This window comes from Canis aureus, chromosome 31, assembly GCF_053574225.1.
Source record: "Canis aureus isolate CA01 chromosome 31, VMU_Caureus_v.1.0, whole genome shotgun sequence".
NCBI classification, from domain to species: Eukaryota; Metazoa; Chordata; class Mammalia; order Carnivora; family Canidae; genus Canis; species Canis aureus.
In genome coordinates, this window is record NC_135641.1 from 12,602,899 (window position 1) to 12,747,077 (window position 144,179).

At 47.3% G+C, this 144,179-nt stretch overlaps 1 protein-coding gene and 1 pseudogene across 3 annotated transcripts; one reads left to right on the top strand and one right to left on the bottom strand.

Moving 5' to 3' along the window:
- Nucleotides 1–23,519: 23,519 nt before the first annotated feature.
- On the bottom strand, nt 23,520–81,854 carry ICE1 (interactor of little elongation complex ELL subunit 1). Of its 3 annotated transcripts, none has more exons than XM_077879633.1 (19): nt 81,532–81,844; nt 69,041–69,099; nt 68,355–68,383; nt 65,730–65,754; nt 64,880–64,991; nt 63,325–63,401; nt 62,221–62,258; nt 59,963–60,045; nt 59,726–59,765; nt 59,588–59,644; nt 52,380–52,466; nt 49,064–49,428; nt 41,884–46,677; nt 40,475–40,643; nt 37,584–37,744; nt 33,585–33,775; nt 31,392–31,498; nt 25,456–25,554; nt 23,520–24,587 (listed from the first exon to the last, which is right to left on the bottom strand). In XM_077879633.1, the coding sequence occupies exons 1-19, from the start codon at nt 81,613–81,615 to the stop codon at nt 24,406–24,408; spliced, it is 6,759 nt and encodes a 2,252-aa protein (XP_077735759.1). In that variant the 5' UTR covers nt 81,616–81,844; the 3' UTR covers nt 23,520–24,405. The 3 variants fall into 3 exon arrangements, with proteins under 3 accessions (XP_077735759.1, XP_077735758.1, XP_077735760.1); XM_077879632.1 differs by having other exon boundaries at nt 49,019–49,428; XM_077879634.1 differs by lacking the exons at nt 23,520–24,587; nt 25,456–25,554; nt 31,392–31,498; ... (4 more) ...; nt 49,064–49,428; nt 52,380–52,466 and adding an exon at nt 53,992–54,107 and having other exon boundaries at nt 81,532–81,854.
- Nucleotides 81,855–122,662: 40,808 nt separating this feature from the next.
- Nucleotides 122,663–123,252, top strand: LOC144302164 (protein FAM32A pseudogene; annotated as a pseudogene).
- Nucleotides 123,253–144,179: the final 20,927 nt, after the last annotated feature.

Genomic DNA, 144,179 nt, shown 5'->3' on the forward strand with positions numbered 1-144,179 from the left:
GATTTTTTTGAAAGACGTATGCACTTACTTAAGAGAGGGAGCACATGAGCCAGGGGAGGGGCAGAGGTGAGAGGTATAGGGAGAGGGAGAAGCAGACTCCTTCTGACCAGAGAGCCCAACATGGGGCTCGACCTCACAACTCTGGGATCATGACGTGAGCAGTAATCAAGAGTCAGATGCTCAGCCGACTGAGCCACCCAGGCATCTCCTGTCCATTCATGTTAAAAAATTAAACATGTAATTCAAAATCTATTATAAAACATAATTAAAATATAAAAAATTATGAATGATCATGAATATAGCCTTTTTTCATATTGCTGATGGAATACCACAAATGGTTAATGCTCCAAACATATAAGAAAATATAAAAGGTGCCATCAGGATTGAAAACTTTAGCTGCTAATCATTGTGCATACCCAAAAGCAAGGCAGGAAAAAAGCAGTTCAACTCAGTAAAATAAATATTTAATTGACCATATGGAAAATGCATAGGATATAATCTATGCATAGAATATACTAGTATATAATCTAATATGGGTTCGATAAATGTACAAATAATTATAATCCAAGAAAAGACATGATACATGATGTTGGAGAGACACAGAGAAAATATCACAGGAGATCACTGAATCAGATTTTGAAATAAGCATTCAGAATGATGACTAAATAAATGAGCATGAATTTCACTTTTATAAATATTTAAAATTTACTTTCAAATTCAAGAAGGAAAAAGAGAGAGAAGTGTTTCTTTCAATTCTGTGGATTGAGTCTGTTCCTATTTTCTTTTTCTGGATTCCTTAGATGGATATGAACAAACCAGGTTGCTAATGTATTCACATCTACACCCAGGAACCTTTGTAGGACTGTATGTAACAAGCATTCAGTAATAAACCAATTTATCTCAAAACTCATGACATGGATTTTAATTTCTGCTTACGGATCTTCAGAGGTTAATAAATGGGACAAAGACTTCTAGAAATGACCTATAGAAACCAAGAATTGATATAATTCCTTCCACCTTAAATAGAAATATCTCTAGACTATTCAGCATGGACTATTATTATCCACCTTATTTTATAGCTGTCCTGGAAACAAGATATGAGAACCCCTTGCATCAAGCGTTTTGGCACTAAAGCTCCTTTGTGTTGTGAGCTCTACTTTTAAGGCTGAACACATGTGCACCAGACATATGGAGAGAAACTCTAGGGCCGCATTACTAACTTCTAAAGTTTCTGATCCATGGACTGTCTCGACAGTGGGATATCTGTTGTTGTGTCTCCCCTCAGACCTTCCCCTCAAGTCAGGCAGGCTGTGACTGCTTCAGTCAGGCAATACGGTGGAAGTGACACCACCTGACTCTTGGAGGAAGGTCATGTAAGTCATGCAGCTTCCGTGGGGCCTCATAGAACCCTCTCTTGGAATGCTCCTTCTCAGAGCTCGGTCCCATGCAGTGAGAAGCCCATGCCTCATGGAGAGGCACTATGCGGGCACTCTGCTCACCATCCCAGCAAAGCCCAGCCTTCAAGCCACCTCAGCCCAGGCACCAGACGTCTCAGTGAGGAAGCTTCTAGATGCTTCCAGTACCAAACTCAGGTCACCCCAGCCATTCAAGTCTCTCCAGATGAGACCCCTGACCTTCTGTACTCTGTACAATTTCCTGACCCATAGGATTTGTGAACATGATAAATGATTGTTGCTTTACGCCACTAAGCTTGGGCTTGTTTGTTACGCAGCACTCAGTAGCAAGAACACACACCAAGATTTTGGCCATGTCACTCCAACTTCTCTGGTGCCCATGTCACAACCCTTATCTATCCTGAGCTCATAGTCTCTGTCAATCCTTATTCAACTTTTCCACCTCACCACTCTCCCAGCCTGCACTATTTTTCAAAATATTGTCATATTCTGTTGTATTTATATTTTCATTTTTTAAAGATTTTATCTATTTCTTTATTTTAAAGAGGGAGAGAGAGCATGTATGAGAGCAGGGGGAGGGGCAGAGCAAGAATCTCAAGCAGACTCCGCACTGAGTGTGGAGGCCAACGCAGGGCTTGATCTCACAACCCTGAGATCATGACCTGAGCCAAAACCAAGAGTCAGACACTTAACCGACAGAGCCCCCCAGGTGCCCTTATTTTCATTTTAAAAACCATCCTATTATTACATTTAGATTATTTTCCATCAGATGCACTTAGGGGTGATGCCATCATGAATAGCTTTTTGTGTGATTTTGTGCTTGAGTTTGGGATTGGTTTTATAAGGCAGATTTTCAGAAGTTCAGTTACTAGGTTAAAGAGGATTAATGACTTAAGGCTCTGGAGGCACACTGTCAGATCTGTTTTCAAAGAGTTAGAACAATTTAGAGTGACACCAATAATACATGAGCATATCTGCATCACTGTACCCTCTCCAGCTAAATTAAGTTTTAAAATTAAGAAAAGTATTAATTTGAAGCATCAAATGCACAGATTAATTTATCTCTCCAACACAGTAGATGTGAAAAAACAACAAGAGCAGCTAGAAAAACAGGCACATTGCAGTGTGGGCTGAAAACCAGATGAAGTAGGAGTTAGAAGTGAAAAAATAAAAGCAAAAAATATAATGGTAATTGTCAGATCTGAGGGAGAGAGAGAAAACAAGAGGGAATAATGTAGCAGGAGAGAAACTCAGAGACCGTGGTGAGACCTCCGTGCATGGGGAGAGAGAAACAAAAATAGAGAACTCCCAGCAGCTGGGTGCATCACTGTGTCAAGTAGGATTCTGAGGCTCCATGAGAGCCCCTGGGGGCTGAGTACTGGGGCGTGCTAGACAAGACTCTGTGTTGGCGGGGTTTTCAGGATTGCTGTGTCTGAGGAGCAGCCCAGGTATTGGAGACACCCAGACAAGAGTCATTAACAGAAGAGAAAAAAATGCCGATCAGTGGTGTCACTAGGATAGAATTCCCACCTTGTTGGTCATCCTATCGCTTCCTCGGAGGGTAGTTAGACATTAGAACACAGGCTTTAGACAAGTAGCATTAGGAGAAAAAAAATTACAAAAAAAGATTTGGAATGGGAGTGAATTTGGCCAAAACTTCTATTCAAATACCCTTACCATTGTTTTCCAACTAGCAGCTCATCTTCTTTCAGGTAAATTTAGCTCCTAGAACGAAGGAATTTATGAGAATATTCAAAATAGCATTTTAAAGAGTGTGTTCCTTGAAATCCCACTGTTTAATGGCCAGCGTGCTGCGCTGTCCTATTTTTTCCCGGATACCAAGGGTGTGTGATAAAAACATCTGGTCTATGTGAGCTGGGTTTTGGCAGTAGCACATTATGTAAATAAATATCTGCTTAAAATGCATCACACCATTGCAACTCATGTCATCAGCTACCCAGTTTCCCAGGAACAATATGAAATAAACCACCAATTAAGCCTTCTCAACAGGAAGAGAACAATAGATAGAATACAAGCCAGTCGTTCTGACTCTGTTCTGCGCTGGCATGCAGCACCCATGTAATTCAGGGCACTCGATGCTACTGGACTTGGAGAAAGAAATGCATCTTCCCTGGATCACATTCATGTCCTTGGCACGCACAACTCACATATACAAATGAATCAAAAATGTTTTTTCTGTATGGCCAAGAAATGGGTAAATTAAATATTCTAGTTTATAGTGTAAGCTCTATTTATATATCGGGTGTGTGTGGATGGTCCATTATCGAAGATCATTTGTATTTGTACGCTGATCTATGGTATGCATGGCAATTTCCCACTTGTTATCCCATTTCGTTAGCACAATTCGACAAAAAAAACCCATTAATATCTCCGCCTTTCAAAACTCTGGTCCCGGATGTGTCCAACTGCTTGCTCACATGTGGGTAGCCAGTGATGAAGGCAGAAATCATGCCAGCACCAAAGAATGTTCTTTCAAATCTATGTTCTCCCCATGTACCCAAGCCCTCAGCACCCCAGCCATACCTAAACCCCCAGGACCCCCACCACATCTGGCCTCCAAACCCCAGCCACCCTCTGGCCCCCAGCCCCCGTCACACCTGGTCCCCCAGACTCCACCACACTTGGGCCCCAAGACTCCAGCCACACATGGGCCCCCAGCCCCCCCACCACACATGGGCCCCCAGACCACTGGCCCCAGCCCTTCCACACCTCCAGGCTCAGCGGAGATTCTGTGCTCTGCCCAAGAGCCCACTGGGTGGGCAGCCCTCACCCACCACTCCATTATGACCAGGTGTCCCTACAGGTTCTACCACCTGCAGTTCTCCTGGTGAACCTAACACAGGCTTGTGAAGAATAAAAGATCTCGTAAGGTCTCAGGGGGCGTGAGGCCAACCTTCGACATCATTTTCTGAAGAACTCTCTGGTTTACGTAGACCCTCCTAATGGAACAGAAAGGCCTCTCTCTCAGTCCAGAGCTCTTTGAAGAGATTATGGGTGTTCTCCAAAGAGCTTTCTTCTCAGGGGGAGGCATTCTCTGTTGGGGAAGCACAGGTTCTCCTCTGTGGGCCTTTGAGGAGAAGGAAAACAATATGGCGGCTTAACGCCACTCGGCTAGAACGTGTGGGAGGCACTGGCTGGTGCCAGGGGCCCGGGCTGGCCCCTCAAGCAGCCAGTTAGTGCACCTCTCTGGGCTCCTCAGCAGACCTCCACACGTGACCAGGTGTAGAAGGGACAGCAGGACAGAGAGCAGCAGAGCGGGGTCAGTTCCGGGCTCCCCTGCCTGGAGCTGGGCAGCCTTTGGTGATGTGTCCAGTCGGGTTCCCGAGAAGCCGAGCTGAGACAAGGAGTGATGTGCGTGTGATAAGGAGGAGGGCAAGTGGAAACTGGTGCCAGGGCCAAAGCTGGACATGGGCAGGAAGGAGGCCAAGCAGAGGGAGATGTCAGCACAGTCCCTGGAGGGCAGCTCAGCCGACCCCACAGGGAGCCAGGCACCCGTACCCAGGGACACGGGTGACAGTCACCTTGGGTGCGGTGGCAGGACCTAAACTCCTGGCACTTCTACTCTGTGTAGAAGGAGGACAGGTCCAGCAGCCTGAGGCCAGAGGCTTGAGGGGGAACCCCGGGTGCTGGCCACTGAACGGACACTGAAGAGGGGACAGGGTAGCACCAGATGGCCCGGTGCCCCGATGACTCAGCCCGCGGCTTCTCTGTATCTGTCACATCTGTCACATGCCTTCCTCAGAGCCCTCTGCTGCCATGTCTCTGGACCCCTGAGCACTTGACTTTGCCTGAGCCACAAGGCACCTCCAGGTCCCCTGGGGCTCCCAGGTTACTGCCCAGAGGCCGGGTCCTCTCCAACATCATGACCTGCCACCACTTCCAGAACTGGCTAAGATGCCAACATGTGGGATCTACACCCCAGCAGCTGCCCCAGAGTGCAATCTCATTAACTTGGGGGATGTTCGCCGATGTGAGCCAGGGTACAGGAGCACACATTTCTCTCCTCTTCTGCTGCCTGTGGTGATTTTGCCTGGCGCCATCCTGGAAGCAGGTTCACCTGTGCACACCTACCTGACCGGGGCTCTCCCTGGCACTGCTTCCCACCTGCTACGGACTGAATGTGTCCCCCTCCAATTCATATGTTGAAGCCTAACCCACAGTGAGATGGTAAATGGAGATGGAGTCTTCGAGAAGTAAATAGGTCTCCACGAGGTCATGAAGGTGGTGCAACCATGATGGGATTGGTGTCCTCATAAGAAGAGACACCAGAGAGCTTGCTTCCTCTGTGTTCTCTCTGACTCACAAGGATGCAGCAAGAAGACAGCCATCGGCAACCCTGGAGCAGACCTCCCTGAGTTTGCCAGAATCTTGATCTCCAAAATGATGAGAAACAAGTGTGTGTCATTCAAGCTGTCCGGTCTTTGGTGATTCGTCATGGTAGCCTGGGCAGATGAAGACAGAACCCCTGTGCTCACACCCCTGCTCCCTCACTCCCCAACACCCATAATCCAGCAGCATGTACTCCTTTCCTCAGGCTCTGTTTTCTGGAGAATACAGGTTTGGTTTCAAGTATTTTGCTTTTAAAATGGAGGCCAGAAGACTTGCTGTGAGGATGGAATCAAATGTGGAGAAGCCAACACCTACTGTGCACTAGCTGTCTGCTCATACCGTACTAAGCATTGTACAATCAGGGTCTTCAGTCTTCGAACAATCCGTGACAGAGAATCCTGTTGCCATCCTGCTCACGGAGGAGGGAAGTGAGGCAGAGAGATTTGCAGAGATTTGGCCAAGGTCAAATTTTGAGGTCAGGGTTTCCACACTTGCTGTTCTGGCCTTGGGATGACACCTTTACCACTGTAGGTGATCTGTAAAGCCAGAGTGGTTAGTAGGTGATGGCTTCCCTTCCCTCTGTCCGTGTTTGCCATTATGTCAGAATATCAGCTCTCTTCAGTTCAACATAATTTTGTTACCTGATAATCCCCAAATGTGTGCTTCTAGCTCTGGGGACAGCCGTCCCCAGGACACCTCCAATGAGCACTGCTATCACATTGGGAATGGAGTCTCAGAAAAAAAAACAAAATGAATGGACTGTAGAAGGGATGCCATTAAATTATTCTGCAAGATCCTTAAACATGCACAAGTGCCCATCTTGATAAATATTTATTCTCAGAAGCTGGTGTTATTTCTGAAACCACTTGCAGCATATTGATTTTTATTATAGTACCGAAAAGTTATGCAATTTTATTCTATTTGGTTCTTTTTGACTTAACGATTTTGCAAATGACTTTTTGATCCGGGAAAATAGATGAATTAGAAATCGACTATAGGAACGGAGCCCCTTGCGTTCTTTCTCCATATTATCTGCTCGTGCACCGCACAAAGGTTGCACACTGTGCCTCTCCTCTCACTCCTTTTCCTTTCAACTGTAGAAGAAATGTGTTACCGCTCATGGGAAGCCGGCATGGTATGCTATTTCCAGACAATTGGAGAAATTGATGCCAGCTATTTTCTGTGGTTCTGGGACAGTCTTCAGGCACAAGCCTAGCCCCAGGCCCCCACTGGGAGAGAAGCAGGTAGAAGAAAGAAGCAGACAACGGTCTTCATGCCCGAACTGAAAGCAAGGGGCAGAGCTCCCTGGCCCCCCAGGCAGTGGGACAGGGAGGCAGCCTCCTAGGGAAGGCTGCACAGGGTGAGCCTTCCACTCTTGAGAAGCTTGGTACTTGTTGTCCAAGAGACTGAAGGGAAGGAAGTCCCAGATTCAGGTAACATGAACAGAGCCTTGGGAGATGGAAGTGCACCCAGGTGGGTGTTCACAATGCAGATGAATGTGAGAAGATGAGGCTGGAGAAGCAAGGAGCAAATAATGCTGGTCTCCTCGTGGGCCCACCAAACAGCCAGAGTGACAGGTAAGTGGGGGCAGATGACCCCTCAAAGGCAGTGGAGTTAGCATACTAGCAACCAGTGGGGAAACTGACCCAAGCCTGGAAGGAGACTGAAGGCTGGCTGTGTGTCATCTCCAAGGTGAGGGGAGCCAGAGGATGGACAGGCTTCCTGGCCCCACCTGGGCCCCATCTGTCTAATCTTTGAAAAGGAGGGAAGGAAAGAGGAAGTGGGGCACTGGCGACAGGAGTGCTTGCACCCCCTGGAGGACAGCAAGGTGGGGTCCATCAGGGTCTGCACTAGCTGGGTGATTTCATGTCCTTAAGAGGAGTCGGAGATCAGGTGTTGCTGCCTCATTTCTTTCTAAGCCCCCAGCCTTTACCTTCCTTTGGCTCTGGAACCTGTTGTCTATCCCAGTTTGGTTGCAATGGTCCTCTTCAGCTCTGCACTGATGACAACCCTGCACCACCAGATACTCTGAGGCTCGCGGGCTGCAGCTGGGCCCCATCCTGGGATTCCGCAGTCCACCTGGTGCACCCCGTATGAGACGGCATTTGGTGTGGCTCACAAGAGGCAGTGGTGTGACTATGGAAGGAACTGCTGATCTGAGATTAGAAGCCAAGGGCTTCATACACCCTGAGGGTGAGGGGATGGGGGAAGCCATGAGGGTGAGTGGAACATTGTGCGTGCCTTGGGTTGGCGTGGACCAGGGTGGCAGGGTGCAGGCAGAGTGGACAAAGCTCCCATACCCATTCACTCTGGGGTTCCAGTCACAGCCAAGCAACTAATCCTAGTATGGCTCTGAGAACTGACATTTCCCCCACCTGGTGTGTTCACACCAGAGGAACCAACTATGTGATTGCCCTCAGTAGACAGGAGCACATGGTGACTAAAATGCCCACAAACCCAAGATGGAGAGGTTACAGTTCCACAAGTCTGTGGCCAACCACTGCTTTTCATTGAGGAAAAGATGAACAGGTACATTGTGAAGGAGGATGTGATGAGCAATACAACACACTGCTTTAGGGGATCTGGATTCAGAAATAGGAATGTCCCTGTCTCCAAAAATGTCTACCTGAAGACCCCCTTATCGATCACTTCAAGAATGTATCCTTCCAAATAAATGACCTTTCATACCAGGCCACCTGCTTCCTCTGAATTGGGATGCTGTGCTGATGTGTCAGTATGGGTTCTCCAGAAACACAGACCAATAGGACTTATATTAGTAAGGAATATGTGGTTCTGTGTCTCTGAAGAATCCCTATATGATGGACGAATGGATGGATGGATGGATGGATGGATGGATGGATAGATTAGATAAATGAGATAGATTAATATGGATAGATAGATCTTTATCTATAGATAGGTAGATAGATTCTATCTTTAATTCTATCTATCTATCTATCTATCTATCTATCTATCTATCCATCTATCTATATTGTATCAGTTCAGTCTTTTTAGAGACACAGGACCAAGAGGACATATATTAGGAATACGTAGTTCTGCATCTCTGGAGAATCCTGACTAATGCACTATAGATAGACGATAAGTAGATGACAGATGGGTATGTATTAGCTTCAGATATATCTAGATATGATATCTCTATACATATCTCTGTATACTATACAGTTATTTACATAGATAAAGAGATTATGTCTCTCTATATACATACCTACACCTATATATCTATTGTGGAGCTTAATCGCATTTGGAAAGTAACCTTCACAGCAACATGTAAACAGGTATTTGATCAAACAACTGGGCCCCACAGCCCAGCCAAGTTGATGTATAGTTAACCATCCCAGCTGGCATGTATCTCCTTCCTTCTAGAACTTCCACGGGGCAAGAACAGCCACCCTTCCCCAGAGAACACACATGCTGCTGAGTCTATCAGCCCTGGGTCATTTAGCAAAGGGAGCTGAGGTGATAGGAAGCCAAGGAGGGTGGAGGGCCTGGGGGTTGAGGGGCAGGCAGAGTGGTGCTGCTGAGGATATTCTCAAGATCTGCTCCTTTTTCCCCCCCATAAGAAATTTCCCTGAAGGCAACTTCACAATTCAGCTCTGCTCGCACAGCCTCAGGAGTAGCAAAAGTACCCAATTTCACACAAAGAAAATACATCTTTGGGGATCCCTGGGTGGCTCAGCAGTTTAGCACCTGCCTTTGGCCCAGGGCGCGATCCTGGAGTCCCGAGATCGAGTCCCGCGTCGGGCTCCCGGCATGAAGTCTGTTTCTCCCTCTGCCTGTGTCTCTGCCTCTCTCTCTCTCTCTCTCGCATGAATAAATAAATAAAATCTTAAAAAAAAAAAAAAGAAAATACATCTTTAATGTGATTTACACACACTGAAATGCTCAGATCTCAAGTGGGTCATTCCGTGAGGTGCTGCAATATCCACTGAGACACACAGCACTTCCCTGAGCAGTTCCCTCCTCCAGACAATCCATCCCTCTTTGAGGCATGCACTGATCTGATTTCTATGATCAAAGGTCCCTTTTGCTTATTCTAGAAATTTGTACCTACAGAATCACACAGGATGTACACTTCTGTGGTTTTCCACTCAGCCTAACACTTTTGAGACTTAAACATACTATGTGTGTATGTGTAGTTCATGTCTTCTCATTGCTGAGTAACAGTCAACTGTGTGAGCATGGTTTATCCATTCTGTTGATCATTAATCCAGGTGTGACTATTATAAATGTCTTATTAAAAGGTTTCCATAGACACATACATTTATTTTGGACAAATACCTAGAAGCAGGATTACTGTGTCATAGGACCTGACAGTTTGACAAAGTGTTTGTATTCCTGCTAACAACATGTGGGAGTTCTGGTGTCCCTTATCTCTTCCAGGCTTTGCTGTGGTCAACCTGTGCACCTTAGACATTCTAGCACATCATGGATATCATTAATATCATATCATAGGCAATATTGCATTGGGTTTCTAATGCACAATTTTCTCAATGATTAATAAAGCTGAATAGTTTTTCATGTGCTTATTAACCATTTATATGTTTTTTGTGTACTTGCTTTTATCACTTTTGAACTATGTTGCCCTATTATTGAATCTATGAGTTCTTTTTATATTCTAGATACAAATATTTTGTCTTCTGAATATATCCTCACAGTCTGTGACTTGCTTATTTATTTTATTGATAGTGTCTTGTGATGAAGAATTTTTTTTTATTTTCATGAAGTCCAATTTATCATTTTTTAAAGTTTTATGAGCATACCTTTTGTCTTGTAAAATATCTTTGCTTATCCTAAGCTGTCAAATTTGGTCTTCTATGTTTTCCTACTTTCTTGTTTGAGTTTTTACATTATGGTCTATCTCAAATAGGATTTTGTATGGAGTGAATTCATGATTGAGGTTCTTTTTTTAAAACATGGATCTCGTTCAGGGGTGCCTGGGTGGCTCAGTTGAGCATATAATTCTTGATTTCAGCTCAGGTCATGATCTCAGGATTATGAAATCTAGTCCTGCTTCACCTCCACATTCTGGAGCCTGCTTGAGATTTTTTCTCCCTCTTCCTCTGTCTCTCCTTCCTGCTCATACACACTCTCTCCCTCTTTAAAAAAAAAAAAAAAGGATCTTGTGCAAAACACATTTTAAAACCTGAATTATAAGGTATTATTATAGAGCAACTGTATACTCTTTCCTTAATTTGGCAATTAACAGATTTTGACCACTGGCTTTCATATACCTGGGGGCATTAGAGGACCCCGAGATCTGTGTGCTCTTCTTGCCTTTCCAGCTGCTCTCCATGGCTGCCTGGACCTCCCAGCCACACTCATCATCACAGTCAGTCTCCTTGCCATCAAAAAGCACTTTCTTCGCATCCCTGTGTTGTATAGCACATCATGTGTGTGGCCATCTCCAGATGGATTCACCTCCCTTGATTTGTCCATCTCCCTACTTTGAGTGCACACACACACACACACACACACTTATAACATCTTTTATATTTATACAAATATGTACCTTCTCTGGTGCTCTTCATTGCTTCCTACAGATTCAGAATTGGAGCTGACATATTTCTTTAGCCTGAAGAAATTATTTTTAGTGTTTCTTGTAGAGAAGATTTAATAGAGAGAAATGCCCTTAGCTTTATCTTCTCAGAATGTATTTATTTTGCCCCTATTTTTAAGTTAGTCTTTTTATTTTGAGATGTTAGATTCACATGTGATTTTTTTTACATGCGATTTTAAGAAACAGATTCCATGTACCCTTTACTCAGTGCCCTCCAATGATAACATGTTACCAAAACTGCCTATACTACAGCAGCCAGGATCCTGACACTGGTGCAGTCAAGATACAGAACGTCCATCCTACAAGGATCTACTGTGAGTAACACCTCACACTCTCTACCCCCCACCCCCTTCAGTGACCCATGGTAACCACTAATCTGTCTCTCCTTTCTGAAATGTTATTTCAAGAATGAAATTGTACAGGATTGTACAATTGAAATTGTAACAATTTGAGGTTGCCTTAGCTTCATTTTTTTAAGCTATTTTTCAGGATATGGAATTCTGGGTTGACAATTGTGTACATGTGTGTGTGCACACATGCATGCATCCTTTGTATTTTTCCTGATTGGCTTTTTCTGAGCATTTTAGAATTGTGAGTTGACATATATCATCTATTTTAGACTATTCAGAGCAAATATTTCATTAAACATTGGGCATCCCCAGTGGCATAGCAGTTTAGCACACCTACAGCCCAGGGCATGATCCTGGAGACCCGGGATCGAGTCCCACGTCAGGCTCCTTGCATGGAGGCCGCTTCTCCCTCTGCCTGTGTCTCTGCCTCTCTTTCTCTCTCTCTCTCTCTCTCTCTCTGTGCCTCTATGAATGAATAAAATTTTTTTTTAAAAAAAGAACTAATTAATTAAACATTTATTCTTTCTCATTCTCCTTTCTCCTTTTTAGATTACGATTACACACCTGCTGGACCATTTGATATTGTACCACAAATTAAGATACACTCTTATCTATTCTGCTTTTTGGTTTTGTTTTGCGTATTTTTAAAATGTTTTTCCTCTTTGTATTTCAGTTTGGATACTTCCAATTAACCTATCCTCAAGTTTACTGATTATTTCCTTTGCTGAATCACTCTACTATTAAACTTCCCAAAATATTTCTCTTATTTCTAGCATTTCTACTTGATTTTTTATAGTTTCTGTGTCTGCTAAAAATCACCATCTCTTCATATCTACTGCATACTTTTTCCAGTAGATCATTTAGCATATTTCTAGTTATTTTGAAGTTTTTGTCAATTCCAACATCTAGACCATTTATGGATCTACTTCTATTTACTGTTTCCTTTCTTCATCATGATATCTGAAAACAGTAGAGACTGAAGTAAATAATAACTCCCTCTAGACAAGGGTACTTCCCTTCTGGTTCAGGCCACTGGTTTGGAGCGACCAAGTAAATGTGTGGGTTTTTTTTTTTTTTAAGATTTTATTTATTTATTCATGAGAGACAGAGAGAGAGAGAGAGGCAGAAACACAGGCAAGCAGAAGGAGAAGCAGGCTCCATGCAGGGAGCCCCATGCAGGACTTGATCCAGCGACTCCAGAATCATGCCCTGGGCCAAAGGCAGGTGCTAAACCGCTGAGCCACCCAGGGATCCCCATAAATGTGTTTTACAGTTAGGCTAGCTCTGAGCTTTTTGGTAAGTGTAGTTAATTCAGTACTATCTTCAAATATCTTGAGCATGGGTTTAGGATTTTCCATTCTGCAGTGCTTGGGGTCTGGGCAGTAGCAAGATTTCCTAAATTTCTTCATGTTACTCCAACCACCACTTTCCCACACCATGAGATCTTTCTGATTTATAAGTCAACCAATAGCTTTGTACATAGTTGGAAGCTCTTTTTGCTTTCTGGTGCAGCCACAGGCCTTGGGATATGTGCAAAGATGTTGTTGCACCTGGAGTGCATGGATGGGCTTCTTCAGCTCTCCTACCCCACCTGCAGTTAATGTCCATGGAGACAATCCCCAGGTGTCTTGCTCACACCCAGCCCTTGGCAGCTGAAAATCCAGAGCGCCTCTGACTCATCTACATCAGTTCTCATGCTCAGCTTCTCCTCTCCTTTTGCAGGTGGTTGTCTTGAAGTTAGAGGAGGCACCATGACCTTCAGGGGACATTATCCAGCTTTCTGTCCAACCTTGATCCTGAACACTTGATTAAGGCCTGTGGGAAAGACTTGCTCTGTGACTGGGGTTCCTCAGAGTTCTCATCTGCCAGCCTGGTGTGGCCACTAAAAGATTGATAAAATTCATGCCCACTTGTTCGCATCCCCATCCATGGAAGAACACGTTTTCTCTTATTATCCATATCAACAATGAGAATAGCTATGGGTCTCTTCTAACCTCTGAAAAAAAACCTGCCATTTTCTGGAGTTCAGTGCCTTATGGGATTTTTTTACATCCTAAGGTCTCTGATTGGCTTAGAAAGACTAGGATTTGGGGGTTTCTACATCTTGTTTGGGTTACTGAGAGCAAGAGTCTCTTGCGAGACATCTTCCGTGTCTCTTACCTTCCATTTTCTACCATTTTGTGGGTTCCTTTCTGTGATTATTTGCAGAGCAATCTTAAGCCAATATCTCATCATTTGTAACTAATCTGCTTATATCCTACCTCCTGGCTTTATACTTTGAAAATATATACATGTGTGTCTGTATCTTTTCATTTTTAGAAGTTCTATTTTGTTCTTCACATCTGTTGTCTGATGAATCTCCATAATCTCGTTTTCCTGTTATACTTTCATATTCCCATCCAATTTCTTTAAGATATGAAGTATCCTTATTGTATGTAGCCTAAATCTGGGAAATAAGACATATACAAACTCCATAAATCTGACTAAAAGACCTGGTTTGTTGTTTCTGGAAGTTCCCATTCATGGGATGGGTTTTATTTTTGCATTTATTTAGTAATTTCATGGGTATGAGTATGAATTCATGTTCCTTGAAACTTTACCTATGGGAACTCTTTAAGGCCTGGGCTTAAAAAAAAAAAATCTTTCCTCTGACAAGAATTTGCATCTGACTCTTCCAAGTGCTCTAAGTACAACTCAATTGGGATCACTGTGCAGAATCTGGAGGGACGAGGGCCATATCAATAGTGTTCATTCCTGTCCATGTTCACATGAGGGCTGGACTCAGGGTAGAAATTCTGCAAGAGTGTGTCTGTGTGTGTGTGTGTGTGTGTGTGTGTGTGTTTCTCCTTGTTCCACCCATAGCCAGGATGGAGAGGGCTTCTGTCCCTCCTCTTTCTTGGCTTGACCCAGAGTTTCATCCCTACCTGCGTCCTGGCTTCATGGGATGTGGTTATTGCCAATGGACTTTCTGTTTTTCTGGCCCAGGCCTTGTCACATTTACCCTCTTCTGTGGCCTGTAAACCTATTTGCCATCCCAGACTGGTTGACTCCATCCCTTCCTCACCCAGGCACATGCTGCAGTCCATCCCTCCCTTGTGGATTTCTGCTGCCTTGTCCTCTCTCACCTTCAGCACATTTTCTGGTTACCACTTCGACTGTGCATTTGATTTTAAATGTTTTCTTCAACATTTTGTAGTTGTGCTATACTCATCTACAATTCTACAGGATTCTCTTTTACTTCTACTGGGCTTTCCTGACAACTAGCGGCAAGTCTGTGGTTCCAGGGGCCCTCAGCAGCCATATTTTTATTTATTTATGTTAGAGAAGGTGGGAGGGGTAGAGAGAGTGTGAGAATTTCAAGTAGGCTCCACACCAAGCATGGAGCCCAATGCAGGGCTTGCACTCATGACTCTGAGATCAAGACCTGAGCAGAAACCAAGAGTCAGACACTTAACTGACTGAGCCACCCAGGGCCTCCAGGAGCCATAATTTTAAGGCACACTTCAGGATTTCGGTAAGCACAGGGTAGTTGTGAGTACCTCTCAGACAAGGTAGCCACACACTCATCTGCTGCCCACCTTGCGGAGCTTGAGGGGAAAGCCTGCTTCTTCCTCAGGCCACTGGCCCATTTCAACTTGAAAAACATTGGGTTAAAGTGACTTTTATATTAGTCTTTGTTTTGGCAGCTGTAAATGTTGAAATGAATGCAGATATTACTAAGTTGAATTGTAAATGTATGATTACCACAAACTTACTTTCAGCCAAATTAAATTTCAACAATCCCTTATGATTTAAAAAAAATGCATAATGATAATTTCTAATTTTAAATTAATCACTGGGCAGAAACACGTACTTCTAAATGAGGACTGCAAATCGTCCAGCGTTAATTGCTCTTAGAGATTTTTCTGAGTGAAAGGTGGAATAAGAGTCTGTGCGAGCTCAACAAAGGGAAGTACATAATCAAATCTGGAATGACACAGAAATGCCATGAGTCAGTCCAGGGTAAAGTGGAAGCAATCTTGCGATTCTCAGCATGCACTGCTTTTCTTTCTGCAAAGAAGAAACACCTCACGTGTGGACACACGCGCTGAGTACAGACAGCGGGCCCAGGCATCAGAAACAGCAGGTTCTAGACGGAAGCCATGGAGACTAGCCTGCAAGTCATCTCTGCCGCTGTGTGGCCGGGTCTGGGGGCAGCGGGGCTGAGAGCGCTCTTGCCTCCCTGGTCGTCTGGCTCATGCGGCCCTGGCCTTCCTGCTCTGCTGGCCAGGGCACACCCGCATCCCCCTTCTTCCAAGAGGCATCAAGAGACAATGGGAGTGGCTAAAACTAGGTCTGATCTTTCTGACACCTTCCGTCATCATGCTTTCCTTCAGTCCACCTGGTGAAACCCAGGATGCAGGAAACACCTTGTCCATGACCATGGACCTTCATGAGGCTGCCAGAACCAGCAACGAGTTCCTGTCATTGTGCCCAGTGCTCTTCCCAGCCCACATCATCACTGAGGTTGGGTCCCCTTGCCTGCCTCCCTCCCCCGGCTCTGGGAGCAGCTTCGGTGATGGCCAAAGCTGAGTTCCATGCAGCCTCTAAGGAAGACAGAGATATCTGATATTCCTCCATTTTTAAAAAGATTTTATTTATTCATGACAGAGAGAGGGAGAGGGAGAGATAGAAAGAAAGAGGCAGAGACACAGGCAGAGGGAGAAGCAGGCTCCATGCAGGGAGCCCCACGTGGGACTCGATCCCAGGGACTCGATCCCAGGGACTCCAGGATCACACCCCGGGGCTGAAGGCGGCACTAAACCGCAGGGCCACCAGGCTGCCCATATTCCTCCATTTTAATAAAAGTAGTTTTTCTTGAAAAACTCTCTACCAAAGCAAACATTTAAAAAATTCAATCAAATGCAATTAGTGGCACTTAATTATTTCAATGGTTAACAAAGAATACTCTATTTGGGTCTACACTTGAACACTTAAAGCTAATCTTCCATCCCACTCCCCCCCCCTCCCCGCCCCGCAAACAAAAACAAAAACAAAACCAGAATCAACGTGATCAACAAGGAAGGCAAAAGAAAGCGATGAAAATAATTCTATTCCGATGGTGAAAGATTACTAGCTGCCAATTACTAATGCACAGGATCTGGCAGAAAGCTGTCGGAGGATCAGGGACCTTTGCTAGTGAAAGCGATGTTTCCTGGGTGAGATGCCTCCTGAGCTCAAACCCTCAAAACCCGAAGGGGCATTTTTCAGGGGCGCCGTCTTTTCCTCAGAACAAGTTTGAAGGCCCACCAACATTTCTCAGGGGACTATTGTAAAGATGCGCCTGGAGGCATGCATCGCTCATGACAGCAGAGTGCAGGGCCGCCCTGGGCCTCGGGAAGTCACAAAGGAATAGAGGCAGCGCGGATTCCCCGCCCGGGGCTCCAGGGCAGCTGCCTCGGGATGGGCTTAGCAGGGAAGGGCCGACTCCCAGCCCCCGCTCCCAAGCTCCGCAGACGCACGCCTGGGCTCACCTGCAATGTGCCCTAGGTCTGGCTGTGTCTCTGCTCTCCCGAGCCCCAATCTGCGGCTGGGCTGGTGTCCGGCGTGGGGGGCCTGCAGGCTGCTGGCGGGGGCAGCGCGCCCCGTCCCGGGCAGGCCGGGCACTGCGCTTCCCACCACGCCACCTGCGCTGGTCTGTTACTAAACCCCCAGCACAAGGGTCTTCTTACTTGAAGATTTTTCTTCTCCCTGCTCGGCCACACCGTGGAATCTGAGTGACCGGGAATTCCCAGGTAAAGGGCCAGAGGTAAAAACAAACCATTCACCCCAACATCTCCCTTTTCCAGAGTGCGCCACGACAATGGGGGTGCGCCGCTAAGAAAGCCAGAAATAAAGCCACGGGAAGGGACACGTCCTCAGGTTGTAGTGATCTTCCTTTATTTTGTTTCCAATGCCAGCGTTTCTATTTAGAAATCAAAGTTACACATTTCCAAACTGCATCAGAATCCAGAAAACTAATTGCCTCATCCCTAAACAAACAGGCTTTATGAACAGAACGACGCACGGAGATCTTGCTCAGGAGGATCGCCACCGAGGATAGCACTGGAACCAGTTCCAGTCTCCTCAAAAACAAACTGGGAAAGGTCCGGAGTGAGCGCTTAAATACCTGTTTTCTGCTCCAGTGCCAAGGTAACAAACAGACTTGCAGTATTTGAACCAATGCTGGCCCCGTGCGGTGTAGACTGTGCGACTCCCCGCTGGGGCTGTCACACCCCCCTCCCGCCCAAAGGCTGCCCCCGGGGTCTCTGCGGGAAGGTGACTAGAACAATGGCATTCTGGAGATTGCCGGCTCATTTTATAAAGCATTTCCTTTGCATCCTGGGGCGGGGGGGGGGGTGGGGGTGGGGGTGGGGGGTGGTGGAGCAGGATCCTGTTTGCTTTTCTCCATTGGTCTCTTCTTGGACATCTCCAGAAGAGACGAACTCTCAGCAACTTGCTGCCAACAAAAAGGACCCCAACTCTGCTTCTCTAGATGTTTCCACAGGAAGGAGACTCTGGAGGAAGTAAACACCCTACAACTGGCATGTCCTCCCCCCGGGGGGTCTCTCTGCTCTTCCCCCCAGAAAGCAAATGCTGCAGATGAAATCATGAGAACCCTTGAATTACTGAAGGGGGTCCCCCCCCCCGCCCCGCTCTGCAGGCACAGGGCTGTGCAGGCATCCCCCCTGACCTTCCTCTGCCCAGGGCAGGTATGGGGGCTGGCAGAGGCTCCCCTGTACTCTAAATGCCCTTTTTTTTTTTTTTTTTTAAAGATTCCACACTCTTGGTCCACAAACTCATTTTCTTCCCCAAAGGAGAAGCACTGTTGAAAAAGTATATACAGGTCAGGAGACCTTTCTGCCTGCATTAGCAACAGCAAGCCCTTACCAAGGCTTCTCATGAAGGAAGTTTCTGCAGGTCACATGTGGGTCGTCCAAACATTTGCAAACACAACTGCTGTTTTCGATTAAAGTAGGAGTCCTGGATTTTATCTGCTAGGGTCTGATGGGCAGGCGGGAGCAGGTTCCTGGGCCCCTGGGGTCATGAATATGGAGAGGGCCTGGACAGGGCACAGGGCACAGGCCCTGGCATGTGCGGTCTGGGCCACGCTGTCCCCTAAGCTCCCGCCCCCCGCCCCCCGCCCCCTCAGTCTCCACAATCAAGATGGCCTTAGGCACAGTGTGGAAGAGACACTCATCTGGTTCACTCAGCATCCAACACACCTATTGCCTCCAGACTCCAACCCCCAAAACATCACTAGGGTTTTATTTTAGAGGATTGTCACCACACCTCAAATACGACAATTCCTCAGAAGTCAGAATGGTTCCTTCATTTGGGGGGTGCCGCCTATTTTTTAGGGTCATTTGTAAGAATCTTGTGTTGGCTTGGATGTCAGGGATCCTAAAACAGGATCCACCCGAGTGAGGGGTTCAGGGGTTAAGTGTCGCCTGGGTGAGAGCCAGGTTCAGAGCCCCCACATGCCCCTGCTCACCGGCCCTCCCCTCCAGCCAGTGCCCCCCCACACCACCTCCAGGGAGCTCCTGTACCCACAACCCTGAGGCCCTCCAGGCCTGACCCTTGGCACCTTCAGCATGGGGTGGGGGCTCTCCTATAGGCTAAACCTGACTGAGCTCTCCCAGTTGCCCCAGGCCCTCCTGCCTTCCACCAGGGGAACAGCTTTGGGGGGGGAGGGGGACATGTGGCACCTGATGTTGGCCTCAGGACATCTGCCTGCAGATGTGGAAGGCAGCCCCGGAGCCTGGTCACAGAGCTGTCACCCCGAAAGCAGGGCCAGAGGAACGGGGCCAGAGGAAGACCGATGGGCCAGTGTGTAACCTTTCATTTTTAATTTACTACATGCATATACTACAAAATCAACATGGAAAATTAAATGAAAACTACACTGGATCACAATTTAAACTATTCAAAGTAGTTACATAGTAATACACATCACCAGACAGGAACATGACAATCTCCCGAGCAGCCTGTGCCTGGGAAGGAGCCCTGGGCTCCGCGTTTACACGTTCAACCCCTTGTTTTCCTCCTCTTTCATCAGCTGTACCCTCGATTTAGGGTGACATTATCCCAGAGCAGCACTTCAGGACAATTTGAGAAGGAAAACATTAACATTCTTAGAGAGGAGGTGAGCGATTTTACAAAGAACGAGGGTTCTGGATGGTGGGGGGAGGGTAAACAGGCTCCCCTCCTCTTTCTTTCTCATTTCCCCCCAAAACAGATGAAGAGGTGACGGTAGGGGGCTGGGAGGGCAGAGGCAGAGCCTGGCCCGGGGCAGCAGCGTTCAGGTCCCCCAGATCCCTGCCCCCCCCACTGCTGCTGGGGGCCCGCACTTCACTGGAGGATCACTATACACAAGCCCAGACAGCCGCCCTCTAGCACTCAGTGGGTGCGGGGTGAAGCTGTGCCCTCCAGGAGCCAGGGGTCCCCCTTACTGCCGCCCCCTGCATGGAACCTCTGGACGGGCTGGGCAGCACCAGCTTTCCCAGCAGCAGAGTCAGAGGCCCCCCAGGGGGAGGCTGGGCTCCAGTGTGGACACCAGGGCGCTGGGGCACGAGCGTCAGGGAGCCTGGGTCCTGGTGTGGTTCACAAAACCCGAGTCCTCCACAAAAGGCAAACCTGTCGTTTTAGTACAACTGGCAAGTCACACACACAGCTCCACCTCTGCCCACACTGTCCCCGCTATGTAACCGTGCCCAGGGCACGGGCTCAGTGATCTGCTCTGTGATCTGCAAAAAATAACCCAGCACACAGAGACAGAAACGTCGCGCCGCACAAATAGGTCTGCTCGGAGTTCTCGGGGCAGGAGAAGGATCAGTTTGTGTGTCACAGCCACGCACTCATTTCTCTGGGAAAACACCAGGAAGTGGAAGGAGGCAAGGGAGGAAGGCTTTTAGTGGCTGTTGTCTTCCTTTTGCAGCACTTCCCCTACGTTTCTAGAACATTCCACATGGAACCCTCTGTGGCATCTTCATGAGACAGCTTGGTTAGACTTCCTTTTCTGGGTCCTGCGCACGCCGCAGCCTCCTGACAACATGGTTCTACGCGGGAGGACGGGTGGGGAATGTTACCTGGGGGAACTGGGCACGCTTGGCGCGGGCAGGCTAACATCACCACCATTCACACGTCTGGCTAAGCAGGCAAGCACTCCGGGCCTCCCCACCCACCAGCACCACCGCTGGCCCACCTGGCTGCCTTATTCAGCTGCCTGTTTTTGCCAAAGCATTCTGCTCCAGGATCATCACCAGAAAATATCCAGGAAAGAGCCCAATGCACAGGCCAGCTCCAGACATTTGTTGTTGGCAGGGAGGGGGAGGAGCGCTCTCAACCCCTCGGATGGACAGTTACCCTGTCCACGCATCCTCCCCATTCACTGCGGGGAGGAGGGATCTACGCACAAAGACCCACTCCGCTCAAGGTCCCGCATCTGACAGCAAGCGGGTATCCCTGGGTGACTGTACCTCGGCCACAAGCCAGTGAACATGTCCTCCGTGGCCCAGACCGTGTGGCTCACGGGTGAGGCTACAGCGCCCCCTAATGGCTACAGTGCAATTCTTTCCATTCCCAAGTCCAAAATCCTCTCCGGTTCTCAAAATTGATTTGTGAGTTACCTCATCACAAAGTGAGCAGTGACTGGGGTCTCTCAGGGTGTAAAATGATAGCCCCAAGCACCACCTGCAAGTGGATCTGTGCTTGGGATGAAACGCAGGGACGTCCTCGGGGGAGTCCATGGGGACAGCACTCAGAAGTGAGCAAAGACGATGCCACACTGCTCACTGCCCCCGTCCCAGGAACTGCTCCCCAGGCTCCTGCGCCCTTAGCACCCAGCAGCCCAGGCCAGAGCGTGGGGCTTGCATGAGCATCACCGCAGGTGCAGGCCTGTCCCAGGCTGCTTAGTAAGCTGTGCAGGAGCCAGCTTGGGCTGCCCAGAACCTGTGTATTTCCTGGGTGTGGAGGACCCAGCACTAGTCTAACGCCCCATCCAACTCCAGGTTCAAATATTCATTCACTTGGCTGTTTACTCACTTGTGTTAAATGATAAAACCCACAGCAGTGTTCTGCTTGGGTACCGGAAATTAAATCCAACAACAGCTTAAACCAGCCTCACCCCTGAAGGTGACAGCGCTCCCGGGGAGCTCACGTCTGCTTTTATCAGGCCACACCAAAGGGAGGCCAAGTCAACTCCACCCACCTAGTGGCCAGAGGACTGCAACCAGCAGAAAATGGCTGGTGCTACCTATTCTCTGCCAATTACAAAACACATAAACCTACCGAGGTTAAAAAATGGTTTCAAAGCCTACGACCAAGACACTCACCAGGCAAACTGTCCCACAAGCTCATCTGTAAGCCTAATCTTCTCTTTCCATTAACGGCTTTCCCTATGGGAAGGCCACCGAGGTCACCTACAGGAGGCACAAGGCAACCATCATCTCCCCTGACCTCGAGGCTCCAGCACGGAGGGCCACCTGCCAGGGCCAGGAGACAGGCTACGAACCACCCTGCTGCCTCCAGCCCACCCACTGTCAGGTATAGGAGGTAGTGGCCGGCAAGGTCTCATTCCCCGTGACCATATTCTGAGCGTTAAACGCCTCCCCACACCGTCATCTCCCCGTCTGCCTGATGTAGTCTCCACCTCCAGACTTGCCTGGAAAGGCTGCCACCTCCATGTGGATGTTCGAGGTTCCCATATCCTGAAAGCAGACTGAAGATTTGTGATTCCAGCCACCAAACGTGTGTACCTGACCCCAAGTCCAGGTACCAACTCAGAAAGCCAGGAACCTCGACTCCTACGTGTCCCTCTACCTCAGTGCATGACTGCAGCTGTGATCCCACCTCGGAGACATATCTGAAACCCACGTGCCCTTGACCTTCTGGCCTGCTCTCTTGTGTTCTCCACAGACCTCCTGACAGGTCTTGGCTTGCCCTTTTGCCCTCCTCCCATCCTTTTGCCTCAGAAAAGTTCCCCCAGTAAAAATATGACCTCTTATGACACCCCTGTCAGACCTGCTTCCAAGCATAAGCAAGCCCGGGGCTGGCTGCCCAGACCCCAGTGACAGGCAGTCACCCGAATGACTGAACACTCACCCCTCAGACTGTGTGTTCAGGCCACCCCAGCCTCCTTCCCGCACACAGTGGGCTCTTCCTTCCCAGAGCCAGTCCACCTGCCCAGGACAGTCACTTGTCTTGTCTCAGGGTTGGCTCCCTCCTCCCAGGTCCTAGTTCACCTGCTACCTCTTCAGAGGGACCCTCCTTGACCAATACTCAGAAAGATAGGAGTTGCCCCTGTTATTCCAGGGTGAACCTCCACGTTATGACATAGCACTTACTGCAACTTGACTGCAGATTTCCTGGATGGGTGGTTTTCTTTCCCAGCGAGGTCCCTATCATGGAGCGCACGCTCAGCAAATACTGGTAGAAAGAACACCATGCCAACAGAAAGCTTCCGAAGGGCAATGCAGAGTTATTTATAAATCTCAATTATGATTGTTATAATTGCTTTAAAAACATGAGGCAGGAGTAACAAAATAGCTGTCAAATGTAATTTTTAAAGGGCGGCAATATTTGTAGGTATACAAACACATCCAATCATGAGGGCCAATCAGTACACGTAATTATCTGGTATCCGATGTCGCTAAGAGCATCTCAGAGAAACCGGCTAGACAATGGCAACGTCACATTATTTCTAACTCTTGGAACGGCCGTTTCATCTTTGGTTAGAGTGAAGAACTTTCCATCTTTGGTTGGAGTAGAAGTAACACCCAGTGTCATTCTTCACTGATCAGAACAATCATGTGCATGGCTTACTTTTATTTTTTATTATAAAAAACACATACAAGAGTTTTAAGAAATGATGAATATAAGACAAATCAGACCCACGGTGAGTTATTAAACCCATTTTCTATGTACAAATACTAAAATTCCGAAAGTGGAATATCATCAAATGTGAAACACATTATAGCACTGTCCATATGTACACGGCACACACAGAGACGAGCCTGCGCGCATCTCTGAATCGTCTATATACATGTCGCTGACACAAACCCTGCAAGTGAACTTCTACTCTTCGGCTCCCCTTGTCCTGATACAGTGACACTTTTAAGGAACTGCAGAGACAGGAAGAAGATGCACTAGAATGGGTCTCTAAGGCTCTGCCGGGTTTTCCTCTGACTAGGTGCAAGCCGCTACACCATGAGAAACAATTTTGTAGCCCATTTCCAGCTAAGACAGTGGAAGTCTTCTAGCTCTTTCTTAGCCAATTTACTTTTTCCTAAGTCAATCATTTCAGCGCAAAGTCCAAAATTAGCTCAGGAATCAAATCAATGCTTTTATATTAAATTCATTATAAAATGCCACTCCATTTTAAAAAGCGACTAAAAGGACACTTTCTGCAGCAAAAAGGGCTAAGTTCAAGTTTTTTGTTGTTTGACCAAGGACACAATACTACAACCCACATGTCATGGAATCACAACAGCCTTAAGTGAAATGTATGCGGTTTGGGCAAAGGCAGCCCTGCCACGGCTGGCTTCTGTCCCTCGCCACAGTGAGAGGAGAGCCTCTGGGCACTGTCTATCTTCGATGTCTTTCCTTTTGGAACCTGTTTGTGCTCTGCGAGCAGACTCATCTATTTGTACTCAAGATATGTAAAGGCACTTCTCTAGACGCAGTGGCACACCGCGGCTTAGCCGATCTCCTCTGCGCACAGTGAGCTGACTTCCTCCAGGCAGCTGAGCACCGCAGAGGGCACGCTGTGCGCGGTCTCTTTGCGCCAGGCTTCCAGGATCTTGGATATCTCCGCTGGGTTGCTGGGACTCAAATCACAGAGAGCGTACACAGCCGCCAGCTGGATGCCCCATGGTATATCTGGAAAGAATTTTCATATCAGTCATTCCACAAGAAAATGCCTGTTACTCAAAATTTTCATCATCTTCCACTGAGTTACTAGTCAAATACAAGGCACTCTCTGCCAGCAATGGAAAATATAAAAGAAAAAACCCACAATAAAAAAATTAATTAAAGATCCATCTGCAAATGGAAAGAGACAAAAGAGCAGAAGAGTCGTGTGCAGGCCCAGCTGCCAGGCTGACCTCAAGCACTGCCAGTTAGCACAGGACACGCGGCCACAAAGATCCAGGCCTCACAGCTTTAGAAGGATCATGCTCCATATTTAAGTTTCAATAAAATGTGGATCCCAAAGCAGTTGTCAAGTAAGTAACTCCATTAGCTATTCACTGAAGTGTTCTGAACACGAAGAATGCAGAAATGAGGTGAGACGGGGCCCATCCTCCCACCTGCTGCAGCACAAAGCACAATGCAGGACCAGAGGGCCAGTGGGTGCCAACAGGCCACGGTAAGGTCCAACATTCTGGTAGGTGAGCCTTCTCATTTAGCAAGGTTATTTATAAGTTATTTAATTAAAATATAGTAAGTTAAATTTTAGTCAAATCATCATTCAAACAACACAAAACACAACCTGTTTTCTTGCTGAAAACAGGCAAAGCGGCAGCTATCTATTTATTTATTCATTCATTCATTATTGGAGTTCAATTTGCCAACATATAGCATAACACCCAGTGCTCATCCCATCACTGCAGCTTTTCAAATGCCCTACCTCCCCCTAGCATGAGGCACTAAGCGACACAGAAAGCCCGGCCTGCAGTAAACACTCAAACAGAGTTTAATAGGAGAACGCAAGGGACTTAAAAATAATTTCAGTTAACAAAGGTTTTACCTTCATCCTGGGCGTGCTGTATGAACATACCAATCACAGAACTAATATTCTTCACAGCAGATGGGAAGCCTTCCTTCAAGCCCAGCTGGCCTAAACGACCTAGGGGACATAAGGGAACCAGAATGCAAACAATCCTCAGTGAAATGTGAACTTTCTGTAAGACTTGAAAATTTCTGCTCTCTTTCCTAGAACACTGTGTTCATTAAGCTTAACGATCCTGAAGTTAAAATAGATACTTCTTCCAAGAAAGCAAGTAAAAAGGGTGAGGCACCAGGACCCCACCAAGCACCGTCTGTCTTACTGGGGGGTAGGGGTGGTGCTGAGCAAGACCACCAATCACCCCACGTTCACTCACACTCGGGGGACGGGCAGTGCACAGCTTTCTCGGGGAAGCTTATGGTACATAAGGAGTGCAATTAGGAGAAGGAATGGTTTCAGCAGGCGCAACGTGAAGTGGAAGATTTCTGTGAGGTTCTGAGACAACCCCCAACCCCGTCCTGAAAGGCTGTCCATCAGGCCTGGTTTGGACCCAATACTTGGCTGTTCTAAGTAAGCAGAGCAGCACCCCAGCTCTCAGGTGTGATTTGCAGACCCCCACGGTACTCAGGGTCAAAATGATTTTCACAACAACACAACTTTCACTTAGCGGCAACCTGCCTTCTCCCCAGGGCTGGGACCAGACAGACGGCACAAAGGCCAAGGGCCCTTGGTACCTATAGGGTGGCAGCTGCAGGCAGTCCCCCTTACAAGCCAGAAATTCCCAGTGCAAAAAGTGAATTGCACTTACAAATGTCCTCTGTGAAGCAATAACAATTCTTATTAAATCCAGATCCCTAAACTACAGAAGTCTGCAAAGTTCGGGGGAAGGGGATTGGGGGGGGGGGGAGGGCAAGAACCCATATGCCACACACCCAGGCACGCTGGCTGTCCCGAGGACATGCACTGGTGTAAGCTGCTTGAACTGGGAAGGGAAGGGAACTGGTGCTTCTCCATGCAACACCCACATTTCACTGAACAGATAACTGACAAACTATAGCTATTCAGACCGAGAGACATTTTCTCAAAAATGAATAAAGTGAACCTGTCACTGAAAGGAATTTATCACTGTTGTCAGAGATAAATTGTGAGCTCTTACGCAAAATTAGAATTCTGGAAAAACTTCCATCAGCCACCCTAAGCTTGACAGCTTCAAAAATTTAAGACTTCTCTGATGAGATCAGTGATGATATTAATGTCTGTTTTCTCGATATTGTTGACATTTGGAAGATCTATGCAAATCGATATTTTTCAAGTGAGCAGTGCATGTCACAGAATCATGAATGGGCAGACAGCCTCTTCAACGTGCACCGGAGACCAACTGGCAGTGAAGCAGGAAGGCCCCCTGGTAAGGGTCACACCTCACACTACACATTCAGCCTTCAAGAAGCTACGCCTTGGGGAATTTTAATGCAACATCAAAGAGGAATAGCCACAATGATCTGAAAAAGCTATTAAAATACTCCTCTCCTTTTACCAGTCCCATATAAAACTGGATTTCCTTCATACACTTCAACTGAACAACACTGCAAGAGCCTGAGTGCAGATCAGACAGGGCCATGAATCCAGACAGGAAAGAGGTCTGCAACAAGGTAACGTGCCCATCCTCTGGTTACTGTGGTTGGGGAAATATTTTTCACTGAGAATGTCCTTTATGTTAATGTTGGTTATTACTGATTTTAAATGAAAAGCTAAATGTTATTTTAAATTTTGAATATGTTAACACCTCACAGATACAACGTGGAGGGACAGAAGCAGCTGGGGAGGTAACTCCAACTGAAGGCTGCAGCAAACCACATTCTGCCCCCTGGCTAGCCTCCACTCACCCGGATACTTCCTTTCTTCCAAGGGTCTCTGGATACAAACTTGCTTCAAAGCAGAGGCCCCCATCCCTCCCTCAAGACGAGGCCTCATACCCCTCATCTCTTATACAGAGAGGACTCTGGGACATACCCAGATGCACTCTTATCCAGATTCTTTTCCTGGGTTCTTACGATATGCCCTGCAATCTCCTTTCTGTGTCCACATTTTTCTCAATATTGCACATGTCCTCGGGGTTGTATGTGAACCTAGGCCACTGGGCTCCCTCTTAGTATCCCCGAGAAAAACCCACTCAGGGCTGGTTCTGTGCAACCAGAATGTTGCTAGAGACTTGGTCAATTCCCACTGATGGATGAATCCCTGGAAAATTTCAATCCCAGGATGAAAATATAAACACCTGGGTAATTTCCTGGGAAATCCTTCATTGAGGCTGAAAAGTAATGTCCTTCAGAGATCAGGAATTTCACTTATTGATCAATTATCTGCTTCTAATTCTATCAAACTGTTAGCCAGATCTGTCCTCCGACACAGTCTACTAGGGTGTTCAATATGTAACGGATAGTACAGACAGGGATGGGGTGTGTGCCAAACACAGAAATGGGCTTCTTTCAGCCCTGGGATGTGTATTCCCAGATAATAGAGAACCCTGTTATAATGGCTCCTGTTCTTTCAATTAAAAATGCATAACAAATTGGATTTTACAAGCTATTTAAATTAATGGAGCTATCCGGAGTAAAGTAAGAGGAAATCACAACATGGAGATGGGGGGGGGGGGGGCTTACATATATGATGACGAAGATGATAGACAAATTTGCTCCATACATGGGAAGAAAAGTCCTCCTACAGAAGGCATGTGACTCCAGGTGGCTCAGCCATATTAAAATACAAGTACGAAACATGCACTTCATCTCCATGTCAGAAACATTTCACAGCACCCAGGAAGTGTGAGGGCAGCTGGGGGCCTGCAGAGAAGGTGACCTGGGGCCACTCAGGGATTTCATTCAGATCACAGGTGCAGACTAAGGGAAAAATGAGTTGAGATCATTTCAGAACAAAGGCGACAGGCCTCGGAAGAGACTGGGTACAAACTGACAATGGCTACTTCAGCTAGCCCTGCAAAACCCTGCTGTGGGAAACCGCGTTATCCTAGCTTCTAGGCTCTGGGCAATACCAGGTGGGCCATAGTGGGGGTTAATAGGCTCTCCGAGGGCACTGAACTCAATTTAGCAGCATGCAAACTTTGGTCTCAGCTCTGCTGCCACCCCAGGGCGTGACCTCAGACAAGGGCTGAACCTCCCAAGCCTCACGTCGGCCCCGAAACAAGCAGAGTGAAGCAGGTTGCATCACTTCTCTGAGGCCCCCAAATCTAGAGCAATGCAAACAGTCTACAGAATGCTCTAACACATCATCGTTCAAGGATGTGAGAAGAACCCCATCTAATAATCATACATGGCCCCCCACTAACAGCAATATTCACATCCCTATCCAACATCAGAAACACTGAACTGTTCTGACAGAAAGCATCTTTTATTTCCCTTGGAGTGAAAATCCAGTTAGGGTTTTGCGAATCTGGAAATCAGAATAAACACAACACTTTATTTTGTAAATGATGACTTCGGTCATTATTATTAAATCCTGTCCTAGCAATTTACTTACTAAATTCTTCAGTGAGTATTAGCTTTGGAAGCTGCAAGAAGGTTCTCTACAGGGTTTCTTCTTACAAACAGTTCAAACTCCAAATCGGACAGGTGTGCAGAAGGGGCCATGTACACCTGACCCTGAAGGGATTCCTTAGAACTGCCAGCAGGTCTCACCTGTGTCTGCTTACCACCCTTGGCACCCCATCACCCAGCAATAATGCTTCAGCCAGCCAGAGCAGGCAAAGTTGTGCCACCAGTGACTCACAGGAGCCCTCTCCACACAGAGCTCAGTCATACATGTTAGCTCAGCCTCCCAGGCACATCTGCAGACCAAAAAGGGCTCGCCAGGCCTGGTTCTGCTCTTACTTTCACCATCACCATCTCCTCTGGATCACATTCAGTATTTACATATTATCATTTTAACCTGCAATACTATTAACTATATGTTATCAATTATTCCCATAATATACAAATTATCATATATGACTAATTATGTGTGTAGCCACACTTATTTTCTAAAAAGCTTCTGAGGCCATTTGCATGACCAGCCAAAATGCGGAAGAATTCTGAAAGCCAACTGCAGGGGAGAATGACACATGAGGCTGACCTTCCACCACAGATGCAAAGGACTGTGTGGAAGTCACCAGCAGCTCAGCTTTCCACTCTCCCACACCCGTCTCCTCCTATTATGACCAGTACATATGTAAACAGACACGTTTGCAAACAACAGCAGCAAAAATCACACCATATTTTATAAGTGTTCTTCAATACTTCAAAAGTTTTGAAGAGCTCTTCAAGACTTCAAGAAGTTTCATGTTTTCAAAATTCCGATGATATTTTATCTAGGTCAATAAATGTATTTATGAATTTAACATTACCCAATTTTTTAAATTTTCAAGAAGGTTTTGTAATTTAAAATGTCAGTTCCAAGTATGAACATTTTTCTTTAATCTGTGAGAGAAGATGCTATTAAAAGCAGACCGCAGACATCCAGATGCCAGTGGATGTTGAAAATGTGTCCCTGCCCCTGAGGGGTCCTTAGTGCTTCTGGATTAGGGCTAAAATTGTTCAAGGCATCACAAAATAAGGAATTCTGCAAACTATAGTTTGAGATGGTCCCCCACAGAGCAGTTCACTCACTTCCACTTCTACCCCCCTATCTTTGCGGGCATCTCTTCTAATTCCCCCACCGTCTCTACCAATCATTTGGCACACACACTCTCCATTTGGTAACTTCACTCCAAGCGTATTTCTGGTTATATCCAGTGAAATCAGAGGTCTTCCTTGAGAGTAGGAGTACCTATTTAATGATACAGTAACAAAACTAGCCCGGATATACAAGTCATAACAAACCTATTTATGGGACTGACTTACATAATTTAGTATTTGGAAGCCTAATTTCAAGTGGTGCTATCTTGAAGTTCTAATTAATTAAACTCCAAGATATTCAAAACTCATGGTGAGAACTTCCTAGGACCTGAGGGGCTTACAACACAGGTCTCAGAGGAGCCTCGATCTCGATGCTGTGTCCCAGGGGCAAGGAATACATGCTGCAGATAGAGTTCAAAGTAAGGAAAGTCTTCCAAAAATTAATAGATCTCATCACTGATAATTCTGCAGAGCCTAGAGAGCAACTTGTCAGAAATTAGGCAAGGAGGAAAAAAGAAGTAAAAATAAAAAATAAAAATATGCAGGTGATGGGGAGCAGACTCAAAAAGCCATTGCGGTCCTGCTCATCAAGGATAGAAAAGAATCTACGCCTCATTTAAATAAGGACTTTAGGGCAGCCCAGGTGGCTCAGCAGTTTAGGGCCGCCTTCAGCCCAGTGCCTGATCCTGGAGACCTGGGATCGAGTCCCACATCAGGCTTCCTGCATGGAGCCTGCTTCTCCCTCTGTCCGTGTCTCTGCCTCTCTGTGTGTGTGTGTGTCTCTCATGAATAAATAAATAAAATCTTTAAAAAAATAAAAATTAAAAAAAAATAAATGAGAATTTTAATCTCTGTATATGGGCTTGGAGGAAAACAGAGCCAGGGCCCAGTCATGAAGTTAAGAATGTGAACCTGCCTGGGCCAATAGAGAAGCAGCTGCGAGGCGGAGGTGGTGGGCCTCAGAAACCCAACGAGACTCGAGTGTCACTGACCACAGTTCTGCCTGGGTGTGTGCGTCACCCTCATGTCAGGGTGTTCACGGTGTGTGTGAGTGGCAGGAACTGAGCAGCGCACATGTAATCACACGTATAGTGTCCCAGCATGAAGACTTCATCTCTGACAAAGTGGGAGAAAACATTAATTTATAAAGAAAGATCAAATGAGGAGAAGGAAGCGACAAAGCATCTACTCTAGTGGTGTCAGATCAGTGATTCCAGTGACGTTTCATAGCTTTGTTCCCCCACCAGGACATGGTCAAGAAGAAAACACTTCATAAAACAGACAACTCACCAATCAGCCTCAGTATCGATGCTATAATGATATCAGGAGTATATGCGATGTTCGCGTGTCCTTTCCTGTATTTTATCCACTTATCCATTACAGGCCACAGCTCTTTACTAGAAAACAACAGCATATATATATATATATATATGTTTATTTATGTACATGAACATGAAAAGTATGCACATCCACCATCAGTCCAATATTAACAACTTATAAATGGTCCATAAGAGACAATTAATAAAGAAGAGGGACTTCTAAAAATTTATTTACTTATTTTTAAGTAGGCTCCATGCCCAATGTGGGGCTTGAACTGACAACCCTGGGATTAAGAATTGTCTGCTCTACTGAGCCAGCCAGGTGCCCAAAAAAGGGTCTTCTGAAGATGTAACTTCTTAGGGTAAAATGAGAACAGACACTGGAAGCTCATACACTCTCCAACTATTCCAGATATTTGGGCCCACACTGGCTTAAATGAGGCTATAGATACTCATGCTTGCATCTTGATTCTATTTTCACCCTTTATACAAGGCTCCGAGTAGAGATGCCAAACACTGTCCCCAAGTCACAGAACTGGAAGAAGTGGCAGTCAGGATCTTCACTGAGACCTCCAGAGACCTCTATAGCTCGGAGGAGCAGAGCAAGGAGCTCAGAGGAAACAACCACACTGTAGACTCGCTACTGACTGCAAACACTGCTGGCCCCTCTTTGCTTTCTCTTCTTTCAAAAGTGTATTTACTTCTTATATGGTATTTATAGTATTAGAAATGTTAAAATGCCAGGGCGCCTGGGGTTGAGCATCTGCCTTTGGCTCAGGTCATGATCCTGGGGTCCTGGGATGAAGTCCCGCATCAGGGTCCCCGCAGGGAGCCTTCTTCTCCCTCTGCCTGTGTCTCTGCCTCTCTCTCTATGTGTCTCTCATGAATAAATAAATACAATCTTTAAAAAATAAAGAAAAGTTAAATGCTAACACACAGAAGAAAAAGGTAAATTAAAAGCACCCCAAATACATTTTCAGATATTACTCAACTAATCCTGGATTTGTCTTTCCATGTGCTTCTCTACATGCGTGTATGTAAACACGTGGTGAAGGTGACCACAGTGCTGCACGATCTGGGCCTGGAGCTGCTTAGGCAGAGATCCTGACCCAGCCGGGGGACCTGGGCAGAGCACCTCTACCAAGAACCACTCCTGGTGGGCTGATTAGTCATCCTACCTGCTGGGCCCCACGAATGAAGAGTCAGGGACAAGGCCCACAGGAGGCACTCATACCTTACATACACGCGACAGACCGCCCCACCACTCCCCGGTGAGCGAAGGAAGAAGCACTGAGAGACCCTCACGCGTTGTCAATGCTTAAACATCCACTTACAGCTAGTTACTTTAATATGGCAGTATTTCATTATACAGAAGAACCATAATTCAATTCCCTATCGCTTGACATTTAGAGAAGTAATATGTCCCTAGTGTTAAAGAGGAAAGAAAGAGAGCAGAGTTTCCCACAGAACACATTCAAGTATCTCCAGGATATGGACCATCAATCCTTTGTGAATCCTTTTTAATGCCATAAACTCCTTTCAACCAGCCTTTCTCAGTCGAGGTCCCAAGAAAACTAAGATCTGTGGAAGTCATGTGTGTGATCATTTTCTCCATTCTCCCAAAGATGGTACATAGCTAGTGAAGAATTCCCATGCACAGAGGAAAGCGGACTCATTACATAAAACAGATGCCTGACACTTAGTTCTCTCCTGAAACCCAGGTGAGAAAAGCTGCTAACCTGGAGCTCTTAATATGTCTGCTCACATGGGTTTCCCAGAGTATTTGAATGTGAAGATATGATCATGATGCTTCCTCCTACACTACTTCCCTTTGTGGGCACTGCTCTGTGAGCTGGTGATGTGCCAGTGAATCCAAACCCCTCCTTCACCAGTGTCATGCTCCTTAAGGGAGAGACAGCACCAGCAGAATACAATGAAAAGAAGTTACAGCCACCACAAACACATAAATTAGCAAGGGGACATGATAATCATACAAATCCTTTAATTGGAGTTTTACCAACTCTTACCCAAATCAAAATGTCACTTGTACATGTTTCAGTGGCCTTCAACAGCAGTAACTATTCAAACCACAAGTCAGCAACCATTCGACCAGCTACCATCCAATTCAAGAACCCAACTTTCAGTTAGCAAAACAGCCCTGTACCTTATAATGTTATCATGTGTCCAAATCCACTTCTGATGGCAACAAAGCAGATCAATGGCAAATATGTACTCCCAAGTGTTATCACTTAAGTCTTCACCAAATTTTTCACTGGACTGAAACTCTGTTTTTGGACACAACTGTATGGTCAAAAGCAGCTTAGAAACCATGAAACCCACATCCACAGGAGCATTCTAGCAAATGAAAAAAGGAAAAAAACAAAATATAATTCAGAGTTTCAAATGTTACAGATCTTGTGTTAGTAATCTCAGAGCGTTACAAGCATCAGATGAATAACCATTTAATTTTAAACACTTTTTCTTTTTTTTTTTTTTAAGATATTACTTATTTATTCATGAGACACACACAAAGAGAGGTAGAGACACAGGTAGAGGGAGAAGCAGGCTCCATGCAGGGAGCCCAATGCAGGATTCGATCCCAGAATCCTGGGATCATGACCTGAGCCAAAGGCAGACAATCAACTGCTAGGCCACCCAGGTGCCTCAAAAGACACTTTTTTAAAGTTGTATTTGAATAAGGAACTATGTTTATCTTAATCATAACACTTGTCCTAAAACGATTATAAGCACAGAGGTTGGTAGGCCAGATAAAAAAAGCTCCAAGCCTGGAGTCAACTTAAACAGCCAACTCTTGGGTTGGGCTCAGGTCATGATCTCAAGGTCCTAAGGTCGAGCCCCCAGTTGGGTTTTGTAGTTGAGACTCTTTCTCCCTCTCACTTTGCCTGTGCTTCCACACTTGTGTGCTCTCTCTCAAATAAAATCTTAAAAAAAAAAAAAAGGCTGCAGGCAGGATGCATAATCTAGTCAGGTAGAAAGGAGATTAGCTGCAATCCCGACAGAAACACAAGTTTTTATTATCTCAAATTAGAAAATTAAAGTTATAAAGTTATAATAATATTTTTTAAACTTTAAAAAAGTTCTTCAAATTCTATCATCCTCTGACTTTAGTTATCAGTCTTTTCGTAGAAATTCATACAATTGAATCAGCTACTACTAGACTCCTCTGTCTGGCTTCTTTCACAGTTGTAGATGTGTGCTGATAGGTACCTGCACTCTTATACCTACCAATCGATGAACACTCCTTCCTGTTGCTGAGGATTATCCTTTACATGATGGACCAATCCATTTATCTACTCACCTCCTGACAGACATCTGGGCTATTCCAGTCTCAGGCTACACGGGATAATGCTACTATGAACGTGCATGTAACATGTCTTTGTATGGACATTAATTGACTTCTCTTAAACAAAGAACTAGCAGTGGATTTATAATTTTTTCTTACTTGTGCAATTTTTTAAAATTGGGTTTTGTTATTAAAAATAAAGAGGGGTGCCTGGGTGGCTCAGTTGGGTGAATGTCCAAATTCTTGATCTTAGCTGAGGTCTTGAACTCAGGGTCTTGAGTTCAAGCCCCACACTAGGCTACACACTGGTCGTGGAGCCTACATAAGAAAGTAATAATAGTCAACAAATAAAAAATAAACAGAAAGCTTTTACTCTTTTCATATACTTGCCAAAGACTGGGAATTATTTGGTTCTTCAAAAGATTAGGTAAAATTCAGATGTAATCTACACATGCTTTTTATACAGTAAGTTTTTTATCAACATTTCCACTTCTTTCATGATAATCAAAACAACTGGTTTCAAGTGTTCCATCTCTGAAACCCAGTTTGATCATTTTTATTTTGCTAAGAAATCATCCTCAGCTTCCAATCCTGCACTAGAGTCGAGGGTGGTGGTCTTCTCAACCTTCCTCCTACATCTGGAGTCTGTTTTCTTTCTTGTTTTTGAAATCCTCAATAGTTTCTCTCTTTTTTTTTTCATTAGTCTGACCTAGGAGCTGTTTTGTTACTATTTCTTAGGCAATGGGTTTTTTTTCTATGTGTTTTTTGTTCTCTGCTTCATTAAACTCTATTCCTTTTTTTTCCTAGATTCCTTCTCAGACATTTATTTTTTAAAATCTTTATCAGGCATTTTATTATTATTTATTTAATAATGAAAACATTGAAACTATCTTAATAAATCTTGCAAAAACTAGAGATCTTTAGTACGAAGGGTTTTCCTTTTCAATGACTTTATTATTTATTTATTTATTTATTTATTTATTTATTTATTTATTTATTTATTTAATTGATTTATTCATGAGACACACAGAAACAGAGGCAGATGAAGAAGCAGGCTCCATGCAGGAAGACCAACATGGGACTTGTTCCCGGGACTCCAGGATTACGCCCCAGGCCAAAGGCAGACACTAAACCCCTGAGCCACCCAGGGATCCCCTCAATAACTTTTAAAACACTGATTTTAATTTTGAGTTCCTTTTTATTCCCAGATTGTCCAGCAACATGTATGCCAACTTTCAAGTAATGTTTATGGAATCTGTTTCACTGAATTACTACCAGAGAATTTTGAGTATGGAATCTTTACTTTTTAAAAATTAAGGGTTTTTTGTGTGTGTGTGTGGCCAAGATCAGGACTGGTTTTGTAAATGTGACACAGACACACAAAGAAATACATACTCTTCAGGTTTACATTTTATATTATTGAATTCCACTGATTCTACTCATTTTATCTATTGGATCTACTGAATTCTGTGACAGAAGATCTGGAAGTCTTTTTCATTATAACCCAGGTAATTTCTAGCCCAAGTATTACTCATTTTTTATACTTTGACTTTATATTTTTATTTGACATGATATAAAGCAAATACATTTATTAAAATTCTTTTCTCTTTATAAAATCTTTTATCATCAAATTGTCATATCTGGTTTTATCCTCAGTGCACAAGCAGGACTAAGCAGATGCAAGTCCGCCTGCAGGAACCTGGGGGAGGAGCCCTGCAGGTAGTGGGAAGGGGTGGGACTGTGGCCAACAGTGACAGGAGGTGGAAGGGGTCTTCTAAGTGGCTGACTGGAATCGGACAGTGCTCCCAGGACTACACTCGGATTCGTATAGAGGAGTTGCTAAAGAGATGATTACAGACATGGTTTTCAATATTTCCTTATTTTGTGTTCATCAAGAGTCCTTTCCTTTACTTTCTGTAAGAAATTAGAAGTCGGGGCACCTCTGTGGCTCAGTCAGTTGGGCATCTGACTCTTGATTTCAGCTCAGGTCAAGATCTCAAGGTCGTGGGATCATGTGGGATCAAGCCCCACATCAGAGTCAACTTGGGATTCTCTCTCCCTCTCCCCTGTGCCCCTCCTACATCTCGCTGGCTCAGTCTCTCTTTCTTAAAAAAAAAAAAAAAAAAAAAAAAAATTCTCTCTCCCTCTCCTCCTGCACACACATGCGCGCACGCACACACGCTCTCTCTTTCCAAATAAACAAATAAAAAATAAAAACCAATCAAGGTCAACCCCTCACTGAATTCAACATCTCTTCTTAGTGTGTACCCCTGTAGTGACAACAGTGGTTGCCAACTCAACCTCCAAAGATTCTCACTAGATAAACAGCCGTGATAGAAAAGAACACCAATCTAGACAGTAGGTATATCAGCACTTAGCAAAGAAAATAATAAAAAAAGGGAAAAGAACTCACAGGATCAAAATACTTAAATAAAAATGCCATCAACTAAAAAGAAAAGTAGAGAATATTACATTGAGAAAAATCAACCAGGAAGGAGTTGAAATGGCATTTCTCACCTTTGAGCCCTGCAGATGCACTACACACATACACACACATACATCATACATGGACCTCATCAGTTATAAACAGTGAACAAGATATACTCTTGTTAAATGAACACAACACCTACATCTGTAATTCTTCCCAAAGTGCCTCATGCATATTTTCCAAACTAAATGCTTGCACTTAGGCTAAAGTGGTATTTTTAAAGGATCTAATAATAAGAGTTGTGTCTCTCAAATGTTCATAAACTAATTCAACAGTAAATACAAAACTGAATGCAAGAGCTACAAGCAAGGTCTGATGATTTAGAAATTAAAAAAAAACAAAAACAAAAACAAAAACAAAAAACACCTCACCTTTTCCCAGTTGAGAAAGGCTCTCAAACAGTTCCGAACCTCTCCTTTAGCACGTTGCCTGGCAACCAACTGCATTGCCTTATTAATCACCGATTGGGAAATAAATATATCATGCCACATGTTTGCAATGAACAAAGTCAATTTTTCAGACTCTGGAAAATCTATGAGAAAAAAGACAATAAACCTTTATGTCTGACCAAGTGAATAAATTACAAGCTAAGAATACATTTTAATAATTTCTTTTTTTTTTTTTTAAGATTTTATTTTATTTTATTCATGAGAGACACAGAGAGAGGCAGGCTCCTCAAAAGGAGGCCGACACAGGACCCGATCCCGGGACTGAGATCATGCCCTGAGCCAAAGGCAGACACCCAACCACTAAGCCACCCAGACGTCCCCACATTTTAATAATTTCACTAGTGCCTTGTAAGGCCTCCTAACACTGAAGGGAGGTAGGTGCCTGATGAGGCCCTGCTTCTTTCTCCCACAACTCCTTCCCTTTAGCAAACCCTCTTTAATTAAAATTGAAACATAATACCCAGATATACCCCACTGTAGTATGAAAAGAGCCACAGAATTCAAAATGTGAAGTAAAGGCAAACTTAGCTCTTCAGACTTCCACAAACCTAGAACCTTCCCATTTGTGAAGTGTCAATTCAGTCTATTTTTTATGCATCTGTAAGAACTCACCTGTGAAACATAGAAAAGGCTTTTGATTTGAAGAGATGTTTGTATACATTATGGATGACAGTCTTCTACTGTAAATGTTCTTTCCTACATTTGGCTTTGTTTGTTTGATCGACCTAACCCACATGCAGCTCACATACAGTCTGATGAATTTTGATGAATGAATATGTCCATGTCACCCCCACCACAAGCAATACATAAAATATTTCCATCCTCCCAAATTCCCGTGGTCTAACCCACCCAGGGCATCACTTCACCCCAGATACAGACAACCCTGATCTGCTCACTGCCACCATAATTTAGCTGCCTTTCCTCAAATGCTTTCAGATAGCACGTGCTCTCTTTTGTCTGGCTCCGTGACTCAGCAGAGTGTTTCTACGACTCACCCATGTTGCCACACATATCTGGAGTCCCTCATGTTGTGTGGCTAACTAGTATTCAACTGACTGATAGCACATATCAATCAGTTGAATGTTCTCCTCTCATCCACTGACGGACGTCTATCTCCAGCTCTGGGCTGCTGCCAATGAAAATGCCGTGTCTCAGTACCAGTCTAGGTGAGAGTATGTCTCTACTTGGGTTAGCTAAGGGCCTACGAGGGGGATTTCTGGGTCATTCAATAAATGAATATTTTTATAAGAAACTGTCAGTGTTTTGCAACATGGCTGTGCCAGGCAAAACAGATTTTTACCCTGTTTGGCATGAAGTCAGGTCTTGTGTTTAAAGAATGGCTATGTCAAAGCAGTAGCTCACTGTGCAATTCTGAGCTGTGATTTCTGAGATCTGGGGTCTGTGTGGTACTATGTCCTCCCACCTCAGGGCCTCTCCACGTGCTGCTTCATTTGCCTGGCATCTTCTCTCTCACTTTCTTGTAGGCACTTATTGGCATCTTCATATCTCAAGTTCAGAAGCCACTGACAAGGAAAGCTTCTCTACCCCAGAGACTCACAAATCCCCTTCCACAGCACAGTCCCTCACACAACAGATCCTCAATGACTACATATAATGCATTTTTTTCTGGGGAGACGAGAGAACAAAATCTCTGCCCTTACAGAGCACACAGTCTAGTGGAGGAGAAACTGCAAAAAGAAGGGTTTAGGATACAAGGTAAAGGGGCATAAGCACCATGAAGGAAAAGCCAGGAGGGTGCAGGATAAAACTGACTGTGGGAACCCATGAACTACTGTGAGCCCCGAAATGTGAAGGTCAGCTTCCCCATGGAGAGATCTGCGGCCCCTAAGCCGGACAGGAGAGTGGGCTGGTGGCGTTTGACAAGAACAGAACCTCAGTGAGGGCCCAGCAGAGTCCATGCTGCTCACCTTGCTACTGCTCACCTCCAAGGAGCCCCACATGCACAGTGTCATGCGACCAGCAAACAAAGGCCCCGCTACACAGACGTGTCTGCATCTGGTTCTGGTCGCTGTCCAGGCCTTAATGCCCAGTGTGCACCCTGTGAACTACTATTGAGTCCACCAATGACCGAAAGAATAAACAAAGAAAAGAAGAGGGCAACAGACGGCAGCCCCATTCACAGGTCTGCACACAATGGGCACATTCCATTACATGCTTTACAAGCCCTGTGAATAACACACTATTAGGATGAAAGACCTTCATCAAGAGAAGACTTTCTGATGTGAAATTAAATGCATTTGTGTATCATTTCCCTGTTTACAAAGGTTTCTACTGAGGATGTGCTTTTACGAAGGATGACTCCCGATCTGACCCGTTAGTGGGGATGGAAAGAGGGGAAGGGAGATGGGGATCCCAGGAGAGCCCTCCATCCACCTCTCTCTGCTCCTCTTTTCGCTGTGGGCTCACTGCTCTATTTTAGGGTTTCTGCCTTTTCCAGCCAGTGACACCGCAGTGTGATCTGTCACTGACTTTACATTCAGTCCCTTACGCTGTGTGGCCTATCTCTGACTTTTCAGCAGCAGCACTAGAATGAGACAGGCAGTAATGAGAGATCCTCGATTATATACACAAGTGGAAACGTATGTGCTGATATGAGGAATTCTCCCATTGAAAACCAGGCACAGTTGGTACAGCTAGGCTCTTCATGTCCTCTAGTAAATGCACAAACATTAACACGATTTTAAAAGATACACAGTAATGACTTAGCTGCAAATACAGGTCTCCCAGTATAATAATGAGATAAAAAAGCAGTAGTAGATTGCCAATATAGAAACGTCACTATCTAAACGTACCTTCCTTAAGTAGGCTGTAGCAAAACAAGCGAGCTCTTTCCAAGTCCCCAAGTTGCCGACAAATACCCACATACACTCTGCAGAGGGCATGAATGTAATTACGCTCCATAGATATCTTCTGAATTTTTAGTTCTGAGAGAATCGAGTGAAGCAAGCACTCAGCTAAATGCTGGATTGGGAGAAAAAAAAAAAAGAAAAGAAAAGGCAATGTACACTGATTTCTTTTGCCTATTAGAGAATAGCTAAAAGCTACAAAATTAAGTATCTATTAGAACCATAAAACATGTACTGTATTAGCAAGTAGAGAGCAGTCACTGTGGCAAGCCATCTGCTTTACTCAGCCCAGTGAGCTTCCCCTCCCCTCCACTGTCCAGGTATGGGGGGGGGGGGGGGGGCAAGAGGACCAAAGCAGGAGGCTGCCTGCAGGTGCCAGAGGCCATGTCCAAACACGCCTGCCTGCTTACAGTCGCTGCCACAACTCCAACCAAGTATACACTTTCTTAGTTTTAGCCAAAATAATTCTGTGTATGTGTATCACACCCACTCAGATTCTTCTCCCACTCTTGTTTTCTGAACTCCGATGTGCCCTATACACATTTATCCTGTTTAGATCTTAAAAATGGGCAACATTCTTCCTACTTAGAAAGAAGGGAATTAAATAATTTGATCCATTAGTTCATATGAAAATAAGTATCTTTTCAAAGCAGTTTGTACTACTCTCTATTCTTTGCCAAAGTAGGTAATCTAAGAAAAATATACACTATTTCTACCATTATGACTCCAAGGATGTGCAGACAACCAATAGAGCAGGATCCGTGGGGCACTGAAAATAATCCACACAAGGTGTCGACATACTTGGAAAATAAAACCCTGTAGAAGTCCTAATAACCCATGTATGTGGACCTGCACAATCCTCCCACTTTAACTGTCCCTATCTTGAAGCCAGCATCTGTTCCGGTTTCATTGTGACATTCTTTAAAGGAGGGACGGGGGAAACCCCAGGCTCTTTCTGGAAGACACTCAGACTCCCAAACGTGTATGCACTATTCATGGAAAAGAAAGAATCTGTTATGGGAGAATAATTCCACGCTTTGAAGCAAATCATTTTGAGCCTTTAAACATGCCAGAATTGATGGGAAATATACAACTGTAGTCCTGACAGATACTTTTATGTCTTCAAATTTTAAGCTATTTGATGAATACAAATTATCAAATCGCCAATGTCTTATCACATCTAAAGCGTACAAGATGCTACCTAGAAACGAAGTATAGATCACATTTGTATGGATAACTGCTGATCTCTGAAATGAAATTTCTGTTCAGGGTAATCTACCACTTTGCTAAAAGCAGACATCCTGTGTCTCAGGACATGCAATTCCTAACGCACTTAAAGAAAAGCAGTCACATACCTTTTTGGTTGTGCTAAATTCATAAACAACTTCCTTTTCTTGATCTCTCATTACGGGCTTTTTGGAGATGTTTCCCACATAGACGTGACTCCGAATGACAGGTAAGAGATCAAAAGACGACTCTGCGATCTTCTTCAGCGCATCAGCTATGGCTTTGTCGTGAGACTCTACAGTTTCTTTTGGGTTTGGAGGCAACTGTGAAACCGTACTGACAGTCAATAGGGAACTTTCTTCCTCTGTTGTCATGCCTTCAGCTCGAGAGGGGTTCCTCCGAGGGGGCTTGCTGGCTCCTTCTGCAGGGGCACCCCCCATCTCTGGTTCTGGGGACCCACTGTCCAGCCGCAATCTTTTGGCACTCCTCGGTGTGGATGTGGACAACGTCCTTTTCACACCTGCATCCTGGCGAGTCCCCCCATCTCTGCACTTATCTTGATGACAGTCACTCCCAGCGCTGCCCCCCGTCTTAACAAAGGCGGTCGAGGTCGATGTGATTGCCTTGAATCCTGTTATGGCGCTGACTGGCCCTGGTAAGTTCTTAAGGTCCGCAGGTGTACCTCGAGTAAGCTGGATATTTCCTTTGAGGATGTTGAGGGTGCGGGCCCTAGCAGACAACTCTGGGTACATGGTGTCAAGGATTTTAACGGAGTTTTCCTGGGGTCCGGCCACAGCCGTGTGTGCAGATGCCAAGGTGGGGAGACGGCCAGGCACAGGGAGAGCATGCTTTGGGGTCGCGGCACAAAACTGCAAGGGTGATGACAATATCCTCTCGCCCGCTGGTGCGGTGGATGGGGACGGGGATGTGCATGGGGGAGAGGGGCAGCCCGGCTCTTCCGGCAAAGGAGACATCATTGGAGGCACTGGGATTTCACATAAGGGGGACATCTGGCCAATAGGAGAAGTAGGTGAGGAGGGAGAGGAAGCTATCAGAGGAGAAACTGGTTGCGAAGTCCTTGGAGGTGTAGCGACCAAAGGAGCGAGCAAGGGTGGCAGGGGGGGGCCCACCTCTTGCCGGATTTTACTCAGAGTATCAGAACAGTCTGTAGGTGTCGACGTGTCAGCATTGGCTAGGATGGTCTGCGTCTGAGTTCTCGGAGTTTTGGTGTTCTCTCTTTCCCCTGAAAACGACTGAGAACCTTCACTCTGAGTAGTTTCAACTCGGCTTGATGCCAATGCCTTTGCTGGCTTGTTTGACGGCTCTTTGTTTGAAATCTTCGATCGATTCTTATTTTTGCTGAATGGCTCTAGTTTTGAGTTAAAGTATGTGTGATCAGATGCAACAGGCTGAGACTCAAAATTCTGATCGTAGATTTCAGAACTAATCCTCACACTAGGTTTGACAGGCCTGTTGCGCAAACGACTCTTATCAAAGTTGGTGCTCTGGCTGCTGCTAGAAATCTCCTCTTGGGCACAGGACAGGCTGCTACCGCACTGCGGCTCCTGAAATGGAGGGTCAGGGGGCTCGGTCTCTGGGGACTTCTCTATGGAAGTAATGGAAATGAAGCCAGATCCCAGGCCTCCCCGATCTGGGGAAACAGGGATGTCTTCAGGAGTGTCACACAGTATGACCTGGTCCACATTTGGCATGAGAGCTACCCCATTTATGATGGTCCAGTGGTCCCCCTTCTCAATGACAAGATTCTGATCCTTATTGATCAGAACGTTTATAACTTCGGAGGTCACTGTTGATATCTGACACTGAAATGTCGTTTCTGTCCCATCCTCAGCATTGCCCTCGGTGGTCGGCCCTGCCGCAGAGTCAGAACGCTGGGGTGAGGGCTCTGCTAGTTCTGACATAACCTCTGCCCCACCGCAAACTGGGCTGGTGACCTCGGGATCTCCTTTAGGACTGCCCAGAGTGACTTTGTTACTCGAGGTGCTGCTGGCAGGTGAACGGCCCTTGCTGGCCATGCCGGCTGGAGGCGATGTACCTGAAGGGTGTGGTGGGAAGCCAGTCGCCTCCTGAGGTGGGGCATGCTCTCTGACAGGGGTAGCCGTCACGCTGTCGTGCATATTTAAGAGCAGTAAACTACCAGCATCTTTGCCAGGAGAGCTCCCACAGCTGGTCTGAAGCTCCTGTCCAATCCTGGTGAGGACCTCGGACAGCGTATCCAGGGACTGCCGGGTGAGCTGACTCGTGCTCAAGGGACCGTCATCCTCCTCGGATTCAATCCACTCTTCGGAGGTTCCAAGTGTTTCTTCTTCGCAGAGCTGCTTTCTGTATTTTTCTCCTGATAGTTCACCTGTCTTTAAATCTTTGTTCATTTCTTTATTGAAAGTTCCTTTGCTAGAACATTCTGACACAGAGTCCCCTGAGCTATAATCTCTTAACTGACAACTTTCAAGAAACATCACGACCTCTGATGTGGAGAGTCCATCGATCTCTGACAGGGTACTGATGTTGAAATCCTGCAGCGCGGAGGTCAGACACCCCACCTCGACGGAAGGCCTGGGCTCGGCTGTACCAGCACCTGGACCTCCTAAACCTTTTCTGGAAGCAAAGGCCATCCTTTGTTGTCTGTCCCCCATTGCAGCCTCGGGCTCACTCTCCCCCTCACTGCAGCTAGGTGCCTCACTCTCCTCCACTTCTGTGTCGCCACCTCCTGTCTCCCGAATGCCAGTGTAACACAGGGCCCCGGCGAGGCCACCCAAGGGGATAGCACGTGTCTCTTCATCTTTTCTGAGAATTGTGCATGGAAGAACGGTCCCTGCAGCGCCTGCATCTTGAGAAGCACCACCAGGAGTCTGAGATGGCAGCTCCGGTGGCTCCTTCAGGCTCTGCCGGACACGAGGAGCATCCTCTGGGACGGCCAGGGCCTCCCCACTAGATCTGCCCGGGCCCCCATAGGCTACATTGTCAGCAGGAAAGCTTCTGGACACTGGCACTTCTGCAGCTGGAGGAGGTCCATCTGCATGTGGCCCAGATGAGTCCAGATCTGTGGCATGAAGGAGCAAACTTTGCTTCCGTGCTGCTTCCTGCGCTGAGGCTTCCATCATGATGCTTTGGCTTTGGACTGGGATGTTTTCAGAAGAGAAAGACAGTTTGCTATTTGTGGAACAGTGAGAAATTCCAACTGGTAAAGAATCACTAGGAAAACTGAATGCTAATTTTCTCCATGAGGCAGAAACTTGCGGTGAGGTCCCTTCAGTAGCAGTCACCCCCTGGGCACTCTGTGCCGTGTCCTCTCTTTCTCTGGCACATCCGGCAACAGAGGCTGTCGGAGCAGCCCCAGGACTGGCATGTGCTGTTGTGAAGACAGGCTCAGTCCTCTGCCGCCCCCAGGGCTCCCATCTAGTGCTGGACACCATCTCGGGCCTGGTCTGCTTGGTGATCACTGACACTTGGTTAGGCAACAGAGATGCAGTAGCTCTGAGCGTCACAGGGTTATTTTCTCCAGCATGTTCATGCCTGGGTGTGGATCCTCTACTTTCTAAGGATGGCACTGCCTTTTGTACCTGATGGTTAGTCTTCTGTTCATGTTCTGACTTAGCTCTCAGCCTTTCTTCCCCACCTCTCCTTAACAGATCAGTATGGTGCCACGAAGGGCTTTTAACAAAACCAAATCCACTCTTGGTCAGGCTGCACTGAGACTCTAGCAATGGTGTGGAATCCGCCCGAGTGAGGGGGAGCTCAGTTCTGGGGCCCTGACTTCCACACTGTGCTTCTTTCATAGCTTTTATAAATACTGACTGTGGAAGCGAACAGACTTTGGGCATGCCTTTCACAACGTTTGTGCACTCGGCCTCACTGCTACTCCGATTAAAATTTGATGTTCCCAACTCAGGGCTCAAAGCACACAAGCTATTCTCCAGATGGTTCTCTCTGGCAGGACACTCTGGGGGCTCAGGCTGCAGAACTAGCACATTCAAGGTTTCAGCTTGTAACTTTTGTTCAGAGTGATGCAGTTCCAGGGGGCTAACTTGGGCAGGAATGTGCAGATCATGAGCATACTTGACAGTAGAGGAAGACGGGGAGCCACTGCAGACAGACGATGTTCCCGAGGTAGAAGAGGAAGAAAGCCTGGCGTCAATGCCAAGCCCTGTGGCACCCGCCACGTCACCTGTATCGTCCTCTGGTTCAGGTGATGCTCCTAAAACAAACCCTGGAACATCCCTCTCCTTTCCCAGTACTCTACACATTCCCTGAAAATGGTCAGAAATGGACATATGATCCGATTCCAGAGGGATATCATTAGTTAGTGTCCACTTTGTAAATTGTGATTTGGGTGATCCTATCATTTCAGATAGTAGGGTTTCTCCTTCAGATTCTGTGAGCTCACTGAATGGCCTCTTGCCAAGTGGGGAAGAACACACGTCAGACTTCTGGGGGGCTGCTCCCCTGCCCTGTGCCCGGCTGCCAGACAACATCTCCACACACACGTTTCTGATAGGTTCGTGAAGTGTGTTCTCTGTCTGCACCGACTTATCCACCTCCTTAACCTCTCTCTGTCTCTGTGCTTCGTCTAAAATGCCTCTTCTCCCACCACTAGTGGATTCAGATGACACCATCCGATGTTTCTCATGAGCTAAGGAGTATGTGGCTGAAGGCTGAAGTGTTGCTGTAAATGTCCCGAACCCAACAGTTGTCACTTCGTTGACTTCCAATGTAGTTAGGGCTTGGCTGGCTTCATGTGATTTCGGCTTTTCCTCCCAGGTACCACTACTTCCTTTACTTTTTCTGGACGAACCAAAATACTGTGATCCAGACGTCTCATCTTCTGAAACAGACTCAGGAGAATTTCTATTATGGGACGATTCGTTATCACTGGAATCTGTATACTCTCCAAAGTAGGTTTCCTTAAAAATGAATAAATTATTCTTATTAGTTAAATATCAATCAAACCAACTAAACATACCCATCTATCAAACGCATTGAAAAAGTAATTCTTGTTAAATACTAATTGAACTGACTCCGCATAACCACCAATTAAATGCATTCCTAAAGAATCCTTTAAAATACATCTGAGGAGAGGGTAGTTCCCCGTCTGAAACCCACTGGGTAGGCAAGGTGCAGTCTGAGCACAAAGTTGCCTTGCCTTTGCCCTGAGTGGTCTGCCCGAGTTGCCGTCACTCCGACCGCTCGCTCCTCCCACAACAGACCTAGGACTATTCTCCAAAGGGCCAGACATTCCTACTCTCTCCAGCAATTCCTCCCCATTTCCTGGCATGAAAGGTGTCCAACTCTGGAGGCAGAGCCTCTAGTCCTCCTGCTTCCAGGCCACTCCTCTGCAGGTGTCCAGCTCCAGCCCAGCAGGACTGGCCACCACTTCGGGTGACATCCTGTAGATATCTTGTACCTACAGTTCCTCATGCCTAGGCTGCATCTGGGATGCTCCTACCAAGTGGACAGACTCTGCTTCTTTCAACAGTATGCACACAGACACTGCTCCTTCCCACACAGCCTGCTCTCCATCTCTGCTCCAGAAGGCCCCTGGGTAGCCCCTGCGGTCTTGGCAGAAATGCCCCCATTAAACAGCCCACCAAAAGTGCTGGCCTCTCCACTGTCTGGCCCTGTTCCATGAGGGAGACAGGGGACTGGTGAGTAACAGAGTTCATGTACACTTGCTCCTACTAACAAAATGCTTTCCTCCCCTGAGTTCTTGGGCTCCCTCCATTGTCCTGTCACTTGTTTTTGACCTCCTTTCCTCTCCTCCTATGTAGTCACATACAGGTTGACAGGTCCCCAGGATTCCATTTGGAACCTCATTCTCTTCTACACACCTGCACTCAACAACCTCAAGTCCCATGGCATCTGTTACACCCAAACGCTACAGTGCTCTTCTGTCTGGGCCCACCAGGGCCTCCTTCTGAGTGCCATGCCTGTGGGTCTACAATCCAACTGCGTGCCCCCTTGGAGGCCCTATGCATACCCTGGATCCACATCTGACACAGCACCTTCCCATCCACGCAGGGCTTCCTTTCTTTGCTACTTTCCAGCATCCCTGACTCCTCCACCCCCCTAACCATCACACTGAAAACCTTGTCAAATGCTGCTCATTCACCCTCAGCATTTCTCAGAAGAGCCCCACCTTCTGAACCCCAGTGCTGTTGCAGGAATGAGGTGTCAAGAACACTGGAAGCTGCTGATTAAGTCGGTGATTGTTCCCTCTATGCTCTCGCCTCTGCCAGACTATCCCCACTCCCTACTTGATCACACAGCAGCTAAATGGAAACTTGCAATTGAAAATCTATCATTAAGTCCCCTTCTCAGGATCCACCAAAGACTTCCCCCTGCCTTAGAATAAAATAGAAAGTCCTAAGGGACACAGACAGCCCTTGCAGACCTGGTAAGGGTGGACATTCTCTGGCACAAGCTCATGTCCAGTTGCATGACCCTGTGTAAAAAGCGTCTCCACCTGAAACAGCCCCGCCCTCTGAACACTGAGCTGGGTCCTGTCTTCCCAGAGCATCCCTGTTCTCCCTGGCCTCCCTCTAAACCCACCCTCTGGCGTGGGTCCTCTCCAGCAGGTGTGCTTCCCCAGCCTGGCAGTTTCTACCACGGCTGTGCAATCACCTGCTCCCTGTCCTGCCCAAATGCCACACAAGATCCAGCCAAGTGGTAACCGTGGCCTATGTCAAGGATCTATGGAATAGAACAGCCATGTCCCCAGGCCCAGCACAGTCCCTGGAACAGAACAGACATGCACTGCTTCCTTAAAGGGAGTGACTCAAAAGAGCAATGCGTTTATCTGCTCCTTAAGCCAAAAAGCATACAAACTTGCTTCATCAAGACTAACTTCCTAAGAATTTACAATAAACCATTCTACAAACACACCAAAAGATGAATTCATCAAGTGAAAGTAGGGAGTTTGGTCAACATAGGTTAGTGGGCCTGCATGCTACATACATGGATTCCCCATCTCTAGAAAACTCCATGCCCACAAACATGCACTTAAATCATTCACTGGGTGAGGGGCCAGGCAGTCCTTCCACGGGGACTTAGAATTGGACTATGGATAAAGACATGCAGAATGCCACCATAACACAAAGTAAAAATGTCCTATGATCCACATTGATCCAAAGAGCGCTAGCAGGCCCCATTATATTCTCACATTCATCCCCAGTAAAATCTGGCCTGTGTATCACTGAGCAGCACCATTCCCTGGGTATGCCTAACATGTCAGGATTGCCAACTCACGGGTGCGAGCGAAGAAGGTAAAGTGCTCAGGGGTGGTAAGGATACCAGAGGGGGGGATGGCACGGGAGACAAGAGTGGGGGTGGGCGTCTGAAGAAGTCAACTGCAGCTTGGAGATCTTCATCGAAACAGGCATCCCGTTCAGAGAAGTCAGTAATGTCCTCGTCATTCTGGGGCACTGGAAGCTCCGGGTGCCGGCCCTCATTAGAAAGGTGGTCATCATGGTGAGCGGGTCCACCAGGCCCCTCTTTCCCCACATGCCTACATGCAGAGAAGTCACCCTCTATCTCCATGGACAGTTCCGCCAGGCATGTCTGCAGAGGTGCGGCTTTCAGAGGCCTGCTGCCCGCTGGAGGGGGTGCACCATCGTCCTGGGACTCCGTGGGCCCGGGGGTCTCTTTGGCAGGTTTCTCTATAGAAGAGAAAAGTAAATACCAAACATCCAGAATATTGAGAAAACTTAAAAAAAATTATTCGAACTGTTCAATATGCTTGCTTTATTGAATAAATCCAAATAAGCAGAAACATTTTTGAAAAGGCAACCAATCCCTTCCTACAGATTATCCTGTAAGGCCTGAACACACTTCCTGTAGGCTCACCTCCCTCACAACAAGGACAGGAAGGCAGACAGGCAGATGGAGGTGAGGCCTGGGGCCCAGGGGCAGTAAGGCACAGGGGCAGAAAAGCATGGCGATGGTGGGAACAGGCTTGCACAGCATGCTCCTTCTGTCAGCAACTATCTGTCCATACAACCAGCAGCATTAGGAGACACAGCTTTGTGCAGAGCCTGACAGGGAACATAATTTCCTCTGTCTGAAAAGCAATCAAACATCAGTCAATGTTAAGCCTACCCAATAACCATACTCGTACAATGCTCAAATTATGGGACTCGACGCAAGTCATGCACAATCTTTGGATTACCAAGCAATACAAAAACTATTGGAAAAAGCCAGTGGTCAGGGGGCGGGGGGAGGGGGGTGTCTCAATTTTGGTGAACTGCAATGGTATGAATTGTCAGTGAAGATATTTGGGTCTTGGGGAATAACTGGAAATGACCATTTGTCATACCTGAAAACTTCAAAAATATGTTTTACATAAGGACTCAAGACTCCCTGGTGATGTGACTGACAACTGGGCCTGAAATATCTTGATGAGGCAGAAAGAAGTTCTCAAAACAGGTTAGGGTATGCCTCAAGGGCCCAGGAGTCAACCTGAAGACGGTGCCAATAACCAAAGCTGGACCAATCTAAACGATGAAATAAAGAATGGTAGTTATGAATTATAATGCACAAAAGAAAAAACTCCAATTAATTAATGTAGAAGGAATGAGAGAAATACAAAATCACTATTAGACTAAGTAGTAATCATGGCACACAGGCTTTGTCAGTGGCTGCTAAAATCAGTGGGCTAGATCAGGAGAGAGAGAGACTATGTGCAGTATCCAAGAGTCTCTCTCAAGATAATTCATGGTAATGTTAACGATGAAGCCACCAGGCAGACACCGCCTCGAACAAGCAGTCCCACCGCCACCTCGTGTCATCCGTCCCCCCAAACCGCTCCCAGAGCAGAGCACAAGGGCATTACTGTGGAGTTCTCGCTGTAAATACAGTCTTCACCTAAATGAGAAAACAGCACACAAGCCAAAACTGACAGGCTTCCTACAAAACTTCCTCTCTGCAAAGTGGGAAAGACATGGGACAAAGTGACACAGAGGAACTGCCAAACTGGGGGCACGACATGCAACAGGGGGTCCAGGGAATAACACACAACTGGAGACAGCCACGTGAGTTTTGGCTTGGTTAACAGTCTTATGCCAAGGGTTAAATTCAGAGGAATCTGGATGAGAAGTCTAAGGGAATTCTCTGCACTGTTTTTGTAAAATTTCTCATATAAAAACAAAAAAAAATTTTTAAAAAGTATGTTTTAAGATTGAAGATTTCAAAGATGTCATGTTTTTTCCCTTTCTACTTGAAAAAGTTAACATTATGCAATACGCTTATCCCTCAAAATAGTTTGTTTTAAATAAAAACATGAAATTACTAAATGGAAAGCCTTTTTCACACCTTGAACAACATGAAGCGCTCAGGATAAATATGACTACTAAGGCACTGATGCGGGCTAAGAGGAGCCCAGGCTGCTTCTCCCTGAACAGACCAATACACAGGCTGTGAGCGCAGAGGCTGGCTCAGGAGACGCAGGCACCCCTTACCCCCTGCCTGGATCAACAGTGCCCCATGCAGCACGTGACAATTGACCCAACAGACCTCTCTCCACGTCACAAAACTTCATGAGCTCTCAGTCAAGCACAAGTGAGAATCAGCAACTTGCCTGGTAACAGTTTTCTGAGGAAACTCTGCCTTCAGAAGCCTATGGGAAAAACCGGTACAGGGATCCCTGGGTGGTGCAGCAGTTTGGCGCCTGCCTTTGGCCCAGGGCGCGATTCTGGAGACCCGGGATCGAATCCCACATCGGGCTCCCGGTGCATGGAGCCTGCTTCTCCCTCTGCCTGTGTCTCTGCCTCTCTCTCTCTCTCTGTGACTATCATAAATAAATAAAAATAAAAAAAAAAAAGAAAAACCGGTACACATCTCTACAGATTTAGATTCTTAATGATCTGTGAATTCAATGCAGCTCATCATAAGAAACCAGTTACGTGAAAAAAAGAAAAAAAAAGTAAGGAGCACTTTGATATCTTATGCAGGACAGCAGGACAGCAGGACAGCTACCTTTCCCTATCCACTCTGGGGGACTAACATCGATTTCCAAATCTTAAATTCCCAGTAGAGTATAACTGAGAGCACGACAGAAGGTGCCACAGCTCTGCCTACAGACCAAGAGAGCCCACAGATGAAGTCAAATCTGAAAATGTGTCAGCGGATGGTGCTGCAGAGTAATAACCTGACGTGACAGCATGAAAGGAAACTGTTTCTTATGGGACAACACCAGTGTTTTTCAGGAGACCGTGAACGTGCAGTAGATCGGCTGCCAACAGTTCAACCAAAGGAATGAGGAAGTTACAGAAGTAACTTCAGCCAGGATGGATGAATGATGGGTGGATGACACTCATGAAATGATTCAGAAAACATCAAAAGCCTCCCCATCCTCTGCGTGTTCCTGCCCCACACGCCCCACTGTGAGTCTCACCAGCTTCTTCACATGTCCTCTGATGAAAGCTGCACTTGCGGAAGAGACTAGAAGCCAGCTGAAGGGAAAGAAGCCCTGTAACTGAAAGTACTCGTTCTAGTTTACTTCACTCTTTCAACGTCAGATTCAGGACACAGGAGAAGCTAGAGGTATATAATGCCCCTGGTAAGCATTTCTACTTTCATGCATGATATGTTCTTCTTGAAGCTTCTCTCTCACCTATGACACATCTGCTGCCTTCGCCAGGTAGTCTGTGTGTGGTATTGATGCAGAGCCAGAGTTCCTTCAGGAGTAGTTTTACCTTTCCTATGAAAGAGAGTAAGATATTAAAGACATGCCATTTAGCTTGATCTACACACAAGGACAAAACATACACCTGAGAAATCAAGACTTCTGAGGGGCTGGGCAGACAGCTAGGCACTAAGGCTTCTTCCCTAAATTCAAGCACCATCTGTAACTAGCTAAGCTGTGGACGGGAAGGCCTGAGAGGCTCCAGCTGAACACTCAAGGCTGAATATGGGCTTGTTTTTGTTTTGTTTTGTTTTGTTTTTTTCCCAGGGGTGAGGGGACTAGGAGGGCCCAGGACTCAAAAGACCAAATCTACTTGCTGGTCAAGGTCTTTATCATCTTTCTGTATGTATGAACTAACACCCATCCTTGGCACTTTCTAAAGAAAGTGGTAAGAGATGAGGGACAGAAGCACCAATATAATGACCGATATAAAAGATGCTATGCTGGCTCTGTGTTTACAACGAACAACAGCAGAGAGGCACACTTCAGTAACATGAGGGTGTCAGAAAACCCATCAGAATTGACCATGCTGGGGTGCCTGGCTGGCTCAGCCAGTACAGCGTGCAACTAGTGATCTGGCGGTTGTAAGTTCAAGCCCCACAGTGGGTGCAGAGATAACTTTTAAAATCTTAAGGAAAAAAAAAATAAAAAGGAATTGGCCATGCTGTAACTAACCTGGGGGTTTTGTGGATAATAGAAAATCCGTAATAGTCTTAAAGGGTAACAGGGAGGGAGACAAAAATATGGGTGTATAAACACTTAGAAAGGAAGAGACCATCACACAAATGAGCAGACATGGAGAAGCACATACTTTTAGAAGGAAAGTGAAAGCACTGGAATTTTTATAAATTTTCAAAGGGGTCAGGATTCCTACAATAGTTAAGAATCATTGGTTCAGGTTGAAAGGTACACATTTCTACAGATCTGGATCCTCAATAATCTGTGAATTCAGATTGTTGTAACTAAGACAGACCTAATAAAGTTCATATAACATTAAGAATATGATACTATGGTTTTAAAGTGAGCTTAACATTTATATATATACTATATATATAATATACATATATATAATATATATATTCCCTAAAATCTCCCAGAATAAAAAAATATTCATAAAAATTTAAGTATGACTAGCTGTGGTCAAATGTGCATGAAAAGACCAGCTATACTGATAAAAATTCAACTAAAAATAAGCTTTAAGTATTAGGTAATTTCAGGCCATCTCCAGTTCTATTACAGTTTCCTTGCCGTTCTACTTAGCCTGAAGCATTTGTTGAAAATACTGAAATCTTTAATCCAGTTCTAGAAAGGATAAAAGACCAACCTTTTAACCCAAAATATCTCTAGGAACTCAACTCTGAAATAGGTCAGCCCTATTTAGGCTGGCAAACTCATCACTACAAAGAGCGGACCAGGATAAATGGTGAGGAGGACATAGTAACAGGCAAGCTCTCCTGAGACCAATCACCTTCTGACTGTCGCTGTGTATGAGGCACATCCATTCTTGAGGTCCAAAATTCTATGATCAAGTAACTTATCTACATTGTGATTTAACCTACCCAAAAGCCTGCTTCCAAATACTGTAATCCCCTTTGCTTAAATGACCTGACCAGGATCCCTGCTTATTACGTATACCCAAAGCAGCAAACAAGGAACCTTAAAAAAAAAGAGAGAAAGTTACTTTTCTATTCCTATGGAGGCTGTTAAGCAGAGCTATGCCTATTTTAACTGAGTACTCGTTCAATACTTCTAATCTGACAAATCAAAACAGAATTCTCCATTCCCAGTAGAGCTGGAAAAAACCCTTACAGGGGCTTCATTACTTGGCTGTGAAGAGAAAAGCTCATTAAGTCAAACTGCACGTCTTTCCCCAATCCTATAAAATCCTGTCTATATCAGAATCTTAGGCCTCCGCGTTTCTGTACTTGTGTTCCACTGATTTGTTAAGTGCCACACGAACAGTATGCTTTCACCATACCGTCACAATTACGTTTTACCATCTGTGTGGGCAGGAGCTTTGCTCAGGTTTTTCCTTTCCAAAAACTTGATTATTCTGAGTATCTATTCTATCCTGATAAGCTTTTGCCATCTGCTTGTCCTTTCCTGTATAAAACACCGGCAGGATTTGAGTAAGACTGAACTCCATAAATATATGTGGGGGAAACTCCCATCTTTTACACTACGAGCCTCTGATCCAGGAACAGTGTTCATTTACATGTTCTGGTCTTTCATGCTCTTCAGGAGCTTTACAGGCTTCCTCACAGAGGCCCAGCACACTGCTTGTAGCTTTTTTCTCTGCCTAGACATGATGGCTCTGTCACCTAATGGGCTGTTCTCACCCAGACCTTATTCTGATAGGTTAATGATGGCACACTGGGTGTACTCACAGTATGTAACACCACTCTACCAAACTCCTGTACCTATATTCCAGTTGAGTCTACAAAGACAGTCTCATCATTTGAAACTGGACAATTTTGACTCTTCCTTATCAGTATTTACAGCTCCTGCTATTTTGTGTTGGCTCTGCTGTACTGCGTAGGGCTCCCAGCGCATACAGAATGGAGGGAACAAAACGCATGTGTGCCTGCTTCTGAGTCATGACTAGGCTTTTCAGCTTTCACCTTTCTCAATTTCAAAATGTGAAATAAATAAATAAACGTGTTTTTCTATTACCTCACTCAATATTTTGTTTTTTATGAGGCACTGGTGCTGAATTGAGATGATCACGTTTTTCTCTTAACCAGTGGTTGTGGTTTTCGTGAGCTAAATCCCTACATCATAATGTGTCTGTGTTCTCTATTACTACAAAACAGAGTTTTCCAAATTCCATTTGGTACCTTTGCAACTATATATTCCTAAGTGACAGCGCTCTGAGTCCTGAGGGTGTGCATGTGTCACATTTAGCTGGCTCTGGGGCCACTTGCACTTGAGACAATGACATGGAATTGTTCTAAGACAAAATAACAATAAAGACTTTAGTTTTATTCACCACAGCCCTTACAGAACTCATGTGTAAGTCCTTCAGATCTTATATGGTGTTAGATCTTTATTAAAATTTCTTCTGTGTTACTTTAATGTTCAGGATTCCAACAACTACCCCAAGCCAGTCTGAGCATGTTTTCCTTGAAAATGGTCCATTTCACAAACATGATCAGATCTGAACATGTGAATTCGGAAATTCTCGCACTGCGGCTTTTCCCTAAGCTTCCTCAGTCATGGTGCTTCTGTGCTTCTGTTCCTTCTTTCTTGATCAGACTTACTGAAAGGCTGTCGGTCGCAACAGCCCTGCAAAGATCCCGCTGTTTGTTTTAATGGGCCAAGATCAACTGCTTTGTCTATTTCATTAACTTAGATTTTCTTCTTCATCAACCCATTCTTTCCACTCTTCCCCAGTTTCTGTTGCATTTTCCTCCTTTCCTGGCATTCCATTTCTATAGTTCTCCCTTTCTAAAATAATCACATAAGACCATTCATGCTTATGAATTCCATACTCTCAGAATCTCAGAGATTTCAATACTGCCCTACGGTAGATTATTTCAGTTTTTATGTTCTCTGCTATCCAAGAGGAGTTGGTTTGTGTTAATGCATGATCACTTACCAGACGGGTTTGGAAAATTGTGAAGTTTTGGGGAAAGGGGAGAAGACAATCTTATTAATATCTTATTAAATATCAGAATATTAATAATGTATTAGGCTGGAGTTTCTGTTGTCTAGTAGAGAGGCAGCTTTCATATATGTCTGAAAGTATTTTAGAGAATTCTAGGTTTATGATTTCAAAGAGTTAGATGTAAATCATCAATCCTGAAATCACAAATCTAATTCTACCTATTTTATCTGCTTTTATAAATCGCGGCCTTTAAGAAACATACTAAAGTCTCTCATGGAAACAATAGGACTATTCTAGAATTTCCAGGCATTTTACCTGACAGTTTCATGCTTTATGTCTATGATAGTAGCATCTTTATAGTGAATCGTACCTTTAATCAACCTGAATATTTCCTTTTTAATTCATGTAAATTCACTTCTAGGCTTGCATTACTTTTTGCCTAGTTACCGCTTTCAAGTTAGCATTTGCTCAAAATTTCTCTATCCATCTCTCTACAATCTTTCCACTTCATTTAATTTTAAAAATGCTTCCTACTAACATGCCAGAAATGAAGATTGTACACAAAAACTATGTTCAACACCTGAAAGGCCTTTCTAATATAAATATTATGTGTGTGCCCTGCTCTGAGAAGTGTCCTTTACACATTTCTTGCTGATCTTCTCTTCTTAGGACTCTGTCCTAAGGGTGATCCTGATGGGTGATCACCGTGACATCTACGATTTTGTTTTTCATACTTGAGAACCCCACTGGGTCAATTTCATAGCAGGAGCTGATGCTCTAAGGACACTAACTCTATTCTTAGCACTTTCTTCCGTCCCATTCATGATTTAATACCATTTCCTCAGGGTTTTTCTCCTTGAGCTGGTGCCTTTCTTTCTCATGGCTGCTGCTTCTCAGTTTTCAACAAAAAGTTGAAGCAGGACACCTTTGAGAGCCATGTATACTTCTTTACCCTACATTCCTCTGACAATAAATGAAGGTTCTCATTTCATGGACCTATAGGACCCTGCCTATAGGGATGCAGAGTGAGGCAGTTTTGAGGATTTACACAGAGAATGTAGCATCTCATTTTCTTCAAACAGGAGTGGCTATCTTTCAAAGCAGCCGTAACTACCCAATTTTCTGATTTTCTTATATCCACGCTCATTCAGTGCCTCCTATGTTGTAAATGATACTTCACAGGACTAAATTTTGGGCCACAACATGTGGACATGCCATAAGCTGTTTCTGAAGGCTACACATTCTTCACTCCGAATCCGATACCTGGCAAACCACAAATGTCCTGCTCCATCTCCCACTCCCTATGCCTTTGATTTGAAAAAAATGTAGGCCTTCTACAATCAAACTTGCTTTCTGAGGCCTGCTATTTTCTCTGTAATTGTAGGTTTCATCACCAACTGATTCCAACTGCTTTACATGTTCTTCCACTGACAGTAAACTTTTTAACTCTAAAGGAGAATATTTCTTTTATTTACTGTCATCTCTCATGGAATTTAGAAGGAAAGGCAAGTGTGTCATTCAGGTGGCCTTTTGAAAAAGTGCAGTAAACCCAGCACACTTTCTAACTTGTTAATTTCTTTCAGAAGTACACATGAGCTTTGAACATGGGGTCAAGGGCACTGATGCCCTGCACCACTGAAAATCTAAATGCAACTGCGACTCCCTTAAAACCTAGTTACTAACAGCCCAGTGTGAACCAGAAGCTCTCCTGATAGGCAATAATATCTTATATACTATATGCATCATATATTATATTCTTACAACGAAGTAAGCTAGAAGAAAGGAAATGTTAAAAAACGATAAGGAAGAGAAAATACATTCACAGTACTGCACACTGTATTTATAAAAACAAACAAAAAAAAACCCATATAGAAGTGGATTTGCGTGCAGTTCAAACCAGTGCTGCTAAAGGGTCACCTGTATCATGAGAGAAAAGTGTTAAAGATATATCTAGGCATTAGGAATTAAATCCCCCAAGGACCACAGGTGAATAATTAACAAGTTCCCAGGGGATCCCTAGGTGGCTCAGTGGTTTAGCGCCTGCCTTTGGCACAGGGCTTGATCCTGGAGTCCCGGGATTGAGTCCCACATCGGGCTCTTGGCATGGAGCCTGCTTTTCCCTCTGCCTGTGTCTCTGCCTCTCTCTCTCTCTCATAAATAAATAAATAAATAAATAAATAAATAAATAAATAAATAAATCTATCTATCTATCTATCTATCTATCTATCTATCTATCTATCTATCTATCATCTATCTTAAAAAAAAAAAATAAGTTCCCAAAGACTTCACACCCTTATCTGGAAGAAGTTAAATGTATGGGAGACACTATCCACCCACGCTAAGGGTAGATAAAACAGAATGCCAGGATAGAGAGCAACCATGGGGACGTGGTGGGAGGGTTCAGTTTTAAATAGTATGGTTTGAGAACAGTCAAATCCTAAAACAAATCCATCAGTCCAAAAGAGAAGATGATGAAAGCAGCAGCTGACTATGGCTGGGAGAGCCAGGCTGGGTGAGCCCTCCACTCCTCTGGGCAGCTACCTACAACTCAGAGCCTGGCTCTACACACGGGCGACTGAGAAGAGTGCTGAAGCACATGTAACTATGTGGTAGCCACAGTCCCAGGCAAGGGAAAGGTGGTAACTATTAAAGCCTTGAACCCAGGGAATAGTGATCTTGTGCTCAATTAAAAACCAAAGTAAAGGATGAAGAGACAAGGTAAAGGAAGCTTCTGAAAAGACACTATATTCTTGTGGGAAGGACGCAAGTGGTTTTAGTAGTCTCCATTTAGAGGAGAAATAATACATCAGTGACATGAAAATATCATTATTTACTTATTTATCATTTTAATTCCATCTCTACCAGGAAAGTGTGAGATATAAGTAGAGCAGAAATCCATAATATTCTTTTTAAGAATGAAGAACAAAACACAGAGAAGTAAACGGTCAAGGATCACACAACTAATAAAGAGAAATATTACAGGAAAAACTTCAATTTCTCGGCATCCGGTGTTATATCTCCTTACCTATGATAACACTCTGCTGATAAAATGAATACTGAAATGTCTGTGATTACCCTTGCTCCAAGACTACTGTCTTATTATCCCTTATAACGCTTAGCCGTCCCTAAATTCTTCTGTCCAAAAATACACTATAGGGTCTTGACTCCAGCTTTCCTGCCTGACCTTAATAATTTTTATATATTTCACACCTAAGAAATTTTACAGATTAATTTGGCAAATTGTAATCTAATAAAAAACTATACTTATTTATCTTAAAGTATGGAAATTATACCACAGGCTAGTCTTCCTTTCCCAAACAATACTGCTTTTCAATGCTTTCATTCACTGGATTATCTGATCAGAGAACACATACAATAGATCTGACAAAGACATAAAATGGGATAGGACTTCTCCAACACAAACATCTGCTAAACCCTAGAACTTCTGCAATTACAGGTAAGAGCGACAACTTCCCAAGCCCCTGAAAGCAATGCACAGAAATTAAAAAAGAATTTGTGATATACTCACTTTTATCTATGCTTCCGTAGGAATCACTTGAAATTTGTGTTCCAATATGTCTCAACTCTAAAACATGGGAAAAACAGTTAATAAAGAATATTACATGTCAAAACAGAATTTTTAAGTAACCAGTAAGTGAATACTCACCCTTTTCATTTTTCTGTTTAGAAAATTCGTCGAGTCGTTCCTGTGGAAACAAAGTGCTGATGGTATTTGTAAGGGGCAGGGAGGACAGATGCCCCATACACAGTAAGGGGGGGCAGCCCAGCGGTGGCACAGACCACTGTCACCAGGTGGCCCCGTTCCTGACTCCTGCCTGAGGAGGATGCCAAAAGCCCCAAGGGGGCCAGGAGCGTCACCTGGGTGGACACTATTATCTATTACCTGGGTCTTCTTAAATTCCTTTTCAAGTATTTTCTTTTCATTCCTCAGCTGCTTGAAGTCCTGTGTTTGCTTGACAGCAGCCTCTTTAAAGAGCACAGTGAAGAAAGACAACAATTTACCAACTTTAGTTACCATGAATGAAATACTCCATAAATCATCTAAGGAGAGTTTTCTCATTTCATAAAACTTTGAAACAAATCTTGTAAAAAGTTACTGTTCCTTCAATACTTCCTCAGTCAGGGACAAATGCAGGAACACTTTGCTTAAACTGTTATCTATAAAACCACAGACTTGGCAGAGGCTCCAAGATGCCTTTGCAATCCCTGTGTAGGGCAGCCTACGCCCTCTGGTCAGGCCAGAACCCAACACGCATGAACTTTCGAAAAGGAGGGGCACAGCTCCCCCTTGCTCTTCAGCAATAAGCAGTGTTCACGTTTCAGAGATTTCAGAACTCGGAATATAGTGAATACCATCCTCTGTACTGGGGAGGAGGGACAATCTTCTCCATGTTGATAATACTGTTACCTCTTCCTGGAATTCCCTTCCACAAGCTAATGATTCTAGCTGCTAATACCTTGGTTCTAAATCTACTTTTAAGGTACTGTCATTGGGATGCCTGGGTGGCTTAGTGATTTAGTGCCTGCCTTTGGCCCAGGGCATGATCCTGGGGTCCGGTCCCAGGATCAAGTCCCACATCAGGCTCCCTGCGTGGAGCCTGCTCCTCCCTCTGCCTATGTCTCTGCCTCTCTCTCTCTCTCTGTGTCTCTCATGAATAAATAAATAAAATCTTTAAAAAAAAAAAAAATAAGGTGTTGTCATAGCTCTTCCCGGATTTTCAGTAAATTCTTCAGTCTGGTTTTTGGTTCTGAAGCACAAAGTCCGAATATATTATTAAGAATCTAACCAGCACTGACTTTACCCAAGTATGTTCACACACAACTGCCATGAAAACTAAAATCCCATAAAACACCATAGTAACGATCCTTTCCTGACTCCTCTCATGAGCTTGAGTATTTCTTTACCTGGTTGTTATGGCACATCACTCACTAGGGAAAAAAATGTTTGCCACATGGGAAATAAAGGCCACACTTCTCTTCAGAGGAAATCTGTTCTAAAAGCTACATATAGGCCGAAGTGCACAGGCATCTCAGATCTCTCTAAAACATTTCCTTAGATAGACACTTCTCCACACACCAGCAAGAGAAAGCCATACTTAAAAATTCAAGAACAGATTCAGGTCATATTTACTGCCATATTGTCAGTGTTTGTGCAAAAACCAACTCAGAGGAAAAAGTGAAAATATTTACAGAGTTTAAATCTAAAAACCTGGGCTCAATCTAGGTAAAGTCATGGGTGAAAGTATTTTCATCAAATTCTCTTTTATATGCCCGATCCAACTAAATTTGAATTCTTATTTTACACTCTAAATGAAAAGTGAACCGTGGTCTGCAGCAGAGCACCATCAGCATGGTGAGAAAGCCAAGAGCAGGCTCAGTAAGATGTGGCAGGGAAGAGGCCCACTGCAGCCCCCGCGGGAATGAAAGGATGGATGTGCAGCACAGACGGCACCAGCAAAGCCCCATGGTCTCTCCCCAGTCTTGGTTATTTCCATGCCCCAATACCCAATGAAAAGGGGGAAAAAAAAAAAAAAAAAACAAGAAATGACCATGAGATCCATTCCCAGGAGGGCTATCAGCTGTCACATGAGGACATACCTGATCTTGTTGTGGTCTCACTGTTCTCTGCTTATTCAGTGCAGACCAGAGGCCCATATTCAAACAGTGGGGTGGGGAGGGTCAGGGACACAGGGGTCATCCTCAATGCAGGCAATTTCTCACCACCTTTCCATGGATGTGTCATCACTATCTAAAAATATCAAGTTTTCTGGTACTAAAAATGGTAACTTTTCTTACTATTAACCACTATTCTAGGAAAAAATGAGAATGCCCCATAATATCCAATTTTCAAAATTAAATCCTTTTACTGACTGCTACTTCTTAAGGTAAAAATATGGACTACAATTATTTTGAGTGTGCAACATTTCAACCACTTGCCACATGCCCTTCCCATATTCCTATCCAGGAACTGAGCCGAGTACTCAAACTCCTCCCTAAAGATGACCTTAGCAAGGTCATTCAGGGTGCACCCTCGAAAATACAATGACTCAGCTACCAATAAGCCCTATGACACTGTAGTTACCAATGATCTATGTGAAGACCAATGACTTCCATTAGCTCGACAACAATAGTGCCAATTACCTTCCAACTTTTTCACCTTGGCTTCTAATTTCTTCTTCCTAATAAGACAATTTATAAATTAAAAAAGTTAAAATATATATATATATATATATATATAAAAACACACACATATATGTAACAATCTGTGATACATCTTAATTAGTAAAATTTATATAAAATTTATATAACAAAAATTTATATAACAAATTTATATATACACCATTCAGTATGTAGTATTTCTAGAAAGAAATCTGTATTTCTCTGGCATGTCATATCTGGGAGTCTCCCTGAGCCACAGAAGCCTCATCTCTAGGCCAAGCTGAGTATCCAGGGGGTCTCCCAGAACCAGTCCACCATCTGTGTCAGCAATGTTACTTTTGGGAGCATGGCATGGTGGTACTGCTCACAATTCCATTTTATGGAATGGTAAGTAACTGAGAAAAAGCCTCTGAGGTACCACTACATCATGCCTACATTAGGTTACTGTGTGTGTAGCTCACAAGCTCTATGAATCATAGGACTATAATCTCCTGGATGTTTTCAAACGGCTCTTTTTATTAATGGTGACAAAGACATTCATTCCACAGGAGACCTGTTAAAGTCCTAGTACAGAGGAAGGAGCTGACAATCATGTTTGAAAACACACAGAGACAAGTGTGTGCATGCACATGTACAAACACTTTTATGGAATTCTTTCTTCGTGCAGCAATTTAGCATATCGAGACTTATCCATTTTCTTTATAATCCCTCGGGGGAGGTATAATTTCCATTTTACAGACCTAGAGATTAAATATTGAGTGACTAACTAGTTTAAGATCATAGTTAGGGCAGCCCGGGTGGCTCAGTGGTTTAACGCCGCCTTCAGTCCAGGGTGTGATCCTGGAGACCCAGGATCGAGTCCCATGTTGGACTCCCTGCATGGAGCCTGCTTCTCCCTCTGCCTGTGTCTCTGCCTCTCTCTCTCCATGTCTCTCATGAATAAATAAATAAAATCTTTAAAAAAAAAAGATCATAGTTAGTTATAGCCCACAACCTAAAGACAGAGAGGAGAGAGACAGCACTGATTTAAGGACCAGCCATTTTCAGAAATGAAAATCGTATGTCCACAATCATTTTAGAACTTACTGAGCATCAGTTTTCAAGCATTCTTCTTTTACACGTGCATATTCCTGGTGAGTATCTTGGTACAACTTCAGAGAACTCTAAGAAAAAGATATCTATTGTCAATTTGAAAATCACTGACCATCCGTAAGAACTTACTTTGACCTTGATAAGTGAAATTACTACCACTTAACCCTAAGAAATCAACCAAATGAATACACATATTCGGCAGGAAACCAAAGAATCTTCTTTGAACGTTTGAACAGAGATAACCAGATCCCTAACAGATGTAATATGATTAATCTCATCAAACGAAGCTATGCAAATTAAAACATATTAATTTTAGGGCAACTCCAAATCTTTCTAAGAATAAACAGCCAGTATTTTTGCCCCAATCAGTTAAAATTCAACAAAATCTAAAAAAATTTTAGAGCTCAATAAATATAAGCTATCATTACTACTACAAAAAAATATAAAGCAAATCATCGTACGTAATAACTGGGAAAATGTGCTACCACCACTCAGCATACACATCCTGACGGCCACCATGGAATGGGAAAGAAGCTGTTGCTGAGTGCTGTATCCTATTACAATGTGTGCAAGATCGTATAGCTTGGAGATGGATTTTATGGCCCCCTTTCACAGATGAGGGGGTCTGAGGATCCACAAGCTGACTTATCTTTCTGAAGTCACAGAATGAGCATTTCTCTTTGGGTTCTGACTCTAGTGCTCACACTTCCTCTCAGATACAGCTGCCAAGATTGTTATATATTAGAGGCAGACAAAATTCGATGTTGCGGTTGTTTCTGTTTAACCTTCTTCGAGTAGTTCAATATATAATGGAGACTTCCAACAGAAGTAGGAACACAAAAAAAAATAAATAAATAAAAAGAGGTAGGAACACCAATCACTGCTGAAGTATATAAGACCCGCAATGGGTGCGTGGCATTCCTACAAGAGCACAAGTCCACGACGGACAGGCTACGCCGCATTGTGAAAAGAGTTCAGAGAACATGCTGAGAAGCAGGCACTGTTCCAGCCTGGACAGGACACGTGGCAGGCAAGCCAACTTTTACTGGCCTCTGATGTACGTTATCTGTAAAAGCCATGAATTCTCTCCTAAGAACCCTGAAGACTTAAACCAAAGTTTTACTGAAAAACAAGTTTATAGCATTTTTAAAAACTGTTTTACTGCAACCTGATTTTGAAACAGAAAACATGATCTATCTTTAAGTTTAAATTTTTGCAGGTTATTTTACACTGAAAGCAAGACCAATAAGAAAAGGCAAACAACACAGGACACACAGAGTGCTAAAGATTCACAGCTAGAAGGTTCCTCTGCAGAACCTCAAAGAACGCAGAGGCAGCCCACACAGCATCACAGAGCTAGTCATTACTGTGAGGATCAAGCCATTAACCAACTAGTTCAGTGTCTCTAAATAGAGGAATATACTTAACAATTTTTGAGTATCCCTTGTTTCCTCTGTAAGACAGAAAATACTCCCTCATGCCAATGACAGTGAATAGCAGATCTTAATTTATGGAAGATAAACCTTTGTAGGAAAATTCCTATAGGTACCTTCTTCTCTTCTAGCTCTGCTTTTAAAGATCCCAATTCTTCCTGACATTTCTGCAGAGGAGAAATTTTTTGAAGCATCTGTTCCACTTGGTGATGCAGAGTACTATTCTCTCTAAAAATGGACAACACATTAGCATTATTATACAAAAGTATCTATAAATATATTGACTATTTTTCTATTTTCTCTAACTTGGAAAAAAAGGAATAAAAGAATTTCTCTTTAAATGCATTCTATTTATACCAACATGATCTTCATACGGCTCTTTATTCTTTGACATTATAGTCTACTCTAATAAAACTATATGATAAACTACTTGAGAAGTAAGTAGATTCTCAATCTGATAGACAATATATGAAAGGACAATATGCCAAACAATTAGGTTTTTCCAACGTTGAACTCATCCCCATTTATTCAAATTAAATGACAGGCAATTTTGTGATCAGTTTATCACAATGTTTTGCCCTCTTCTAGGGGATGAATGTATTCAGAATATGAAACACTGCTAAATTTTCACTCCACTTTAAACTGTTTAAAATACACAAGATAACCACATTATTAAACAGTCCAATTCACATAGACAACAATCATTTGATTAACAGTAAGCTTCATTTCAATGGCAACATCATCAGTAAAAGTAGTGAAAATACCAGGCTGTAATTTAAGACCTTGGTAAGAAATTCATTTGGATAATTTAATAGTAAGGAAAATGTAAATCTTCTCTTATTATGACCATCAAAGTAACATTCTACATAATGAGTCAATCCTAAGTGGCACTATGATTGAGTCTGTTTCAAAACCTAGCCTGATAAATATCTACCCCCAAAACAATTATGAAGACAGATAGCTTACCTTCTGGCAAACTGCAGCTGTAAAACTTGTTAAAGAAAACTCTCAGTTTTGTCTGATACTTGTCTGAAGATTAAACTCACTTTAAAATTACCTGTAATAATCTCTGTTCAACGTATATACATGCAAGATCACAATTCCTAGAAAACAATATTCCAAGGTCCATTTATAACATAGTGATAAAACTTTCACTAAGTTACTCAATTTACCATAACATGTACCGAACGTCAAAGTATCTACTTGTCTAAATTAAAATAGGTATTCAATTACCTCGATGATTAATACTGAATTCTAAGAATAAACACAAAGCAAAATCCAACAAATGAATACTACCTTGGATCCTATAAATAACAAAATCCCCAAACAACCTATCCTGAATTTCTCAAATAGTCCAGAGCATAATTCCAGCAAACAAGAGTTAGGTACCTATGAGAACCATATACCACTATGCTCAATGAATAACGGGAAAAGAAATATAGGGAGAACATTAAACCTAGACGACCTCTAGCTTTTACAGTTTACACAATATAACTTCATTTCTCAATTCATCATGCCAATGAAATGTTCTAGGACAGCAAAACAATGATCTCTTTAAGTGTCACCTCCTAGAAGTTTCTATGCTTATACCATGAGGTGGCAAATGTCTATAGCAACATGCCTCCATCCTCCCCTGTCAGAATACAGACTTCTCTCCACATTAAGGACTATATTCACCCTAAGTTATCAGTCTTTGCAAAAAAGATTGGTTCAAAAATACCTGATGAAATAAAATTACCTGTCCTTCCAAAAAAGGAAATGACAGAACAGTCAGAATTACACAAAAAGGTACCAAATCAAGGGGCCTGCCTGGCTCCATCAATTAAGCATCTGACTCTTGATTCGGCTCAGGTCATGTCAGGGTCTGGGATAGAGCCTTAGGTGGGGCTCCATGCTTAGTGGGGAGTCAGCCTGAGATTCTTCCTCTCCCTCTGCCCCTGCTTATGTGCGCTCACTCTCTCTCTCTCTAAAGTAATAAAATCTTGGGATGCCTGGGTGGCTCAGTGGTTAAGCGTCTGCCTTCCACCTAGAGTGTGATTCTGGAGAACCAGAATAGAGTCCCTACATCGGGCTCTCTGCTTCTCCCTCTGCCTATGTCTCTGCCTCTCTCTGTGTGTCTCTCATGAATAAATAAAATCTCAAATAAATAAAATAATAAAATCTTAAAAAAATAAAAACAAAAAAAAAAATTCACTTACATAACAAAGCCTTTTAAGCCTGCAACATTAGCACCCTGGGTTGTAAGAGCAAACCATTGTACACCTAAGGTACAAAAAATACGTACTGGGGGCAAATATCATATGTTTTGTTGTTGTTGTTTTTTAAAAGAATATTTACTTGTAGGTGAGGCTGAAGAAGATTACTATGTCACAGAATGGGTATTCCAGAAGAATCCCAAGGTTTACCAATTTTTAATAAACTATTCTAATAATTTTATAAATTTTTAAGAAGTAAATCACTTACCCCACTAGATTACATGTGTAATTACCTCAAAAAGTTTATCCCAAAAAGGAAAAGTATATTCTCCTAATACTGGAATTTACTGCCTATTTCCTATCTAGATAATTAAAGGTACTTAATTAACAACTATTTCTGTACAGTTTTCATAATCAAAGATATCACTCTTGTGATAATATACATTTATGGTTAAACAGAGTTTCAACAGATGAAGTACGAGGGGGGATTTTCACAGATGTACATTTTTTTAAATGTGGAAATTCAGTACTAAAAACAAATCTAGGCCTTATGCCTTGATTTTATTACTCTAATCACGCAACTTAGACATAACGGTTCCAACACAGACAAATCATCAGTGATCATGGGTAAGCTGAGGGAATGCCAGAAATACTACCAAAGCAGGCCTCGTGTTCCTGCCATAGTTGGAGAACAGCCTCTGTCCCAAGACCAAAGCTGAAGCTGCACTTCAGTGAATCCCTAAAAGTACACCTGAACTAATTTTCATGGGGGATTTCATTCATGGGCAGTGTTTTCACCAGGAAATGCAGAAAAGTCAATCACACACACAGTTTTCACACTACCAATAAAATATCTCAGCAAAGGCCAACTACACTACAGGTGCTCTGAATGGTTATTGGACAAATGCTGACCAAACTTGTCTTATAAATACAAAATCACTCTATGATTAAGGAGATATATATCCATTCTCTACAAATCATAAAGCTAATTAACAAGTCACTTTTCCTATGTTCTGAATATTCCCTACATTGCAGATCTTACAGAAATTCCAAAAAATTCTCATAGTATCATGTTCAGCTTCATTTTATTCCTAAACCTGCAGAACATATGTCACATCCTCAGTACAGATGAAAAAGACCTACCCCTTACAACATCAGGAGGCCCTAAAAAACCAAAACCAGTGATAAAAACAGAATATTCTAGAACAGAAACCAGCATTCTTCATCATTAAACACATACTCACAGGAAAAGACTCGCCCGCTGCACTGCTCAGGAGGGTTCCTTCCTCAGAGTCTGGAAACACTCCCTTCCTAACAATAACTGAACATTCCTACAGCTCTTTAAGAAGCTAAAGACAAGTACCTTTACAAACTCATAGTAAAAGGATATCATCACATTTCTTCTGATATTCTGTTAATAAATTACTGCAACAAAGAAAAGAATGACATTACTTTCTTGATCTAGAAAATACTGTTAAAATCACATTTCAAAATACGCTAGGCACCTGTCTTCCAAGGTTTCCTGCAACAAATTATGTTTAATTAATTAAATATGTATACACACATGTATGTATCACCTTCAATTCTTTAAAAGCACTGCAATGATGTATGAACTTTAGAAACACAAAAGAAGAGCTCGTACGATGGCTATGAAATACTGTGAAGGAATCTGAGGCCCAGTCCCAAAGCTCAGAAGGCTTTAAAGATAGAAAACAGCTTTAAAAAAATGTTTGCTCTACCAGAGTCACCACCCATCCCCTGGGCTTGCCGGAAGAGGCTCAACCACAACCCACAGTTCAGGGTCCCAGGTGAGGACCCGTTCTACACCAGAGTCACCACCCACCCCTTGGGCTTGCCGTAACAGGCTCCACCGTGACCCACAGCCCAGGGTCCCCAGTGAGGACCCGCTCTACCAGAGTCACTTCCTACTCCTCAGGCTTGCCATAAGGGGCTCCACTGTGACCCACAGCCCAAGGCCCCGGGGAGGATGGAAACTCTCTGGGCCCAGGGACCCAGCACCACCTGCTCTGGCTTGTCTATCAGGTTCATGAAGTTCAACAAAACACATGAAAACATACTCACTCTGTATTAATAATTTTCTGCTTCAAAGTAATTAGTGCTTCAACATACTCGTTTAAATTCTGAAAGAAAAAAAAAGCTATAGTCAGCTACTTGTTTTTGTAATATGAATGACATTTTCTGTAATATGTGACTTACTATAAAACATGAACATATTTACTCTCATGTAAACACAGAAATACATAAAGATATTATTTATGTTACATAGAAACACTGACCTACTCTGTGTGATCTTGAACCCATGCTCTAACTCTGAATCTTTCTTTAGGTAGATGACCCTCTCTCTGACAGCAAGGGGGGTGTACAGACATTCTGACGAGTGCTCTTATTAATCAGTGAAAATCTGATACATATTCACTATTTTAGTTCACTAATTACTAGTAATCTTCAGTCTATGACTCACTCAAAATTGTCTCTGAAAGGATTTAAGACAATCAGAAAGTCACATAAATTATAAAAAGAGCAAAAAATAAAAATAACATGGGAAGAACAAATGGGAATACTAAAATAAGGATGAAATTCAATGAAAAATCTATTTTATATAGATCTTTATAAAGATCTATATATTTTAGAGACCTAAATATATAGATCTATAAGATACATAATATACATATATATACAAAATATATTTGTAGTTGGTCTTCATAAAGATCTATATGTTTTAGGGACCAACTACAAATCTGGCTTTAAATTACTGCTATCAATCCAACAGGCAAAACATCATTAATTACACTGCTCAAGATGTTCCTAAGACTTAAAAACAGGTATTTTTTAAGTGATTTTTTTACCCTAACATCTCCATATTTCATTAGTAAATACTTCAAAAGAACTTATTTTTCACATTGATTATTCCCAAACACCTTTTTCTAGATAATCCAAATGACAGAATTTTAGAAGTATTTCCCTATATAGTAGTCTGTGCATCTTCTTTGCAGTCATACATGTAACATGTTAAAATAAAAAAGGGTACACACTGAAATACATAAACAAAAAGTCTTAATTTGGGATGCCTGGGTGGCTCAGTTGTTTGAGTGCCCAACTCTTGGTTTCGACTGGTGTTTCTCATCTCAGGGTCATGGGACTGAGCCTGAGTCAGGCTCTGAGGTCAGCTCAGAGTCCCATCTCCTACATGTGTGCCCTCTTTCTCTCTCCAAAATATAAATGAAATCTTAAAAAAAAAAAAAAAAAGCCTTTGTTTTCTTATATTCCCACCACCAATCAGTATTCCTCTTTGAGTATCTCCTTCCAGAACTGTTCCTGCATAAGTAAAGGATATCTGGATGTGCTCATTCCACCAACTCACCACTGAAGGCCATTCAGGTTCTTTCTGATTCCAACAGCAACCCCATGACTATCCCTGCCCATTCCTGTGAGATCCTTCTATCTTTCCTTAGGATCAAGTCCAAATAGGCTTCCTGCATTGGTGATAGTTATGAGCTTTGAAAAATCTTAAAGGCCTATTTTTCCATTTAAATTTCTTTATGAGTATTACTGAGAAATCTCTTGCCATTCACAGTTTTTCTCTTATTAATAGCTCCTTAACACTGTGTGGTCCTTAACCACTGGTGTGGTGGCACTTTCTTATACCTGAGATATTTGAGCAAAAGTAACATTTCATTAAAAGTTACAAATACATACATACAGTATGTCAACTGATCACTAAAATATAACCACAGAGGCACGCAGAAGCTTTAAATATTCAGAGCTGAATCTGTCAGTTTTTTTTAAAAAAACAACTTTGGTTTCCTGATATATTTAGAAAATTCTATCCCACCCAAGATGCTAAAATAAAAGGATTCTTCTATACATTCTTTTAGTACTTTCATGCTTTCATTTTTTATATTTACATCTTTAATCATTCTGGTATAGTATATAGTAGAGACTCTGAACATTCTAAGTCAAAAGGGCAATGAGTGGACCATTCCATATTTGTGTTCAATGTATATTTTTGCTTTCCACATTAAAAAATAATCATCACGTACAAAATAAATTCCACATAACAATAGATTTCTGGGCACAGAGGGTAAATAATGCAACTGCTTTTCTTCCCTCCCTAAAAGCCACCTAATACTAAAGCCAAGGAACTTTTGCCCCAAAGGCAAAACCCACAAAGATGAGAGCAGAATAAAGGACAAATGGAAACTGGAAAGCAGATTTGAGAATACTGACTTAGGCTCAAGAAAGCAGGAGAGGTGGGAAAGGGGGGAATCTGTGACACCAGGTGCTCTGAGACAGGAAGAGAGCAGGGTGACACCAAAATGAGAACTAGTTGCAAGCTTTTTTAAAAGCATGAATTCCTCAACTTCCTACCTCTCTGCCATGCCACCATCCAGCAAAAGCTTTGCTGTCTGAAGAATCCTCTGCCTGGGACACTGCAAATATTGTGCCAAAAAAAAGGGACAAAGCACCTCCTACAATACTGACCTGACCCTGACCACCTGCTTGTCCCCACTGGCTCTCAGACTGTCACAGCCAGTCCATTGCCCTCCAAGCGGGAGACTAAAAGCGCTTTCTCAGAGGACATCTAACCAGCACTGGCACAAGACAGCCTTCAAATAAATGACCCACCAGACCTGCATGAAGCTCAGGGTCCAGAAGCCCTGCACACTCAGCATTTCCAGCCAGCACAGTAGCCAACAGTTTTAATAGGAACAACCATGGATTTCCACACATCAGAGAGAAGCCTGTAACATGAAAGAGACACCAAAACAAGACATAGCAAGTTGGAGTAAACAAAAACTGAGAAGAAAACTTCAAAAATATTAGTATGATCAGAGATAAATGATGTTATGTTCATGAAACAACAGTACTTTTAAAAGGAATATACAGAGTTCCAAGAAATTTCTTTTTAAAGCTCTTAAAAATTAAAGACAGACCCATTAGGATGGCTGAAGTCACAACGACAGACAAGTGTCAGTGAGGATGGGAGAAACTGGAGCCTCGGGTTCTGTGTTGGAGTACGACATGTAGCAGCTGTTGTGGACAGCAGTTTGGCAATTCCTCCAAGTGTCAAACACAGTTCACCATGTTATCCAGCAATGCCACTCCTCGGTCTCTGCCCAAGAGACCTGAAAACACACGTCCATGCCAAATTCGAACTCTGCGATTTACGGCACTATCCACACTAGCCAAAAAGTAGAAATAAGCTAAACATGCACCAAATGATGCATGGATAAAGGAGATGTCACACAGCCATACCATTTGATCTCAGCAATGAAAACAAATAAATGACACCTGCATGACAAGGCTAAACCTGGGAAATATCACATACATGCAAGAGGCTGGTCACAAAAGGCTACATGCTGTATGAGTCCACTCATATGAATTGTCCATCACAGGCAAATCCAGAGACAGAGGAGGTTAGTGGTTGGTTGCCAGGGACGGGGCGGGGCGGAGGGGGGGTGGGGTGGGTGGATGGAAATGATGGCTAATGCCTAAGAGGGTTCTTGGCAGGGGCATGGGGGGGGGGGCGGGATGAATGTGTCTTACAAAGTGATGACAGAGTTGCGTAACTGTGAACTAAAAACCACTGAATTGTACACATAAAAAGGATGAATTTTATGGTATGTGTATTACATCTCAATAAAACTGTCAGAACTAAATTAAAAACAGGAAAACAAAATAAAAACCTCAAAAGGTTTGATGATAAAACTGGGGAAAAAAAAGTTTCTCAAATAAAGCAAAACAGACATGAGAAAGAACAAAGAAAAATAAAAACAATTGGAGTATCAGTGCAAGATCTCACGTGCCCAGCAATAAGAGTTCCAGACAGAGAGCCATAGAAAAGACACACAGATAACCAAAGAAATTGTGATATTCAAGAAGAAATCTCAGAATTGAAACCAGAAGTTTCCAAACTAAAAGTCCCAGCACACAAACAGAAACAGACTCCAAACCACGGAATATCGGCACCAAATTTCAGAGCATCAGAGACAAGCAAAGATCCTACAGGAACCCCAAGAGAAAAATAAAACCGAGCAACTCATATACAAAGAATGTGGCATCAGAATGGCTTCAGCTTTCAACAATAACCTAGAGACCTAGAAAGCAAGTCTTCAAAATTTTCAAGCAAAGTAATTTCCATGGTAAAATTCTGTACAAGGCACCAATCAACTGAGATGGTAAAACAGCCATTTTATCTCCAGAATTTCTATGAATTTACTTCCCAGACAGCCTTAATAGGAAAATCCTGGAGGATGTGAACATGTTTCACCAAAACCATGGAGTAAACCCAGACAAATGATATGGCACACAAGACAGAGGAAATGGGAATCCAGGAAGGCAGCTGTGCCCAGAACAGAGCAGGTCCAAAGGCTGAGGAGGAGGGAATTTCTTTTCCCTTAAGAAGAAACTGACAGAAATATCTGGTAGAATGAAAGCATTAAGATGACATTTCTGGGACACCTGGGTGGCTCAGTGGTTTGGCGCCTGCCTTTGGCCCAGGGCGTGATCCTGGAGTCCCGGAATAGAGTCCCGTATCGGGCTCCCTGCATGGAGCCTGCTTCTCCCTCTGCCTGTTTCTCTGCCATTCTCTCTGTCTCTCTCATGAATAAATAAAATATTAAAAAGAGAGAGAGAGAGAGAGAGAGAGAGAGATGACATTTCTGACAGAGAACTCCAAGTAAATGTAGTTGGTGTTCACCATGCATTTAAAATTATTTTTTAAATATAAGTGATTCTTCCCTTTTTTCCCCATCCTCTTTCCAGTTCTTTGCTAGTGGGCCTCATCTCCACCTTGCTTTCAGATGTCATTCTGTAACATAAAGTACTACACAAGAGACATTCCAGAAACCTGACTCTAGAGTCACACACAGTTGGATTCAAATTCTTGTCCCACCTCTTTCTGGCTGAGTGAAACTTGGGCATATGTTTAGCCTCCCCTTGCCTCAAGATCCTTTCCAATTCCACAGATAAAGAGACTGAAGCGCTGGGAGGGGCACAGCTGGTCAGCTATCAGGAGTAAATAAGATGAGCCACAGGAAGGGTTTGACCCAGTCCCTGGCATATGGTAAATAGTCCTTAATCTTTTCAAGATGAGCAAGTTGAATTACAGATATCATCATTCAACAGTGGAAAGAAGAAAACACATAAGGAAAAGTAAGTATAATTTATCCAGAGTATAGCTCTGAATAGCATATAGAGTCAGGACAATGTCCACTTTGAGGAATGACTTAATGCAAATCCTATGTAGGCCGAGAAGACTGAGGGAGCCATTAAGGGAGGCTCCAGACGGCTGGGGTTACAATGTAGGACAGCTCAGTTCACCTTCCAAAGTCAGAAATTGAACAATATGCCCTACATTGAAAAGCAAGAAGCAGCAACAGAAGTCTATTATTTAACGACATCAGAGTTCATTAAAAAACACAGAGTGCAAACCATTAAAAGTGGGAAGGGAGAAGTGGGGCTGGGGGCCAAGGGCTGGCTCACCACGTCCCGTACATCTAGCTACCTCTCTAAACTGTATTCATGTATGTCTGAGAAAGAATTCAAGACCACAAAACATAGCATTACGCAGGAAAAGCCAAAAGACTAAGTTCAGACGACGTCTTGGCTTCCTACAGCATTCAAGGCCCTGACTTCTTTCTCAGAGCTCAATTTCGGGCAAATACCACAGCATCCTAATAACTTGGCCTCTTGGTTTTCTCCAATCTGGTCTGAATGTTGCTTGCGGTGGTTGCAACCATCTTGAACGTACCTCGGAAGCATGAGCATGCAGCAGGCTGGGTCTCAGGGACCAATGTGCGTCTCTGGGTACACACTGTGCCCCAGTGCTGTCCAGCCTCCAGGAGGAAGCAAGGTGCAGGACACACCTGTCCAGAAGAGCTCCCAAGGACCTGCTTCCCCTGACTTCTCTCCCAGCAGTCACGCTCATCTGGAATGCCCACTGCTACCGCTACTGCCACGCTCAGGCCTCTTCCCAGCCCTCCCCACTCAACACCATCTCGCTTTTTCTCTGGCTCCTGGCATAGTCCCTCAACCTGTACTTTGTACTTGTTCATTTGTTCACTAATATATTCCCAGAGTAGTACGTTCTGCTACTTTTACATTTTACTCCGTTTGCTCCTTCTCCAAAGCACACCATTTTCATGTCATCCACACAACATCCTCCGAATGTCCCTGCCAACATTTAGCACTTGAGGAAAATAAAAGAAATCCAGTCTGTGCTTATCTCCCCTCCCTTCTCCAAGAGGTGGAATCAACACAGGGGCTGAGCACACAGGGCACCAAGGGGGCAGAGGGGCAAGCCAGTGCTCCCGGGGCGGAGGTGGGGAGACGGGATGACAGAGCATCTGGAGAAACAGCAATACTAAGGAGTCAGTACACCATGTACAATCACAGCAGATAAGTACAGGGCCCAAGTCAACCTCAACACTAACACTATGGGCTGGAGGATTGTTTGTGGTGGCTGTCCTAGGCACTGTGCAAATGTTTGGCAGTGTCTCTGGCCTCTACTCCTGAGGTGGCCAGAGCACTCCCTCAACCCTCAAGGTGCCCATACAGGTCTGAGATGCTGTGTCTGGAAAGGCCTGCTAGCAGAGTAGGCCCCTGGTGATGTCTGGGCACTTGCATTTCTGGAGGGTTCCCATCATTCTTTTAATGCCAAGAATGACTCCCTATGCTTAACTACACAATGTGGTTTATGCTCAAACTTGCTTTCCTTCTGAGCATCTGGAGTTTGGGTATGTGCTAGGTAGGCATATGCATGAGACCAGTGCCCCAGTAGACACTGTACCATGTCACAGCCGCTGCTGGAGAACTTCAGTGAGTCCAGTCACCCTCACTGGGTTTCCTCAGGGCACCACCACGTGGCCTTTGCTCCTGGCTGATTTTGCATGTATGCTCTTGCTGTGATAAGCCACCTGGAGAGTAGGATGACACTGAGGCTGGGGTGGGTTTTGGGCTCTTTGATACAGTGTGATCCCCAGAGTGTTTCCAGACCCTGCCAATGAGAAGCCAAAGCTGTGCTCTTTAAGCTTTCAGGTACGTGAAAGGCAAAGAGAGACTCAATTGGAGGAGGCTAGAAGTACTGACAGTGCTCTACAACACACTTCGTCAACTGGACCAGGAACCAGCAAAGCAAGCGGGATTCCTGAGCCTCTAAGCAAAATCTGAAGGGCCCAAGGATGGGAGGGACTGGCTGCACCAATGCTAACTAAGGTCCAGGCTGGAGCACTGCGGGCTCATTCTGTCAGATAATGGGTCAGATTTCGGGGAAACAAGCCCTGCAGTGTTGCAGGGCACAGAAAGTGTGTGGGTACCAATGACCACGCAAACGAGGAAACGTCTGAACACCCAGTGAATGGGCTAAAGAGAATACCAGAGTTCTTGGTACTGTTCTGGCGACTTTCTTTTAAGTCCTAAGTTCTTTCAAAAGAAATTATTTTTAAAGATCATGCTAATCCCATTAATTGCTCTGCTGGGGATGATCTGGCTCACTGTTCAGCTTGAATCCTCTTTGATATGCCACATTTCCTCCTCCTACTTAACTTTTTATTCAGTGCTCTTATGTAAAGTCTACACTGATCTGCATAAGAGCTGTGTCTCCTGAGCAGTAGCAAGGACCCCCATGTGATGTCCTCTGGCACAGAGTGGACTGGAACAAGGCAGGAAGGCAGGAATGCTCCCCCTACTCCAAGGCCAATCAGGGCACTTCCCCACCAAACAAGCTGAGTGGCTCTGCCTCCTGGGAAGGCAGGCCCCAGTCTCGCGCCTCGTCTTCAGCTGCCCTGACCTCACACTTCGTGCTTCATCCATCACAAACCACCTTTTCCCACACTGATCTCCACACACGGTGCCCGCCGGTCCACTACACACTCCCTCCATCTCTTCCCTCTTACTCGACTAAGAATCATCCTTCAGACCTCAACTCATTCCCTGCTCCTCGTAGATGCTCTCCGCCTACCCTGTACACCCCCCAGCACAGTACTCACTGACAGGCTTCTTCTGTGGTAGCTTCCTCACTATCTGGAACCCCAACTAGAACAAGTGCACCAAGCCTTTCCTGACTATACTCCAAAACAAGCCATGGCATCCTAGACCCGGTGATGCTCAGAAAATGTCTGCTCACCGAATGGATTACAACTTTGTGAGCCTTCTTTTAATAGAATAATTTACAAGTCAGTTCATCTAGGAAAAATCACAGTTCAGGGTCCAAATGATGAAATTCCGACCCCTGGCAAGTAGCAGGGGGGAGGCCTACACGAGTTGAGTAGCAGGCTCAAGTCTGCACCAAGGATGGCCAAACACCACGTACCCTGAATCTACTCTAGTGGCACAAGGTCAAGGGTATAACCACGTGCTCTCAACTCTCACCAGGATGCCCAAAGGTTAAACTGTTGTGCTCTGCAGTGAAGCAAACTCATGAAGAAAAGGCCTCTCCTCCACCAGAATGGAGCAACTCATGCCAGCAGACTTAAAACAACCCAGCACAAGCAGCATGCAAGTGCACTCCGCCACCGCAGAAGAACCCACGCTGCTCTGCTGTGACTACTCAAGTCCAGCAGCCACAGGGACCCGGGGCTGGAGCTCAGTGACCAACCATCGCCACCATGTGGGTGGCTAACAACAGGTGAGCTGCGGGACGACAAAACAAAGGGTGCCTAGCATGGAGTTAATTCACATGCTTCCAAATGGAGTGACCATCATCACAGCAACACTGAAACAAAGAGGGCAGGGAAAAGGTTTCCAGCACAAGGAAAGGACGGCTCCGCTCGGGACAGAGCCAGCTTCCCGCTGTGGTTCAGAACCAGGCCCAGTGCAGCCGCAACAACTGGGAGACGCCTGCAGCGAGCCTGCCCGTTTCCAGCCAGATACCAAGTGCCTGACAAAACCACCCAGGGGCCCACTGTCTCTGTGCAGGGCACCCCCTAGTCTCCCTGGCACCAGTGTCCCTCCAGGAGGGAACCTGGTAGCCTCTCCTAGGGGAGGGACGTACCCCGAATGACAGATCTCCACCTGCTCCCTGTTCTCGATCTTTCCCGCCCTCACTTCCTGGGGTTCTTGTTTATGTTTCCCTTTCTCACCCACCATTCCATGCCCGCCTTCCGTCAGCAGCCAGCAGCTTTTCCCTCACCGACTGCTAGTGCCAGCACCTAGTCTCAGGACGTGTCACAAAGCTTCTCAAAATCTCTTCAAGTGACAGATCGTGCTCCCTCATTCTCCTATCACCATCTATCTCCCCCCTCCAAAACAAACTTCTTACAAGGAACCCCGCTCCGACCTACCCTGGCCTGCTCTGTCTTCTCAGAGCAGGATATCAGGTGCTCTGGAAGCCTCGTGCTCCACAATGTGAAAGCAGCTCCCAAGTCCCAGTTCTGACCTCATTCTAGAACTTCAATCCCACATTTCCAACACCTCTTATGTCTTGGTTTCTATTTCTCTTTCCTCTACCAGTTCTCAGACACTCTGGTTTTAATCTCTGGATCTTTTCTTCCCCTGACCTGAAATCCGCTTTGTAGCTTCTCATATCTGGACCCTTTTGCTTTTTTATTCCCATTCCCAGGAAGCTTTGTTTCACCCAGACTTTTGTTATCACGAGCGTGCATTAATAAAATAAGGTTCCAGAGCTAGATGCACTCCTCTCATCCAACCTGTACACCGCCACCTGCTATTTTTACCAAAAACACCGCTGGTAATTGTGCAAAACCTTTCTCTACTCCTTCTGACAAAACTATAAAACTTGAAGGGGGTTACTATTCAAGATCTTCAATAATGTGCCACAAACCTATTTTTCCAGCATTCCTTTGCAAAATTAAAGACTTGTTCAAGACTCTACACCTAAGTAATTATTCTCTTCCCCTAAAAAACGTTCCAGGCAAAAGCCCAAATGCAGTGGAGTGTCCTGACCTAGGGAAGAGGTCTGCGAAGGCAGGCCCTGCTTTTGTAAATCCAGTTTCCCTGGATCACAGCCAGGCCCATTCCTCTACTGCTGCCTGCGCTGCTCGTGCCCTACAAGTGTAGAGGAAGACCTGTGAATAGACCACAAGCCCCCATCCTAATAATCTTGCCCCTCGTGGAACAAACCTACATACGCCTGGCCGAAGGATCTAACAGGATTCCTCCTACTGCTATTCTGAGAACCAATAGCAAGACTGCAGCAACGGTGGAAGAGAGGGGGAGTTCTCTGGAGGCTGAAGCATGAATCCCTAGGCCAGAGATCACACAGGTTCACACAAGGCTGGAAGCAGCGGGCAAGAGTGAGGAGGGGTGGATAGGGAAGGTGAAGTCAAGGGAATCAGCGGACAGACTGGACGCAGGATGTGAGAGAAAGACAGGCACCAAGGATGACACCTAGTTTCTGGCCTAAACAACCAGAGTTGCAGTGGCTACTTTTAGCTGAGATGAGGACTACCATGGGTAGGCCAGGTTTTCGGAGAAAGACCAGATTCCCAACTGAAAAGCATAATTCACGCCAGTTATTCTTCACAAAAGCCTCTGACAGCTCACACTCCTTTGCAGAGTAAAAGCCAAATCATTTGCAGTGGTCTCTAAGGGCCCACACCTCAGACCCTTCTCATTCTGATTTCTTCAGACTTCCTGACTGCTAGAAATTGTTTTTGTGCTCCCTCCCCAAATTTGTATATTTAAACCTAATCCCATGTGGGCGGCCAACAACAAAAGTGTGACACCTTTGGGAGGGGATTAGGTCATGAGGGCAGAGCCCTCATGAATGGGATTTGGGCTCTTTACAAAAGACCCCCCCCCCCCCCCCCAGAGCTCACTTTCCCCCTTCCACCAGGGGAGGACAGGGCCAGACAGTCACAAACTAGGAACCCAGCCCTCCTGAGATGCCAGATCTGCCTGTGCTTGGATCTAGGACTTCCCAGTCAACAGAACTAGGAGGAATAAGTTCCTAGGACTCATAAGCCACCCAGTCTATGACATTTTGTTACAGCAGCCCAGAAGAGACTAAGACATCTACACTGGCCACCGTGCTTTGCCCAAGCACACTCAGCAAGCCCATGTCAGGCTCCACACCTACTGTATGCGATGCTCTGCTCCCAAGGTATCTCCAGAGCTTATTCTCTCACCCCTTTTGCTCAAATATAACCTTTTCAGAAAGGCCTTCCCAGGACTTCCTGCATAGATTCCACCAGCCGGTGGCCCCTTCCTTGCCCATTTGTTCTTGACACCTTATTCGGTCAATTTCTGACATATTTATCATCTTCTCATGTGACTTGTTTCCTCTGTCTCTTCCTCCCACCTCCTAAAATGGAAGCTCCAAGAGATCAAGGATGCTTGCCTCTTTTCCTGCTGCTATAATCACACTGCTTCAAACACAGCAGGTGACCTACAAATACTTGTTGGATGAGACTGGCACAAAGAATAATCTTATTACAGATTCAGGAGAACTTCACTCATGTTCCTGGGGTCTTGAGGGAAAAGAGTAAAAGCATATTACAGATGCATATACAGCGCAGCCCGGACAGTTCTACCACCAGTTCCCTTCCATCCAGGGTGCCGGTGCGTGACTCCCTTTCTATGTCCCCCGCTCTCAACACTGAGAACACCTGGGATCAGTTCACAGACAATGCACTTAAACAAAAGCCCACCCAGCATATTTTGATGGTGTGTATGGCCTACATCCCTTTCTGGTCCCATCGAGGCAGCCACCCTCCCCTCTGCACCCTGCTCACACCAACCCCACACTGTTCTGCTTCTCCTCACCCCATAAGGGTCCCACCTGTTAATCCGTCCGTGGAGGGAGGTCCTCCCACACCTCTTGTGCTCAACATTCAGCTCTCCCCACCTCCCGTCCCCCCAGAATATCCCAAAAGCCAAGACCCCCATTCCAACTCCTCCTCTACTTTCTCTGGAATACTTAAAATCTTCTAAGGTCTTATTTGCACACGTGTCTGACTTTCAGGAGCAGATCATCCACTCTGTTCACCCCTGTGACCCTGCTGCCCGGACCACTGGGCAGAAAGGGCGATAATTGAATGCACTCCTGCAGGCAGGGCTATGTCCCTCTTTGCCGTCAAAGGCACCGACCCTGGAGGTTAAGAGACTCCCGACGGCAACGAGACCCTGGGCCTATCCCCTCTACCTCGCAGGACCTGGAGCCAGACGGCAGCAACGCCTCTTCCGTGCTGCACACAACGGTCCATTCTGCGGCTAGAAACTTGCGGGAACCGCAAGCCTTTCATTGATGAGTGGCCCTCCCAGCCAACCTGCACTCGCGCCTCCAGGCAAATATCTCCGGATGAGCCAGGGCACTAAAAAAGGTCGCAGAGAGGGGCAGCTTCCCCCGGCATTTGGCCCGTCACGCCGGGGAGCCCCGGGGCTGGGTACGTCAAGGAAGGGCCCCCAGCGCCCGCTCGCGCGCCCCCCCGCACCACTGCATCCCGGCAGAGGCTTCCCGGGCCGCACGCCCGAATAAAGCAAAGGAGGCGTTTCCCCAAACAGCCGCAGAAACGGGGAGCGGGAGCGGAGGAGGGGGCTTCCGCCGCGGCGCCGGACCCCCAGCCCCGCGCCCGGCCCGGGGAGGCCCGCACCTGCTGCAGGGACGCGCAGCCCTGACACCGCGACAGGTCCGCCGCCGTCCCGGGCGCCGCCGAGTGGGTCTCGCCCGGCATCATGGTGCCAACGCCGGGCCCCGTGGGCCCGCGCGCCTCAGGGACCCGCGGCCTCGGCCCTGTCCTCCCTCTGCTGACGCTGCCGGGGCCGCCGCCTGCCAGGCCGCTTCCCGCCGGGTCCGGGCGGGTCCATCCGTGCACAGAGGTCCCCGTGGAGGTGGCGAAAGGCTCTCCCGACCGGAGCCGCCTCGGGCACTGGAGAGAAATGCGACCCGGCGCGGCCCCCGAGCGCGACACCGCCCAGCCAGGACCCCGCCCCGCCCTAGCTCGCCCCGCCCCCCGCCGCGGCCCGGGGCTGCCCGCGGCGCCGCCTGAGCGGAATGGGCAGGGGAGCCGGGCCGGGACGGCCGGAGAGGCGCCCGCCCGGGACGAGTCCGGGAGCCCGACAGCCTCGAAGGTGCACCCCTTGTGCTGTCTGGGCGGCGACTCTTCCGTTGCCGGCTTGGGTGTGACAGACTTTCCATAGACACCCACAGCCGCCGGCCAGGGGGCGGGGACCTTGGGTGACGTCACTCGGGCGCCCGCCGGCCCGGAAGGACCCGCACCCGGCGGGCAGGTGTGCGACTTGTGACCGGAGGGAACCGCTCCGCGCCAGTCCGGCGGGTCCCGGAGGGGCCTGGAGACCGCGGCGCGCCGCCCCCGCGGTCCTTGCCGCGCGCCGTGGGGCGGCCGGACACCTCCAGGCCGCATGCGCGCCTCGGGACCGGGGAGGAAACCAGCGCCGCCGGGGCGGCTCGGGCGCGACCCCCCGGAGCGCGCGGGGCTTCTCCCGTCACCCGCCCCCGCCCCCGCCCCCCTCCGAGGACCGCGCGCTCGCCCGCCCTGCCCCGCGCCGCCGTGTAAGGTCCAGATCCCTGGCGTCCCGCCCGCCGGCTCCTTCCAGAGCGCTGGGCTCGGGCTGCGGAGCGACGGGTCCGGGTCGGGGGACCGGGGGACCGGGGGACCCGGTACCGGCGGGGGCAAGGAGCGGCGTGTGCCTGGGCCGCGCGGGACCCTCTAGGAGGCCCGGCCACCCCCCGTCTCCGGATTCTGATCCCAAACACGTAGATTTCCAGGGGAACTGCCCTGTGATTCAAGGTTCCCCAAATAACTGGAGGTTTTGTCCAGATCAGTAGTTCGTCCCCCCCCCCCCCCAGCACGGCTGGAGCCCTCCTCTGCCCTCCTCTGCCCTCCTCTGCCCTCCCGGCCTGGTCGCCGCCGCCTGCGCCCGGGTCTGGACGGCCTCCTCCCGGCTCCCTCCGCCGCCGCCCGCCGGCCGCCTCCACCCTACGTGACACCCGCCTTTTCCGCACTGATCGTTTGCGACCCCCACCTCTTGACTTGGATCACAGTGATGGTCACGTCTTCTCGGACCTCTCCGTTTTCCTTTTAAACCTTGTGAAGGGCCGTGCACAGTAGCTGCTCAGTGAATGTCCGAGTCAACCAAGTTTGCTGCGAGTAACTGAAGGTCAAGAAGAATCCGCGCCCGCGTTCAAGGATGAAAGTGCATTTGTTTCTACCACGACCTTTCTCGAGCCAGTGCTGCAGACATTGAGAGAAAGAAGCAAAAATCTATGTGTAACGCAGGGCAAGCAAACTCTGTAAAGAGCCGCGTGGTGATGATTTTAGGATTTGGGGGCCCTACAGATCTCTGCGCATATTTGTCGATAGTTTTGGTTTGTGAAGAACCACTTTTAAGAACAAAACCTGCCCCCCCGCCCCCCCCCCCTCGATCAGTGGAGCGGGTGACACTTGATCTGGAGGTCCTGAGTTCAAGCCCCAGGTTGGATGCCGAGGTTACTTGAAAAGTCTTTAAAAAAAAACAAAAAACGTGAAATTCATTCTTACGTTGCAGACTGTACAAAGACATACGTTATAGGTATAACGGGAGTTGAGGTGGGCCACTGAGCAAGGAGCGCTGAAAACTAGGTTTCCCCCTTTCCCACGTGGGGAGCCACAGCTGTTCCTCATTGTGATGGAAACAAGCAGGTGTCTATACCGCAGACAGTGGTGAACGGTCCATTTGGAACCACACACCTGGCTTTAAAGTCCAGCAAGTGTCCAATTTGAGCTGCTGTTGTCTTACAGAGGATTAGCTGCCGTTCAAGTGAAAAGTGACCAGGACGGGGCCAGGTGCAAGGCACCTACTAGGCAGAGTAGTTAAGTAACAAGTTATTGATGGCATCATCCATCTTGGAAAACAAATGTATCCTTAGCCTACTCACAAAAGTAGTTTGTGGTGTTTTGGTTTGGAGTTTTCAGTTTTTTCAAAAAAATCATTTTTCTCATCAGACTTCCAAGAAAAACGTTGCATTTTTCTGCCTGTGTCCTCACACCTGGAGAGAAGTCTAGATTCGGGCTTCTGATGTGGGGACTCCCTGTGGAGTCCAGTCCACAGTTCAGAGATCAGACCCTAAAAATCTCAGGTTTTGCTTCAGGACCTCCCAGGTGCTCTCTCAGTAATTTCTCCAACCTAAAGCTTTAGGATGTCACATAACTAAGATGTGACATGAACTGATGATTTAATTTATTAATACGTGCTTCCACTGAAACAGTTAATAGATCTGGTCCAGAGGCCAAGGAGATTACCATCATACATACTCAGAATGGAAAACGATTTGTTGCCTAGAAGTTCCTGTGTTTTGCTTCATGAAGCGCCTTCCTCTCATTTGATGCACTTTCCATAATAAAAATAAACTATGTTGCATTATTTATTTTAAAACTCCTCTATACATTTTATGGAGTCAGAATCTGATGAAGTCCTGTGCGTTTCCAGACCTGCGATGTAATGTAACAAATGGCCACAGGATGCCAGTCTTTCCCTGTGTGTTGGACACAAATGGACTTTAGGGAGGATGGAGCTCACTCAGAAAGCAGAAGAATCCATTTCCTACAACAAGCATCTGCAATAGAGCACAAAACCGGTGTGACTGTTAAGGATGAAGCACAATTTTAAAGGACTCTCACAGTTGTGTGACCCTCTTCGGGAGCACACGTTCACTTCCCTTGTAGGGTATTTTGTGATCACCAAGCAGCTGTAACAGCTTGTCGCGTGAAATGCTTCCTGTGGCTTCTGGGATCTGGAGAAGGGAGGTAGCAGTCTCGGAGAGGCGAGGGAGACAGGATTCTGTTAGGGAGCGTTGGTGTGCACAGTGCAGCCCACCCCTCCTAAAGAAGAGGGCAGGAGAGGGAGGAGGGGGAAGAAGTGTGGGGTGAGCGGCTCCAAGCTAGACATGTGCCCTGGCGTGACTCAGTGGGAACCCGGGAAGGCCAGTGGTGGGAGATGCCTGAGGCCGTGGGGAGTGGGGTGGGGCACACCAGAAGCAAGCCACATGTCGGCTTTGGACAAAAGTGAGGGTATTCTGTGCACTAGATCCTGCAGGCGTCCCGGTGGAAGCTGTCCGGGCCCCAAGAGAACGGCCAGGAGGCACGTAAGATGCCTAGCAGGTGTTCGAGATGCCCAGGGCCGAGGCAGAGTGGAAGCAGACAGCTGGAAATAAAACGTGGCTCCCACACACCCCCCTCAGGAGAAGCTCAGCTGGAGAGGGGCTGCCCTCGCCCCATCCTGGGGTCCACTGCTCAGGGAAGTATTTCAGTTTCTCTGAGGGATTCGAGACCTCCCTGGCACCCCTGCAACTAGCTTGCAACTACATTCTGGTTGAGCGTCCGCAGCAGCGGCCTGGCTCCTAAGACCCGCCCAGGCTCTCCACCACCTGCCGGTGGGAACAGAGATGCACCCCAAGGCACTGAGCCTGTCCCCCCCTTGCATACCCTGCACTGTGATACTGGGACCGTGGAGCCACGTGGCCACCTTGCCCGCTGGGGTCCGGCAGGCCCTGTGGAGAGCAGGGCACTGGTCCGCCTCCGCCTCCCCTCTCCTCCCGTTGAATTCTGGGTCCTGTCCGGGTCTCTCATCCTTGCTGTGCCCCAGGCCACATCTGATTTTATCCCCAGTTTCTCTGACATTTGCAGAACCAGACTGACACGGGACCCCGCGTCCGAACGCAGAGACCCAGGCCAACCCAGCAGTCCCCCCTCCTCGGATGCCTGAGTTGGAGCTCGGGCGGCACGTCCTCCGAGTGTCCACAGTTTGCTCACCCCATCCTCTTCCCTTGTTACCTGCAGCCTGAGGGGCGGTAGGAGCTTCTCGCGGGATGGGAGGTCCCCGCAGGGCTGCAAGCAGGGACTCCCCTCAGTAGCCCGTCTGTGCAGCTCGTCCTCTGACCTGAGCAGGTCGTGAAACCCGAGTCACAGCAGAACCAGCCACAAGCTGTCTCCTCATCGCCTCATTGCCTCTCCTCCCAGCCCAGCCCTGGAGCCTTTTCCGGGGGGGAGGGGGGGGGGAGGGCTGGAGATGCTGGAGGCCAGAGCCCACCTGTGCCTCTATCTCCCCGACCCCTCCCGCTGGCATCTGAGAGGAGCTAAGCCACCGTAACTTGTGCTGCATTTTGTGTTGCTGGGAAGTGTCTGTGAGGCCCCCGGGCTCAGACGTGGTCCAGGGTGAGAGGCCCCAGGGAGCCGGAGTCGCAGGAACTGGTGGCGGGACCCTCAGCAGGGCACCTTCATGAGGGCTGTGTCCAGTGGTGCCCTTGCACATCTGCCTTACATGCGCCGTGTGCCCCCCTCCGCGATGCCCTTCGCAGCAGGCTCCAGGTTCCTGGCCTGCACACCAGGCCGCTCTAGGCCGCCACCCTGCAGGGTGGCACTTGGCGTCCCAAGCTGCACATCCTGCAGTTCAAGGCTCGTGCCCGCGCACCTGCTCTGGGGACCTCCCTGGGATTCTTCCGCATGTCTCATTTTTCTTTTTTAAGATTTATTTACTTTGGAGTGAGAGACCAAGTGTGTGTGTAAGCAGAGGTGGGGGGAAGGGTGGGGATGGACAGAGAGGGAGGCAGCGAGAATCTTGAGCAGGCTTCACACTGAGCAGGGAGCCCAATGTGGGACTCAATCCCAAGACCCTGAGATCATGACCCGAGCGGAAGTCAAATGCTCAACCGACTGGCTACCCAGGCGCCCCTGCAAGTCTCATTTTATTGTCTTATTTTGATACCATTCCCACTCTTCCTTTTACCCTCCCGCCCCTGCCACTCCGCGCAGCTGAGCATCATCAGGCTCTGCGGTCCCATCTCCACCTGCCCCCCCCCTCGGCCCCACAGCTGCCACTACCCTCCAGGGACCTCCAGCTCCGATGGCCAGGGAACCCCTCACTGCGAGCTCTCCCCCCTTCACCACCAGCCATAAGTGGCATCCAGCTGCTCATGACAGTGATGCCGCAGAGAGGAGAGGTGGACAGGCTCCGGATTCAATGCACCGTCTCTGCTGCAGCAGAAACAAAGTCGGGACCCCCTTCCACAGCCCGCATGGCTCCCCTGGATCTGGCCCAGGCCACGCTTTGTCACGCACCCCCACTGTCCTCCAGATCTTCTGGGGCCAGCTCATTCCCCTGGTCCGGGCCTCATCCCACCTGCCCCTCACATACGGCTCTTGTATTTCCTTTGCAACACTACCCCACTTGTCCCAGAAAGTAGATAAACGTGAGCGATGTGAAGGGGCCGAACTCGAGCCAAGCCTTGCCTTGCCCCCTGTCCTCCTCCCCGGAATGTGAGCCGGGAGTGGCCACCTGCCCAGCTTGTGTTTCCCAAAGCTCAGAGCCACAGGCGGTGTGGGGTGCTGGGAGCACCTGCTCGGCAAGGGGACAAGTGTGCTCTTCGGCAGCTCTAAGTGGCTGTTAGTGTAGAAGCAAACAAGCGGAGAGTCAGAGTGATGAAGCGCTTGTCTCCCACATCACAGGGAGGAGGTGGCAGAGATGCGTCCCCAGAGCCACACAGCAGCTACACCTGCCTCTGCGCCCATCGGGGCCTCCACCTGGCTCTTCCCCAAACTTGGCCTAACACCCCAGCACCTCCCGTCTGAGGGTTCCCTGGGCTCTCCCACACCTCCACCCACCCGGTGCCCTCCTGCATCTCCCCACATCCACCTGAGAGCCGTCCAAGAGGTTTTTCCTGCCAGGTCCCTGTGCTGCGACTCCTTTAACGTGGGCCTGGTTCCTGCTCACCTGTGTTCACAGAGACCAGAGACAGGGGCCGTTCACCTTGTCTTCTCTTTCCCAGTGTTCATTCATCATGCAGCAAACATCACTGGATGAGAACATGTGCCAGAGATTGGAGCAGGCCCACAGCAAGCCTCAGGGAGGGGGCGCGGGACACACCTCCCTGCCCTCGTGAAGCTTGCTCCCTCCCTTCCTCTGTCAGCCTGGACCCTCACCACCAGGCTGGCTTCTAAAAAGCACCTGCGCCGCAGGCCCAGCCAGCTTCCAGCTGCTTCCAGCACCAACACCGGCTGGACAATTTGTGGGGCCCAGTGCAGGATGAACACCAGGCCCCTTGTTCAAGGCATAGTAAAGCTTTTTAAATGCCAACAGCAAAGCTCGAGAGCAAGAATGAGCCCTGGAGAGTGGATGGTGGACTGGGAAGGGGCCCTGCTCCCACACTCCCAGCCTGACCTGCTCCGAGCCTCCTGCCCCACGGGGTCTCCCCTCCTCCCAGGCCACCCTCCCTTGCAGATGCAGCAGCTCACCGCAGGGGAGCTGGGCTCCTACTTGCCCCAGCCCTCCTCCCCCTTCTAGGCACCAGGTTCCAGCCCGTCCAGGGGCACTGACTGATTTCTCACCCTCACCAAACTCTGATTCCTGGCCTCATGCTTCTCTCTCTGTCTGTCCAGGCCCTTCATGATTCTGGTTACACAGGACCTTTACCGCCTGTGCTCTTTGTTACTCGTCTCTCCCGGGCTATGATCATAAGGCTCTAGGAAGCCCTGGGACAACTGCCGAGCGACCCCAGGAAGCAGCCCAGGAATGGAACGTTTCTTTTTCTTTTTTTTTTATTTAATTTTATTTACATTCAATTAACATATAGTGTATTATTAGTTTCATAGGCAGAGTTCAATGATTCATCTGTGTATACAACATCCCGTGCCCATGACGTAAGAAATGGAATGTTTCTAGGAAGGAACACTGTGGGGGCGAGGGAAGGGGGCTTCAGGCAAAACTGACCTAACAGGATGTTTGCCAGAGACAGCCAACGGGACTTCTCTAGGGAACAGTGGATTAGGCTTCAGGAGGGTCAGATATTGAGGAGGGGGGGGGTTCTGGTTAAATAGACTCAGTGGGACTCTTGATAAGATTGGGACAGGGCGCCCGGGTGGCTCATTGGTGAAGTGTCTGCCTTCAGCTCAGGTCATGATCCTGCAGTCCAGGGATCCAGCCCTGCATGGGACTCCCTGCTCGATGGTGAGTCTGCTACTTGCTCTCCCTCTGTCCCTCTCTCTCTTTCTCTCTCTCTCTCTCTCATAAATAAATAAAATCTTATAAAAAGGGGGAAAAAAGCCACACAATGCAGAGATGAGCATAGAAGCCCCGGAGTCAGGCCCTCGTTGAGAAGAGACCTCAGAGTGTTGCTGGCGTTGGGTCAGAACAAGAGGCAGCCACTGTCTCCTCGTGCCCACTGCTGCCAGAGCAGATCTGCTAGTGGGGCTCCCCCAAGATGCCACCTCATGGAAGGATGGCACCCCCAGGAGAAATGGGAGCCTCTGCCAGAGTCAGAGCCAAGGCCTGCTGAGGGAGGCTCTGCTCCTAGGAAGTCCACCAGGACATTTCCAAGTCAGACGCCTTGTAAAGAACCTTACCACCTCGAGGCCAAGGTGATAGGAGCCGGGCAGACTGCACCAGAGAGCCGTGCGAAGAGATGCCCTTATCTTTATATATATATTTATTACATAAAATGTATATATTTATTACATAATATATACTAATTACATTTTATATATACATATATATATTATTTATTTGACAGGGACAGTGGGCACAAGCAGGAAGAGCAGCAGAGGCAGAGGGAGAAGCAGACTCCCAGCTAAGCAGGACACGGGGCTCCATCCCAGCACCCTGGGATCACGAGCCGAAGGCAGATGTTTAACCGACTGAGGCACGGAGGTGCCCTTACCAGGCACCTGCCTGCAGGTTTACATCTGCCCCCCTGGTCCTTTGAGGCAAGTGTGAGGAGGGCTCTCTACTGGACCCGGTCTGAGGACCGGTGCTCCCGTAAAGACCGGCTCCTTGTTCTACTTTCTGGGGATCCCAGCCACTGCCTAGAAACAGCCGCACCAGGCCCCGGGGAGCCATCCCCCGGTGGGAGGCCCCTCCATGGCCGGGGAGCAGCTGGGAGGGGGGGTCCGCGCCACCTCCTCCCGTCCCGCCCTCTGCACACCTCTGCCCGTGGGCTTCAGGGGTCCTGGCAGTCCCTGTTCTACTACCGCTCCTCGGAGCCGGTGCCCTATCCCGTGGTCTCTGCGCGCTGTGCTCCCGGCCGTGCTCCACCCGCTTCCACTGTGCGTCCTCAGTGCCTAACGGTGGGTCCCACGGCTGCTGCCCGCGGCCTGCGTCCTCACGTGCCCCCCCAGCACCCACTGTGTCTGCCCAGCCTGCCGTTCCCCTCCCTGAGCACCCGTCCCCCGCTCACGGCCGCCTTGTCCGTTGTACTGAAACACCCCTCGACTGTCACCACCCTACACCGTCATCTTTTTATCATTGGACGATGAGGTCTGCGGAAGCCCTTTCGGGCCGCCCCAGGCTGGCCCATCGGCCGTGGGCGCCACACAGGGGAAAACTTTCGTGCGTTCGTGAGCTTGGTGAGGGCACTTTCCCCAGGCTCTGCCGGAGGGCCTGGAGCCTGTGGCCGCTCCTGGCAGGCGTCCTGGGGCTCCCGGAGCTGGGGCTTTGGGGTACTGCCCCGTGCAGCCCCGCGTAGCCTCGCACTCGACCCGGGCCAGGAGCTCCCTGACCGCCGTGATCGCCGCAACTCTACGGGCTCTGCCTCTTGTCCTGGGAGGAGGAACCGCTGCTCTGCATCTCAGCTGTTACTTTTAAATTTTCTTGGTGCCTGGAAGGGAGAATATGGAGTCAAGGGAGAGTTTTGTTTTTTATTTTTTCCTGGAAAAGGATCCAATGAAACACGTCTGTAACCTTGACCACAGTGTAAACCCATGGAGCTCTTCCTTTGTCATTCCTCATGTTGGACCTCCTCCTGAGAATACGGTACAGACACTTTCCAGGGACCCAGAAAAGCCCTGCACGAGGAACCAGAAAAGCCCTGCAGGTGTTTTCCCTGGGCCCAGGGAAAGACAGATTAGTAAAGCTGGGGGACCTGCATGTTGGCCGGGTGCTGGCAGGGCTCACAGCACCTTGGTTACAGTGCTGTCACCCTTCCTCCCTGATCCTGTGTCCTCAGGGGCCTGGGACCCTCTGGCTGGACACCCCCCTGTGCAGGCAGCTCCCTCTCAGCTCTCTTGCTTGCCCCCCTGCCCCGTCAGCATCCCCAGCCCCGGAGCTCAGCCCTCAACTCTCTCTCCCTCACTTCCTATCCAACCCCGGGTGTGTGGCTTGCAGGACCCGTTTTTGCCTGGGCCTCTGGCCTAGACTCTAGAGGCAGGTGCTCAGGGAGCATGTGCTCTCTCCTGCCATGTGCGACAGGCATCCTGAACATTCCCCAGCTCGCTGAATTGCAGGGCAGCACGTTCTGCACGTCCAGGGCCCAGAGCTGGGGAGTATCCCTCATGCCTCGTCCAGCTCCCCAGCAGCTGGGCAGCCACACAGTCAAAGCACCTGCGGCCCCCACCCCTCCCACCCCTCTGTCTCACGTCTGTCCCACATGCTCATGCAAGTGATGCTTTCTTTTTTTCTTTTCTTTTTCTTTTTTTTTTAAAGTGATGCTTTCAAACATAAACCAGAGCAGACTCCTCTTTGGACCAAGAGAGTGGGGAAAAATCACAATCTTCCTGGAAGACCTGTTCTTGTTCCCACCCCTCTTCCACATGCATCCCATTGTGGGTGGGGGCCTTGGGCTGCAGAGGGACACCAGGCACCCCCTGACTCTTTGTATTACTCTCCCTTCTTGCAGAATGTTCTCCCCCCGCACCATATCTGCCGACCTCTCTCCTTACCCCATTTGTGTCCCTGCTGCAATGTCCTGTGACCACAGATCTCTCCAAGACAGCGAGTTTGGGCCGTCTCTCTTTCCCTGACTCCTCGTCTTCTGAGCTCTCAGCAGCACCTGCCAACACCCATTTGTGGAGAGCTTCCCAGTGCTGGACCCATGCTTCGTGGAGGAGATACCCACCCTTCGCTCCTTCCCTTCCCACACCCTTAGTCCTGGATCATGCCTCACCTGCGGCAGGCAGTTGACAAATAGTTGCTGAAAGAATCCCTGAGCAAATAAATAAATGGCTATTCATCTGAATGAAAGTATAAGCCTAGTGAGATTAAGAACCAAGACCTCCAGCAATTGCATGCCTTGGTATTTAACCAAATGAGTTGAAGACTTGCTCCACATGAAAGCCTGCACACACGTTGGTAGCAGCTTTATTAAAAACTGTCAAAACTTGGAGGTGAGCAACATGTCCTTCAGTAGGTAAACAGATAACCTGGGGTCCATCCAAAGAGTGAGATATTATTCAGGGGTACAAAGAAATGAGCTATGAAGCCATGAAAAGACACAGAGGAGACTTCGACTGTCAGAAGCCAGCCGGACAAGGCTCCACATTGTCTGATTCCACCTTGGTGACATTCTGGAAAGGGCAAAACTGTGAAGATGGTAAAAAAGATCAGCGGTCGTCAGGGGTTGGGAGCAGGAGGAGGGATGAACACGTGAGGCAGGGAGGATTTTCAGGGCAGTGAAACTATTCTGCGTGGTACTGTAATGACACACACATGTCAGCATACATTTACTAGAATCTATGCAATGTACAACATCAAGAGTGGCCCCTGATGCACACCACGGGCTTGTGTGATGATGCATCGGTGCACGCTCACCCTTGATAACACGCGTACCATCTGAATGACGACAGTGACAGAGGCTATGCACAGTGTGGGGGCAGGGGCACGTGGGGACTCCACCCTTCCACTCTATTTTGCTGTGAACCTAAAAATGCTCTAAAATATAAAGTTATTTAAAAAAAAAAAAGAACAGAAAGTTGCAGACAGTGGGAGTAACAACAGAAAGTCTCCAAATCAGGAGTGAATTTGGCATATCAAAGCATCAGAAATCAGCTCAGGGTCTGGAGCATGGAGAGCAAAAAGCCACTTGGTATTAATTACTCGAAGGGATGAGGGTGGCACAGACCCAGACCCCTAACATGGGGTCCTGTAAGCTGGAGTGGAAATGTTTTAGATTTTAAATGCAAAGAGCAGCCATTAGGAGTTTTAAAAAATGGAAAGGTGTTATCTGACTTACATTAAAACCTTTTGTTCTGGAAATAGAGGGGTGCTGGGTGTCATCTCCCCAACTGGGAAGGAAGAATTGGCACAGGAGAGGAAAGTCAAGGATGTGTCCATTCCAAAATGTATGAAACTTAAAAGAGGTCGTTTACCTATCTCTTGGAAGAAGCACATAGTAAAATTATCGGGACCTCGGTGTCACAAAAAGTTTTTGAAAAGCAATGTTTTTGCATTTCTTAAGAAGCCTTAAGAAGCCATGGTTATCAAAACTTATTTCTGAAATTGATGATTCAGATTGTGGGTTGGAATGGTTGTATTCTAAGATCATGAGAATATAGCACATTCTGTAATTTGTCCAGGCAGAAAATTTTTGCCAAGAAAAGGGGGGGGGGGAGGAGTATCTTTCATTTAGAAGAAGTGTCTAGCAATTGTTTGAAATTTAAACAGAATGATACCAAACATCTTTGGCCAGAACTTTCCCTTTGGGCTCATCTTCAAACCCTGCCATAAAGAAAAATGGTGCTACACTTGAACACTACATTCCAGATCTGTGGCGGATGCTCCAAGAACTGGAGACCATCATTCAACATATACTAGGATGAAAACAAACCAAAACAAAACAAACATAACTTAATGTTCTTCACTGAAAAACAGACAGGGAGGTATGATTCCCCCTCCCCAAAGATCTTTTGGATGTATCCTGTTGAATTTGTTGTTATATTCTGAATTTCAGTTAAAGAAGTGATTTTCTATACAGTGAGACATTTTATGGTTGATGAGGGAAAAAATTAAATATTTAAGCACAGGTTTCTTTCTTCCCTTCTGCAGAGAAGATGGAATTACTTCCCATTTGTATGAAGAATAAACCTGTTAGGTTGCGCAGGAGCACTAGGTGTCCTCCCAGTGGTATGGAAGCTTCGGAGTGCAATGGTGTGTGTAGGTACTGAGTTGGGGCCCATTTGGCAGATGGGTACTCAAGAGCCATTCAAGACTTTTCCTCAGGTGCCTTCCCAGAGGTCAAGGGTCGAGAGGGGGTTTCTATCATTCCATATTCCATTCCAGCTCTGTCCTGCTGAGGAGGACCTCTCCTCTCAGGAGGTTACCGTCTGAGAAGCAGCCACTGTCGTGGGAAGGCTGCCAAGCAGAGGACAGGGGTGCCCACCCCGCAACCGCCTAGGCCAGTGCAGCTGACACGCAGTGCAGAGATGCTGGGTTTCTGCAGCTGCAGCCTGCTGTCTCGGGGGCCTCACCTGCTGCACCCCACAGGCAGCTTTCTGGCATCTGGAATGCATCTAAGCCTGTGTGTTCCTGAAGCAGGATTCCAGTGGTGGCCTCACCCTGCCTCACCTTCCTTTGGGTGGTGGACACAGATCCTAAGAAAGGCCTTCCAGGCTTATTCATGCAGCCCGGGGCACAGACTGCTCCTGCTTTGACCCTAAGGGAAGCACGTAGTTCTTTGCACAAAGTCTGGTTTATTATTTTATTTTATTTTATTTTATTTTATTTTATTTTATTTTATATTTTTTCATTCATTCATTCATTTTAGGTTTTATTTATTTATTAATGAGAGACACAAAGAGAGGCAGAGAGAGCCAGAGTGAGAAGCAGGCTCCATGCCAGGAGGCTGATGTGGGACTCGATCCCGGGACTCCAGGATCACGACCCAGGCTGAAGGCAGGCGCTCAACCACTGAGCCCACCCAGGTGCCACCCATTGCACCCAGGGATCCCATGTCAGTTTTAAAATAGCTGGTGATTCCTGCAGTTTGCTTATTAACGTGATGTGGCTTTGGAAGCAGGATGGCACACTGTTCCCGAACCCCATCCCGACGCTGGCTCCTGCTCACCTGCCTGACTTCTGCCAACGACAGCACATTCTCCCCATCAGCCCACACTTCGCCTGCTTCCTTCCTCCTGCCTCTGCTTCCCTTCCTTCGCCTCATCACAGCAAAGTGTGCACCCGTGTGTCTGCTGACTTACACGGCCCGGCACTGGACTCCTTCCACTCCTCTCTACTGCTTTGCACACTAGTTCTCTTAAAGAGTTGCCTTTTTTTTTTTTTAAAGCAGGTTGCTCTCTTGTCCTTAAAGCTTGTCACTGTGGCCAACCAGCCATAGAAGGGAGTTAACATCCTCTTCTCCTGCCTCCCCCAGCCTTCTGGAAGCTCTCTGAAGTTTAATTATCAATTAGAACATTAAATCAACCCTCAGACTCCCAACACGCCTTAGATGATCTCACCTTTCATTCCAAACGTCTCCCTCCTGCCCAGAACTTCATCCAAGTGCTCCTGTCTCTCACTTCCTGCCGCTGTCCCACAGGATGGGGGGGTGGGGGTGGGGTGCAACCCTAATTTATCTAGCCCAGAGCAGCACCCTGCCCCATCCATCTGCCTGGTGTGTCATTGGTACTTCTCTCGAGCTGCTCTGTACTCTTCAGTGGGCAGGACACAGATCCTTAGAACACAGAGTGACGCAGAGTCACTGCCTTCCATAATGCATGCGGCAATCCAACTCATAAGACAGGCTTTGATCTCTAACCACACGAGGGGTACGGACACTTGGGAATGACGGATGGGAAGTACCGCTTGGGCAAATACTTTGTGTCTACTCTCAACTTGGTTTTGCATTTCTTGTGTGCTTAAAAATTTATTTTTTGCTTGTGTTTCAGATTTTCTGCCCAAAAAGTGAGGGGAAGCATATTGACTCACTTAACAGGAATCCTGCGAAGCTCAGTGTTATTTATAAAGTACCTTGTTTCTCATTGATAAATAGCAACATGAGGAAGACACTGTGATTTTCTTTATGAAATATGTTTAAGTCACAGACCTAAAATTTGGGAAAAGCAGAAGGAACTTGATAAATCTTAAACTTGACAAACATGATCGATCGTCTTTGAACCCAAGTGGTACTAATTTAGCAAAGAAGACAAAAAAAAAAAATCCTTGTTCCTGCCAGAGTTTATGTTTTTAATTCACTTATCTGAAAGTCTTTCCTATTCTTTTGGAAGGGGAATTCCTATTTTGCCCTAGGTTTGATGATGCATCCTTATGTTATAGGAGTAGAATGCACAGTTTCCTCATGTAAGCATCTCCCCCAACACTACAGGCTCATGCTAGAACCTTCAACTGCCCTGCTTTTACTCACTGAGCAGTGCAGATGGAGCGTGTGCTCAGGTGGGGCACTGCTCTGGGATGTGGAGGTGCTGGGGCTGCACTCTCAGGCTGAGATGCTCTGTCCCAGGATGACGCCAGAGGAACATGTGTATCTATAGGTACATGGTGTGCAAGCTCTGCAGAGTGTAGCAGCAAGCCTAACTGTGGCTTTCTGGAAATGCCAGGGGCAGTATGGCATTGTGGGGAGGCTTAGAGTTTAGGGTTTAGGCGCTCACTATGTGGCCTTGGCCAAACACTCAGCCTCTGGGAAGGCTTCTTCATGCAGCTGTAAGATGGCCCGACAGGACCTTTGTCTGTGTTGAGTTAGTTGCAAATATAACATACCTGCCCATCAGTCGGTACTTAGGAAGGGACAGCTGCTGAGCTATGAGACACATGACATTCGTAACTTCGGCACCTGCAAATTTCTCTCTAGCCTTTTGCCTTGGCTGCGATCTCACTGGAAGCAGGTCTACCCGGCTACCTGAACCGCCCCCCCCACCCCATTCTTCTAAATAATGAGAAGAGCTCACACTTTGTCAATGTTTGAACTCACCCCAGCGTTCAGCCCCGGTGCATCCACCCCTCAGTGCAGAAGGCACTCCTCTAGTTAGATGGTGGGCAGCACAGGTCTGTGGCTGGGCTGCAGCAGATGCCCTTGCCACTTACAGAATTTGTCCCCCTGCTGTCTCCAGCTCCACACTTTCTGTCACTTGAACACACCCTTGGAAGTCATTCAGGGTGTGGGTTTGGAAGTCATACAGAGAAAATGTTCTGCTCCGACAGTGGCTTCCCTTGCAAACTACCCAGGTACCCAGGCGACCCCCTCCCATCCTCACCATTGGCCCGACTGTCTCAGTGTGCACGGGGGACTTCTGGGTTTCTCTGTGAAGTGTGGCCCTCCCAGAAGCATGCTCTGCTCTAATTTGATTCAGGAATTTTTGGTGGGCCAAGTATCGAGAACCAAAGCCTCTATACCCACATAACTGACTGTCAAAATTAACATCTATTTTTTCTAACGATTTTTAAAATTTGTTTATTTGACAGAGAGAGAGCACACGCAGGGGGAGCAGGAGAGGAAGATGCAGCTCCCCGCTGAACAGGGAGCTGGATTCCGGGACCCTAGGACCAGGACCTGAGCCTAAGACAGACACTCAACTGACTGAGCCTCCGGGGCACCACCGTTAACATCTATTTACTATCTCATTGTCTTGATAATCAATCTGACGTCACTAGTCTAGATAACTCTTGCCCAGGAAGATAAAACTTGCAAATAACTTTATTGCTAATTTCAGGAACTTCCCCAATATTAATTTAAAAGGGTACCAAGCCACTCAATTTACAGTGAACAACATTGCATGAGTATATGCTCTCAAGGCTTTCTGAGTCTGTTTCTCCCAAACCACAGGTGACCCTTCAACAATGCAGAGGTCATGGGTGCTGACCCCCGCACAGTTGGAAATCCCCTTATAACTCTGACTCCTCTAAAACATCGCTACTCATAGCCTACTGTTGACTGGAAGCCTTACCGAAAACATAAAGTTAATTACATACCTTCTATGTCACAGGTATTATTTTCTGTGTTCTTATAATAAAGTCAGCTAGAGAAAAGAAAATCTTAAACTCGGAAGGAAGTATTTATAATACTCTACTGTAGTAATTTCATTATTTATTTATGTTTAAAGATTATATTTCCTTGAGAAAGAGAGCACATGCTGAGGGAGGGGCAGAGGGAGAGGGAGAAGCAGGTTTCCCACTGAGCAAGGAGCAGGACAGATGCAGGCTGGATCCTAAGACCCTGAGATCATGATCTGAGCCTAAGTCATAAGATTAACGGACTCAGCCAGCCAGGCACCCCTACTGTATTTATTGAAAAAAACCCATGTATAAGTGAACCCATATGGTTCAAACCCATGTTGTTTCAGGGGTCAACTGGATTATATCATGGATTTTAACCAGTTGTAATCAAGCTCCACTTCTACTTGGAAGACTGGCCTCAAAGGAAACATTAGAAACTTCATAAATATGTCACCTTTTCCAAACCCTTCCAGACAAATCTAAGACTGTCAAGATAGTCCTAGCAAAGAGGAGACGGCCATGTGAAGACAATGGATGGGGCCACAAGCCCAGGAATACAGGTGTCCTGAAAGCTGAAAAAGGCAAAAAAAACAAAAAACAAAAAACAAAAAAACAATCTCTGGAGTCTCCAGAAGGAACCTGTCCTGCGGGACACCTCAATCTTAGCCTGCTTGTGGACCTGTGCCCTCCAGGCTGTAAGAGAATAAATGTGTATTGTTTCAAGCCACTGAGTTTGTGGGAATTTGTTACAGCAGACACATGAAATGAATACTCTGTTTTCTCACGTTTAAAATGAATATAGAAATAGAACCCGTCTCCAGGGGTTTTACAAGAGTTCAATGAGTCAGTTCACATAAAGCACTCAGGTCAGTTGCAGCCAGTCAATAAGGAGTGTTATTACTGTATCTATTATATCTTTACCTAAAATCAAGTATCATATTACATCTATCTGCAAAGCTGCCTGTAGGCAGGATGTGTGTGTCCTTTCCAACTCAGGGGCACACAGGCCGGAAGAGCCTCTACAACTATTCGTTGACCCCATCAGCTCATTGAATAATAGACAGCTTTCTCAATCATGCAAGGTGTTCAGCCCTTAAAACTCTTTGTTAATGAAAGAAAGCAACTGCACAGATGATTCCAAACACTTACAAAGCTCTGAAGTTTTTTTTAATTCGACTTTTGAACAAATTACACAATGTTAGTGGCCACAGAATGATGTCCCTCAATCTGTCTTGATCATCCACAACTCATTTTTCCTGGATGTGTAACCCGATGATAGAGGAAACGGTCTGGGTTGGCACTGAGTGGAAGGGGCCATAAGAAATGAAGAAGGGAAGGGGCCAGATGTGAACACTTAGCTGAAGGTGATGGAGAAATGAGAGTATTCGACAGTCCCACCTGTGGTCATGAAACTAATTAATACCAGGTCCTCCAGAAAAAATAAAGGAAGAGGAGATGATGGATAGAATGATAGATGGATAGATAGGTAAGTAGATAGAGAAATGGATAGATACATATATACATATATACACAGTATCGGGAGGGAATGGGAAGGGAGAGATTTTAAGGAATTGGCTCACATGATTCCAGGACCAGATGTCATAATAACTCTCAACTAGAAAGTGGAAAGAGCAGAATGAGGCTAATGCTCTCTGGTTAAAAAGCAACAGCCACTCATATTAGCCAATGTAGAGGGGTGTTTAGTTGTGTTTAAGGTTTTGACAAAGCTCTTTGCTTATGTCCAGACTGATTTTGGAGGGATCTTCAATCTTCATTTCACCCTGACTCCCATTGAGTGGCCTTCTGTGACACTGGTGCTCTGTGACACAGTTTAACCTCAGCAGGAGCATAAGCATGGCCAAGGGTGCCAGGGGCCTGCCAGCATCTGAGACTTTTTTCCCTTCTGATGTATTCACAGTTTCCAATCCATCAGGTCTTGGATAATTAAGAGCCCACTATTCCCTCAATATAGAGATAGCTGGAATACTTATGGAAGTTTCTTGGCTCATGTGTTCTCAACGGAGAGGGGAGCTTCCCACATTCTTAATCTATTGCTACATAACAAATCACCATGAATTCAGTGACTTAAAACAACACATGTTAATTATCTCATACTCTCTGCAAGTCAGATGTCCGGGCACAGCCCAGCTGGATCCTCTGCTTTGGGTCTCACCAGGCTGCAGTCAGGTCTTGGGCAGGGTCATGGTCTCATCAGAGGCCCAAGTGGGGAAAGATCAACTTCCAAGCCCTCTCATATTGTTGGCAGGACTCGCAGGATAGAAGTCCCCATCTTGCTGCTGGTTGTCACCTGGGGACCACTGTCAGCTCCAAGAGGCTGCACAGTTCTCTGTCACGTGGCCTTCTAATGTGGTCTCACAAAATGGCAGCCCACTTCTTCAAAGGGAGCAAGGGAGACTCTCCCTTCTTCAAAGTCTATAATCAAGGATGTGATAGCCCATCACCTCTGCCATATTCTATCACCCCAAATAAGCCACAAACCCTACTCACTTTCAAAGGGTAGGGATGATACAGGACATCAGTCATTGGGGAAGATCACCTCGTGGTACATCTATCACATAACCTAAGAGTCTACTAAACATCTGTATGAACCCTTCCATTTTTAAGAAAATTGTTCCTAGTCATTACTATTTAAAAAATATATTTTATTTATTTATTTGACAGAAAGTGAGAGAGCATGAACAGGGAGAGTGAGAGAGGGAGAAGCAGGCTCCCCACAGATCCCCTCCTGGGATCATGACTTGAGCCAAAGAAGATGCTCAACTGACTGAGCCACTCACATGCCCTGTTATTACTATTTCTACCATGAAGAGATGATCACTTATGACACTTAAGTGCCACAGCTTCCTTCAGTCATGGTTTACTGGTCAGTGTGACTGAGGACTCTTCACAAATACAGTCTTAGACCAGCCATGTTCTTGGCTTCTGTCTTCACTGGTGAGAGAAGCTTCTGGAGTTCCTTCTCCACCTGCCAGTGGAGGCCATTGGCCAACTGGGTCAGTAAAGCCCCAGGTAATGTGACATTTTTGAATTTTTGATTATCACACTGTTCAGGGTAGAGAGAGTGCTACTGGCATCAAGTAGACGGAGGCTAGGAATATTGAGAAAAATCGTACAACATGCAGAATCATCCCACCTCACACATCCAGGGTGCCAAGGCTGAGAACCCCTGGTCTCAATCCTTAAGTGAGAACATTGAGCTAAAGATTGTTCTGGGACAGGGAGGGTATTTACAGAGGTGTTCTTTTCTCTCAATCATGCCTCCTAGCTCAACCCAATGGAAGTGAAGAGTGACAGTCACCTGGTTGCCGAGCACCCACCGAACTCAGCTGGTATGCAATCCCATAGCAATCCTGGGTAGACATTCAGGGGCAATACCAATGAGGCAAAAATTGTAAGTGCTGCAGACTGGGAAAAGATTTATGGGGCCTTAAGGAATAAAAGACGCAAGCCTAAGAACTCCACAGGATGGGAGCTCTGAGAACACCCTGGAGACAGCTGGGCCCACACCCTCATTCTGCGGACCAGAAGGCAGAGCCAGGGTGGGGCGGCAGGTCTGGGATAGACAGTCCTGTGTCCCCCCCCCCTGTGTCTTCAGTGAGTGGACACACAGGGCTGGCCAAGGGCAGGCAGCAGGACCTGCCTCATCTCCTCACTGTGCTGCTCAGAGGTGGGCCCTCTTGGGGGAGCAAATGCCATGTTGGAGGGGCCTGTCCTAGCTCAGCAGCACAGCCCTCTGCTCTGGTGGCGGTGGGGGCCAGTGGGGGGGTTCCTGTGCAAGTGATGGACAGTCGGCCTATCCAATCAGGTGTGTCCTGGCAGGGCGCCGACTGATAGAGAGTCAGTGGGCCATGTCCCCAGGACAGGAGCATTATTACAGATTTAACAGAGTCTTCACTTAGAGACAAGGCTCCTTGATGAGGGGACCCCCGGGCATCAGCGCACCATATAGGAAAGCTCAAATACAGAGAGAGAGAGAGAGAGAGAGAGAGAAATTGGAAAAAGTGTAGAGGAATAGACAGTATCACTTGTGATTATAAAAATATAATGAATTTCTTTTGCATGCTACTTTCTATGGAGGTATATAAAATACATCCTTTCTGTGGAAAATGTGAAAGATAATATTCTACAAATATATATATATATTCTATTAACATATTTATATTTTCTAACCATGTGACTGTCACAAATGCAATTTTATAATCATTTTTTCACTCAACAAAGAACTCTAAGCATAAATATGAATCACAGTTTTTCCATATGGCTACAAAACATCTCACTAATTGATTTGACTTCATCCCTGCAGTTGTGCACTTTGGTCAGAGTGGCTCAGCCCCAGCACCCTGGGCTCTCTGGGCTGGGCAGGCCTGTGCACAGCGCTGAGCAGCATCCCTGGCCTCTGCCCCCTGGATGCCAGGAACGATCAAAGCTGTCTCCACCTGTGGCCAAACGTCCACCAGGGGCTGAATCACCGAAGGTTGAGAACCAGTAATATAAGTTGTTTTTTTTTTTTTTTTTTTGGTTTGTTTGTATTAACTTTTTTCTTTAAAGACTTTTTAAAAGATTTTATTTATTTTTGAGATATAGAGAGAGAGGGGCAGAGACACAGGCAGAGGGAGAAGCAGACTCCACGCAGGGAGCCCGATGTGGGACTCAATCCCAGGACCCTAGGATCACGCCCTGAGCCAAAGGCAGATGCTCAACCACTGAGCCACCCAGGTGTCTCTTTCTTTAAAGATTTTATTTATTTTTAAGAGAGAGAGTAGTGGGTGGTTGAGGAGCAGAGGGAGAGGGACAAGTAGACTCTGTGCTGAGTGTGGAGCCCAATGTGGGGCTCGATCCAATGGCCCTGAGATCCTGACCTGAGCTAAATCCAAGAGTAAGATGCCCAATCAACTGAGCCACCGAGGTGTCCCCCACCTTTTAAAAATTTTTTCTAAATATTTTATTTGTTCATTTTTTAGAGAGAGTATAGGTTGTTTTATTTTGTTTACTTTGACTATCATTACAAAAGCTGCTTCCACCCAAGTACACCCAAAGCGCACATTCCTAGATGCTATATTACTATTGCAGAAAAGACACATCCATTGAGAACTCTGATAATTTTTTGCCAACTTTCTGTCCAAGTATCATTTTAAAAGGTTAAAAGCACAACCGTCACACGCATATATAGGGAGCCTATGCAGGCTGGGGAGACTGGTTCAGGAGGAAGCAGAGTGAAACCCCTGGAGGCAGCTGTTCAATCTCATGCAGGAAGGAGGCTCTGACCTTGGGCTGCATCCTCTGCATGGCTCCAGAACATCGGTCATCTTTGCATTGTGGTCAGTCTTCTCTGGGTCAGTGTGGACTCCTACTGGGTCGTCAAATACGCTGATCAATGGAAAAGAATAAATCAAACCAAGGTAGAAACCAAGAATAAATCAAACCCCTAATGACTCAGATAGGTCTTGGGAGGCTATTGCACACCCCCTCCATGCATCCCTGGAAAGACAGAGCCATCCTCCTGTCTATTTCTGCATTTTGATATTTTTCTCTCTTACTATTGCCTTCCTGAGGTTGGGCAAACTGTCTTATTCCTTCAACTTTGCTCCCCTGCCCCAGCCACCACCCGCACAGAGGAGGAGCATTCCTTTTCCTTAGCGTCCATCACCCATCAGACAGGTACCCGGTGTCCTCGTTCCGTCCCTGTCACTGCTGTGAGCTCCAAGGTGTTTTCATACATTTAGGGGCTGCTTTCACGGTGACTTATTTTGTCTGCATATCCTTTGTTGATTTTCCTACAGGGAGTCCCACTTTTCCTCATCCATTTGCAACCCACTCATCTATGTATCATCTGCCTCTTATCAATATCAGAAATGTTTTTCCAAATTTCTCTTTAATAGAGAACTCGATACAGAATCCGGTCCACCAGGATCTGTCTTTGTGGTTTCACTTCTGAGATGTTATGTTGAAAAGTCCTTTCTCAACCGTCGGCTTAAATCTTCACCTATGCTTCCTTCTAATATACCGTGAAGCTATTATTTTTTTTTAAAGATTTTATTCATAAGATAAATAAGATTTATTCATGAGAGACACACAGAGAGAGGCAGAGACAAAGGCAGAGGAAGAAGTAGGCTCCATGCAGGGAGCCCAGTGCGGGACTTGATACCAGGACCCCGGGATCACGCCCTGAGCCAAAGGCAGACACTCAACCGCTGCGCCACCAGGTGCCCCAAGAAGCTATTATTTTATCCTTAAGTTTGTGTTCCATCCGAAGCCCCTTTCTAAAAGATGAGGGGTGGAGATCCAGCTATCTTTTCCCCTAAGAGTTAGCCAGTTTTCTTGACTCTCTTGAATTATCCATGTTTTAAGCCCTACTGCTCAGATGTGCAGTCTCTGTGAGGAAGAGCCTGCTCTGGACTGCCTGCCATCCCGGCCCCAGGCCACGAAATGTAAATCGCTATTGATACATAACACACTTATTTATCTGCCCAAGCAGGTCTCATTTTAAGTGTCACAGTGTTTATTTGCAAATGGAAGCGTGACTATTTGTATAGAACTTAGATAGGTAAAAAGGTGTTTTATTTTTTTTTTATGGACAGTGGTTTTTCATGATCTTATCAAACCAACTATTTTCCTATTAAACAGATATTTTCAGTTCTTAGTGAACACTGTGAGGGCATGGAATTTCCCTCTGTCTTAAATATTCTTACCAGGCATGCTTTTCTGATGCCTGAGTGTCTGGGAATGTTTAGATCCAGGATTATGGGGGTGGGGTGTGCAGGAATCGCCTGGAGGGGGGGGCATTTGGACACTTGAGAAAGTGCAGACCCTCCTATGCTCGTAACACAGCATGATCAGAGCGCTTGCAATAACCAGTCAGCAGCTCTTTATGTGTTTGTTTGTTTTTATTAACCTCTGAACCAATTTTCTCAAACAAGGCTCCTCCAGTCCTATGACATTTATCAGAGTGACTGTAGAAAAATTCTTTCAAAACAGGAGGGTTAGAAAATACCCTGTTACCCCATGTCGAGTGAGGCTCCCTGCAGCAGGACTTCTCAGGAACTTTAATCTGTTCCTGTATCCCGTGACTGTGATGGAGAGTGTGATGGAGAGTAGACCTTGGCACCTTCCTCCAAGACCCCAGTCAACACTAGGCCGTCTAAGCTCTGCAGCCTGGCAAGCTATCTCCCTGACACTATTATTTTTCAAGCAAAACTGAAAAAGACAAAATGTCGCCAACATAGAGAAAGAAAACAGCTATAATTAATGGCAATTGTTGACAACAAGAACACGATCCACTCTATCTGGGGTGGCGGTTTCAGCTTCCCCGGGTGAGCTCTGTAGGTTTTCTTGGCAGGCCTGCTGCTCCCCAGGGAGGAGTGCAGGGGAGGACCTACCGTCGCTCTCTCCTGGAGCAATGATGGCTTGCGGCCGTGGGACGTTGGCGCCGGGTGGGATCTGCACCTGCCGAGTGCACAGCACATGTGGTTACCTTCCCTTTGCTGTGTGTCCTGTCACATACAGAACAGCCACATGTCAGCTTACGGTCCTCGGGGTCAGGAATCCCACTCGGTGCGGCTGGGTTCTCTGCTCGGGGGCTCACTCGGTGAAGTCAGGGTTGGCCGCCCTTCCTTCCTTTCTGGAGACTCTGGGGAAGATTCAGCTTCCAACTCATGTGGGCTGTTGGCAGAATTCATTTCCTCACGGTTGTAGGACTGAGGACTCTAGGTCCTGGGGGCCGTGCATGCTCCTTGCCGTGGGATCCCTCCTCTTCCAAGCCAGTAACAGGGAATCTCCCTCGTGTTAATCCCCTCAAGCCTCAAGTCTCTTTCTTCAGGAAGCGCTCCATCCCTTCTAGGGGCTCACCTGATTAGGTCAGGCTCACCCAAGATAATCTCCCCATCTTGAAGGCCATTTGTTTTAGACCTTAATCCTGTTTACAAGATCTGGTCAGGGCAGTACCTACATTAGTGTTGAGCAAACATCTGGGAGACAATGTGTGTGCACAGTGGGGTTGGGGGAGCATTGGGAGTCGGGGGGGTGCGGCCATGTGAGGGTTCTTCTTGCCACCTTCACTTCCCATGGGTGGGGCGCCAGCCAGTCCTGCACTTGCCTTGGAAATTTTCTGTGCTGCTAAGATGGTCCGTATGTCTTTGGGGAAGTAAAAAATGAGTCAGAAGAGATTTGATCTCAGAGTTAGTAGAACATGTGAGAAGCCCAGGGAGGCTCCCAAGAAGCTCATGCTAACAACCAGGCCACGTTCTTTCCACGTCTGGCAAAATCGCTTCCCTCGGTGCTGCCTGCCCTTGCTGTCCTGGGGATGGAAAGCATTTGTGCAGTGGTTCGATGGTTGCCTTTTACTGAATATTTTATTTTATTTTATTTTATTTTATTTTATTTTATTTTATTTTATTTTATTTTATGTATTTATTTTTTTACTGAATATTTTAAAAAGACTCCATTTGAAGCCCCATTTGTCGTCTGTGGCTGAAATAATGCTCAATGTACTGGGGGCAGTTAAATCATTCACAATTCTGGCACTGCTCTTCTTTATGGGATGTTAAAATTATTCATGTTTTGTTTGTCCTTTTTATCTTTTAAAGATTTTATCCATTTATTCATGAGAGACCCAGAGAGAGAGGCAGAGACACAGGCAGAGGGAGAAGCAGGCTCCATGCAGGGAGCCCGATGCGGAACTCGATCCCAGGACCCCGGGATCACACCCTGGGCTGAAGGCAGGTGCTCAACCACTGAGCCACCCAGGTGCCCCTTGTTTGTCCTCGATGATCATTCCACAGAGACTGCCATCGCCAAGCCCCCAGACTGACACTTGTAACGAGGGTGTCAGATCCTTGCCCTCCTTGCTTCACCGGCTACACCTGACCTCACCTTCTGAGCTCCTCATCCCAACTTTCTAAACCTCACTCTATGCTTTCAGTGAAATGCGGGAAGTGAAAACATTTAGCCAAACCAGATGCCCTGCGGTCACTGGTTGGTCACAGCACCCCCTTGTAAGCCAGTTTCTGGGGGGCCGTGTGGAACTGGGGAGATGCTGAAGGAGCAGCCCCTCTGCTCCCCTGCCACACACCCCCCTGCAGGAACCGCCAGCCTTCCCACTGATTCCCTGTTACAACGTGAGACAAGCCTCCCCTTGGGGCTGAGAGCACAGCCCCCACCGCACGCTCCCCCTGCTCCAGGGCCCGTCACCCCCCCACCCCAGCTCTGATGTCATAGGTACCACGGGCCCAGGGAGCGGGGCCGGGCTGAGTTTCTCAAGCAGGCCACACTAATATCATTAAGCCGCCTGGTTTTAATTTGCAACCACTTCCCAACTGTCTACTTAGAAGTGTTTAAAGCCAAACTCTTTCATTCTTTCCACCATTTACTGGTGATTGGAGAAGTTTAATGATCATCCTGTGAGGAGGAGGAAGGGATACACATCAGGCAGAGGCAGAGAGTGATGAGAAAGAAGAATTACAAGCTGGAAGGGAAACGCAAGATAATAAAAGTGTAATTTAAGACATCATACTTGTACAATTACCGCGGTGTGTCACGCTTAGCAGGGAGTCTAAATTTATCTCACTGCTGATAGTCCACTGTGAGAAATAAAAATGTACGAAAATCTGGGGGGCGTTCCAGAATTTCTCAACAACTTTATCTAGCGCGGTTCAGCGTGTAGGCAGGAGAGTGGGGGGGACGGCAGGGCCTTCGTGGTGTGGGCCCGCAGCCACCGTGCTGCTGGGGCCGAGCTGGCTGGCCCCCCCCCCCCCCCCCCGAGCCAGCAGAGCCCCCTGGGCCTGGGACAGAGCGAGGACCCGCTGCAGCGCCGCCTCGCATGCCGGGCCCCATCCTGTCCCGGAACAGGGGGGGTGGCGGTGAGCTCAGTCGTTCTGGACCCCTCCTCCCTTCCCCGTGCCCACAGGGATGCCCCCTCCCCGCGTCCCCCTCGCGGACCCCCGATCTCACGCTTCTCCATCAGCAGCCCCACCGCCCACACACGTCACTCGGGCTGAGATCTCGGAGCACAGATCCAGTGATGAGAGGTCCTCCCGGCCCGCGTCCCTCTGCCTCCCTCCTCTGGCCGGGCCACGTCTCAGCCGCAGGCCACCGGGGGGGATCCCGCCCCAGTACCTAATGTCCCCCTGGGTGCCAGAGGGATGAACTCCCAACACCAATGACATCACTTGGTGCCCCTGCGCAAGCCCCTCCCACAGCTGCCATCTGGCTTTAAATAAAATACAAATATGACCTCGGCGTGCAGCCTGCCTTCTCTGTTGCTGCCTCGACATCCCCCTGGCCTCTGAAAGGGGCCTCTCCTTTCCGTCCACCATGTAAGCCGCATCCCTTCCCACCTCAGGGCCTGTCAGGTCCCGAGCCCTGTCCATGGAGTGCACTTCCTCCAGATCTTTCCTTGGCTTGTAGGCCTCTGCTCAGTGTCGCCTCTGCTCGAGTGTCGCCTCTGCAGAGGGCTTCCCCCATCGGAGGATGGGGGCTCCATGGGGCAGGAGTCCCCAAGGCAAGAACGCATCAGCTTGCACAGGGCAGTCCCACAAACGTTGGGAAAAGGAATAAATGAAGACATGTAACTTCCCTGACATCTTGAAAGGTTTAACTATTTAAACTAAGAGCCAAGATAGCAGGGCGCCTGGGTGGCTCAGTGGTTGAGTGTCTGCCTTCGGCTCAGGTTGTGATCCTGGGGTCCTGGGATTGAGTCCCTCATCGGGCTCCCTGCATGGAGCCTGCTTCTCCTCTGCCTGTGTCTCTGCCTCTCTTTCGGTGTCTCTCGTGAATAAATAAATAAATAATCTTAAAAGAAAATAAAGAAAGAGCCAAGATAGTTTCTCCTCAGTGCACTAAGTGCAGTTCACTTCAGGACTAAATACTCTATTCCGAGCACTAAGACAGCTTCTGGAGTTGTGTTGTCCAGTTGGGTCACCACTTGCCACGTGCACCTGTGGAATTAGAAACTCAGTCTACTTAGGGTAAGCCACAACTGGATATTTGATTCCTCAGCCACACTATGCACACCTAAGAGCTCTACAGCGAGTGGCTGCCTGTGTGGACTAAATGTTTGTCATCCCCCACCCCGCCATGCCATTCATGGTGAGCCCCCAGCGCCCAGTGAGATGGCTTCGGGAGGCAGCGCTGTCGGGAGGTGAGAAGGGTTAGGTGAAGTCATGAAGGTGGGCTTCCCAGGATGGGGTTGGCGCCCCCTCTAAGAAGAGGAAGAGACCAGAGCCTTCTTGCTGTGTGCAAACCAGGAGGTGGGTTCTCACCAGACCCTACACTGGATGGCATCTTTCTCTTAGACCTCCAATCTCCAGAGCAGTGAAGAGTGTCTGAGTTTTTGAGCAGCCCATCTGTGCTCCTTGGTCATGGCGGCCTGAGCCGACTAAGGCATCACCTCCCCCACTCCCAGACGGGTCCATGCAGTCATGGGACCGCTGTGGGGCACCTGCATCCCTGCCAAAGTCCCACTGCACAGAGGACATGTGGTACCAAGGATGCCGTCATCCCCTCAGATGGTGTGCAGAGTCTGCTGCCGAAGGACGGAAGGGGAAACAGCATCCGGTTAGTCCCGGCTGATGAATGCACAGGTGCCCAGGAGCAGCAGGTCCAGCAGGTGCTGACTTTGAACCAAGCTTTCAAGGATGAGCAGGAGCCACCCGGGGAGGTAGAGTGTGACAGATCCAGGGTTGACTCTACCAAACATCCTGAAAATAAATACAAATGCACACAGTGTAAAACCTCAAGCATGTGTCAGCTTACCCCTTATCCCAGCACTTCCTGACATGTCCCACTTCAAAGAAAAGAGCCTGTCACTTGTGTTCCTTCGCAAGATTGATATATATATATGGAGAGAGGCACAGCATAGTACGAACGTTGGGGTGTGGAGACAAGTTAGTGGGTGTGGAGATGGCTTAACCAGCGTTCGTGAGGTAGAAGAGCTAGCCTGAGATCGTGGGAGGGGCCGTTTTCTCCTGAGAGTGAAACACCTCAAGGTAAGACCATGAAGGCCCGCAGACACAGCGCCTTGGGGCCAGCAGTGACCGCAGCTGTAGAGCAGGTTCCGTCCACGCAGGTGGGGTCCCCGGTCCCCGCGCTCACACGGTGTTACTGCATAGCCTCCCCACAGGAGGAAGCTCAGTCAGCCTTCTCTCTGCTCACCTGATGTTGCTTTTTGCCAGGATGACCCATCACCAATTTGCCGACATCCAGGAGTTTCAACTGTTCACGTGCTTTCCCGCTGAGACTTTGCTTCCACGGTTTCTAAGTTCTGGCAAAGTGTTTGCAACCATTTCCCAGACTGGTCTTCCCTTCTCCCCAGCACCTGGCAGGATGCTCCCCGGTGGCAGGCATCAGACAGGTGAGCGCACACCTTGGAGAACGGCAAGTGGACGCCAGCCGCCCCGGCCCCGAGCCAGTTCTCAGCTGGGTGTTGGCCTTGCTCCGCTCCTTCCCATCCGCCAGGGATGTGGGCAGCAGGGAAATCAGACAGAGGACCTCGGGCTCCCTGACAGGCTCCAGAGGCAACCGGTGGTAACTCAACGAGGATCTCCAGGGATCTGTGCGAGGACAGTCGGCCAAGGAGGGAAGGGGCGGCAATCGGACGTGATGTGACTTGGGGTGGGTTGAGGGAAGGAGGAAATGGCACGGCACGGGCGGGAGACTCTGAGGCTGCTCTCCCAGCGAGCAAGCTCTGCATCCAGCTCTCAGACCCGACTGTGCTGCGACAGGGAGGATGGCGGCAGTGGCCATGTGCGGACGCAGAGAACGCTTTTCCTTGCCCGGTCCACACGGGCCATTTGTCACAGCTCTTGGGGGCTGTGATTGCTGCCACTCTATGTTGTGTTCGAGGGGATACAGCCGGCTGAGCCTGGTGTTGAATAAATGTTGGCAGCCACACCAACTTTAAATTGATATTAATGTCAGGGTTGCTTTTTATAGTTCTCCTGAAGGCTTCAGCAACAATAGACCAAGGCAAGCTTCATGGTACCTGAACCTGAATCAAGCCCGCATTTTTCTGATGTGTATTTAATTTGGTCTTGGCACCGAATCTCTGTTTTTCTTGGGTTTTACATCATTTATGAGGTTGCATGGATACACTCTAACAAAACATCATCTATAATCAAACGAGGCTCACAGAAGAAAGAAATGCATGCCAATTCCGACTAATCTTAGCCTTTATGGGAATAGCTATTTGCTCTGAATGATTAGCCAAACATCTGTGTCAACACTTTCTGAGCTGGAGAGAGAGATGTTGATCGCCACATTTACGATGATATTTCTAGTTCCACAGAGGGGAAAGGCTCATCGCAAACAAATGTCTCAGCTAAGCTCTGCTGAGAGAAATTTACGCTCCTAATTAATTATAATAATTAAAGGCACAGCTTTTTGCAAGGGGCGCTTGTGAGGGCATGGGGCAAAACCCGCTTGCCTTGCCTCACACTTAACTTTCTAACGAAATGACCTCCGGTCATCCTACGGGGACATTCCAGGAAGAAAGCCATTTACTTCTCCGCTTGAGACAGAGGTGTGTGGTCTCACCCACCGCTCTAAACCAGGCATCACTCAGCACTTTCTGGGTTGAAAAAAAGACATCTGTGCTCATCAAGGACGGTTTATGTGATTAAGGATGACCAACTGAAAAATGTCAATAATTGAATCCATTGTAAAACATCTCCTACGAGAGGCAGCATCTGTGCTTTGCTGTTGTGCACACGCAGGGCAGGACTCCGTGTTTGCTTCGGGGAGCATGTGTCTCCTGGTGACTGCAAACACACAGCTGCGGCCGCGGTGCTTCCCGGAGCACACACTTGCTGCCCTGGGAGGACGGCGGGCCCGTGTGGGCCCCAGGAGCAGGGTGCCCTGGGCAGGGGGATGGAGTTTGCTCGTCTGTGACATCCGTCCGTGTTGACCTTCTGCAGAGAGGACACAGTGGTGAAGTCAGGTCTGTGCACATGTGGCAGCCGGACCAGCTTTTCAGTTCAGAAAGAGTCACAGCTGTGGCTGATGAAGAACCAGGACACCGTTCCTTGCCTGGGGCGAGGCTCTTGCTTCTCTGTGTTCCTGCAACCGGAGGGCTCGGTGCAAATGGGGCATTTCCATCCCAGCTAAGCCCACGGAAGGTGCCCATTGATGTGGGGCTCGGCGGCCTCTCTGTTTTATCAGCTGCATCCTCTGTGGGCATGCGAGGCTTTCCCAAGCCCTTTGAGTCACAGGATCAAGTCTCTAAACCTAGAGACAAATTCCTTGAGTTTAATATAATGAAGTTTTAAATAAAATGAGATGGGTTCCCCCCCTCAAATGTCTGCCCCTATTGAATTTGGCTCCTTCTTAAGCCTCTGAACCATGGTTCAGAGTAGAGGAGCGAGTGATGGAAACAGAGCAGTCGGAGATACTTCGGTCTCTGATTCCACTGGGTTCTTTGAATTCATCATGCCAGGTGGATGGAATCCAGTTTCAGATTTGATCTCACCCTGAACAAACAGTTTTATTTTTTTCTTTCCTGAAGTCTGCCTTTCTGTTCTGCAGAATTGACCTAGGAGGCAAGTTATCCTGAGGCTCAACTGGAGAAAGGAGCCCAAGTGTAGCTAGGTAAACTGTGAGGCTCGCAAGTCTCTTTCCAGACTGTTCTGGCTTGCTCCAAGAAAGCACAAGCTGTGCCCACAGTCATTGGGTTTATGGCATTGTGATCAGCTTCCTCAATGGCATCGAGCTTTTGCCTGGCCCTCTGGGTTTTCCCTACTTGGGGTCATTAAAAACACTCACATTGTTATGTTTTTTTTTGCAAAATTAACCAGGAAAATCATGTATCAACCTTGACCAAGAAACTTAAAGGTGACAGGAGAGAGGATTGGGTTTTATTCTATTTCAAGGTTGGCCAATCCGGAGGCCAGGAGACAGCGTGTGTCCCAAGGTTGAATGAACCCCTCCCTCTGGTTGGAGGGCCATCCACAGCATCACGGGTGTCCCTGAGCCCTGCACTCCGGCCTGGGAATTCAAGTGCTGAGCAGAAGCTCGTCCAGAACGTCTTCATGGAAGCGGATTGATGCGTCGGCACCAAATGGGCAAGGGGACAGAGATGTAGCTGGAGAGGATGCTCAGGGCTCACTTCACTTTCACTAACGTGGAGGTACTTCCTGTTTTTCTTTGCAATTTTATCGTGCACCTTCCAGGTCTGTGGGCTCCTCCTCTCAGGCATACTCGTGCCTTCACTGGACGATAGCGGCACACTTCATGGGACGGCGGCCTCCCTAGAGGATGTGTTAAGGACAGGGATGATCGTTGAGTGCCGCTGGCACTGGGGTTCAAAGCCCTCATCCTGCCCCCCACCCTGTCGTCGGGCTCTCAGGAGATCAGAGCCTCAGGCGCCTGCATCCACTGCCCGTTTATAGCGCTACGACTTCTAAATTCTTCAGTTTTGAAAATACTGTTTATGGTAACAGATTCGATCAGAGACCCTCTTATTGTTCAGGACCGCAGAGAGCTCAACTGCTGGGGTTGGCACCTTCCCTTTGTTTTTGTTTTGTTTTTTTCTTTAAAGATTTTATTTATTTATTCATGACAGACACAGGGAGAGAGAGGCAGAGACACAGGCAGAGGGAGAAACAGGCTCCATGCAGGGAGCCCGACGCAGGTCTCGATCCCCAGACTCCAGGATCACACCCTGGGCTGAAGTTGCCACTAAACCCCTGGGCCACCGGGGCTGCGGGGCATCTTCCCTTTGAAACAAGTTGCTTTTGAGTCAAATCTACGCCAGGCCCCCACCTCCCAACTCGCCTGTCCGGGAACTCCCAAAGGACACACGGGGGCAGGGGAGGCCAGACCACACGGCCAGCCAAGGTCCCTGGGGCCCTTCTGCGTCTCTTCTGCGTCTCCCCCAGCAACGCTGCTGATACAGTATTGGCACAAAGATAAAGGCGGAGGCCCTCGATCTATTTACTCAACTTATTTATTTCCATAAAAGATTCCAATTTTACAGGAGTTGGTTTCTAACATTTGGACTAAATTTTGAACATTTTAAACCAGTTAATTGGAGTCATGCAGAAATTATCACATTTTGCTCCATTTCCTCCCCAAATGTTCCCTTTTCATCGCATAGTTTTGTGTCTCCCTATTAGAGTGATCCACGGCCGCGCTATCGGATGCACAGGTGCTATCTTTCTAGTTCAAGTATTTCATTTTGAGATAAAGAAATATGTGAAAATACGAATCTTTGGAGCTTGTTGTCTAGAAGTTTCAGTTGTTTCTTGGGACAGTGTTTTTATTTTCTGGCTCAAAAGGACTGTCCAACCACGCTTTCAATAACACCTTAGCGGTTTGATGACCATCCAAAAACAAATAGAAAAGATCAGTAAAAGCATATGAAGTGTTGATGAGCCTTCTCCGCCCTCGTTTGCTGTCCGTTCTGGAAATGCGTCCGGGGGAGAGGAGGCTGTCAGGAGGAGCTGAGGAGGGGCAGGGAGGACAGAACAGCAGCCCACCAACACTCCACAGTGACGGAGGAGACGACAAGCAGAACAGCTGAGAAGGGCTTTGTGTCCCGGGACTGTGATCCCAGGGGCTTGGGCTGCGCAGGGCAGGTCCCTCCTCTCTGAGCGGGTGTGTGGGGGCTGGGGACAGACGTAGGAGAAGAATCAACACAGGAAGGGGGTTGAGGTCAGCATCCTGCCAGGAGACAGCATTTGTGTTTGGATCCACTTTGCCTTGGACCCAAGTCCATAACCCTCCACCTAGGAAATAACTGGGATCCCACCACGGCCTCAAGCCCCGTGCGCCACCGCCCTGCAAACGTGCTGCGGGGATGCTGTGGGCCAGCGTCACTGTGCACACTTGCTGCTCTCCCTGAGTGACCAGGCTGCTCCTTTTCGGGGGGGGGTGTTCATTATCCCCAGGGTCTCCCCATCGCCCATCACACACCCCACTCTCACCACAGCGAGACCTACGCAGCACAAGACCTGCCATCCTGCTGTCTGTTCACACCTCTGTTCTTCTTCCACATGGGTTTCCGTGCCTCTCTTGTGTTGTGTCCCCTGCATCCGCTAGAGTTTAACCCATAGTAGGTGCTCAGCAGATGTCAACTGAGTGAGTGGACGAAACACCCACCCGACCGCCTACTCATTCAGTCTCAAGTGTTGGGGAAGACATGTGAGCTTGTCCTCACTTGTCCCCGGGGGGAAAAAAAAACCTTGTCAAGATGAAGATTCAACACCTCAGTAACCCCTTCCTAAAATAAAATAAAATAAAATAAAATAAAATAAAATAAAATAAAATAAAAATTTTAATATATACTTTTTAAGTCATCTCTACACCTAATGTGGGGCACGAACTCACGACCCTGAGATCAAAAGTCATATACCCTTCTGACTGAGGTGGCCAGGCCCCCCTGTAACCAAGTATTTAAAACTCACATTTTACTGGGGATTTGTTTTTATTAGCCACTTTTGTGGAAATGAAATATAACTCACTTCCTTCGGACAGAAGCAGTCCATCCCCTGGGCTATTTTTCTCTTCTCCCTGGGCACAGGGACGCTCACTATCCGCTCACACAGCCCTTCCCTGGAATCGTAAAGTATATTTCTCTTACTTCCTATCTGATACAACCATTTCCTTCCCATCCCATATCCACAAACACTTGCGTACCTCTCCACTCCGCTCCAGCCCCCTCTCACACTCCCCATGGCAGCTGGATGGGGCCAGCTCATAGTTTGGGAGATTAGGTCACTGGGGCTTGTCTATACAGCTGTGTTTCTGGCAGGGCCCCGGAACCACTAATCCCATCCCTCATGGTGAAGCCGAGAGTTTAGTCTCAGGCATGCTCATACTTCTGGAAACATGACACATTCATAATAAAGTCAAAACACAAGTCACCTAGCCCTGGAGCCCAGCTCCACTTCCAAATGTGTTCCTGCAGCTTCCATGACCTGGGTGGGAGCTCTGGGCTCATAGAGACTGTCCCAGCTGCTGGTGGAGTGGCTGCTGTCAGGACCACCATGGCTGGTGATTGTGTGGTCCGAGGACACGGGGTTGGCCATGTGTGGTGGGCTCTTCTGGGGCTTACAAGAACAGTGGTTGCCATATCAGTGTAGAGGAGGACTGGCATGCTGGCCTCACACTGGCCCCTCCTTGTGATGGCCCTGGACACACCTAATTCGGAGTTTGATGGGTGAAACAGGACCATAGATTGGGTCCAAACCAGAAGAATGTCAGGCATGCCAGAAGGGAGTTGGGAATTAGGTCATAGGGAGTGAGAGGGGCTAGTCCACAACTGGACTCTTTGTCCATCTGTGGTCACCAACAGTCATGGTTGGCTGAGGTCAGTGTGAAGCTAAGGTACAGTCATCAAAACAATGATTCTGGTCGAACGCAGACCACACAGCCAAGGCATGCCAGAGGAGGAAGTGACGTTCAAGGTCAGGCCATTGCCCAAGTCACCAAATGCTCCCCCTGCCCCTGTGACCTTTCCACCATAACACATAGGGAAGGGGCGCCTGGGTGACACCGTTGGTCAAGCATTGCACTCTTGGTTTTGGCTCAGGTCATGATCTAGGGGTCTTGAGGTCGAGCCCTACGTCCAGCTCTGTGCTCAGCAAGGAGTCTGCTTGAGTTTCTCTCTTCCTCTCCATCTGCCCCTCCCACTCTTTTCCTCCCTCTCTCTTCAAAATAAATAATTTCTAAAAAAAATTTAAAAATAAACACCACAGTACTGACAGGTGAATGTAACACAGGGAAGTGATGCTGGCTTCTGCTCTGATACGTCACTGCTCTTACCCATGAACAGTCAGGGACGTAATATGGTTTTGTAGTCATTGGAAGCTTTGCATTCTGGCATCACCTAGAAGAAAGAAAATAACTCCTCTGCAGCACATGTGAATAGTGACTGGAAATAGTGACACTGTTCTTATCAGCCCCAGAAGAGCCCACCAGACATTCTCATGTCTGCCTGATGCCCCCTGGCCTCCTCTTCCACTCGGCCACCTCGGGACCTGTCCTGTTCTTTTATGACTTTATCTCCGGGGCTCCTGGATTAATCCGGCGAGGGAGACCTGCTCCTTGCCAGGACACCCTGAATCTCTCCCCCAGGGTTTTGAACAGGAATTCCTCAGGGGCGGAAGCCAAACGTCAGCCACGGGCACCCTGGGCAGCATGTTCTCTGCTATTCAGAGGAAGGGGTCTGGGTTCATGGTGGCCATGGAAAGAAGCCTGAAGGCACCGGTGTCCAGGGGTCAGTACCCCCGGGGTTCAGAAGTGCTGCCCACTTCAGGCGCTGTTCATGCCTTCCTTGGATTTTGTCAGCCGATCAGCCCATGTTTTCCTGGTGCTCATTCACATCAGATTTTCTCTTTCTCGCCACCAAAGGTGTCCTATTGCACTAGCAGCTTTCCATTTTAGAGTCTAACTATTTTTTAAAGAGAATTCTCCTTATAGCTTTGAAGTCAACTGGATGGATATCAAACACCTTATTTTAGGAATAAAAATGGCAGATGCTAGATATGGGGCGGAGAGACTAGAAGATGAGCATGGCACATCTCACTGTGTCAGAAAGTGAGAAAATATGAGAGAGAGAGAGAGAGAGAGAGAGAGAGAGAGAAGGGGCTTGTGACAAGGACAGAGGAACCACTGAGCACTGAGGCGATCCCACTAGCCAGTCTGGGCCTACTTGCATTCCACTATGTTTGAGGACGACAATGACTTACTGCGAAGTAGCCACGAGTCTATGTCAATAATAAGTAGATACACAAAATAATGGGGGGGACGGGAGGGTTCTGGCTTGCGTGGAATGCTCAGTCAGGCTGCTCACGGTGGCAGGTGTGCTGGGGAGGAAAACCTTCACTTGGCAGCCATCAGCGTCAGGGGCGTGTCAGGCAAGATTCATCAGGGAACACTTGGTCTCCTGGGGATCGGGGGTGGACTTCCACGAGGAACGAGGAGCAGGAAAGGGCCACATCTTAGAGTGCCTCTCCAGAGCACGGGAGAAACTCATCAGTGCAGAGTGGGAAATGGGGCCACAGCCTGTGCTCCGGGCGCGACACAGGGCAGTCACCTGTCCCATGTGAGTGGCCACCCACTGAGAACATGCTCCATGCAAACAAGACGGGCCCAGTTCTGAAAGGATTCAGGGGAAAGGAGATGGATGTGGGTGACCACTGGGTGTGGAGAGCTCCGGGACAGGAGGGGTGAGGCCTGGGAGGGCGTCCCGGGGCCCATGGACAGGACAGAGGGTAGGCTGTGGGCCAGACCCGAGGGCTGTCTCCATGTGAAATCCACTGTGGGTGAAGACTGCACCATGACCAGCGGAAAGCATCTCCACTGTGTGGGGTGAAGAGACATGATGTATGCAAGCTGCTCTCAAATATTACGTAGTAATACGGAAAATATTATATACAGAGAAAGAACGAGGGAGCTGATGGATAAGAAGGAAACAGCAGTTAATTCTAAGTACGGGGTATACAGGTGTCCTTTTTCTAATTTTTAAAATTTTTCTCCTGGGGCACCTGGGGAACTTGGTGGTTGAGCATCTGCCTTCAGTTCAGGGTGTGATCCCAGGGTCCTGGGATCAAGTTCCACATCGGGCTCCCTGCGTGGAGCCTGCTTCTCCCTCTGCCTGTATCTCTGCCTCTCTCTCTGTTCTCATGAATAAGTAAGTGGAATCTTTAAAAAAATTTTTTTTTTCCTCTAATTTAGCAGTTATTTCAAAACCAAGTGTTAAAGACAACAGCAGAAGCAGCGCGGTCTGTTCCCAGAGAAGGAAACCCTGGCCTGTGTGGGGGTCACTCCCACTCTGGGGCACCCTCCTTTGGGGTTTTTGCTGTTTGAACTTGGTAATGGGCGGTAGGCCGGGCCTGAGGCCACTCACTTTTCTGCCACGTGTTCGGGGACTTTCTCCTTTGTAGGATGTTTGCTTCAATTAACCTCCAGGTAGCAGAGGGCAGAAAAAACCCAGCTGCGCGCCAACAATAAGGCTTGGCTTTCCTGCGGCCTCAGAAAAACTGTAAATAAATCAAAACGCAGGGGATGTTATTTGATCTGGAAAAGGGTCAGTTAAATATTCCAGGATGTTGGAAACAAAAGATGTTTTAAATACCACAGGGCGTTCGAGAGTAATCGAGAGGATGTAATTCTGCCCATTATTAGCTGACATCAATCGGAAGGAGATCGTAGCTAAAAACTGAAACCCCATGTGTCAGGAGAAGAATAAAAGAATCCAGTGTCTTTGACCCCAATGCTTAGTGATTGCCGGGTTTGCATGGGATCAACCTACACGCAACCATCCTTGAGCTCCCTGTGACTCGTCAGCCACCCTGCTCGCGTGACCTCCTTCATCCAGTGGCTAGACCCTGGAGGGCTGTGGAACTGCCGTGGGGCAGAGCTGAAGGGACAACCTCAGAGCTTCTCAGAGGGGGGTCTCCGGACCTGCAGTGCCGGCATCGCGGGGGGGAAGTTGAGAAAAGCCTATGATGGGGCCCCACCTAGACCCGCCCGACTTCGATCTCTGGGTGGGTTTCAACAAGCCCCCTGGGTGACTCCCAAGGCCACTCCCGCTGGAGAATCACGGGGCTACTTCTCTGTCCCTAGTATTTACTTTCATGGGAATGTCAACTGCTCAAGGAGACAGGCTTTCATCTGGTGCCCGTCCCTCCCTGTAGCCCTCAGTACATCAAGTCAAATTACTGGGCTTACTGGGAATTCAGGGGATTTGACCAGATGGCTCCTATATTCCACCTCTTTTTTCTTCTTTTATTGCTCCAGCAGGACGTCACGATGGACTCTTCTAATTCAAAGGCATCTTCAATTTTGCTGCAACCTCACATGTCCTTTTATTGATCTCTCCACAGCCCAGGGGTCACGGAGCACGTCGGATTTCTCTCCTAAGGGCACATGCAGAGACTGGCTAATGTGTTGAGAGCCCAGGTCTGGCAGGGGCCGTGGTGGGACAGGGGGCTGGCTGGCTGGGAGCTGGGGGCACACCCCAGTCCGGAGTGGAGGCATCGACACGGGGGGCACACAGGCGTCCAGGACAGTGGCAGGGCCTGGCCCACAGCAGGTGCCCACCTGCAGCACTACTGGGCAGGAGCTCTGCCAGCGTGGGGGTCTGGTGTGGTCGGTGGGCCACAGGCCTGTGCTCACACGCGCAGGGACATGTTTCCTTTCTAATGGGTGCCCTTTGGGAAGCTACAGGTCCACTGGGGACTTTAGGATCAGGATCCACCCGTCCTTTGTCTTTGGGTGCCTGTGGGATCACAGGTGGTGCAGTGGCCCATCAGGGAGGCGGAGACTTCCTCCCTCACTCAGCTGAGAGGAGAGGCATGGGGCAAAGGAGCTCCCTCACCTTCCCCCGAGTGTACCCCCTCATCTCCCCTGACCAGAGTCCCACCTCTGACCCCTCCCCAGGAACAACACACCTGCTCCGCATGATGGGATTAGAAAGTTCTTCACCAAGTGGACAAGTAGCAGAGCCCTATCAGCACAAATGGGAGGAAGTCAGGGAGGAGGACAAGGCTGCACCAGCCCTGTGTCAGCTTCTCCCTGCCCCCCGTGAGGACGGCACCCTAAGACTAGGGCTTCAAGCCCTCATGCCGGTTCATGCATGCTCTCCCCTGCAGCCCCTGCTCATCTGGCCACCGCAACCCTCCCTCGGGAGCGTCCTGCTGGGGTCTTCCTGGGTCCAACCCCTCTACTTACGCCGGCAGGTCCCCAGCCTGCGTCTCTCACTGTGGGGGCTCAGCACCAGCAGCCCTCTCACCTGCCTGTGCCCGCATCACAAGACCCTCGCAGTAAGCTCACCCAGCTTCCAAACTGAGAAACAAACGCAAAACACCCCAGAGCTTGGCTGTGAGAAAAACATAAATTTCTCTAACTTCACCAAGGCTCCCTCCCCAATTCTAGCCCTCCCCATAACATGACCCCATCGTTGCCCAGGGAGGGGCTGGGTCACTTCTGACTGGCAGCAGCGAGGACTCTGCCGAGTGGGGCCTGGAATCCTGGGCTTCCCAGCTTCTCTGTTGATGGCCTTGGGGATGGGCCTTCCTTCCACCCACTCTGGTCCTTGCTGATTGTGCATTTCATTTCATTCTGGACCAAGCCGACTCGCAGGATGTGCTGAGGGGAGTGACGGACCCTGGCTAACACTTAGCAAAGTGGGAGATGGGGCGCCTGGGTGGCTCAGTGGTTGAGCGCCTACCTGTGGCTCAGGTCGCGACCCCGGGGTCCTGGGATCGAGTCCTGCATTGGGCTCCCTGCAGGGAGCCTGCTTCTCCCTCTGCCTGTGTCTCTGCCTCTCTCTGTGTCTCTCAGGAATAAGTAAATAAAATCTTAAACACACACACACACACACATACACAAACAAAGCAGGAGATGCATCAGGTCCTTCCCAGAGGCTCCCCTGCCGCAGGTCCCTCTCCCCGGACGGTGGGCTCTGTGCACAGCCGTCTTGCCATCCTGTTTTGTGCCCCAGTGCCTTCATCTCAGGCACACAGTTTGTGCCCAATAAATACATCTGAAAGAATGTGCATGAGAGATAAGGGGTCCTTCTCCTGCTTCCATGAGAAAAGCAACATTTAAATGTGAAATGAGGTCAAACTGAAGCTGTAAAGCAGAAATATCTCCATAGGCATTTCCAGAGCCCCTGACCCTCCTTTGGACTCCCCACCCCTCCCCAGAGTCACAGCCAGCAGGGAACAAGGAGGCCACAGCAGGTGGCAGGGGCACGCGGTGGCTGGGGACCGGGCCACACCTGCCATCAGACACCCACAGCTCCAGGGCCTGGCGGCAGGCATCAGCGGAAGGCTCGGCAGGCCTAAGGAGCAAGGGCCAAAATCAAGGTCAGAGACTAGCAAGCTGTGAATTTACACAGCTCTCGCACCAGCCTGTGGGAGGTAGCCAGCAGTCACTGACTCCTTATAAAATATGCATTTATTCAGCCCTCAGTTGGCACCATTGGTTTTCTTCCATCCGAAATTTCTGGGTGCCTCTGTCCATGGCCTCCAGGGCAGAGGTGACACATGTGCAGCAGGTGGACGGCTAACCCTTGGCAGTTCCTCAGAGGAGGGTGGGTGGGATGTGCTCCGGAAGCGGCTCCCACGGGGAAGGATCACTGGGGTCTGGTAACCTGAGAGGGCAGCACTGAGGTGCGGGGAGATCGGGAGATTTTCTTGAGCTAGTGAACCTCCGCTGTACTCCACTCCCAAAACCAACCTGTTTACTGATGGAAAATATAAATTTGTAAAAAAGGAAGGAGAAGGGAAATGGATCATGAGCCTGGGAAAGAGGAATCCTGGACCTCTGAGGTGAGCGGGACTGGATGCCAAATGTGCATGAGTGATTGTGTGTGTACCTGTGTGCACCTGTGAGGGATTGTGTGCATGTATATATGTGTGTGCACATATGTGTGTGAGTGTGGATGTGTGTGCATGTGTGCACACATGTGCGTGTGAGAGTGTGTATGTGAGAGATTGCGTGTGTGCATGTGTGAGAGTAGCATACACGTGTGGGCACCCGTGACAAGGTGCGTGTGTGTAATACACATGCATAAGTGACGTGTGCAAGCATGTATGTGTAGAAACGTGTGGTGTGTGAGTGCACACAGAAGTGTGTGCACCATACACATGTGAGGGTGTGTGCACTGCCTTCGTAACGGTCCAACACCCACACGGTCTTAGAGGCCGCCTCGCAGTGGGAGGCAAGGGCGTGGGCCGGGGGAGAGAGCAGAAGGTGGACCCGCCCACCGAGAGCTGGGACCACCGAGCAGGCCGCCCCGGGGGCACGGAAGCCCAACCTCCCCCATCTCTCCTGCACCATGTTCGGTTCTGCTTTTGTAGGGAGCTGACACCTCAGTTTGACAGATGTTCTCAGGGAAGAAAGAAAACATTTATTTATGCTTGTGGGGAAGGGCAGTGGAGCCAGGTGGGCCGTGAACCCTGAGCCCCAGCTTGCCAGGCGCCAGCAGCGCACCCCCGACCCCGACTTCCCCTCCCTGGGTAAGTTCTTTATCAGACACTGTGACTGCTCATGAGATGTTAGTGGGGCGCCTGGGGGCTCAGTAGGTGAAGCGTCTGCCTTCGGCTCAGGTTGTGATCCCGGGGTCCTGGGATCGAGTCCCACATCAGGCTCCCTGCTCTGTGGGGCACCTGCTTCTCCCTCTCCTGCTCCCTCTGCTCCTGTTCTCAATCTCTCTCTCTCCCTTCCTACAGGAAAGCAAGCGGCCTCACGGTGGCCTACGAGCAGGTTCAGAAGGGGCCCCTGAAACTAAAAGGTGTTGCAGAGTTCAGCGTGACCAATCAGAAGAAGAAACAGAAGGACAAAGACAAGGCGAAACTCCTGGAAGTGATGGGAATGAGCAAAAAGAATGAGAAGGAGAAGTGGCGCGGCCTGGACAAGCGCACCCCGGCCCAGGCGGCTTTCGAGAAGAGTCAGGAGAAGTGGCAAATGGAAAGGATCCTAAAGAAAGCACCCAAAATCCACAAGCAGAGAGTGGAGGACTTCAACAGACCCTTGGACACCCTTACGGAGCACTATGACATTCCAAAAGTCAGCTGGACAAAGTAGCCTCCCCACCCAGGGTATGCAGCGGCATCAAGGGGAAACGGAAGGCAAAGTTAGGGTTCTATTTGGTGCCTTTGGTATTTTCTAGAAACATTCTTTTACACACACCCTTGCGTTTTCTGCTGAGACAAATGCTCTCCAAAGCAGTGTGCCCTCTTGCTGGAACTTGATTAAAGTAAGGCTGTTCTTTTAAATAAATAAATAAATAACCTAAAAAATACGATGTTATAGATACTCCTATATATAATAAACACACGTATATGATGTGAAAGCATGTTTCCTCACTCACACAACACCCCCCCACCCACCCACCCCCGGTACAGAAAGTTCTAGGTGCACGTACCTGGAATCAGCTACTACTTTCACACCCTTTCTGATCCAAAACCCAAGTCAAGCTCTGTGCTGACATTCCGATTTAATAGTTGAGTCAAAAATAAAACAACAAATGATTACATGGAACCAGGCTCACACAGTAAAACAAAATGTGGATGAACTGAGTCGTGCACTTGAAAATGAGTGAGATGGTGAAGGTTTTGCTGTATGAACTTGCCCAGGAGAAAAGCTGAGTCCCTAACGCAAGCCCAGCTGAGGCAGCAGCCCTGGGGGACGCCGTGGGCTGGGTGCTGGAGGCCCGGGACCCTCCCCGCACTGTGCCCTTCCACGGAGCTGCCTCTCTCGCCCTCCACGCTGACTCTGGTCCCCTGGGATATTCTCTGGCTCCTGGAAGTTGATTTCCATCTCGATCTTTTCTTTGAATCCTTTCCTCTGTGGGGAACGTTCTCTCCTTGACCCACCAGCCCCCTAGGGTCTGTGCCAAGGCTCCTTCAACATGGGAGCATTTCAGAAAACAACTGATGTCGGGTCTCACTCCCAGAAGCCCTAATGCAGTGGCCTGTGGGGACCCCAAGCAGAGTCCCGTCACCCGCCTCTCCCCACAGACCTCGTGCCTGGGCTCCTGGAAGCCTCTTCTTGGGGCTCTTGTTCAGAGCCCTTAACCAGAGCTTTGCTGGCAGCTCAGGGTGGGCAGATGGAGGCCTCTACCTGCCTGGGTCCCTCTGCACAGCCCCATGTCTGTGTGGCCAGTCCAGGGGCCTGCTCCAGCACCAAGGCAGAAGGCAGTCACTGCTGCCCTTAAGAAGCCTCCCCTTGCCTGTCCTGGGGGCTGGGACATCCTCTGACCCCATCCATCCACTGTTTGTCCCCACATCCCCACACCGAGTTCTTCCAAGCCCTGTGCCATCTCCTTTCCCTGACTCTAGAAGCGTGCAGACCCGATTATCAGAATGTTCCTCACACTGCAATAATCCTTTCCAATAAAGTCTCCCCTTCCTAAGTCTGGATTGGTTTTTATTTGTCGTTGAGCTGAAGCCCCTCAGGGAGATGCGCACCGCGGGTCTCGGCAATCCCCCACCTGCTCAGAGGCTGAGCTGTGTCCTGCAGTTGGGCCCCGGCCTGGGGCTGGCTGCCTATGAGCAAGCTCAGTGGCCCGGCCACTGGAGTGGGGGGTGACCAGAGGGCCCAGCCCCAGAGAGATGGGGCCCAGGACCAGCTTGCTTCAGGGTGGAGGGGCCTAGGACTCTGAATCGTCCGGCAGGGTGGGCACTGAAGCGGCCTGGCAGCGTGGATGCATCCCTGGCTCCAGGCGGGCCGCCCTCTGGGGGTCATGGGCCCCAGACACCCCTCCAGCTCTGAGTCCAAAAGCAGAGGTTAGTGGACAAGAGCAATGAAGAAGTGACCCTCTGGGTGACTGTATCGGGGGTGGTTACAGCCTGCAGCTGTCCGTGGACAAGGCACCTGAGAGGTCAGCATCATACACTGAGGTCACCTCGAGCTGCAAGGGACCCCAGGCAGCAGCTACCCCTAATCCCTTCTTTTTCCTCAGGAGAAAAATGGGAGGCTTGCTCCTGAGGTCCAACAGAGAAGTTAAGCAGAACTGCAACTATTTCCCCCAGTCAGCCCCTGTCACTCTCCCTGTCACCTCTGCCATCGGGACCCCTCCGCACATGGTATCATGAGAACACAGAAAAGATGGGCACAGAGATGTGATTGTATTCAGTGACATTCTCCTCAACATAATGTACCAGATAAAACAAATTTGTGGGCAATGGGCAAAAATCTTACTCTAACTTCTGCCAAAAATGGAAAATTTTTGCACAAGACAAAAGAATTGCAGTGACTTAGCTTTCTCCAAAAGCGAAGCACCTAATAAATCCATGAACCCATTTTGCCAGGGAGACATTTTAATCATTCCAGGAACATTAATTGTCTATTGTGTTTATGCCTCAGAAAGACCTCCTAATGAGGACAAGTAAAGCAGAACAACTCCCGAATCTGTGTCTGGGTTTGGGTGACTAGACTTCAGTCCCTTTACTCACTTTTATTTGTGAACTTCTTTAAATGAATCACGTGGCTTGTAGGTATACGTTGAATGTAAACTATGCACCCTTTTCAGGTAAAACCTAACTAACCTGTGTATATAAAGGGGGCTCTGATAGAGTGGGCATGTTTGTTTTCGTTTTTTTTTTTTTTTACAAAGGAGATTCCAAGATTTTTTTTTCTTTTATGCTGCAAATAAGCACCATCTGAGACTATGACATGAGAACAATGGTTTTAGAGCAGAACCAACCCGCAAGACACCAAAAAGAAGCCAGTTCCCCATTCAGTTCGGATGTGGTTATTTATCATATTTTATATATGATATATATGATTATATATAATATATATTTTTTAAGATTTTATTTATTTATTCATGAGAGACACACAGAGAGAGAGAGGCAGAGACACAGGCAGAGGGAGAAGCAGGCTCCATGTAGGGAGCCCGATGTGGGACTCGATCCCAGGTCTCCAGGGTCATGCCCTGGGCTGAAGGCGGTGCTAAACCGCTGAGCCACCCAGGCTGCCCGATTGATCATATTTTAAATGAAGTTTTGGACATGGAATCCCCTAGCCTCAGCAGCTTCACATTTGCTCAGAATGCCTCTCATAAATCTCACTCTTTGGGCTCAATGTCTTACGGGGTAAGTGAATCTCTCCTTGACAGAGGCTCTTGACTCGCCCAGAGTCTGGGATCTGAATCAGCTCATGCAGGACAAGGGGGTGGGGGACAGAGGGACTGCGGGTGCACTGAACTCCCCAGCCCCCTTAGCTGCCGACTTACTCACCTGACTGTAGGGATCAGCCCTTGGACACTGAGCCCTGCCCCCATCTCTGAGTCCCTGGTGACCGTCCTTGATGGAGACATTTATCCTGGCCTCTCTGGGCAGATGAAGAGATATTCAGATTTGCGGGGCCTCACCTTCTGTGCAGAGCCAGCTCTACCTGCGACCCCGTCTGATCCCCCAGGGACGCTTTTGTCTCTGGTGGACACAGAATGAGCTTTCAGAGGCAGAGAGCAGCCGTCTGTGGGGTCAGGACCACCAGAGCCAAGGGTTGTCCCCATTTCCTGGGCTCTGAGCATCATGTGTTCACACTGAGCCCCATGAATTCCAGCAGACGCCTCGCACATCAGGCAAAAGTGCTCCACTTAGTTTCTGTTATTGCCTTTAACTCTCTGGATCTGCTCACTTCCCCCTTTATTTAGGCAAAACTACAAGAACTGTTCACTTAAAGAGGTTGCATTTTAAACCTCTAACCCTGGACATGACGTTTTGTAGAGACGTCTTTGGGAGATTTGGAGGGAGGCGGGGAGCGGCAGTCAGGCAATTCTTTATTGTGGGTCATTTTCCATCATTTTCCATTAGCTTGACCTTAAAAGTCCGGAATGGTCCACACGTGGGGAAGGAGCCCTCTACAAGCCCACCAACCCCACCCGCCTTCACCCCACTTGTCTCAGGAGTGGGGTTCAGCCCCTGCAGGGGAGCAAGGCAGGTTCTTGAAAGCAGGATTCGGTGGGCAAGAATGTGGGAGCTAGAGATGTAAAGGTCCTGGTGCAAGTCTATCAGTCGGTGGAACAACCCAGCACCAGCGCACGCAGGGCGGGCTTCAGTGTTTCTATTGCTGGCACAGGTGCCCTTGATGCCTTCCCAAGCCAAGCCCCTGCCCCTGCCCTCACTCCCCCATCCTCAACCATCTGTCCCCTCTAACGTGGTCATCAGCCACCTTAGCCCCTCTCCTGCACACCTCCCACTTTGCACTGTGGATCTGGCAGTGTGGCTCCCTTTATGGTAAAACCCAGCCCCTCTCCTTCCCTGGGGAGGGGGCACCAGGTCACCCTGGGGGTGGGCCTTCCACCCCATCTTTGCTCTACCTTCTTCTTGCTCCCCTTGCCTCGACCCTGTGAGGTCCTTTCTTTTCCCAGCCTCTTGCTTTCTTCACTGGTTTCCATCACCGGGACCACAGGATCAGGATCACTTTCAGGAGAAGCACATGGTGTGTGACGGTGGGAGAGACACATGCTGGGAATTGCTATGGTCTTGGCAAGTCCAGAACACAGGGTATTGGATCCTGCACCCAAACTGGGGGGTGGAGAGATGCAGTAACAGGGTCAGTGGGACCTCACAGATCCCCAGAGTAGGCTCACAGCCTTGGCATCCTGCTATGACAACTCACAACCTCACCTTTGCTTTTCCCTGTCAAGAACAAAGCACATGGAAGGATAGTTCCAAGGGGCTGTGGACTCATGTTTATGTCTTCTCAAATTCAGATGTAGGAAATCCTAATCCCCTGAGCTGGTTGGGAGGTGATTAGGTCATGAGGTGGAACCTAATGAATGGGATTTACGTCCTCATAAAAGAGACCCCTGTGAGCTACCTCGCCCCCCCCCACCCCACCCGCCATGGAGTTAAGTAGTGTGCCAAAGCTTTCCTTCACCAATTATCTGAACTCCCCTCTTTAGGATGGCCGTGAACTTGCTAGTCGTTAGTAGAAGGACAGCAGCCAGGCCGTCTAATCACACACAGTGATTCAACTATAATAACTGACCTGACCAGCCAAATCAACATTTTTTTAAAAGGCAGCCCAAAACATTAAAATTTTGAAATATTAGTTCCATCCATGTCTTTTTTAAAAAATTTCTCCCCATAATGTCCGATAATGTGGACATTTCATTATGATGTGACTTGAAAGGAATTGTTGCATTAGTCAGGATAATCAAAATGTTTTGTATTGACAGGGCAGTTTGAGTCTCTGAGCTGTCTTTGTCTTTACACCCACTCCATCTGGCAAGATCCCGCAGCTACTTAGGCTGCAGAGGGCTACATGGGGCTGCCCAGGCATGCTTGGGGCTGAAGTCCCCGTGGGGGTGCATGGAGCTGCATGGGATGCACGGGGCTGCCCTAATGTAGGTAAATGCTGTGTCTGCATGTCTCTGCCTTTGATGACCTGCAGCAAGATAAGAGTTTTCTTAGTGACTCCTTGGTGACATTGTGCTTTGTGTTTATATATTTGAGGCTAGTTTATTTTGTTTTTAGGTGTGGGAATATTTCATGTCCAAAAGTGAGTCTCTGTTTCATGATCACAGACTATTTACATTTTAAGGCATTTTATCCAGTAGAGTTCATTCCAGTTCCTCAAAAATGCCAGCCTCTTTGGCCTCTGTAATACTTATGGCCTCCAGCTTGAGAAAAGACCAAAGTGTTCTCTGGTAAGCATTCCCAGGAGGTGATAAACTTATGTCAACAAGAATCGCATCTTTCTGAAGGTAAGTGTTCCAAGTCTGTGGACTTGACACAGAAGATGGCTGATTGGGGTTTGATTCCGTAAAGAACTAAACATTAAATGTTATGACCGCAGGCTATTTCTAAGAAGACTATAGAAACACACACACAAACATATACAAGTATATTCATAACTAAGATTCTTACTGCATGGTTGAAAAAATGGGTTTGTATTTCAAAAATGAGCACCTAATTCAGGGGCTTTACAGATAGTTAACAATCCTTGAGTGAGGAATGGCATGTTCTCCAGAATTTAGCAGCATTGAGGTTTAATCTATCCCTACAGGAATGACTGTGGAATTTGGTGAAATGATTTTCACAGAAAAGTAAAATATAATTTTGTCCTCAAATTTCTGATAATTGAGTAATTGAAACCTCTGTGACCTTAACTTCCAAATATTTTGGCCCTATTAAACAAAATAAAGTCCATTTGCCAGCAGTGTCAAGTTTTATGGATACAATCATCCATCTACCCTCTCATTCACCCACCATTCAATCATTTATTCTCAAAATGTAGTAAGTTGGGTTCTTCTTCTTTTGGGGAAATAATGTGGGACATGATGGATCATGAACCAAGCTCATTCCTTCATTCCTTCTCTCAGGTCAAAGTAATTCAATTTCAAGAGTTAAAAGGATATACAGAATGACCATGGTAGGGAGCTTGGCGATGGTCTGAAGCCACCATGTCCACCCCTCTCAATCCATACATTGAACTCCTACTCCTAGTGTGATGGTATCTGAGAGTGGGGCCTTTGGGAGGTGAGTAGGGTTAGGTGAGGCCATGAGGGTGGGGTTCCCATGATGGGATTGGTGCCCTGATAAGAAGAGGAAAGGCCTGCTAGCTCTCTCTATGTCATGTGAGGACACAGCAGGAGGACCGCCCTCTGTAATCCAGGAAGTGAGCCTTCACCTGAACCTGGCCCTGAAGCCATTCTGCTCTCGGATTGCCAACCTCCAGGGCTGTGGGAAATTGCTAGTTGTGTGAGCCTTCCAGACTGTAATAATTTGTTAGAGCAGGGGTACCTGGGTGGCTCAGTCAGTAAAGCATCTGCCATTGGCTCTGTCATGATCTCAGGGTCCTGGGATCGAGTCCTGCATGGGGCTCTCCTCGGTGGGGAGCCTGCTTCTCCCTCTCCCTCTCCCTGCCACTCTGCCTACTGGTGTTCTCTCTCTGTGTCGAATAAATAATTTATAAGAGCAAACTGAGTGACTAAGGCAGGGCTATCAGAGCAAGTTGCTAAACAGAGCTTCTTAGTCCAACTCTTGGAGTTGGAGCACAATCTGGAAGCAGGTGCATGTCTGCCTGGAACTGCAGGCAGTTTCTCATGTGCCAAGGGTGCTGAGGACTGTCTCACCATCGCTGGGGCCTGTGGCGGGTCCAGAAGAGGAGCTGGTACAAGTGTTGTGGTTTGGCTGTGAGGAACAAATTCTTATCCATGACCAGGCAACGGAGAAAGTTGCACGTAACCGAACACTGCTGGTCAAGGCTGCAGTCAGCACGGATATCGATAGTACAACAAAATGACTGATTGGCAAAATTAGCACCAATGTTATAATCAAACTGTAATAATCAGATGAAGCAATTTATTTTCTCAAGAAAAAAAGAACAAATCAGTCTATGGGCCATGTCCAATGTTAAACGCACACTTTAATCCTACGGGGAAAAATATCAGTGGTTAATGTGAGGCTGGAGTTCTTGTCAATGAATCAAAGATCTAAAATGAAAGGGATCACATATTTCTGGGCTTCATGGGCAACTAGTCCTCTTGAGTGATTTAAGATGAAAAGTCCTTTTTAAACAGCTGAGTCCATGATTTTCTTACATAAAGAAATATCAGAAACATGTACAATTACAAGACTTTTTAAAAATCCGTGGGGTTTCACCACCCTATGATTGATGAGACATGTTTGGGGCACTGATGTGTCACCCCACAGGGAGGCAACAGTGCCAGACTGTGTTTATTTATCGAAAACTTAAAAGAAGTACAAGACCGTTGGGATGGTCATGATTTTACAAACGGTAAGATCAAATACAAGTGGGGCTTTAGCACACTGTCCAAAACCAATGTTTAGAATAGGATAAAGGAAGCCCAAAAATGCAACAAAATACAAGTCCCTGGGCTTTTTCATTAAGATGTTTATCCCGGGTGGGATCGCGTTTCCTTTCTTCTGAGAGTAAAGCCTTGGCACCACAGTTGGCCCTCTCTCTTTGGGTCTGAGTGAGGCCTCTGCAGCTGAGGTGTTGGATGGCCTCTAGGGGGAGCCCTGGCTCCTGTCCTCCCCTTCCCTCCTCCTTCTCTTGCCCTCCTCCCCTCCCCTCCCCCCTACTCTGGGTGGAGGAGAAGCAAGCCAATACCAGTCTTGATGGTTGTGGGGTGTACAGATTAAAAATAGGGGACACTTAGATTCCCGTTTAGCCCTCTAGTGAGCTGGCAATGCGATGAGCCTTGGGGGGCATTCCCCAGCGCTGCCGAAGCTGCAGGTTGCCCAGAAGAATCTGCTGCCCAGAGGCCAAAGAGAGAGCCTTAGCCTGACCCTGTTCCTCACTCACCCAAGATGGAGCATGCAATGGATCAGGGTCAGTAGGCGCTACCGCTTATTGCTGGGTGATCCTGAGTAACCACTCCCTCACTCTCTGCCTTGGTTTCCCCATCTGTCACAGGCAGAGGAGATGACCCCACTCTCTTGCTCACTGGTTTGAAGATTAGGAGGAAGCTTACATAAATACCTTGTCCACAGCTAGGTAGATGTAATATGTAATATGAAAAATAAAAGCTATTCCAACAAAGGATGCTGGAGCCATTGGACATCCTTCTGCCAAAAAAAATGAGGCTCGCATCTAATACAAGTAACTCAGAGTGGGTCACAGACCTAAAGAGAAAACCAAGTTCTATAAAACTTCTGGAAGAAAGCAGAAGGGAGAATATCTGTTATCTTGGATCAAGCAAAGATTGCTCAGATGCAACACCGAAAGCACAATTCATAAAAAATGAAAAATTAATTAATTCATCAAATAGCAAGTTTATGCTCTGTGGAAGATGATGTTAAGGAAATGAAGGGAAAAAAAAGCCACAGATAGAAAATATTTGTTAAACCCATGTCAGGTAAAGAGCTTCCATTCAAAATAATCAAAACTCAAACATAAGAAAACAAATAATCCAATTAAAAGTGGGCAAAAGATTTGAGAAGACGTTTTGCCAGAAAGATGTACAGATGGCAAAGCTGCCCACAGCTTAAGGGCTCAACACCACCAGATGCCAGGAACCCGCCACGAAGCTGGGCGGAGTTGGGCGGAGTTGCCATGTGTCCCCGGTAGGGTGGCTCGATGGGACACCCTGGGCCCTGAGATGCCAGCCCTGGCGGGCTGGGGATTGGGCGAGGCAGCGGGCACCAGCAGGGAGGACGTGGCTGGCTGGCTTCTCTGTGAGAAGAGGCAGCGGGGCAGAAAGTCCCGTCCCTGATATAGCTCAGTGTATCTCTCTGGAAAGTGGCAGCAGGAGAAGCCCGAGCTACGGTTTATTAGCCAACCTCTGCCATCAGCAATGCGACGGGGGTTTGGAGGAGTTCTGGGCACTACAAGGAAATACAGCGACCACATCTGTTGCGTTGAGATAGAATCGACGTGTAAGGGTATGTTAGTGTCAGGTGTACAACATGGCAATTTCATATTCGTGTATATTGTGAAATGCTCACCCCAATGCATCTAGTTAATACCCATCACAGCACTTAGTGACAGGTTTTTCCTCGTGATGACCACCTTTAAGATCTCTTTTATGAAGCGCCTGGGTGGCCCAGTTGGTTAAGCCTCGGACTCTTGACTTCGGCTCAGGTCATGATCTCAAGTCGTGGGAGGCAGCCCCGCGTCGGACTCTGCATCAGGCTTCATGCTGAGCATGGTATCTGCTTAGGGTTCTCTCTCTCTGCCTCTCCCACTCATGCTCTCTATCTCTGTCTCTGTATAAAACAAAAACAAAAACACTACCCTCTTAGCAAGAAGTCCTGCTTGCTGCATTTGTGCATTTCATGCCTCCTGCATAGTCATCCACCTATTTGATTAGTGCATTTGAGTGCATCTGAAAAAAATTTTTTTAAAAGATTTATTTATTCATGATAGACATAGAAGAGAGAGAGAGAGGCAGAGACAGAAGCAGGCTCCATGCCGGTAGCCGACGCAGGACTCGATCCCGGGTCTCCAGGATCGCGCCCTGGGCCAAAGGCAGGCGCTAAACCGCTGAGCCACCCAGGGATCCTCCAGCATCTGAAAAATTTTAAAAGAAACTTCTCTCCATAAAACTAAATGACCAGGGAGCTAGAGTCTCTTTCTCTCCTGCTGTCAAATGCTTGACCTAGAGACTCAGCTCACAGGCATGCGGCAGGCATGTCCCCCAGAGGAAATGGGCTGAACTCGACAATGGTGAGTACACCATGGAGATACCAGGACAAAGGGCGAGTCTCTCCTTCACTAAAGCAGATGGCATGTTGAATGACTGTACTGTAACAGCCTTAAAAAAAAAAGGCACTAAAATCCTTGTTCCCAGATATAAGCATACACAGAACCCCAGTAGGCAGGGGACACAGAGGGGGCTAGGCCGAAACCAGTAGCCCCCTTGCTGATGCATAATCGCTATTCCTGAGGCCAGGAAGGGAGCTCCTTCCTGAGGCCCTGGGGCCCCTTCATTCTCCCCAGGGAGATTCTGGGGAGATTTTATGCATCTAGTACCAATCGCGGAGTTCACTTTTTGAATGGAGTAGGACTCTTAACATCCACTAGTTTGTAATCCCAACATACTTTTCAAAAGGCTGGGAAGAAATATACAATGGTTAAGTAGTGATTATTTCCAGCTGATGGGATGGTGAGAATTTTTCTTTCTTTTTCTTTTTCTTTTTTTTTCAGTGCTTTCCAAATTCACCTACAGTGAGTATGTGATAATTCCATAATGAGGGGAAAAGTGGAGTGGGCTGCACTCTTTGGCAGGCTGCCCTCGGTGTAGGCGGACACCAGGGGGAGAGGCTGAGCCACAGCAGGCTGGCGCGGCCGGGAGGGAGGGCTCCCCGAGGGGTTGTGGCTTATGATGATGGCTCAGCATCGCTCCAAGCAAATGGGGATTTTACATTAAAGATTCTCCAAGGGGCCATTTTCTTAATTGGTAACCAATGAAACTGTCTTCAGGAAAAACAGCTTTTTATAGCCTTTGTTTTTCTGTTTAGTGAAATGTGATTTCTGCATCCAGGCTGATTCCTGTTTGCATCTCAGTGACACAGTTAAGAGGGTTTGGTAACGCTCATTCCTTAAGGAGACTTGTTTTTTTGTATTTTTCTGTGAAAAGCCTTGAGCGAGGCAGCCCTCGCCTGGAGTGGAGTCAGGAGTGCTCAGCATCCCTGTCCCCTACTGGCCCGGGCCCACGGGCAGGTCGCCACCCTCCCCCCACCACCCCAGGCTCCATCTTCTTGTCTGTCCGAAGCAGAAAGGCACCCCGCCCGTCCTGCTGCCCACGTCACCTGCTTTCTCTGAGGATCAAATGAGCCATTGTGGATTAAACAGTTTTGCTGTGTTAGGGAACATGTATGTGCTGGCAGTGGCAAATGTGTGGCTGAATCAAGTTGGAACTCGGGAAATAATTGCATCTCTTTCCGCTTGATTACCCGAGGGGTTGATTTTTAATGCACTTGGAGGGACCTCACGGTGTGCATCATTGGTAATTTCCAGCCCAACCACTTTTTAGAACCCATCATCGATTCTTGGGGACTCTGCAATGTGCTTATCGGAGAGGATTTTGCTGTGACTGTGGACAGCCTGTCGACCCCCTCTCTCAGTCCAGGATGGTGTCTTGATTGCCTTAGAATCCCAGAGATGGGAGTTTCTCAAGAGAAGGAAACTGGAGCAAGAGCCAGCGTGTCTAATGTTTCTGTGACTCTATCTCCCTAATGCCCAAACCACTAGATATCAATAGAAACTCATGTTCTTGGCATTTGAAGGACCAAAATGATCCTGATTTAAACTCAAGCAGTTTAGATGTGCTGATGCAGGCAGCGAGGAAGCTTTAGGTCACAACAGCAACAAACAAAAGTCTGAGTCAGCACAGATTGTCCTGTTCTTCGGCAGAGGATCTGGGCTGAAGGCATTGGCTCTGTTCATGCAAAACACCCTTGGGGTGGCCTGGGTTCCTGCTGCTGCTCTCTGGGTCACCTTACTGATGTGGTTTGAAAGTAGGGGTTTAGAGCCGATGGCCAAGAAAAAATTCTGGAGACGTCTTCGGTGCAGAAAAGTGATATTATAGCACGGGGACAGGGCCTGTGGGCAGGTCGGGCTACCCTGGGGTCCTGAGGGGTGAATGATTATACAAGATGCTCTATCCTATGGAGGGGAGGATGATGTTAGGGCCTCAGGAAATTGAGTCTGTAGGCTCCTGGAGATGGCTTTTTTCTTGTAAATCATTCAGACAGTTGCAAACTGTTGGAGACTTGTCCTATAGGCCAGGGATCTCTATCGAGTGCTATCAGTTAACCATTTGTTTTCTCCTTTCCTTTCTTCTAGGGCAGCCAGGAGGGCCTGAGGAAAGGCACACATATCCACTTGGGTGTGGGGGGGAAGTGGGGTGTGTGTGGAGTATTAGCTGGTGCTTTGCCCTCAGCTCACCTTCTGCTCCCTCATCATTACCATCTCCCACCGAGTCTGATAACCCTTACCTGATTAACCAAATCCTTACATCATGTCCCCTTTGTCTTTAAACATTCAGCATGATTTCCTAGTTGGATCCTGTCTGATCCACAGAAGAAGCCTAGGCACAGAGAGATTGAGCCCAGGGTCACAAAGCTAGTATGCAGCAGAGCTAGGATCTGAACCAAAGAGTGGGCTCCTGGTCACATGTGGGATGAGTTCTGGGTTTGCTCATGTGGGACATGTGGTTCTGGGGAGCCCTCGCACATCAGACTTGGTTCTGGTCTTTGTGAAGTAAAACGTGTAGTATTTATGTGGTTTGTAGCCATTTAGCACATATAGAATGCTAGGTTTCTATCTTTTTTTTTTTTTTTTTTTTTTAGTGTGTTCCTAATGAAGGTTTTAAGTGTCTTACCACCACCCCCATTGCCCTATGAGCTCTGTTGTCTTTATTGCACAATTTCACACAGCTCAGTGACTTTTAGGAACACCCATGTCACATTACAACAGAACTCACTGTGTGTACTTTCATGCACACATGCACGCACACGCACGCACACATTTCCACATTCGTATACACACAATCGCACACATACACACACACACACACACACAAGCTCCTCGTTCCCCATCCCATTGCCTCCACAGGAGAGAAAGTGCAGCAATCTGCTGCTCCTTGAGCTCATCCGGGCTCCCTGGATGATGACTTATATCGGATCTGCCTTCTGCAGTGTGACATAATCAATGTAGTGATGGCAGTAACTGATGCCAGACTCCTTATGGCCCCATCAGTGACCACTTCACCATCACCTCCTTTCTGGCCAGAAACTGGAGGAGACAGGTATCATGTGCCTAGACTGACCATTAAGTAGGAGCTAGGGCCACTTGAAATAGCCAATTCCCAATTCTGTTGAAGCTGACCCAGATAGAGCATTTACTAGATTCTCTGTGGTCAGAGAATATCAGGCCATATAGTCTCTCATTATCAGGGCTCAGGGCCCCTTGTACTTTTTTTCAGCTGTCCCCAACATGTAACTGTGGGACTGTGGATAAGTAGGTAGCTGTGGTTAGAAGATCACCATGGTGGTGTCACCCTGATCATTGGGGCTGGCCACTATGATCCTTAAATAATTAGGAATATCTTAGAAGAGAGCATGAGAACCTTGGTGATCTGAAGAGAAGGGGTTAAATCCTATAGCCAAATCTGCATATTTCACCAATTAGGCCACAATGGTGGTCATGGGCGTTGTTGGCTTTGTGTTGAGTGTTCTTATTATTCTGCTTCTGGTTCCAGTGAGGCAGAGGGTCGGTTTTTCCACACTGAGCAAGCCTGCCACACCCGCTGGGTGTCCTACAGTTCATCTCAATTCTGACACCACCTGGAGATAGCATCAGATCCCCAGGTGAGGGACTCGGTCCTACAGGAATGCCCCTGTCCCCTCCTCAGACACCCACGCCAAGTCCAGGTTTCAACTGTGCTCCTGATCAGCTGCTATAGGTCAGAGATTTCCAGAACCTCCTCTTTGGGTTCAATTAATTTGCTAGAGCAACTCACAGAGCTCAGAGGAACAGTGTACTTACTAGCTCACCAGGTTGTTATAAAAGGATATAGCTCAGGAACAGCCAGACAGAAGAAAGGCACCGGGTGAGGTCTTCCTTGTCTTCTCCTAGTGGGCTACCACATGTTCCCCAGCCAGGAGCTCTCTGAGCCCCATCCCCCATCCTTTGGGGTTTTCATGGATGTTTCATAACATAGTCATGACTGATTAAATCATTGGCCATTGGTGATTAAACTCAATCTTTGGTCCCTCTCTCCTCCCCAGAGGTCTGGGGATGGGGATGAAAGTTCCAAACATGTAACCACACAGTTGGATTTCAATGCAACTGCCCCATCCTTAGGCAACCTCAGGGCTTCCCAAGAGTTATCTCACTGACGTATAAAAGCACCTTTACTGCTCTCGATACTGCGGGAATTCCAAGGGTTTTAGGAGCCCCGTGCCAGAAATGGGATGAAAACCAGATATGCAGTTATTATTATAAATCACAATATCACAGTTCTACTTAAAATTAGATTATCAAGTATTTCAAAATGTAGTCGCAGACAAAAAAATAGAGAAAGAATCGGAAGAAGTTTTGAAACAATGTCAATTTCTTAGACCCACCAAGGGCTGACATTAGCAGCAATGATTAATATTAAGGCATTTGATTCAGGCTAAGGTTCAGATCTAGGGAGAATGAAGAGAAGAATCCCTTCCTGAGCATGGAAATAAGCTGAATGGGATAAAGTTAAAGAAGCAGAGAGTATGAGAGTCACTGAGATATCTAAGTAAGATCTCGAGGGTGATTTACGCTGGTTGACAGGGAACCGCTAAGTGGGAGTAGATTCTACAGGACTTTCCCAGAAGGACAAATTTGTGAAGGTGGAAGTGTGAGTCATTTGTTGGTGCCTCCTCTACCTTCAGCATTTGTTTCCTGCTTCTTCCACCAAATGAACTGATTTTTGTTTGGAGAACTCCTTCCTTCTTCATGGCCTGGCATCCAGGCTTGGGTAGATCTTCACAGACAAAAAGAATCCCCCTCACCAGGTCACCAGGTTGTTGTAACGATGAGCCAGAGTGTTTGGGTCAAAGTCCATGCTGAAAGGTGTCACTGGAGGTCCCACCCTCCTTCCCCAGGACAGCACTGGTGCAGATCCAGGGGAAACCTGCTGCAGGCTGGGGCAGGCCTGCAAGTAGCCTCCCACTCTGAGACCAGGTGGATGGGTAGTTCTGATCCCAGGAAGGAAAGGAATCTGAATACTTTTGGGAGATAAAAAAGGTTAATTCTTTAGGAAAAGATAACTAGCCAGTGATTCCATTTGGAGACAAGGGAGAGAAACAGGCAGAATGAAGGGATGATTTGTAAATGTGTGGCCAAAAAACTGTGTGGCCCCATTGCCCCCGAGGTGCTCTCCACAGTGAGCCCTCCTACCTTGGTCTGTAGGTAGGAGTGGGAGGGACATAATCCCCAGGGGAACTGCGGCTCACCATCCAGAGTGAAAGATCCCCCTGGGCCCCAGTGTGAGATGAGTCTGAATGTTCCTCATGGGTCACAGAGAAGAATGGCGACCAAGGCATTCATCTCTCCATTGCGCGCCCCAGCCCCGGCCCCCACCGCCGGCACCCTGCAATCAGCAGAATGGAGAAGAGGTCAGGCAAGCACACAAATACTATTTACATTACTCCTCAGCAGGATGAAAGAGACCTAAGACGTTTATAGTCCAGACAGAGATATTTAGTGCTGATTTATAAATATCATGTCAGCCTCATGAGTCCATTTATCAGTCATCTTGACAATTGCCATAGCTTGTCGCTAGGATCTCAGAACAAAGTGCCTGAGAAAGTTTACAAGATCAGGGAATTGAATCATGGGCACAAATAGAAAAAGAGAAAACCAACAAACCCTTGAAGACAGCTGTGGGCTGCTCTGGCACAGTGACCCAGGCAATATTTCCCCTGGAAACTGAAAAGGCCACCGTCAAGCAAAGCTTGGGAAAAAATGGATTATTCCTTGGAGATGCCAGGAAACCTCAGAGGCTCTTGAACATGGATGGATGAGAGTCTGGTAGCATTCCTTGTCCTCATCCTGTCCCCCCACTCATCTGTCACCCTCACCGCAAACTCTAGAGTTCACCCCCATCAAGGCACCCAGTAGCCCCGAGGGACTCCACATTGAAATAAGGTATTCTTCATTATCCTGCTTTCTACCTGATGTTTCCCTTTTTCAAATTCCTTCAGAGGCCGGGACTGCCTGGTATGAAGTTTCCCTTCTAAAGGTCTCATGATCTGTTTCTTCTAGCTGCCCTTTCAAAGGGCTGGATGAGCCCACCAGGTTGCCCTAGCACATGTGCATCTCTGTGGGTCAGGGGCTGATGGGAAGGTTCCTGGGATCCTGGAGCCTGTGTTCCAAATCATCTTGTAATATGCGCTCTTCTCCTCCCTGAGGTTCTTGGTAGATCTCTGTTTAGCTCAGGTGTCCATAAACTTTTGACAAGAAAGGATTAGAGTCCCTAAAATTTTATAGGATGGATAGGGAGAGCGTCTGGCAAGGAAGACACGAGTTGCTTTCTGCAACCATGGGTAGAGACCCAGGACTGTAGGGAGTCTAGCCTGCTTTGCCATTCCCCATGGTGGAAACCTGAAGGAGTCACTTAGACTCCTTGGCTCTCAGTTACCCACAGGAAGGGGGTGGCTCCTATGCACTCTCCTTTTTAAGATCCTGCCACAGAACACTGTTTTTTTTCCCAAACACAATGGTTCATTTTAACTTTAAACAAATTACATTTCTCTTTACAAAGTCAAATACTTTATCCTAAGCCACTAATTCTCATTTTCTAAATGTGTAACATGTGTCTATGTATATATGTGTGTGTGTCTGTGTATATGTGTGTATATATTTGTATATGTGCGTGTGTTGGGGTGCATTTAATTGTGTGTATGTGTGTATTTGTATTTATATGTATATTTGTGTATGTATGTGTGTTGGGAGTGCATCTGTGTATATGTGTACATGTGTCCATCTATGTATGTATGTATGTTTGCGTGGGTGTGCATAGGGAGTACCTTTGTTCATCAGTTGTCACCCTAGTCCCACAGGCAGGTACTCATACAGCTGGGTTTTAACTTAGATGTTTGAAAGCCTAATTATTGCTTAAGTTGTCCTTAAAAAGATCAGCGGAAGAAGGAGATGTTGTGCGCATCCAGATGGTTGCCTGTCAACAGAAGGGCCGAGAGAGGCACCCAGCCTCTTGGGACACATGGGGAAGGCTCGGGAGCTAGATGGTCAGGGCCTCTGAGCTCGCATTCAAGGGTTTGCTATTTAAGTTCCGACAATACAGTTCAAGGAGGAGTGTTTGACCAAAGAAGAAACAAAGATGAAAATTCAGTGTTCCTCAAGGCTCATGTCGTCCACACACTAAACCTCCTGGTTCTGCCTTTTCTCCTGTTCAGTCACAGAGGGAGCCCAGGCCCAGCCTTCGGTGTGTCGGTCCCAAGCCCCGGGATTGTCATTGGCCCTCCGCTCATACTCAATCCCATCCATCAGCAAGTCTCCCTGTTCCCACCTCCAGAATGTCTCCAGGCATGGCCTCTCTCTCATAACCTCCACCTCCACTGCCTCCTAGAACACTCTCCACCCTCCCTTTCTTGCCTCCTCATCTCTCCTGCTCAGAGTGGCCAGAATGGTCTTAGCAACCACAGCCCTTCTTGCACCTACTCTTGCCCTCCACCCCAGTGCTCAGACGTGACTGCAGAGGCCTACGGACCCTCCAAAATGGCGCCCTCATCCACTGACCCGGTCCCCGCCACGCCTGCCTCCCTGCCTCCCTGACACATCTCACCCTCCAAGCAAGATCCTGCTGTCCCTTCCAACTAGTATGCTCTTCTCTGGGTCCCTGGTCAGTTCCTCTACTGTGACATTCTTCCCTCTGCCAGCCTGCCCCCAGCCCTCTCCACATTTGCCATTCGTTTTTCTCCATAACACTTTTGACATTATGTGTGCATGTGTACTGGTTTTGCTCTGGCTGCTGTCACAAAGTACCACCAAGCAGATGATTTAAACTATAGAACTTTATTATCTCTCACTTCCTGAGACAGAAGTCCAAGGTCAAGGTGTGGCCAGAGCTGGCTCCTTCTTCAGCCTCCCTCCTGGCATCTGGTGGATGGCTGGCCATCTCTAGCATTCCTTGGCTTGTAGAAGAATCACTCCCATCTTTGCCTTCACATTCACATGGTGTTCCCCCGAGTGTGTCTCTGTGTGTCCAAAACTCTCCTTTTTATGAGCACATCCTTTTTATCCAGGTCCACCTTAATGACCAGGTTTTAACTTACTCTGTAAAGACCTTATCTCCAAATAAGGTCATATTCTGAGGTGCTGGGATGAGGACTCCAACATACGAATTTGTGGGGACACAACTCAACCCCCAGTGGAATCATTGTTATGGAATTCTCAGTTACCATCTGTACCACCACCACCCCCAAGTGTGGAAGGATAACGGAAGCTCCATGAAGGAAAGGACTTCAGCTGCTCTGTTAAGCGCTCTCCACTCAGCCCTGGAACAGAGTCGAGGTCATGGTAGTGCGCCATACGGAAAGGTGAATCTCAAAAGGTAGCAGGTCACTCCACCATCAGCTGTTCATTTCTGCTGGGATGGCGACCAATGCAAAAAAGACCTCCAGAAGAATCTCTGGACTGAATATAGAGAGATTTAGACTCAAACTTTGTGACCCTGAAGAGGGAAGTTGAATGAATGCTACTCTAGGTTTTTACGATTATTAATGTGTACGTTTTTGATTCTCCCACTTAGCAGCACCCAGGAGTCTCAGCAGAGCTAATGCTCATTGACAGCAAGTTTCACAGCTGAGCATTTTATAATCACAGGAACAGTGTGGTCACAGTCGGCTCCCTTGTTCTGACTCTATTTCTTGATTCCTTGAACCTCAGGCTCTCCAGGCAACCCCTGTTTCCTGCAACCTCTCTGTCTCCTTAACCATTCTCGAGCTGACTCTGGGTGCTGGAGCCCAGGTGGTGAGACCTCCTTCCCAGAGCATCTTAAATGATTGCACCGGTACATTTGCATACAAGCAGTTTCATCCAATCACAAATGACTTTGCTCACATCATTTGCATACAATACTAGTGCATCCAATGCAGTATCAGCAAGATGTTCCAGAAAATACCTTCTCAGCAGGTACAGGTGAGACTAGAAATCTGAAAGAGAAAGTACATCTGAAGAGAAAGGTTATAAAAAAAAAACAAAAATTACAAAACAATTCAGAACTCAGTCATTTCAGGTGTATTCAAATTCCTTTTCCAGCCTTTGGTTCTTTCAAAAGAAAATGCGGGGCTCAGGTACAAACTAAAGTCTCTTCCAGCTGCAAACAAGAGCCTTAATCCAACCTAGTTTTGCTCTTTGTTCTAGATTTTCCCCACTCTCCCCCATGTGTTCCCATCCTTTTCCCCATGCTCTCTCACTAGTAGGATTCACAGCCGTGGACCCCCTCACACTCCTAAGCAGCGTGCTTTGGGCCAGGGTCATGCAGCCTGAGCACGAACTATCTGCTTCCACACCGCACCCAGCAGGCCAGGCACGCAGTGGCCTATGAGTCAGTGCTGGTCAGTGTGGTCATTTGTCCCCTGGGGTTCATCCCCTACCCCCATGCCAGTCCCCTGACTCAAGAGCCCTTCTGTGGCAGTTTCCCAGAGCTGCTATGACAGGTGACCCCAGACATAACTCCATGGCTTCAAGTCCACAGTCTGGAGGCAAAAGCCTGAAACCAGCATCCCGGGCAGAATGGATGGAGGGTGCAGGCAAGCTGTGGTCCCTCTGGAGGCTCTAGGGCAGAGTCTGTCCCCTGCCTTTCCCAGCTTCTGGTGGCAGCAGGTACTCCTAGCACCTAGATCTCCCAGGCCAGCCTGACAGAGCTCAGGGTGCTCTGCATTGACCACAGCTTCCTTCGGGGGTCAAGCCGCCTTCTCTTCTTTCCAAGATAACACACATACACATAAGCCAGGCTAGTCTCCTGCCTGGAGATCCCCGGTGGCCTCTGTGTCTCTCTTGCTCTGTAGAAGATGGTGCTCATAGGTCCCCGGGGATTAAGTCCTGACTGCCTCAAGGCCATCATGCAGCCCATTCCCACCGCCAAAGAGGAAAACATCTGGACTTGGGGGATGCTCATCAATCACTCATGAAGAAAGAAGTGCATGGAGGCTGAACTGCTCCATGCAGCAGCAGGAGGATACCTGAGCTGTGAAACAAGAACCCAGACCACTCTAGACACACAGTCACGGCCTCAGAGAGCATCATGGCCTTTGGTGATCACCTGTGCCATCTCTCTGCCCACCCTGGGCCGCAGCAACTCTGACTGGGCAGTGGGGAACTTACAAGTCACTCACTCTCAGACCACCTCTTCCAAGACAAGCTGGTTTCCAAGCTTTCCAAGCCGGTTGTGGTGTCAGGTGCAGCCTGATGCCCCATCCCTCCTTGTGTGGCAGTGTCCGCTCCATGTGCTGGCATTTTGAGGTCCAGTGGGCCTAATATGCCATACCCTGCAACTGGGCACCTGCTGCTTGCTGGACCGGATGGAGGGCTCCCTGGCTCTTCCCCATGCATCCCATTGTGCTGTGGGCGTCCACCTGGCACTTTAGGCAGTTTTTCTTTATCTACTTTGAGGCTCTGTGAGGACAAATTGGGGAATGTAAACTAACTCCCAGCCCTTCCCAGCTGGAGGTCATGCAGGACGTTCCCCATCCGAATGCTCTCAGCCTGAGAGCCTGCTCTGACCTCAGCACACTGCCTTGCTGCAGCTGCTCTCCTATGTTCTTGGTACAGCTTTCTCCCACCTTTCTCCTTGCAGCGTTCACACGCCTTTCTGCTGTTAGCGTGTCACATGTAACGGCCAGGTTTTATATTACTTTAATTTTCATATTATTTTATCCCTGATGGCTTCTGTCTAGCTATTTTTGTGTGTGTGTCAATAGTCGTACTTCCTAAACTGTCACTCAGGTAAGTCCTCCATGATTTTACCTCCCTTTGAACTTACTCGATATTATGTGTTGTATACATATGCCTTCAAATTGATTCCATTTAAAATAAATTTAAATAGGTCTGGATGCCTGGGTGGCTTAATGGTTGAGTGTCTGCCTTCAGCTCAGGTGGTGATCCCAGGGTCCTGGGATCGAGTCCTGCATCAGGCACCTCA

Coding starts and splice junctions, on each gene's coding strand:
- ICE1 (XM_077879632.1), bottom strand. CDS start 81,615: ATGATGCCGGGCGAGACCCACTCGGCGGCGCCCGGGACGGCGGCGGAC. Junction 64,992..65,729: donor CAGCTGCAGTTTGCCAGAAG/GTAAGCTATCTG, acceptor GTCCATTTTTAG/AGAGAATAGTACTCTGCATC. Junction 60,046..62,220: donor CAAGGTGAAAAAGTTGGAAG/GTAATTGGCACT, acceptor TGCTCTTTAAAG/AGGCTGCTGTCAAGCAAACA.